Below are 126,678 nucleotides of genomic sequence, written 5' to 3' on the forward strand. Positions count from 1 at the left end.
TTCTTTTTTCCCTATGGTACGCTCCCCAGTACGCTCCCTGGTGCGCGTACCGGGCACTCCCCCCGCGCAAATCAAAAAAAAAAATGTTTTTGCCCCGCGGGGCCCCCACATCAAACTTAGGGGGTCAGGGGGGGTCTACTCTGCCCCCTTTTGGTCATTTCCCCCTTTGTTTTTGCCACCTCTTGTGTCTCAATCCTACTGAGACACAAGATGGCGGCCGCTCCGGACTGTTTGGAATGTTGACAGACACCCGAGAGCCAATCAGCTTTCCGCGCGCGAACTCGCGTAGCGCGCTGGTACGCGCCCCGGTGCGCGTACCGGGGCACGCTTATAGATATATATTTTTTTTAACCTAAATTACTCAAAATTCACTGGAGCACATATCTTGAGACATAGCAAAGGCACATCAGGCTACCAGTGCCTACAATTTTGCCAAGTTTGGTGGAAATCCATTCAGCCGTTCGGGCTAAAAGTGAGTTCAACCGCCCTGTGGAAATTAACATGGGGAAAACACGTTTTGGGACTCCCCTTTTATCTCGGCCCCCGCATGACGAATTTCCCCCAAAGTTTCAGGAAAGAAGTGGAGCGCTGCGAGGCAAATATGAGGAAATTTTCAGGCAGATTCCTCAACCGGGGCCAAAGTTATTCGCAATAGAATGTTGCAAATTCCCTATACAAAATAATCCTAACTATAACTACCTACTGGCGACCGCCAGTAGGTAATATATATATATATATGTACTAGCAGCCCGTCCCGACCTTGTCCGGGAGCAATCAGGCTTCCCCACCCCCCGCCCGCCCCGACATTGTTGAGAAGCCCGGGCCCCCGCCCAGCCCGTCCCCCGCCCGTCCCCCGCCTGCCCCGACATTGTCCGTGGGTCCCCTTACCTCAGCCGCCGCTCCTCCCCCGCGCTCCTCAGTTTACCGCTCCTCGCTCCTCACTGCCGCTGGTCACCGCTCCGCTCCTCCGGCCTGTCCGCACCACCTCACGTCACCGCCCCTCCCCCACGCCATATCCGCTGCTCCTCGTCGCGCTCCTGGATGCCGCTCCTCCCCGCGCTCCTGACGTGAGCACGCACGTCGTGGCCGGCGCTACTTCAGAGGGACTTTTTTCTTTTAATGTACATATTTTAAATAACGTTTTTTAAAAAATGTATATAGCCTATAACCATCTGCACACCCTGACGATTACAACGGTGTATCGGGTGTGTGGATTGGCGCTGTGGTTCCCGAGTTTACCCGCCTCAAAGCCTCAAAGTTCTTCCTTTATTTTAGTACTAGCAGCCCGTCCCAGCGTTGCCTGGGGCAGAAAGGGGCTGGGGGCAGCATTGTAAGCCTCTGTGCACCGCACCGCACCACCCCCCCACATTGCCCAGTCCGCATCCCTCCCGCCTCCCGCCTTGACATTGGCTATACCGCCTCCCGCTTTGAGCCCGCCGCCCGCCGCCCGCCGCCGGCCGCCCCCGCCCCGACCCGACATTGAGCATTGAGCATAGCGCATAGCGCCGCTTTGAGCCCGCCGCCTGTCGCCCCCCGCCCGACCCGACATTGAGCATTGAGCATAGCGCATAGCGCCTACCGCCTCCCGCCTCCCTCCTCGCGCCTCGAGTCTCCCTCCCGCCTCCTGCCCCGGCTTTGTAAACCCCCCCCCCAGGTCCCAACTTACCTCCCTGCGCTGCCACTGCTCCTCTGCTTCTCACCGCTCCATATTGCTGTTGCTGGTGAACTCCGCTCCTCCCCTCAGGCAGACGCTACTCATGTCCTCGCTCTTCCTGTTGCTGTGAACGACGCTACTCCCCTCACGCATACGTCGCGGCCGGCGCTACTTGCAAGGGACTACTTTATTTTTATTTGTAAATATTTTTAAACAACGTTTTATTTTTTATTTTTATGTAGCCTATGTCCTTCTGCTTCCCTGAGGTTTTCTAAGATGTCTTGGGTGTTCAGATTGGTGGTGTAGTTTTCGAGTTTACCTTGCCCAAAGGTGCAAGCTCTCTCTTTTTAATAGTAGTATATATATATATATATATATATATATATATATATATATATATATATATATATATATATATATATATATATATATATATATATATATATATATATATATATATATATATATATATAGAACAGCCCACTTCCTCCATTTACACCGGGACCTTCCAACTGCGGTGCATTCCAGGGGCGGAGGTCGCCCTGTCTCAATTGTTTTCCACAAAAACACAGCAGCCGCTGTGTATATGCACTCCCATCCAGCGTTATTAGAAATCCACAGAACCAGTGCGTGTGCTTCAATTTGATTTATTTATCCATAACGTTCCAGCATGTAATCACGGCAATACGGAACAAAAACCCAACGCGTTTCGGCGAGTAAACCTCTCGCCTTGCTCACCCGTGAGCAAGGCGAGAGGTTTACTCGCCGAAACGCGTTGGGTTTTTGTTCCGTATTGCCGTGATTACATGCTGGAACGTTATGGATAAATAAATCAAATTGAAGCACACGCACTGGTTCTGTGGATTTCTAATAACGCTGGATGGGAGTGCATATACACAGCGGCTGCTGTGTTTTTGTGGAAAACAATATATATATATATATATATATACAGTTCCACTTCCTTCGCGATTGCCGGGACACCAAAACAGCGGTGCAATCCAGGGGCAAAGGTTACCCTGTAAACAGATTCAGGCTCACAGCGCGTAGTCAGCACGGCTACGCAAAATGCACTCTCCAAGACAGAGAAAAGATCACTCCCAATCCTCCTTGTGCATTTCCAAAGTTTCTTTAATCCATCATGTGCAGCATTGTGAATATAAACAACGAAAACAACCCCAACGCGTTTCGGCGAACCTTCGCCCTCCCCACATCGGCACCATCGTCGGAGCAGCACTGAGGGGAAGAGGGCAGATCGTCTCCTGGAAAACCGTGAGTTACAAGCAGACCACGCTAAAAAGCAGGGTTACCAATGGATGTAAGTAGTGGATCCTAAAACCAGGTTTTCCCATGCCCACAGATCGCTGATCCTAGCATGTTGGAAACCCCAATAAAGCGCTATGGGCTCATGAGGCATTGTAACCTAAAACACTAAGTAAGAAAATCTCTGCAGTATTATGTGTTTTTTATCCCCAAACATGAAGGAATTTTTGGAATGAACAATAATCCAAACATGTGTGGTATGTCTGTGTTTACATGTGTGTCCTTGTCCTTTTTTGGCACTTTTCTCCACAGGGTGTAAGATCTTTGGAGGAAATCTGCAACTATATATATATATATATATATATATATATATATATATATATATATATCAAACACATGAAGAACGCCAATTTGAGGAGCCTCAGGGAAAAGTTCCAGCCTTTATTGCAGGATTATAGCAGCCAGTAGAAGCAGAAAGTCTCTCTAATTCTGTTCAAAGCCCAACGCGTTTCGAACAGCGAGTGTTCTTGGTCACGGGCACTGGAAGCAGTTAGTGGCAGCATTGAGTGGGAACACGCCTTGTTAAGTCCACCTGGCTCCGCCTCCTTCATAGAGTGCTGCTAGGCATGCTGGAGCCTGTAGTTCCCCTCGTGTTACGCTTGTGGGCGCTTGAACTTTCTGCATTATTGTAGTCCAATTCAAATCCTCCGTAGGCAAGGGAGACTCTGTAAGTACTGAGCCGCTTCAATTACATGTCCTGCAAGCGGCCTTTCCACCCCATCGCGCTCCGAAATATTTATTCCAAAGCGCTGGATCTGCCGAAGGTGCAGCGGGCTTCCTCGCGACCAGGCGAGGCCGCTTTTAATCAAACACACGAAGAACGCCAATTTGAGGAGCCTCAGCGAAAAGTTCCAGCCTTTATTGCAGGATTATAGCAGCGCAGTAAAAGCAGAAAGTCTCTCTAATTCTGTTCAAAGCCCAACGCGTTTCGAACAGCGAGTGTTCTTGGTCACGGGCACTGGAAGCAGTTAGTGGCAGCATTGAGTCGGAACACGCCTTGTTAAGTCAACCTGGCTCCGCCTCCTTCATAGAGTGCTGCTAGGCATGCTGGAGCCTGTAGTTCCCCTTGTGTTACCCTTGTGGGCGCTTGAACTTTCTGCATTATTGTAGTCCAATTCAAATCCTCCGTAGGCAAGGGAGACTCTGTAAGTACTGAGCCGCTTCAATTACATGTCCTGCAAGCGGCCTTTCCGTCCCATCGCGCTCCGAAATATTTATTCCAAAGCGCTGGATCTGCCGAAGGTGCCGTTAGTCTCCCTCGCCACTCGTAAAGAAGACCTGAAGCACTCCGGGTATGGCACTAGATTTTATTCACGGCACACACAGCAAAGATGGCAGACGCGTTTCGGACAGCAGTCCTTCCTCAGTGTCTCATATATATATGCATATTCTTTGTCCTTAAGGTCACTGATACCTACATGACAGTTACTAATACATAATGAGAAAGGTATTTATTATGTACTTCTCTCCAACCAGGTCTTGATAAACCGCCAATTGGGCACAGAGACTACGTGTTGAACTACATTTTAGGTACATACACACCTATAGTTCACAGTTTTTGTATAATACACTTTCATATATACATCCATGTGAGTAAGGTGGGGAATTTTGTGCATTTCCTGTCCTGAAGAAGGAGTTTCGCACTCCGAAACATGTTCATGTCGACGCACTAAAGAGGATAATGTACATAATTATACATCAGTAACCTCACACTGCACCCTTTTTAATAATACCAGCCAGGGGCTTAATTAAAGTCTTTTTTTTCCCCACGAGCCAGGTGTTTTTTAACTATCACCTTCACCACTCCACCACTCACATAGAATACCCCACACACATCCACACATAGTCCACAGCAAGTGCTCCCATGTAGTCGTCGGTTGTAGCACATCGCATCCCGTAGAGGGGTGCGAAGACCCCAATGATGAAGCATGCCACCAAGGTGCCTGTTGGTGTGTGAGGGGTATTTAAACAACACAGTGTGCTCCCCACCACAGTAGGGACCACCACCACCTCCTCAGTGGATTCCACTTTGTTTACTTATAACGTTCAGGGAGACTGAATCCACTGTTTCTCTCCCTCCCCCCTATGTTATATAGAAGACACTTCTGTGTGTAGCCATGTTTCTAGGTATCCTACTATGTCACCTTTTTTCAAGTTTCTTAGGGAGGCCCACTACCTTGATATTATTTTGTCTTTTGCGGCCTTTGGTGTCTTCTGCTCATCTCTCAAAGACCTGTACCCTGTTCTGTAATGGTCATTTGGTTAGTGAGTGTGGAGCATTCAGGCTTCAGACCCCCCACAGCCGTTTATAAGTCTTTAACACGGTCGGCCAGTTTATGATGTTTTGCTTGGAGTAGGCCTAGGCCCACTAAGACTGCCCTATGTCTTGTTGCAGGGTAGTTTTGGTATCCTCAAAGGTCCCTAAAATCTTGCCTAACTGAAGTCCGATAGGCTCTCCTGATTGTGCCCCCACATTTCCCTCAGTCTTTGTCTCTCTGTGGGGTGGACCTCCCATTTCAGACAGGGCCTGCTGACTTGAGTCTCATTTTCCCCATTATAGTGGCTCGATCTGGGTGGGTGGACCAGTAAAGGGCCTTTCAACACGTTAGATCTCCCTCCGTTGCTATTGGTATTGGGTAGGTGGGTTCCGCTATGTGGATTCGGCAGCCCAGGGAGGCTTTCACCATGTATCACGTAGATTGAGGGCCCAGGGCCTTTCAGCAAAATGAATAGGGGGAGTCACCATAGCCATGATCCACTTTATTAAGTTACTAGCACTCTATGAGCTCTGTGGTTATTTATTTACTGGGGGCCCCCCTTCCCCAAAGTGCAGTCTATCAGCCACCATGTTTCAGAAACTCACTGCTGCTCCAAGGGTTCACCCTGACTGTCTATTCTAATCACGCACTAATCTGCAAACCTCTGTGCACTTCCGCTGCTGGCGTTCCACTTTATGCAAAAACAACAGTTGATGGACAGAATGCAGAACAATGTAATACATTCACCCCAGTACAGAGATCTGGGCCTAAATCCATCATTTTTTTACACTCCACACCACCCCAGTTCAGAAATAGCAATATGCAAATCAGCCTTGACCCTGTGCCTCATGGGAACAGTCCAGCCGAACTACCAAGTCATGTCTTCCCTGGACCAGAATCAAGCATCTTAGGACCGGTTTCGGGCAATCAGCCATCATCAGCCAGGATAGCTTGACTCCAGTGGTGTGGAGAGCACGGGACTCACGCCAGAGCATACCCGTCCCACTCGGGGGGACAAATGCAAAAACAACAGTTGATGGACAGAATGCAGAACAATGTCATACATTCACCCCAGTACAGAGATCTGGGCCTAAATCCATCATTTTTTTGCACTCCACACCGCCCCAGTTCAGACATGGCCATATGCAAATCAGCCTTGACCCTGTGCCTCATGGGAACAGTCCAGCCCGAACTGCCAAGCCATGTCTTCCCTGGACCGGAATCAAGCATCCTAGGACCGGTCTCTGGCTATCAGCCATCATCAGCCAGGATAGCTTGACTCCAGTGGTGTGGGGAGCACGGGACTCTCGCCTGAGCATACCCGTCTCACTCGGGGAGACCAATGCAAAAACAACAGTTGATGGACAGAATGCAGTACAATGTCATACATTCACCCCAGTACAGAGATTTCGGCCTAAATCCATCATTTTTTTGCACTGGACAACGCACATCATTTTTTTGCAGAGGGGCAACGCACCTCCGCTGCACTTAAGATTCTGGGATCTTGTCATCTATTAGTGCCTCTGGGGGCCCGACAGCTCACCGCCTCCAGTATTTGTCGTCTCAGCTCCGACACCTCTCCACGGGCCCAGAGCGTAGTCGAGGCCGGCGCCTGCAGTTACCATACCTCCTGTCACGGGTTTTGTGGCCCTACAAACCTTCCTGTCACCTCACCAGTCACGGGCAGTGCACGGTAGCACTAGTGACCCTATTCAACCACTGGCCATAAGGATAATTGGTGGGATTCGCACAGAGTGATTTTGAGACGCATCCGATTTGGTCGCCATCTGGGCCACACACCCCCCTGCTCAGGTTTATTTAGTGACTTTAGAGGTTCATCCTGACAAGAGTTGGGCTAATCACTTGAGGTGGGCACTTACCTTCCTCAGCCAAGAACCCGATTTCTTACAGTTATCCAATGTATGCCAATATGTAGATGAGGGAAGAAATTGCGATGCTATATTGTGCTGTAAGGAATGTACAATTCAGGATGGCAGAGGCTGCCAGATAAATGGGAATCCTGGACTAGAGTGGTCTCCTACTGGCAATAAAATGGGAATCACTGAACCAATGGTGACCACTACAGTTGTGACACAATTATTCGTACTATCTGTGAGGACTGCCCGTACTCAATGGGACCCAAAAAATCATAAAAATAAATGACTGCATTCTTGAGTGAAAGTAAGAGGATTCCATGCACTTAAGAAATGGTGGGTGCCGTGAATGGGACATCACCCAAGGTGTCTGCAAACAGTGTGACACAGAAGTAGGTTACCAGTCCAGATCAAGGGTTGCCAGTCTAGATCAGGGGTTACCAGTCTAGATCAGGTGAATGTTGGAAGCTAGATGGTTACTGGTGAATCTTCTGAAATAGTCCTTGGCTCAATACATGGTAACAGCATCTTTTATGAATTTTCAGACGGAACAGTTTGGGACTAGGGGAGATGGTTGGGATTTGCACTCCTATGTGGTGTCTTGTCTTCAAAGCTCACTGTCTACTCCCATGGTAACATCCGACTAGTGTTCTGTGTATCTATGACCAGGAGTAGCTGGCCCTAGATCATCTGGCCACATGGTTCTCTGAACATCGATGCTGCAACTACAGCAGCAGTCCACCATTAGCCGATCTTTTGACTGTGTTGCGAGGCCATGTCTCCTTAATTCCAGGCCTGCAAATCCAGTGGGGTCCAGTCACATGAAGAGGCCTGGAAGCAGGCCAAAATCACTGAGGCTCATGACACACTCTGTGGGATCCAGCACTGTAGCTCACGTTCCCAGCATAGACAGGACATTCAGGGACGTCCCGGTGGCATCAAGCACATCAAGGATTCCTCGATCAGTGTGTGGCAAGCGTGCACAAAACCTGCTCCATTTATTTCACCCCAGTCAACAACATCCGGATTAACAGAACTGGGGAAGTCTTGCTTGAGTCACCTGTCCCACAGATGCCCCCTCTCTCTGCAGAGAGCCCACTGTAATCCTTCAACAAAGTCTCTTTCTGGAGGACTGAACCAGCGGGGGTGAGCGACAGGTGGTAGATTAGTGATGCCTAGATGCCTTTGATGACTGGAGCTACGCATAGAGCTCCTTACTGCATCAACTGTCTTAGGGTATATTGATTCAGATGTTAACAAGGACCTTTTCATCAGAGTGTTACTTAAATAATTTTATAAACTTGAAAATGATCAGACAGAGACTTCTCCATGAACATGCAATGTGGACTATAGATGATAGAAACCAATCAGATCTCTCAAGTTGACATCGAACGATAAGGTAGGACGAGGCATGGCTTCTGAGTAATAAAGAAGTCAATTCCCATTTAGAGTATCACCACACCCCAGGGCCAGATAATCACATCACAATTTGAGATCAATATTGCTTTTGTTGTCTCTCCAATTCTTTGTACGCTTTAGGTCTGTCTCAAACCATTGAGCGGGTCCTACCTGAACATCATGCAGACCTTAATGTAGAACTGAGGTTAAACAAGATACTCTGTTATCAAATCATTAAATGCAGGTAGGACTCTGGGCAAGGACAGCCATGGTGCTGAATTTTCTACTTCAAAATAATTCTCAAAAATTGCAATGCTCCCCGTTTCAGTGGTTTCGGATGAGCTTATCCTGAAGACTGATAATGACCAGCTGCAATGCCATTCATAGAACCCATGCTCCCTAATTAACAATGACATTATGGTGCCCCTTGCTGGCATCAAGACTAGGTTTGTCACAAATATTACCTTCCTCGAACAGGGGATGTCTTATAGTACTTTATCAACCCCACTCTTGCCCTACCACACATTGTATCCACAGTAGACGGTTCTGTCATTCAGGCCTAAAGATCAACTGGTCCAAATCAGAATTATTTACTCTTGCACACTTTGCCAAGAAATATTGCATTTTTTCTTCATGTGAGCTTCTGAAGGGACTCGTATAATGGATATGCACATAAGTTATCACAGGGGAAAACATGTTTGAGGCCAACTTCTTCACACTTCTAGTATGGTTATCTGGAAGGAAAGCTTCTCCTCTAGACCACATTGGTCAAGTCACAAATATATTCTTTGTATAGTTTATTTGTATCTCCTAGAATATCCAAATGGTAAATCCTAATCAATTATATCATCTTTTAACAGTATAATATGTGAGAGAGACGATTGAAACCTTAATGTTCCAGGTGAAGAATGGTTGCTTATGGGTTACGACCTTTGAACTCTACTATTGGCGCAGCTCTTGGTCTCCTGGTTCAACTGGCAATTCCTTTAATACACACTGAGATACTCTAGTATTCTACAGATCAATACTGATTATAACAGATCTACACTTATGAAGGTTCAGTTGAATCTTTGCTTACTGTTTGGCAATGAATGTGGCTCACCTCTGATGTCTGAAGATTTCTTCCTGACATGCCTATCTGGAACAATTCTGCACTTCCAACCTTTATTTATTTGAAAGTTTTAAATAGGGCGAACTTGACCCAGGTGGGCATCAGAGCGCTTTACACGTTTGGGTGGGTATTTCAAGAGTATACATCATACAACAAAATAGTCGTGCAACATAGTTAAGGTATGTAGGATACAGACCACGGAGAATAAAATTCGATAATCTACGCTAAAAAAATTAGCAAGGCATGCAATTACTGGGATTCAAAGGTGTCCAGCAATCTCATTGTAAATCAGGTGGTAATGAATGTACAGTGGACCAGAGCTGTTTACGGCAGTATCTTGGCCATTAGGACTTTTTTTTACTTCCTTTTTAGGTTGAGCCTAGGCAGCATGCATGCGCTGTATGCAAGACCTGTAGTAATCCCTGTATGGAGAGTTATCTCGCCTGCTGCTTGCCATTTGTTCAGTCCTCCGTTGCTCTTGTTTCCTGGATCCTGATTGGTTGATACTCCGATTCATTGCTTCCGTTTTCAGTCCAACAGCACCAACCAACTACAGTTCTTTTACACTGTAGGTGTTCATGTGTTTGTCTGGGGACTGCTTATTTACTTCCATGGTGGCTGCTTCAGGGGCCACCATGCACATGTTTTGGGTTTTATAAACACAGGTGCTGTGCTTTCTTTCAGTATGGCGCATGTCTTTTGGTTAGAAAGACAAAAAAAGAAACATCACGTGCTTCTGAGCCGAGGCTCCGCCGACTCTCCTGCAAGCCCATAAACACTCCTGGGTCACGATGCAGTGGGATAATCTTGAAATGCCTGCTGTGTCGCGACTCCTCCTGTTTCCTGAGCCCCTGATGCCTCCCCGCAGGCCCGGCGGCATAAAATTTATCAGGGGCCCGGGATACCCCGTAGCTTCTGCTCCACATTTATCTGCTCCCTTCTGCTGCCGCGGAATGCAGCAATGGAGGCAAGAGGTGCGGGTGGAGTTGCTCTCCACGGCTCCTGCAGTCGGTGGGCAGAGCAGTCACCCAGGGCGCTGCGTCCAGAGCAGGTAAGGGACCAATGAGTTGGGGGAAGATTGTGAGTGTTTGTCCCCGTGTTGGACTTATATTTGCATGTAATATCCATACCTACCTGTGGCCTCTTGCAGCTTAACACAATATGCCTGATTACCATTTCACGGTGTGCTATACTTTAGGTTACGTCCCTGTCTTGATCACACAAGACTTCCCTTTTAGCGGTACACTTGGTGCACATCTAAAGCGCTCCGATATTTTTGGGTCGAGTTTGTGGTATATAAAACTACAAAAAAAGAATAGAAGAGAGCTGCTTGAAATCAGCGATTCCAAGAATTTGCATCTGACTTTGAAGCTGAGGAACCAGGTTCGCGCCTTGGTTTCCACTCAGCATCCTGTGATTCTAGGCAAATTACTTATTCACCCCATGCCTAGCAAAAACAAAAAGCATTTGCATGCAATAGGTCTTGCATTTACGCGAGTTTAAACTGTTGGCATTGTTAATGACAATAGCTTTTATTTATGTTTTAAAAACTAAAACAAAAATAAAAGGCATTATCATTTACAATGTCAATAGCTCAAACTCACGTAAATGCGAGACCCATTGCATTGCAAATGCTTGTTGAAGGTAGTCGTGGAGGAAATTTGTCAGACTTCCAGAGGAAGAGAGTTCCATATCTTTGGGGCTGCACCTGAGAAAGTTATGTAACTCGTTCTCCTTTTGTGAAAGATCTGTGGTTTTAAGAGCCAAGAACTTGCACTTCTTGACTGTCTGCAACCTCCAGACAGTTCTAGTTTTTGATACGTGGGAGTCTTGAGATGTAGGGCTGTGTGTGTCATGCAGGCTATCCTTAGTTGTATTCTGGCCTCGTATGGCAACCAATTTAAGGATTTGAGGGCTGGGAGATGTCCTTGTTTCTTTTTGAACCAGTAAATAGTCTAGCTGCTGCATTGATGGACGCTTTTAGGGGTGCCAAGCTGTATTTGGGAAAACCACAAAGCGTGGAACTACCATAGTCTAGCCTAGGCAGCACCAAAGCTTCCACCCCCATCTTGAAGTCCTCTTGTGGAAGGAAAGGTTTTAGACTCCTGAGGGTGTTCATCTGGTGTTTAGCCCCATTGCTTAAATTGCTGATATGATTCTGCATGCTCAGGTGCATTTCCAGTGTGATTCCGAGGGATTTTGCAGAGTCGATAATGCAAGGAGTGCAGTTGAAGGCCGTAAGATGTTCCAGCCAGTGGTCAATTTTTTGGGTGTGATTAGGTGGTGCAATGAGAAGGAATTCCGTTTTGGAGGTGTTGAGCATGAGGGGCCAGTTAGCCAGTTTTGAGTATCCAAAAGGGTAGCGTTGATTGAGACAAAGTCTTCAAGGGAGGTGATTTTCAGATAGAGTTGAGTGTCATCCACATACATATGGAAGAGGATGTTTGCAGATATCAGAGCATTTGCCAAGGGTTCTAGAAATAAATTGAGGAGTATCAGTGATAATGCCGATCCCTGTAGAGCCCCCATTGAGACGGAGGAGGGCTAGGATGGATATTGCTTTATCTTGACTGTTTGTGATCGATTATGGAGGAACAATGTGAACTATTTCAATACCAGCCCTGAAAAACCCATCCTATGTTCAAGGCTGGATAAGAGATTGTCATGGTTAACAGTGTCAAAAGCTGAAGAAAGGTCAAGGGGAATCAGGAGGTATGATTCATTTGGATGATAAGTCTGTGGTGTGAAGATTATTTGGGTCCCTTCTGATTTAAGTCTTGTCCTCGGACTGTTCACTCCTTCCAAATTCTTACATGTGCCTGAAATAGACTTTTGGTGGTTTTTGTACTTAAAATATCTTGAGCACGCTATGAAATGAATGCGGGACCTTACTCACCAGTTTACAATTCCTTTTGGACTTTTTCAACAAGTACTTTCCAGTCTGCATGAAATTATGGCTCCTTACCAATTCATATCCTTTGACAGATGAGAACGCATCTTTGAATATAGACAAAATATAGAACTTGATATCGGCCACCACTTTTGCTGGACCAACTGGAAAGAAACTGCAACTTCATTAAAACAGTAAGATTTAACAGATCCAGTTCAAATTCCTGCACCAAGCATACACCAAGCTGTTAAAACTGCACACCCTACATTCCTCTAGGTCGTACACAAGCCTCCATCTCTCAATTTACATCTTCCTATGTACAGAATAAAATGCCCTTATTTTTGCAAATATTCTGAGTACCTATTTGCCCCTCAAGATACATTTCTGCCTATTGGATATCACGCACCCAACCGTGAAATGCAGATACTAAACCAGACTCTCACTGTTTATAGTGTTCATGATGAAGTGCTGCATAGCCAATATATTAACTTTGACGAAGGTGCTTGTTTCAAATGTGATGTGAAGCCTAGTTCACTTCAGGTACTTTGGGGAAGATTTACAAGCCCCTTGCAACACGTTTGGGCCGCCGTTGCGTCATACTTTGTGAAGCAGCGGCGGCATAAACAATGAATCACTTTGCGGCCCATTTACAATGTGATGCATCTAAGGAGATGTGTTTCATTGTGTAGTGTTGTGTCAACCCCTAGGCTTATCACCCCCCCACTTACATTTGTTGGACCCTTTTGTGAGGGCCTTTGTATCCCAAGGCAGGGTTCTCGTCTTTTCTATTTGCATTGGTTATTCCCCCCATTTCCTGCCTATATCCTAAAGTTACCCTTGGGGAACCCCCTTCTGTGTCTATTTCATTGTAAAGGCCTGCACCATATTATAGCTGCGCAGATATAATGTATGCAGGGTGGGCGTTCCCATGCAAAAATCCATGTAAAACTGATGTAGTGAAATTTACAAATTTTCACTGAGTCACTCTACGCCTTCACTGTGTCAAAATCCCTACGCTTGCTATGACCAAGCGTAAGGAATGACACAGGGTTTTTGAATGGGACTCACCTTTCTGTTGTGGCACAGTGATTGAGTTGTAACACTTTCATGAGCAACTCAAGCAATGCGTCACTTTTGTGCCAACAGATGCGTCGGAATTTCTGAAGCATCTGTTAATCCTTGCTCCATGGAGCACTGTATTGTAAATACAGCACATCCATGTTGGTGCAAGTGCATTTGGCGCTGGGGCAAGGAAACTGATGCATCTATGCACATGCATCAGTTCCTTGTAAATGAGGCCCTTTCTGTCAAAGTAATCTGCTCTAGGTTTGAACACAACCTTGACACCTTGCATAATCAACAGTGCTTGGTCTGTGTTTCTCACTGTTATCCACCCTAGACACTGTATGAGTTTGATGCCATTTCTGCCTGCCCCAGTGCTGCTTACTGCACTTCATCTTGCCTGTACCAGTCATTGGATATATCTGTTGTTCACAGAGCAGCATTGAAATCATCATCCATTATTTCCCTCCACCTTCCCCAGATTGAGGAATCAATGGACTTGATGCATGTCTTTCAAAGACACAAATTGAGGAATGATTCGCCCGGAGGTAAACATTTGAGGGCATGGGGTGCTCTCACAGGCTACCCATGCTAAAGGGCGAGGTAACCGATAGGTGCAAAATAGTTCAATTTTCACATGACCTTGATGCAGCTAGGCCTTCTACTTCCCATTCACCCATACATAGGAATTATAAGACAGATGAACTAGCTTTTCCATTAGAATGGAGTGACTAATCATGCAGTTCCAGAGTTATGAAGCTGGACATTCGGTGTGTCACTTCGTGCATACACTGTGTAGATGATTCAAACCAGTGCTTAATTTGAGCCAGTGGTGTCCGGTGTTCGACACCGGCACTTAAGTGCCAGCACTGGCGCTTGTGAGAGTCTGCCACAAGGTGGTGCTGTCTGGCCAATTTAAAGATGACTGCAACAACAATAAATTATTAATGCAATATACATAAAAAATAAGCACCCAAGCCATTCTTATAGCTTTGGGGGCCGAAATTATTCGAATTGTCAAACTTGTAGGTGTGTGAAGGTTAGTTGTTGTGTTGTTACTATCATTGGCAGTGCTGGCAGGGGTAATGTGAGGTGCAAGCTGCAGTGGCCTCCTGATGAGGGCCCTGGCACTTAATTATTTACAAATTACCCACTATTTCAAACAAGACACCAACTGAGCACTCCGTCTGTGATCTTATGTGAATTTTCACAGATACTATCCTCTGAATGCACTTAAAGCCACAATTCAGCAGGCACAACAGAGGACTTATTATGAGCAAGCCAGTTAACTGTGTTTGTGCGGTGACCACACTTACTGCACATATTGCAATTATGAGTTTTGTGATAAATATTGGCAGGCCAACCCTGCTGAAATTTATCAGGGCAAAAAAACACCCAGTATTTACCAACACATGTGGATTTTGGGGCGGCGAGCACCAAAGTCTGTGTGTTATTCCCCCAAAACCACATCATTGGGAGCCATTTATCACACCTTATAAATTCAGATTCAGGGGAGTTGCAGATTTTCAGGTGTAATAAATATTGCACCAGTTACTTGGCCACTGGTAAAAACAGTGGCGGCTGTCAGGGAATGGTGGTGGCATGAGGGGGGAAATGAACACCAAAAAATACTTACCTTTTAAGCGCCCACCTTCTCGCTGCTTCTCTTCTAGCGGATGTCCAAACCAGAAAGCTGCTAGGCTCCCCATAGCCAATCACAACTCTGCAATGCAGAGTTGTGATTGGTCTGAGCACCGTGGTTCGGCGCCTCTGCATATTTCTCACCATGCTGTGCATTGAAGCCTGATGGGGAACATGCAAAGTGGCTCAAGGTTTCGGGATGTGCACCGCCTTGTGTTGAATTGTACTTAATCAGTGCTCGAGGGTATCACTCCCCTCCAGGAGTGTAACTGATACTTCAAAGTGTAGCAGACCTATTGATCCATAGGCCTCTCACCCTTGGCACAGGTATTGGGGCTGAACAATATTCAGCAAAAGGGTTTACATTGAATGATTTCACTATGAGATTCGTGTGTCATTGCATCAAAGTTCAATTTATTTATTTCATCTTGGTATGTTTTTAATCACATATTCCAAACAATATTTTCATATTGAGCATATTTATAGAATTCCAATGCATTTCGGTGCCCCATGCACCTTCATCAGGGGAAATCTATCCTGTGTAGGGAAATCACCTCACCTGGCTCAGACTCAGGTGTATACGAGGCCCCGCCCTCTCCGTCGGTGCCTCAGTCTTCCTTCTGAGACTGGGCAGTTATGTGCACCTGGAGTGGGCAAACCACTCCTCCCCTGTGACACCAGCCCCACCTCAACCGAACCCCATAGCAAAGGAGAATTAAAATGATAATAACAATGTTATTTTCATTTTATTTTCCTGCTCTGTAAGCAGTAGGGCAACTCTCCCCAACCTTAGTGGAAGAACCGCCACTGCATAAAGATGGCCCAAGCGGCGGAGGTCAAGATTGATCCGAGTGTACACCATGACTATGTAGGGATGAAACAGAAATGCAGCACAACTGGTGCCATTAAGGGACTTTAATTTAGGTATTTAGATGTTCCCTGACTGTGGGTACACCTTCAGCATGGAGAACATCACAACCATTGAGTGCTCAATGGGAGACTTGCAGTCAAGATGAAGATGCCAATGTCATACCAGGAGGCGTGTTCGAGTCAATAATTCCAGCCAAGTAAGCAACAAGTTCAAAACCTACAGGATAGCCTGCCTGGGCTTCTTGAGACCAGATGAGATGGTGCACCTGAAATTTAAAAAGAGACAGAGAGCAAGTGAAGACAGACCTAACTCAAACCTGTAGGCATCTCATTATTTGGTAATATTTCTTCAGTTCTGGGTCTGGGAAAGGGATTGTCCATAGTTAAATGATTCTAGTAACTGTATTCAAAGCACATCGACACCAGTGCTACAGGACCTGTGCAATAAATACTGGGCTTGCAGATCACTTTCATCCCTAAGGAACATGCTCTTGAAGGTTCCATTCTTCCTCTATGAACACGTGCCTCTGGATAGTGTAGTAACAAATAGATGTGTGCAGCGCTCTGCTGCCTACAACGCATCCTGGCTCTAAGGAAGCCAAAGGTTAACAGAGAGGACTGAAGTCGCAGCATGAAACTACTTCAAAGAAGGCCAGATTTTCAATGATTTCCTGAAGGATAGTAACAATGTACAAGTGTGCCGGTCTATGGGCAAGATGTTTCAGGATGTTGAGACACAACAACCGAAAAGGTATGACCTTATGATCTAGCGTGGAAAAACCTAGATGGGCAGCAGAAGACCTCGGCTGGCAAGAAGGGAGATATTGGATCTTTTGATGTAACTATAATACCCTGAATTGATGAAAGGCACGAAAAACCATGCAAAGTACCTTGAAGGTAAGCTTCTCTGTTGGTGGCTGAGTACACTAATGGAGCACGATTTTTTAAAATAAAATCTGCTCGATGTACTTCACTCAAATGCATGTTTTAATAACATGAGTGAAAGTAGTAACATATAATATAAGAGTGACACTGTACCAGTTACCTTTGTCTTCTCTGAAAAGATTTCAGCTCCTTGTGAAAGTTGGCGAAACCAGTACAGTCAAGCACCATGCTTCCCTCTCTGCCACACTGTCAATTTTGTGGCTCGAATATAGATACTCAACAATCTACAGATAGCTTCCATAGGAAGGAGGCCAGGATTGTGCAGCCTATTTCGACAGGCAGTAGGAAGAGGGAGAAAAGTAACTGCACGAGGTCAACATCTCTTCTTTATTTTCTCTACTACATAAAATAACATGGAATACCTATTAATCGAGTGTGATTAGCAAAACGTTTTTTTTGTGTTTGAAAAGCTTTATTGATAGTAATAATGATAACAATTGACACCAGCAAAGGAGAATATAAAGGATACAAGTCAAACGAAATCACATGTTGCTAATGTCAACTGAGAACAAAAAGCATTTTATAAAGTTTTAAAAGGAAGGGAGGAGGGAAAGGGAGGGAAAGGGGATAGAAAATAATATATCCAGCAAAAGTCATACTATAAAGAATAACGGCAAAGAAAAAAGAATGATACAAGCAATAAGAAAACAAATTACATAATATATGCATACATTGAAAAAAGAGAAAATGTAAAATATTGTTCAAATACGCAAGAAGGAGAGAGTAAAATCATTCAAGCAGGTTTAAAGTTCTCGGAGTTGAGAGGAACTATTGTTTTTTTAGCTAAATGATCTAAGTAAGTTGTAAGAGGTTGTCAGAGTTCGCCGCTAAGGATGTAGGGCGCCGAACTACACCAACACGCTTACGGAGGCTCAAGAGAAGCAAGACTACACATCCCGGCATGCCGAGAGGCGCGTCACGCTCGTGACGCATAGAACCCCCATTCCCGGAAATAAAGATCTCGCCGGAGATGTCGGCAGTGCCGATAATTCATGATTTTCCTCCGTTTGGGTCGGTAAACTGTGAGCGCCGTACGTGATTTGGTTTCTTGCCCTTTTGTTATCCTGGTTCCTTGGAACGGCTTTCGACTGCCAAACATTTATGCACGCGTCTTGCGTGTTTCACGAACTACCCCGAGTCTCTCTCGGCTGAGAGAGCTGTTGCCGTCAGAGCTAACATACGATCATTGGATGTCCCTGACCGGGGTATCTAAAACCTAATCAAAGGTTTTTTCTGTTGCATTACTTGGTACTTTTGAAGCAATGTTACCCATAGGCTATATTGATAGCCGGAAGTAAGGTTGTTTGACTATTAACATTGGCCTAGAGGTGTCTAGGCCCCCCAGGGGCTCCTGGCTACTCAGCAGCAGACTACGTTAAGGAGAAATTAACCCTGTCTGCTTTATTTTACTTGTTTTCTCCACAACACTGTTTTTCTCTCATCCAAGCAGGAGACAAGAGTGAGGGGTATCACGTTCAAGGGATTTTTTTACTGATATGTATTCATACATGATTTGGTATGTTTGGAGAGCTTTGTGCATAATAGCATAGTCATTATTGAGACAGGGTTTCATGCTTGTCTTTCTGTCTTCTTCAACAGTTGAGCAAAATCTCTGGTACCACCTCGTTTCTCTTCTCCTCGCATTAGTCTCCATTATTTTCCTTTACAGGTATGAGGGTGTATGTATAGTATGTTTCTTATGTGAGAAAGTGGGTGTGTCAACCTTAGGAGAGCACGGGGGAATTTACTAATAGCTTGTTCTTTATCATTGCAGATCTCCCTCCCTGCTGTCCCCTTCCTGTCCTTCCCTCGTGGAACTACCTTAGTGGTCTGTGTTCATCATCCAGACTTTGGGGAACGTTCCTCAGGGGAAGGTATAGGTATTTCGGCACAGCTCCGAAGAGATAAAAGTTGGAGCCTGACAGAGGTAGCCAATATAGTTCAACATTACGGGGTGGTTTACTGGAGGAAGCAAAGGAAACATCAAGTCTATGAAAATGACATAAGAGTTCCACCAATGGTGTATGGAGACATTTGTGAGGGATTTCCAGTGAGAGGAAATATGCTGAAATGCAAGTGCAAGCATAAGATCAAAAAGACCCTGTGAATGTGAAGAAAGAGCAGGAGATTCCGAGAGACTACCCAGAAAAAGAAGAGGGAGTGAGTATGGAATAGAGAGTGAGAAAACATGAGAAATGCAAGACCAAACTTGTGTGACCAGATAAGATGATGCACCTGAAATTTAAAAAGAGACAGAGAGCAAGTGAAGACAGACCTAACTCAAACCTGTAGGCATCTCATTATTTGGTAATATTTCTTCAGTTCTGGGTCTGGGAAAGGGATTGTCCATAGTTAAATGATTCTAGTAACTGTATTCAAAGCACATCGACACCAGTGCTACAGGACCTGTGCAATAAATACTGGGCTTGCAGATCACTTTCATCCCTAAGGAACATGCTCTTGAAGGTTCCATTCTTCCTCTATGAACACGTGCCTCTGGATAGTGTAGTAACAAATAGATGTGTGCAGCGCTCTGCTGCCTACAACGCATCCTGGCTCTAAGGAAGCCAAAGGTTAACAGAGAGGACTGAAGTCGCAGCATGAAACTACTTCAAAGAAGGCCAGATTTTCAATGATTTCCTGAAGGATAGTAACAATGTACAAGTGTGCCGGTCTATGGGCAAGATGTTTCAGGATGTTGAGACACAACAACCGAAAAGGTATGACCTTATGATCTAGCGTGGAAAAACCTAGATGGGCAGCAGAAGACCTCGGCTGGCAAGAAGGGAGATATTGGATCTTTTGATGTAACTATAATACCCTGAATTGATGAAAGGCACGAAAAACCATGCAAAGTACCTTGAAGGTAAGCTTCTCTGTTGGTGGCTGAGTACACTAATGGAGCACGATTTTTTAAAATAAAATCTGCTCGATGTACTTCACTCAAATGCATGTTTTAATAACATGAGTGAAAGTAGTAACATATAATATAAGAGTGACACTGTACCAGTTACCTTTGTCTTCTCTGAAAAGATTTCAGCTCCTTGTGAAAGTTGGCGAAACCAGTACAGTCAAGCACCATGCTTCCCTCTCTGCCACACTGTCAATTTTGTGGCTCGAATATAGATACTCAACAATCTACAGATAGCTTCCATAGGAAGGAGGCCAGGATTGTGCAGCCTATTTCGACAGGCAGTAGGAAGAGGGAGAAAAGTAACTGCACGAGGTCAACATCTCTTCTTTATTTTCTCTACTACATAAAATAACATGGAATACCTATTAATCGAGTGTGATTAGCAAAACGTTTTTTTTGTGTTTGAAAAGCTTTATTGATAGTAATAATGATAACAATTGACACCAGCAAAGGAGAATATAAAGGATACAAGTCAAACGAAATCACATGTTGCTAATGTCAACTGAGAACAAAAAGCATTTTATAAAGTTTTAAAAGGAAGGGAGGAGGGAAAGGGAGGGAAAGGGGATAGAAAATAATATATCCAGCAAAAGTCATACTATAAAGAATAACGGCAAAGAAAAAGAATGATACAAGCAATAAGAAAACAAATTACATAATATATGCATACATTGAAAAAAGAGAAAATGTAAAATATTGTTCAAATACGCAAGAAGGAGAGAGTAAAATCATTCAAGCAGGTTTAAAGTTCTCGGAGTTGAGAGGAACTATTGTTTTTTTAGCTAAATGATCTAAGTAAGTTGTAAGAGGTTGTCAGAGTTCGCCGCTAAGGATGTAGGGCGCCGAACTACACCAACACGCTTACGGAGGCTCAAGAGAAGCAAGACTACACATCCCGGCATGCCGAGAGGCGCGTCACGCTCGTGACGCATAGAACCCCCATTCCCGGAAATAAAGATCTCGCCGGAGATGTCGGCAGTGCCGATAATTCATGATTTTCCTCCGTTTGGGTCGGTAAACTGTGAGCGCCGTACGCGATTTGGTTTCTTGCCCTTTTGTTATCCTGGTTCCTTGGAACGGCTTTCGACTGCCAAACGTTTATGCACGCGTCTTGCGTGTTTCACGAACTACCCCGAGTCTCTCTCGGCTGAGAGAGCTGTTGCCGTCAGAGCTAACATACGATCATTGGATGTCCCTGACCGGGGTATCTAAAACCTAATCAAAGGTTTTTTCTGTTGCATTACTTGGTACTTTTGAAGCAATGTTACCCATAGGCTATATCGATAGCCGGAAGTAAGGTTGTTTGACTATTAACATTGGCCTAGAGGTGTCTAGGCCCCCCAGGGGCTCCTGGCTACTCAGCAGCAGACTACGTTAAGGAGAAATTAACCCTGTCTGCTTTATTTTACTTATGTTTTCTCCACAACACTGTTTTTCTCTCATCCAAGCAGGAGACAAGAGTGAGGGGTATCACGTTCAAGGGATTTTTTTACTGATGTGTATTCATACATGATTTGGTATGTTTGGAGAGCTTTGTGCATAATAGCATAGTCATTATTGAGACAGGGTTTCGTGCTTGTCTTTCTGTCTTCTTCAACAGTTGAGCAAAATCTCTGGTACCACCTCGTTTCTCTTCTCCTCGCATTAGTCTCCATTATTTTCCTTTACAGGTATGAGGGTGTATGTATAGTATGTTTCTTATGTGAGAAAGTGGGTGTGTCAACCTTAGGAGAGCACGGGGGAATTTACTAATAGCTTGTTCTTTATCATTGCAGATCTCCCTCCCTGCTGTCCCCTTCCTTTCCTTCCCTCGTGGAACTACCTTAGTGGTCTGTGTTCATCATCCAGACTTTGGGGAACGTTCCTCAGGGGAAGGTATAGGTATTTCGGCACAGCTCCGAAGAGATAAAAGTTGGAGCCTGACAGAGGTAGCCAATATAGTTCAACATTACGGGGTGGTTTACTGGAGGAAGCAAAGGAAACATCAAGTCTATGAAAATGACATAAAGAGTTCCACCAATGGTGTATGGAGACATTTGTGAGGGATTTCCAGTGAGAGGAAATATGCTGAAATGCAAGTGCAAGCATAAGATCAAAAAGACCCTGTGAATGTGAAGAAAGAGCAGGAGATTCCGAGAGACTACCCAGAAAAAGAAGAGGGAGTGAGTATGGAATAGAGAGTGAGAAAACATGAGAAATGCAAGACCAAACTTGTGTCCAAAAAGCAGAAAGAGTAGGACAGAAAAAGAACATATGTAAAAGGTCAGCGTTAGGAGATGTATAAGTCCAACAGTGAGAATCAGAGGAGGCTTTAAAATGAGAAAGAGAGAGAGGAGAAAGACAAAGTCTATGATATAGAAAAAACAGAAATTGAGTGAGAGATGCAGAACGGGAGATTTTCAAAATCTTAGACCAGAGTTTATCCCAAAGGGTAGTAGGCCAAGTGCATCCCAGATCTGTTTCCCAGGAAAGTTCCAATTTGGATTTGATACGATCTGGATTAGGAGAAGAAAATAATTTATAGATAAGAGACGCTTTAGGAAGAGTAGAGAGTAATACAAGAAGGTGAGGGGGAGTAGTGGGAGAGGACAAAGAAGGAAGAGAATAAAAACGATCAAGAATGATTTCCATGAGAAGGGTATATTTCTGAAGAAAGGAGCGAGGACAATGAAACTGAAGTTGAAAAAGGGGAAAGGAAAGAGGTTCTACTCCATCGAAGAGCTGACGAATCCATATGATACCCTTAAGTTTTCATGACGTCCAGCAAATGGGTCTATTGTGGAGAAGAATAAGTGAATTGTACCAGATGGGTAGATGCAGAAAAGATTAACGCGAAATAACCGGAAGGGAGAATAAAGGTTTAAGAAGAGAGAATGTATGTCTAAATAAGGGAAGCGAATCATAGGGAGATTTAGAGGAGAAACAAACTATTTCTTCAAAAGAGAAGGGTGAGAAAAAGGATTGTTCAATGTTAAGCCAAAGAGGAGAAAAGGGGGAGGATTCCAAGGAAGGCCAACGAGAAGCTTATCGTAAAGAAAAGGATTTGTGAAATAAGTGAAAATCCGGGAAATTAACACCACCATTCGATTTAGGTCTACAGAGAGAAAAGAGTGAAATTCTGGATTTTTTGTTTTTCCAGAAAAAGCGTGAGATAGAGGAATCAATGCGTTTGAAATATAGAGCAGGAATGTGAACAGGCAACATGGAAAGGGTGTAAATAAGGATAGGAGCGATCATCATTTTAATGGAATCAAGCTGACCCCACCAGTAAAGAAAAAGAGGATTCCAAGAGGAAAATAATTGATTAATTTGAGATAGAGCAGCAGACATATTTAGCTTAACAGAGGAGAAAATAGAATTGGAGAACCAAATACCAAGATATTTAATTTTAGTGTTAATCCAGGCAAAACCAGTAGAAGAAAAGAGATGAGGGAGACAAAACTTGGTCAAAGGGAGAATTTCCATTTTGTCTGAGTTAATCTTATAACCAGAAACAAGGGAGAAAGCTTCAAATTCAGATAATAAAGGAGAGATAGAAGATTCCGGATCTGAAATAAACAAGAGGATATCATTGGCGTATGCAGAGAGTTTTAATTGGTGATCACCATAGGGAAAACCGGAAATGGAAGTGTTCTGCCGAATGGAGGACAAAAAGGGTCCAGAGCTAGAACGAAGAGAAGTGGAGAAAGAGGGCATCCCTGATGAACTCCTCTCTGAGGAGTGAAGAAAGGAGAAAGTTGCGCATTCACAAGAAAAGAAGCTTTGGGTGAAGAATAAAATAGAGAAATAAGGGAAATAAATTTGGAGCCGAAGCCATGCTATTTAAGAGAAGCGAATAGAAAAGACCAATCCACTCTGTCAAAAGCTTTTTCAGCATCGACAGAAATTGCAGCTAAAGGTATGGGAAGAGAGGGGGCTTTATTTAAAACGTTCAGAAAAAGACGGGAGTTATCAGAAGTTAGTCTCCCCTTAACGAAGCCACATTGTTCTTTTCCAATAAGCTGGGCCATAAAGGAATCCAAACCCAAAGCCAGCAGTTTGGCAAAAAGCTTAGAATCAACATTGACTAGTGAAATAGGACGATAGTTTTTACAAAAGGGCGGGTCCCGACCTTCCTTCGGAATGAGGCAAATGGTGGCATCTTGAAAGGTACCTGCAGCTGAACCAGATGGAAAAAAAAGGATAGAAAAAGCACTAAAAGTTTGGGCAATAAAAGATCAGAAAAATGCAAATAAAACTCCACAGGGAAGCCGTCAGGACCCAGAGTTTTACCCTTAGTAAGAGTAGACAAAGCCGTATTGAGTTCATGAAGTGAGAGATCATGATCAAGAGTGGAAAAATCAAGGTGTGAATTAGATGGCTTAGGTAATTTATCAAAGTAAGAATGAATCATAGAAGGAGTAGGAGGGGATTCTGGGGTGTAAAGTTGCTGATAGAAGAGTTGAAATTGTTCAAGAATATGATGATCTGTGTGAAGAAGAACATTATCTGCGGAGAAAATGGATTCAATAGAAGTGCGTTCCTTACGAGATTTAAGGTAGTTAGCCAAAAGCTTTCCAGATTTATTACGGCCTCCATAATAGCGCGCGCTACTGCGAAGAAGAATGGATGAGGCATTATCTGTGGTAAACTTGTTGAAATAGATCTTGGCACGCAGAAGTTCTGAGGACATACATTTATCAGAAGAGGTATAAAATCGATGTTCTAACTTTTTAATATGTGCAAGAGAGAGGATTTACGTTTTTGAAGAAATTGTTTCTTCTTCTTAAAGACGAAATCAATAATAAACCCTCTTGCAGTAGCCTAAAAGGAGTCCCAAAGAATATAAGGAGGAACGTCAGGAGTAGAATTAGTTTGAAAGAGTTCAATAGTGAAAGTACGAAATGAAGAAGAGAAGAGAGGGTCAGTGAGAAGAGCAGAATTAAAGCGCCAACGAGAGGGCTTGGGACGAGGAGGAAGTAAATCAATATCAGTTAATTAATTGTGGGTTTGTAATGCGCTAGAATTGACTCCCGAAGGAGTATCTCTGCGCAGTAGACCGCTGGGGAACCCGTCCTGGCTTTCCCTGTGAGATGGTCCCTACTGGGTATCTCCAAGGTGAAACCAGGCATCCCCGGCGTATTTGGGGGGCCGTTGTGGAGATGAGGCAAGCTAATGCCCAGAGTTGCCGAGTGTGATCCCTGGTAAGAGTAGGTACCGAGATGAGAATTATCGAGTCCACTGATCCTGGTCCACGACCCTGCCGCGTCGGGAATTGAACCCTGGTCCCGGGCCGTCCTCTGCTCTCGGGTCTGCCGCCTCTAACCAGTGAGCCACACCACTCCAATGGGAGCATGATCCGAAATAACAATGGATTTAATAGGGGAGGATAAAAGATTTTGAGTGAGAGACTGAGAGAAAAAGATATAGTCTAACCTAGAAGAAGAAGCATGAGGGTGTGAGAAGAAAGAGTAATCAAGGGTGTCTGGATGTGTGAGTCTCCAAGAATCGGAGAGATGGGTTTGAAGAATTGTGTTCAAAAACTGTTTATGAGGTGTGTGGGGGACAAAACGAACAGTGAATTTACGATCAAGGAATGGATCCATAATCTGATTACAATCTCCTCCCAGAAGAAAGAAATCATCTTTATGTTGTATACACTTACTTGTAATTAAGGGCCAAAAAGAACAATCAGGTTGAGTAAGACCATAAATATTAAACACAGTCAGAGGAATCGAATTGATCAACAATTTAACCAAAATCCATCTCCCTTCAGAGTCTTTTTCCTCTAATAAAACTTTACATTTCAACTTTTTGTGAATTAGGATAACAACACCATTTTTCCTATTGGAAGAAGGAGAAAATAAGACAGTACCTACCCAATTCCTTTTTAACTTAAGGGATTCAATATCAGTAAGGTGAGTCTCCTGTAAAAGAACAATATCAGGGGCATAGGAGGATAAATGAGAAAGTACTCTCTGACGCTTAATGGGGTTATTAAAACCTTTTACATTCCAAGAGATAACTCTAAATTCGCAAATAAGAGAAATGTAATAGCATCAAAACTTGCAAAAAAGTTAATAAGCATCTTGAAGCCAATAAGGAAAAACAATAGGGAGTTAGAACAAGGAAGCAAGACTGGAGATAAAGGAAGAAGGGAAAGGAAAGGAAAGGGGAGAGGGAAATTCCACGAAATGACTCTGAATTTTGCAAATAAGACAAACCAGAGAACATGAAGGATTACAAAAGAGTATGAAAGCAGCTTAAAGCCAAAAAGAAGAAATAGCCAGGGGTCAGAGAAAAGAAAACATGAATGAAGAAAAGAGAGGGAAGGAAAGAAAGGGAAAGAAAGAGGATAGAAGAGAGACAGGGCATATCCAAAGGATGACTGAAAACAACGTACCTGAAGGAGATAAACACAGGGAGGTGGGGAAGTGGCGACACTCTACAAGACGAACCTTGCAAAGGGAGGAAATCCAACCGCATCAGGACAAAGGACAAATTGGAGAATTGACAAGATGATCCACGTAGACTCAAGGAAATACACCAGGCACCAGTGTTACAGGGAGGGAGCCACGTATAACAAAGGGAAGAACTTCATGAGTCTAAGAAGGAGACAAAAGGTAAACAACAATAAAAAAATGACAACAGGGATGTATACTATAAAATGCTCAATAAACAGACATGAGAATAGAGATCGGGACAGCAACGAGAAGGGATGCAATATAGTGCATGAATTAACCGGGGGCAAATCCGAAAGTACATTAATAAAAGAAATAGAAGAGCTTTAAAAGTAGAATAAGCATATGTAAATATTTATGGGATAACTAGTAACCTGAGATTGTATCTAAACACGGGAAGAGAAAAAACGGAACATAGAACAATAATAAAAACTCTACAAGCAGAAAATTCAAAGTGAGTAAGTATAAAGGAGGAAATGATCAGCCACTTCAAGAGGCGGACGTATCCATGGCACCACCAGACTGAAGATGGATAAAGTTCTTAAGTTCTCCAGGATCCTGAAAGGTCCAAGTTCTGTTTTGGTGAGTGACCTTGAAAATACAGGGATGGAGAAGGCAACCAAAGCGGCGATATAACCACGGTTCCTAAAAGTAGAGTTAAAACAAGGAAACAAATTCAGAAGACACCAACCACATGTTTACCACGCCAAGAGGTTTTAGCCACTAAGAGGAGAATTAACAGCACTCATGAGATAGCAAGCCCTGGCAACACTGTTATGGACTTGCTTAGGAGAAAGCAAGGGGCTTCAGTGACCCTGGGGAGCACAGAGGACACCCTAGTGCACTCACCAAATTCACCTAATACAAGAGGAGCCCCTGAGGTATTACCGCCCCTGCAACAACTAGAGGAAAATGGTCCTACCCCTGCTCAAGATACACCGATGGTGAGCTGGGAGATGAGCCTGGGAGAGAATGTAACTGTAAGTACTTTAAGAGCCACCAATGGTGGTGTTGGCACTAACACTAATGGCCTCACAGATCCTAGTACCACCCTTACTCCCTCTCCCAACTCACTTACCGTCTCTCCCAATACACAAAGCGATACAACTACTAAATCCTCAATGTCATTTTGTGGGTCTGGCGAAAATATAATGGGGGTAGTGGAAGATATCTCATCCAAAGATGGTTTAGCTGGGGGCCCATCCTTAATGAATACGATGGAAGAAATACCTCTAGGGGAACATATTCTAACTCATGGCCACGTAAATGCTGACCCTCAACCACTGATTGACAGTAATAACCCGAACAGAAGGGAGTTGACAACTCAGGGATCTTCCCTTCCCGAAGTGGAAAAAGAAGGGAATGTATTTTACTCCTTTTCCGATGAAACAGAAGTAGAGGCAGAGACCGAGGATGGTGAATAAGACAAAGATAACTCTAGTATTGAGTGTGATGTGGATGATATTGAATATGACGAAGATGGTGAATCCCTTCTGTTTACAACCTCACCAGAATTAAACACAATCAAATCCAAACCTAAACCTGTATCCAGGACTAAACAAAGAGGCCCTTATAATATGGATCTGCCTAATCAAGATACACTCCCCTCTACTTCAGTAGAAGCAATTCTACAGGCCATCGCAGCCCATAGAGAACAGGCAGAGGAGGACAGCAAACGATCAAGGCTGGCTCTATCCAAGATACAAGGGGTGGTTAAAAATCTGACTAAAACCTGTAAATCAATTGCCGAAAGGGTTACTGAAATCGAGGCAAGGGTGATGACCACTGAAAACGAGACTCAAGCAAATGAAAGAAGATTAAACTCCAGGAAGTTGAATTATTGGATATGAAATGGAAGTTGGAGGATTTTGAGAATCGCCAGCGTCGAAATAACCTACGCCTGTTGGGAATACCGGAAAAAATCGAGGGAGAGAATGTGCGGGCATTTGTGATCAAACTGTTCAAGGAATCTATGCCCGACTTAATAAATTGGAACTGGGAACTTGAGATTCAGCGAGCCCATAGGATGACATTCAATCCTCCTGCTAAACCTGGCCCGTATCCTCGGGCCATCCTAGTCTATTTTGGAAACTTTCTATTGAGACAATCAGTGGCCGAGAAAGCTAGACCTGATCATAAAATTACATGTAATGAGGTTTCTTTTTTTACTAGGCCTGATTTCTGCCATGCAACAGTGGAGAGGCGGTGGCGACTAAGATCCTTAATTAAACCCTTTCAAGAAAAAGGGGCCCAGGCTTATTTAAATAATCCCGCAAAACTAAAGGTCGTATGGGCAGGGCAGGCAAAAAATTTTACCTCTGAGATTAAAGCAAAGGATTACCTTGAGGAGATTAACAAATAGGGGCCTGTAATGCTGTGATATAGAATTCAGAGTCTCTTGTTTATTAGATATCATTGATTGATTATTGCTTGACATTTCTTGATATTTATGCTTTCTTTGTTTTTTTCTTTCTTTTCTTTTTCCAAGGAGACATTCCTTAGGATATATTGTGTAACTCTCTGTTCCTTGAGATTTAAACCTATAATATACTATGCAAATGGATATGGCAGCTCAGGTGCTACACTGCTAGCATCATCAGGACTCTGGTAGAGTCTGATTGCCCACTAATGGTGGGGGGGGGTCCCTAGAGGGGGAGGGGCCTGTAGGGGTGGGTGGGGCTTGGGGGGGGAGTTGGGGGAAAAAAACAAAAAGGAAAAGAACTTGATCCAAAAGGTAGCATTTTTTTTACAAAGGCTAAAAACTGCATAAATAAAGGAAGTAATTGTATGATGAAGAAGCTGAAGATCACTGACAAGTGTAACGAGAGAATTAGAGAGTTTCTTATTTATGCTGACACATTAGCTAATGGCTAGACTGAAAATTCAAACTTGGAATATTGGGGGCTTATTAAATAAGGAAAAGCAACGCCGACTAAGTGAATTAATCAAACTTAATCATGTAGACATCTTATGTCTACAAGAGACACATGTTCCATGGAGAAAAAGGTCACAACTGAGGCTTAGAGGATATAATTTGATAGCCGTCTCTACCCAAACAACAAATATAAGAGGGGTGGCAATAATCGCAAAAACTTATCTTGGTCAACCTATACGTGCTGCTTCGGATCCACATGGTAGATGGGCAATAGTGAAATTAGCAAATGGCTTGATTATCTCCACAATTTATGGACCTAATCAGGATGATCCGACCATATTCTCATTACTTGAAGCTGAGCTTGGAACCTGGCAAGGTTCGCTAGTAATTTGTGGGGATTTTAATATCTCTTTAAAAACACATCTATTTAATGATCAAAATAACTATAATTTGCAGAATTATGTAGGACGCAAACCTAAAGTATATAAGGCTATCAGGAGACTAACAAACAGTTATGGACTAGTGGATATATGGGGTGTAAAAAAATCAGCAAGATTCAGGATGTACATACTTTTCCCACCCACACAAAAAACATGTCCGGATAGATTACTTTTTCTCCACCAGGGATTTAGTGGCTAATGCAGTAATAACTAAATACCCTAAGATCATATCTGATCATAATGCCTTGGTTCTTACAGTAATAGTTGGCGATCGAAAGCAACCTAGACAATGGTTGTTCGATCGAAAACTATTGGTCGATAATGAATACATTAGCTACATTAAAAAATGGACGGAGGAATTTTTTTATATCAACCGTTTCAGTGCTTCCAGGAACACTGTATGGGATTCTTATAAATCTGCTCTTAAGGGGGAGACCATTAGTTACCAAGCTAGAGCAAGAGAGCTAAATAAGGATGACTTTAATGCTAAAGTATTAGCCTTGGCTAAGGCAGAGGAGGATCATGCCACAGCTATTTCTCAGGGGGTAGATGCTACACAGTCAATGTATTTAGTTACTCTGTTAAAAATGAGCTAAACAACAACCTTAGCCAAAAAGCAGCTCAAACTTATAGTGTTCACAGGAGAGATATTTATGAGAATGGAGAAAAAGTGGGGAGACAGTTGGCGTATACACCCGACAGAGGAATGTTTCTAATCAGATAAAATCAATAACTGATAATGGTAAGTCGCATACGCAACGAGATGAGATCATTGCCTTATTCCAGCAGTACTATCAGAATCTCTATACAGAAGACTTTATCCCTCCATCAAGTACAGAACATGAATTTCTGAACAACTTTATAAATGACACCGAGGGTCTAAAAAAATTAGACAATACTACACGTCAGGATCTGGAAGGCGAAATCACCTTAGATGAGATTTTATTATCTTTAACCGCACTTGCTCCGGGTAAAGCAGCAGGTCCTGATAAATTACCCATAGACCTATATAAAATTCTAAGTTCTCAGCTGGGTCCAATACTTCATGATCTTTTTTTAGGTATTCAATGGAACGGTATAACCCCGGATTCCTGGAATAATACTAATATAATTGTCTTCCCAAAAAAAGGAAAATCACCTGAACAATTAACGCCATATCGCCCCATATCATTAATCAATACGGATTCCAAACTATATGCCAAGGTGTTAGCCACGAGACTTAGTAGTGTCATTGAGCAAATCGTCTCCCCGTGGCAGCATGGCTTTGTACCTGGTAAAGGAACAACAGATCATACTTCTAGGGTAATAGCTTTGTTTGATGCCATGATTGTCACGGGGGGCCGAATGTCAATGATACTATTAGATGCCGAAAAGGCGTTTGACCGCGTCTCGTGGAAATTCCTGTGGGCAATGATGAAGCTTAACAATTTCGGCCCTAAATTTATCAAAGCGATACGATCAATATACCTATCTCCTAAAGCTAAAATACAATTGATGGGTTCTGAATCTGATGATATTAGTATAACTAGAGGCACGAGACAAGGTTGCCCTTGTTCCCCCTTATTATTTGCTATATATATTAATCCCCTGATATTGAAAATTATTGAGAGCCCTATTATCACTCCAATTGTTCTTGGCCCGTTTTCTACTAAAGTATTAGCATATGCTGATGATATCGCGGTCGTAACATCAAACCCGATTGAGGCTATGGGGGAAATTGAGGCCATAACCACAGACTTTGGCACCTATTCTGGATATTCTCTGAAAAAAACGAAGACAATTGTATTATGTACTGACAATATTGATTATAATGACCAAAGAAAAGCTGCAAAGGCTACATACTTAGGAATTGTCATTACTCCCACCATTAAATCCACAATTAATTATAATCTTAACCCACTAATTCAAAATATAAAAAAAGATTTGGATAGAGTAAATGGACTTCATTTGACCATTATAGGGCGAGCTAATTTTCTTAAAATGAATATACTTCCTAAATGCCTCTACCTGTTTCGAGCAATTCCATTGGCTATTGATCCTAAGATCCTAAAGACTCTTGAATCCCTTATGATTAAGTTTATTTGGCAACATGGTAAAATTCGAAGGTCTCATAAATGAATGTCTCTGCCTAGCGAAAGAGGCGGGATGGCAATACCCAATATTAGCATATATCACTGGGCTGCACGTCTTAAACAAATGTCCCCACTGATTAGCTTTAACTCACGGGCATCACCCCCGGATAATAATATTCCACCTTCAATATATGAGTTACTATTAGGAGACAAGGCCAATGGATTGTTCCTACAACAGATGGAGGCATTAAAGGTGCATTAAAGGTTTGGGGCAAAGTTACCAAACATCTGCATATTAGCAATTTGAACAGATATACTTCTTTATGGCATATGAAAGTGATCATACCATTCTCAAATGATATTATAGCAAGAAAATGGCAGAGACTTGGAATCCTGCGTGTTAAAGATTTTCTGGTACATGGCTTAGAAACTACTTTCTTAGATGTTAAGGATAGATATCATCTTTCTAACGGGGATTACATTAAATATGTACAAATATATACAAACCTTAAGGCTAAGGGATCTACCCTTGGGCTACAAAAAATTGATCTGCTGGAGGCCATTAATATGTCTAATACACGAATTGGCGTTATATATAATCTTCTTCTTGTAAACTTACTAGATGATTTGGAAAAAACTGAATCTAGCTGGGCAGTCAAACTTAGTAATCCCAATGATGACATCTATAAAAGTCTTGAGCTGAGCCAACGACTATTCAGGGCCAGCAACCTTAAAGCTCAAACATATAAAACTATTTTTAACCTCTACTATACACCCGCTAAACTGTATTCTTGGGGTAAAAGGGAGAATGATTTTTGTCCAAGATGTACACAAGGACCAGCTAACTTAATACACATGCTAAGCAGCTGCCCCAAGCTAAATTAAATTAAACATATGATTGCTAATTATTGGGAGGTGCTGTTTGCTCATAACCTTCCAGAGACAGATTCACTGTTTATTTTAGGATATGATTCTTCGATCGCCCTATCAAAGAGTGAGCAAAACATATTATTTATAGGCAAGGCGGTACTTAGAATTATTTTGTCGGCCCGCTGGAAAGAAGCTGAACCACCATGCTTCCAGATGTGGCTAGCCCGTTTTTTAGCTGTATTCAGCTTCGAGAGAGCCATATACTCTACAAGAGGAATTAAATGGAAAAAATTGGGTGAATCAATTTGTTCTCCAGTCCTGAGTTGGAAAGCAGGATTAAACCCATCTATTTAGATTTTCTTTGATGGGATGGAAGATAGCATACAGTCTAAAATATGTATCAAATATTGTTCTATTTTTGTTATTCTTCTTTCTTATCGAATGGAAATTCTTGAAAATGAAAACTATTATGAGTATGATGCTTTATGATTTTAACTTGTACTCCCTCTAACATGCCTGTTTTTTTTTTTGTTTTTTTCTGTGATCCTTTTGTATCATTACTTTGTTATGTACCTGCTTGGATTGAGTTCAATAAAATAAAACATTTTTTAAAAAAAAGAAAATACAGGGATGAAACAAACCATATTGAGCGGCCAAAGAACGTAGAGGTGCACGAAGATTCAGAAATTCTTTTCTCCTGGACGCAGTTGCATTGGAGACATCCTGGGAGAGGAACACTCTTTGACCCATCCAAGAGACCTGATGTTTGGACCTGGCCGCAGAAAGGACAGAGAGGAGATCTGTAAATTTCAGAAAAAGAATGATGACACCCCTTGGTTTTGGCGAATCAGAAGACCGTGGACCAAGTCTATGAGTTCTATGGATACTGAGAGATGTGGTAGATGGCATGTCCAATAGTTTAGGTATGAAGGAGGCGAAGAATGTGACAGGATCATCTCCTTCCAAAGACTCTGGAAGACCATAAATATGAAGATTATTCCGTCTGTTCCTATTTTCCAAATCCTCAGTATGCTGGTGTAGGGTACGGATCGATTTCTCAAAAGAAGAGATACGTTGAGAATTGGATTGAACCTCTGAAACTTGTTGTTCTACAGAAGAGATTCCAGTATCTATAGACAACCATTTATCTTTCAAAAGTTGCATGTCTATGCTAGTATCCTCAACAAAAGGGCACAAAGCGCAAATCTCCTCTAGAAGCAACTCCATAGAAATTGGGGAGGATGGCTTATCTGGCGATGGAGGATCCTGCTTCAAACGTTTAGAATGAGCAATGGAGGAGAGGATTTATTTGAGGAAGGTTGCGATGAAGAGGCACGGTGTGGAGCCAGACCAGCCATTCCACCCACAGGAGAAGAGGCTTAGGAGGAGGTTGAAATGGGTGACTCTTGAGGGGATTTAGAAGATACAAGGATAAACTTTGGTTTGCGCAGCTTACCCATATAAATAAATGCACTAAAAGTTGCGCAGTAATAGGGTATTTAAAGCGCATGATAAATCAGACAGTCAGTAGCAAAAGAGATTATTCAGCAAATGAGACCAGCACAGGATGAATATATGCCTCAGAAAAAATTCACGAAGCTATATAAAATAAATATAATGTCTTGTCATAAATACAGTATCAGACCTTAGCGAAAGAAGTCAACAAGAAATACATCCTCAGCATGTATTAATGTGGTAAATGACATGAAAGAAGATGTGGCAAGGTCGGGTCTGAAGTAAAATTATGACCCGGAAAGTGCAAGCTGTTAAACAGTTGACCTTGAAAGATCCAAAACACTTAGATGCCAGTAGCAAGTGGCATTTTCAGCTGTAGATCGTAGAAAACTCCACAAGGGTCATTCAGCAAACAGCCTCCATGAGTTGACATACTCTGTATGGAAAGTAGAAGATAGCTCAAGTGGAAGTGCCAAGCATACACCAAGTATACACACCAGGCTGCAACTCAGTGAAAAAGCAGAGGAGATGAGTTGCACTTCATACAGGAAGCCAACAGTCAATGCGCTGTGCGTGAGGTAAAACATTCACCGTGTGAGGAGAATTACAAAATGGCGGGCGTAAGCAGCATCAAAGCCCACAGCCGATAAAATATGGAAGCGCGATGTTAAAGATTTCTTGGGAGTAAGGTAGCAAGAGAATGACTCACAAGGCAGTGAAGTAGTGTAGGCACCCCATGTCAGAGGCCGCCGTGGGATCACAGGAGGCAACCGTCACAAAGGAACAAAATGGCGGGGCGCGGTTAGCCTCGGAGCACACAGGCAGTAAAGACGTCAAATCCTGACGGGCAAAGAGACGGCGCCTACATTCTGATTTAGGAAATCAGCAAGCTTGTCGCTGGGGACGCCGTGGGAACTCCGGAAAGAGCTGAGAGGAGGTCCATTGCAGCGGAGATACCTCACTCCGCGGCCATCTTATGCGGCGCGGAAACCACGCCCCCAGCAAAACGTTTCTGATCAGTGTGAATGACAAAATCAGAAGCATGGTGGCACATGAGTTATGTGTTAGGAACTATAAACACTGCACAGAGCAACGAAAGAATAAGGTCAGCCAGCTCTTTGTTCTTATATTAAAAGACTAGCAGCCCGTCCCGACCTTGTCCGGGAGCAATCAGGCTTCCCCAACCCCCGCATGCCCCGACATTGTCGAGAAGCCCGGGCCCCCGCCCAGCCCATCCCCCGCAAGCCCCGACATTGTCCGTGGGTCCCCTTACCTCAGCCGCCGCTCCTCCCCCGCGCTCCTCAGTTTACCGCTCCGCTGCTCCTCACCGCCGCTGGTTACCGCACCGCTCCTCCGGCCTGTCCGCACCTTCTCACGTCACCGCTCCTCCCCCGCGCCATATCCGCCGCTCCTCGTCGCGCTCCTGGACGCCGCTCCTCCCCGCGCTCCTGACGTGAGCACGCACGTCGCGGCCGGCGCTACTTCGGAGGGACTACTTTTTTTTTAATGTACATATTTTAAATAACGTTTTTTTAAAAATGTATATAGCCTATAACCATCTGCATACACTGACGATTACAACGGTGTATCGGGTGAGTGGATTGGCGCTGTGGTTCCCGAGTTTACCCGCCTCAAAGCCTCAAAGTTCTTCCTTTATTTTAGTATAGATATATATACGTAGATTTCCTAACATAAGAAGATCCTTGACCTGGAACTACAAATAAGGAAATGGACTCCCGTTTCTTTGTGCTTTTGCTATTTATTCTGTGCAAAATGTCGCCATGACGCGTTTTGGGGTCAACAGCCCTTGATCACATGACATGACCTAAACTTTTTCTACCTATTAAAGTGACAGTGCACAGAAACGACCATGAAGACAGACTATCGTCCTGTCTTATATATATATATATATATATATATATATATATATATATATATATATATATATATATATATATATATATATATATATATATATATTACCAAGTGTATGTCTTTACCACGCATGCCCTTTGCATTGTAATGGCATGCGTGGTAAAGGCATATGCGTGATAAAAGTTTTTGATGTAATTGTAGGTCGTAGTAAAAGTATTTGTGTAGTAATACCCGTGTTGTAATAGCACGCGTGGTATTTGTACATGTTGTAACGAAACATAATCCAAACGGGTAACCGGATGTTGCTCTGTTTTCCTCTTACAAATCATCATCAAATGTTTCAGTCACTTTGGTTTAAATGAAGTATACAAAACTAAAAGCCCCAGAATACACTTGTCTGTTAAATGAAAGGTTAGACCTCAATACATGGTGCGGCGGCGTAGAGCGAGATAGGGCCCCTACTGTGTCAGTTTTCTTTGCGTGGGAACAAGTGACTGTGTCCAGTTGATACAGCAGCACATATAAAAGATAGTTTTTAATATTTACGATCGAGTCTCCCTTCACGCGCTGCCTTGATTGCCTACCCTAGCTGATTGTCGGCAGGTGTGATTGACAGCTGATTGGCCTCACCTGAGTTTACCCGCGCACGGACGGCTGGCTGAAGGGTCTGTCGCACACACTGCCTACCTCCACTGAAGGGAGACGCTTGTAGTGTCCCAGGCAGAATGGGTGGGTGTAGAGCTCTGGTTGTGCTGTCGTTATTCTATGGGTTAGTGTCTCGTATGGGGGCTCTCGGGACCCTCGATGAGTTGGTGCTTGATGGGGGACCCTACGTGTTGGATTGTGGTCTCCAGAGCCTGCAGTTTGCTCTGTCTTCAAGTCACACAGGAAAGCTTGCGCCTATAATCACTGCTAAGGGTGAGTAAGGAGAGTAAACTCTTGAAAATAATGTATGGCCAATTCTTTCGGGCCACCCTGGGTGCGTATGACGTGTTAAGCAGAGTGGCTGCAGTCGGCCTTTCAGCTAATGTTCATGTATTGCCCCATCTGTCACGTGTCCCTGCTGCTGATATGCGGGTGCTTGAGATGATGTAGAAAAGGAACCTGCGATAAACTATTTTCACCACTTAATCCAAATTAAAAGCGCAAACTAGGGTTACGTGTAAGATTTCCAAACAGTCGCAACCCCTCCTCCTTCTTAATATTCACCCACCTCCGTCAGTCGTTTGTAAGTGGGAACATGGGCAAAAATCTAAAATTGCAGGTACCAGAATGCAATGCTCTGTTGGGTTCGCGACCGCGTTCAGATGTGGTTACCCATGACAGATAAAGAGAGATGTGTGTTATTTTTTTCAAGCTAATCATCATCTTTAAACTTAAACGTGAGGTTTACGGGTTCTGCAACTGACTACACAGCCCCTCGCCATATTCTTGCAATGTAATTAAAACTTGGAATTGTTAGGTCTGGCACTAGCGAAGACCTTTTTGCTTTTACAAAACGTTATTCATTTGTTTATTTACTTATATTTTAGCCAACCCTCTTTGCCCATTGGCATGTTGTCCTGTCATTCACGTTTTTCTTCAGCCCGCTACATCATGGTGCAATGACTCAGCCAATGTCTAACTTCAATGTGAGTGATGGCATTCTGCTCTTCACAAGGGATACAGCTACACAAACTAGATGTATCGATTTGTTTTTGCAGTTTTCATACACCACGGACTTGGCCTGAAAGCATTGGAGGGCTTCAGCAAGAGAGCAGAAATGAAGCTCTGGTTAACAAACCTCACAGAACAACGTATTGGCACAAGAAACAAACAGTTCATACCTGAAATAACCTTAATGGAGGGGAAATAATTGACTTGGGAGGTGTGGCTCACTGGTTAGAGGCGGCAGACCCGAGTGCAGAGAACGGCCCGGGACCAGGGTTCGATTCCCGACGCGGCAGGGTCTTGGACCAGGATCAGCGGACTGATAATTCTCGCATCGGTGCCTACTCCGACCAGGGAGCACACTCGGCAACTCTGGGCATTAGCTTGCCTCATCTCCACAACGGCCCCACACAAACGCCGGGGATGCCTGGTTTCACCTTGGAGACGCCCAGGAGGGACTATCTCACAGGGAAAGCCAGGACGGGTTCCCCAGCGGTCTATAGCGCTACGAGGCCTCCGGGTAGCAGTGCGCTTTACAAGACACAACAATTTACAATTTACTAACCTTCAGTGTAAGTCAGCAGAAGGTAACCAAGAGAGCAGAGAGAACCAACATTTACTAATGGAATGCAGATGATGTAAACATAGAAGATGCGAAGAACAATCCCCACTTTAAGCCAGAGGTTTCTGAAATAGGAAGGGTGTGAAGAGACAAGAGGTTGTGTGAAGGACTGGTAGGAGGTATATCTAAAGCATTGTTGCATTAACAGAGAATCCTCCCAGAGTTCCAGAGACAGACAGTTTCCCAATCAGGTAGGAGGCAGTGGAGGGCTCTTGTATTGATGGAGAACCATTGCAGGGTGCAAAGAATGGGAGAGATGTACTTGAAATTCATGTGGCATATCGCAAAGCAGGTAGCTGTATGGAGTACTGCTCTCAGAGTAGCAAGATGCACTTTCAGAAGACCAGAATGGAGTGGGTAACCTTAATTGAGTCTGAAGTGAAACAGTACCTGGACCACTGATTTCACGTCTTGCTTGGGAATGAACTGGAGCAGTATTAACTGTTGCCATGTGCTTTTGGCCAAGGCTGAGATGTGTCTCTAGAGGTCTAGACAGTAGTCGAGGATAAGCCCAGTGACTCGGCATTCTCCACAATGGCTAGTTCACAGATCAGGGTATAGAAGCACTACAGCCAATCTTGCATAGGGAGGTTGACCATTTTTAGAGAGATTAGTAAAAATCTAGTTTTAGTTGGAGTGAGTTTTAAGTGATGATTCAGTTTGGAGGAGAGCAGACCAATGGGTTTAGGTAGATCTGGGTATCCTCCACACATTGATGGTAAATAATTCCATATTTTTCTTGACACTTCACTTGGAAATTCAAGATACGGATTAAAATGGACAGGGGAGAGGATAGAGCCCTGTGTGCCCCTCCTTGTTCTAAATTGGTTTCGCCTAAAACCCAGGTCCCCATTTTGGCTATTTGGTAATGATTACCTAAATAGGAGTCAAACCACTTTGGGTCTGTCCGGTTCAGGCACATTCATTCCTCCAGGATGTTGATCAGAGGATGGCGATTGATTATATCAAAGACAGTTGAAAGGCTTAGGATAACAAGTAGACATGAGTTAGTTGAGTCTAAGAGGCAAAGAGCCATTCACATTTTGCAAAAGGGCAGTGTCTGTGCTTTAACCCTGCTGAACTGGAAGATGTCAAGAAAGTTATCGAACTCAGTGTGGAGTGATAGTTTTGATATTAAGTGCCTTTCTAATACCGTCCCTAAGAAGGGAAGTAGTGACATCTTGCAAAAGTTGTTCAGGTCATTGTTGTCTGCAATTTTTTTCCTCAGGATAGCAAAGACCTAATCGATTTCAGACTATTGGGGGGGAGGGGGGGCATTGACTTAATTTGGTTTTGTGTTAATATGTGAAATTTAGGCAACATTACACACAATTGTGATCAATTACGCCGAATGCAAATCGATCTTGTTTCTCTATATTTTAGTGTAAAATTCATGTGTGCATTTTTTCCACAAGGACTCATTTAAACAAGAGAACTGCGAAGTCGGTCTCGTTCTGTTCCTCCTGTGTGTTTACACTTAATTTTTACTATGAATTGCATGTTAGCTGTAAATTTCTGCAGTGAATGCCGCAAAATGACCCAATTTCATTTAACTAGCATAATGCAAAATTACAGAAAGTACAGAAATGATGCTAGCATAATTAAAGTGTTTTCTCGGCCTGGGTGAAACTTTAAGTGAGGAGGTTATTGGGGTGTTCCAGTATGGTAGCGGCACATTGGCTATTTCTTTGTTCAGTGAGCTAAGCAAAACCTCAGATAGGGTGACTGACTTGAAGATTGTGTTAGCGAAAGACCAGGAGCCCTGGGCTTTGCGTATCAGCGTGAAATCATGGGGAGCAGTGGATTTTGGCAGAAGTGGCTGCTCAATAGACTTATATTGCTCTGCAAAGGAGATGGAAAGTTCTTTACATTTAGATGTTGGTGTGGAGTTTGATTGATAAGGAAATGTAGCATTGGGTTCTTTTTAACAGCAACAAGCATGGATTTAATGTGGCTAGATTTAGCATCACACCTATTTCTTTTTTTTTTAATTTTTCTTTGTGTCGTATTATGTAGCACAAGCGTGGTACGATGGTATTGGAGCACTTTACACGAGCACCAGTTACATTACACCAGGACACATTATTTTGTTTGTAGGCAGGAAGGGATTAAATGACTTGCCCAGCTCAAATCTGCATCTATGGCCATGTGAGATTTGTAGTTTCTTCTAGTGGCCCGACAACAGTAAGTCTTAAGGATGAGGGTGAGTGTGTTCAGGTTTTCTCTAAATGCCTCAGATGACTTATTCGGTAAACAGATCCTCCAAGAACCAGATAAGAGAAGCGTGGGCCGTTTTTTTTCTTTTGCATTTCATTGGAGCATATTCAGTAATTAGGCTACCAATGCACTCATATTCTTCTGTTGTGGAATTGATTTAAATTTTTTTTATTGTCATGATTTTACTCTCTTTAATTGGCCAAAAGTTTTTCGAAGGGCAACTGATAGCTTTAACCCCTTCCCTGTGAATTCTGGCACGGGAGAGGCTAGGGTGTGGGCGTAGTGCTCCCGTACTTATGACTGCTCCATGCCGTCATGTCACGGGCGGCATGTGCTCATTATGGCATGAAGCTGTCATGACCCTGCCCACTCACAAATTCGCCCGCACAGGAAGGGAATCAGTTCCGCGTGGGCGGAGCGGCAGCGGCATGACAGCTACACGCCGTCATGAGCACACGCTGCCCGTGATTCATGACGGCGTGGAGCCGTCATGAGCACGCAACGGGTTAAGACATTTCTAGATTGTGGAACCAATCCACTGGAATTGAGCCTTTGGGGTTCATAAGTGTTCACTTGGAGATGGTGAGATCGAGAATAGAGCATTTGTAATGTGTTGGTTTCTGAGAGTGCTGGAGGAGATTGTTGTCCTGTAGAAAAGAGAACCGATTCACATGTTTATCTTCACCCCAGTGAAGACTGAATTCTACAAGGAAGAGGAGGGCTTCAAGCTGTGATGATATGAATCCAAAGCATTCCTCGATGAGTTTGGTTTTCATTAGAAGGATGGAATTGATGTGTGTATGATGTATATTATTAATACAAATCTCTTAATCTCTCCGTACCTTAAAAAAAAAAACGAAAAAAAAACTGGTGCTCCTATAAAGTGCTTCAAAACATTCAGGTAGAGCCTGCGCTATACCAAATCTTTAAGAAATCAATACAAACAAATTACATGTATTCCTTCTGAGATTTGTGGTCTAGTGGGGCAACAATTGGAAGGAAGTGATATCATTTGAAAGTAGTTTGCTGCTAGGCATGCTTCTATGACTTACTTCGACACCACCACTTTGTCTGGTTTCATTGTTACAGCCAATAATAGACTAATGTGAAGGGAGGAGACTAGGACTTTTCTGGAGCATCATTCAGCCATTCAGTGGTAACATCAATGAGGTTGAGTCCCTTATTCCTGGTGGGCGAGTATGGTGAGGGTCGTCTGTGGTTCTAGATGGATGTATTCTTAAGAACGGTTATGCGGGGTTTGCTGACTACATTGAAGTTCCCATAGCTTTTGCAAAATTGAAGCAGATCATAATCCAGTGAGGGAATTGTTCTACTGGTCCTAGGCTGGTGTTGCTTTTAGGTAGATTGACACCCCTGTATGAGTTCTTCAGGGAGCGAGCACTGATTTGGGGATTATGGGGCAAACAGTAGTTGAGTGTGACCACAAGGATTAGAGTTGAGAAACTGCTTGTGACAAGGAGTTAATTTTCTTTTATAGAAAAGTTGGAGAGGCTACAAGCTAGAGCGAAGAAGCCAGAGGAGGTATAGTCTGAAGTGTTATAGAGGGATCGATGAGCAAGGAGTGAGTTCAGGAGATGTGTTCAACTGAGTTGTCTGTGATGAGGTTGAAATCAGACTAGAAAGGTTGGTCTTTATGTCAGGGCCAGTTGTAGTCCTCCACAGTGGCAGAAAGGTAGAAATTAGGATATGAAATGGAAGGAGAGGGATGGCTGTGGTGTGCTAGCTGATGTGGTTTCTGTATTGCTATTGGGGGGAGGGGAGCAAGTTTAGTGGGTGAGCAAAAGGCAGATGAGTAAGAGTTGGGAAGAGTAGCAAGATTGGGGGTGGGTGTGTTGATTGGAGGAAGAGTGTGTGGCGATAGCAGCCAAAAGAGGTAGGTTTTATATGAGAGGGCTGACGTGTAGAACAGGTGGAATGGAGAAATTCATTGGTGGGAGGTGAGATAGGAATGAGAAGGAAGGTATAGCAGTGAGATAGGAACAGAAGAGTTTCTTAGGGGAGAAGATAGCGAGGAGAGAGGTGGTATGGTTGTTCAGGGGACTGTTAAAGGGGAAGTCAGACAGAAAAGTTGCTGGGGTAATGATAAGTTAAAAGCAGAGGAGTCATTGGATGGGTTGTTGTGAGGGTATTGGGAAGAGGGGATATATGAAGTATTTGACAACCGAAAGGGGTCATGTCAATGGTGGGCAGATTGGGAGTATGGAGGTGTGATCCGGGGGAGGAAGATAGACAGTTGCGGTCGTATCAGGGCTATACTGGTTAGGAATTGGGAGATCACAGGGTGCCATTGGAAGGGGTTGAGGGATTGCAAAGGATGATATCATGAGATTGGATCTGCATTGCTGGATTGGAGCATAATCTTTCCATTAACATAGAATAAAATAGCCATTGAAGGGGTGAAGCCTGCAGCCTTATGTTCACAGGGGATGACATTTATTAAAGAAAGATTTGGGGCTTGGTGTAAGGTGCTGTCCTATTGGTATTTATTGTTAGTAAAAAGTAGAAGACATGATTTGAGGAATCCCTGCCGAGCACAATGATATTACCCAGCCGTCATGGTTTCTGGAAATTCCATTAGAATCATATGTTCAAAATTGTTATGACTTTTTTTTTTTCAATAGATTTGGCGGAGAAGTGACTTTTAAGGAATTGACTCCAGTTTTAGCAAGGTGTTTTGAAGGGGTAGAGGAGTTGCAGATTTGCATAATGACAGATTTCTTGAAAGGTTGGAGAAGCTAAAAAGAAATCGTGGAGTAGGTAGCACAAAATGAATCTTGACAGAGTGCAGAAGTTTATGATTGATTGGGAGTGAGACTTCTTATTGAACCTGCATTAAGCGAATCGCTGAGTGAACTCTTCTTACGGAGGGAAGAAGGGGCTTTGCTCTCTTGCTCTGGCAGCAACGTCTTGAATTGCTAGTCAATAGGTCTTGTTCTATCTGGTGGGCTTTCACTCTACTGGTAATGGGCCTTATGTTGGCAGGACAACCTTGTTTTGATGAATGAGAGACCTTGTTCTGAGCAGAAGGGCTACTTTCTAGAAAGCTAATATGATGAAGGGTGTCATCCAACACTTCAATCCGTTCTTTTCTGGTGGGTAATGGGTTTCTCGCTGCCGGCTGGGGATATCGGAGGCCTGCCTGAACTCGCCTTCCACCTCCTACATAGTGGTGGCCGGGCTCACTCCTGACAGTTGGCAGTACACAGCTGGATGTGCCGAACACCCATAGTGGCTGGGATGGTCCTGTTGTGGCACTGGAGTCTCTCTGGAACTTGCAGTTGAATACTGGGGATTGATGAATCATCATGGTGCGGAAGGGTCTTGTTGCATTTTGGTAAATACACTGAGAATTGATGACAGCAGCACGGGTTAGACTTGGTGTTTTGTTTCCTCTGGGGAGTTTAGCACAAACATTGGTGCTTTGCAGAGGTGGGGATATTCCCAGGATCCTAGGCTGCTGAGGGTGGCCCTCTTCATTCAAATTCCCATTCTGTCTCCAAGACCATCAGAGGCTTAGGCACATGGACACACAGGTCTGCTACATTTGCTTCACAAAAAGAAAACATTTTGATGCACTTGGAAGCATAATGTGCTCCACCTGCTCTCTGGGCCTCCCTCTTGGGGATGCTCTACTTTCCCCTCTCATGGGCCTTACTCTCTCCCTTTCTGCAGATGGGGGCAGTAGTCTCCAATCTGCTCCCCCTGGGAGGTAGAAAGCCCACTAGACACCAGGGATTTCTTTTTTTGGGCAATTATTTTTTAGGGTGGGGCAGCCCAAAACGGGCATTCCAATTCCCCCACTTAAATAACAGCCTTTCTGTCCCCCCTGGGATGCAGATGGGGGGGCAGTAGCTGCAAATATGCCCCGGGGGGGGGGGGGAGGGGCAAAAAGCCCACTAGACGCCAGGGATTTTTTTTTGGGTGGGGGGCAATATGAATTAGGGTGGGGAATGCCCCCACTCCCACACAAAAATTTGTCTTTTGGCCCCCCTGGGAGGCAGATTGGAGCTATAGCCGCCAATCTGCTCCCTTGCGGGGGGCACAAAGATCACTAAAAACCAGGGATCTTTTGTAGGGCAATTACAATTAGGGGTGGGGCTGCCCAAAACGGGCATGCCAATGCCCCCCGCAAAAATTACAGCTTTTCTGTCTCCCCTGGGGGGCACATGGGGGCAGTAGCCCCCAATCTGCCCCCCAGGGGGGCAGAACGCCTACTAGAAACCAGGGATTTTTTGGTAGAACATCTGTGCCGGCACATTGATTCCACTCAAATATGTGGAAATGAAAAATATGTGGAAATGATTTTTTTTTTTCTTTCAACTAAGTTTGAGGTTTGCAGGACATTCTGGGCAGGGAAACATTGGGAGATTCACGCAAGCCATAGCTCGCTGGACTCCCCCGGCTGTCTACTTTTCAGGAATGTGTGGGTTTGGTAGTTTCCCCAGATGGCCGCTGAACCCAGGGCCAAAAACCCAGATTTAGGGGGGGCGTGGCTAGCAGCCGATGATGGCGGCAGCAACCTAGAGAGGCTCCCGTAGCAAGGCGGCTTCCCGCAACAATCCGCATGCCAATCCGCGCACTACTCAGTCCGAAGAGGGTGTACTGGGTGCGGTGACCGAGCGGCACCGGCGCAGAAAATTTGGGAGTGCCTGGACCCCGAATTCGGGGCGAAACCTCATCTCCGTCCCTTGGGCGAGACGGGCCTGGTGACACGAGGCGAGCATCGGTGTCAAGTGAATCCTGAGGCCGGGCGGAAGTTCATCCTCCCCGGCGCAACCATCCGGAAGTAGCCGACGACGCCATCGCCCGACACCTTTGGCTGGCGATCCTTCCCCGCCGGCTGCTCTACCCCTCCTGTGGAATACACGGTGACGCTGGGCATCTGTGCCCCTTGGCTGCGCTCGACGCGGACCGGAGGTCCTGCACGGCACCAGACGCCATTTTGCTGAACTGGCCGAGGCCGCCAAAGCTCCGCGGCGGCCGGCGACACTTGCATAGTACCAGCGGACGTTGGCATCCCACCAGTACTGAACCCCCCCCTGCATTCCCTTCTTCCCCCCCGTGGACAGCGACGGACCTCCGGCCCGTTCCAGCTTGGACTTTGTCTCACTGGACAGCAATGGCGGGGAAGGGACAGCGGCAGAACGCTGCTCAAGCGAAGCTCGGGAAATATGCCTATGAGGGCCAGTCGGCCACACAATCTGAGCAGCGCAAATCATTGGGGAAGGGTTCTGACAATGACGGCGCAAAAAAGGCCACGCTGGACGACGTGCTACGGACACTGGAGCAGGTGCAGGCCACGGTGGGTTCGACCGCGGCGGAGGTTACCCTGATCAGAGCCGACCTCCAGAAAATGAGCGAAAGGGTGAAGCAGGTGGAGGTAGTGACCAAATCTTTGATAGAAGACGTTTCGGACCTGCAGGTGGCAATGGAGAGGCTGCAGGCGGACAATAAACTTTTGAAAAGTAAGCTGGACGACCAGGAGGGGCGTTCCAGACGCAACAACGTCCGTATTTTGGGGGTCCCGGAGTCTGAAACAAAGGGGGCCATGGACCTATATGTTGAAGACCTTATAAAGACCAAACTGGCCCCGAAGGGACTATCAAACTTCTTCACAGTAGAACGGGCCCATCGGGTCCCGGGCGGGACGCCCACCCCGGGTGCAGCTCCGCGCCCCATCCTGGCGAGACTCTTCAACTTTCGAGACCGCGATGCAGTCCTCCAGGCCGCTAGGGTGGCACCGCCCATCCAAGTCCAGAATTCAAGGATTTCATTTTTCCCCGACTACACGGCGGAGGTCACCCGCAAGAGGAGGACTTTCCTCGAAGTTAAAAAGTCGCTTCGCGACCAAGAACTACCGTACTCCATGCTGTATCCGGCCCGGCTACGAGTGGTAGCGGATAAGAAGGTCTGGTTTTTCGATTCAGCAGAGAATGCCAGGGAATGGCTGGATGGCTGGCGCACAGTGGACCGCACCTCTAACCGTCGACGCAACAGATCGGGGGGGACGAGCCGGCGGGGCTCCCGCTCCCCATCCAGGACCAGCGAGAATGGATCACCACCACAGGACCAATTGGGAGCGGCTGGCGGCAAATGAAGATACCACAAGGGACTATCGAGTTACTCCTGAACTCTACTCCCACTGATTCGCTACTGAGCCGTTAATGGACACTGGCCCGGACGCCCGAGGGCTGCAAAGGGACCGCCTGCATTGGGGGACACTCTCCCCCGACGTGCAAGTACTCTGTTTCAGCTATGGGTTAAGCGCTCTGCTAAGTTGGGGTGGCGGGCAGTTTTGAGTCCGTTTGGCAGGGAGGCAGGGTGGGGGGTGTTGGGGGGGGGACTTGTTTGGTTTTACGGGAAATTCATGCTATCGTCTGAACAATGTAGAATGTACTGTGCTGTTTACTGGAACGATGTTGGGAGGGTGGGCCATGTGCTGCGGGTTCAGGCCCCTGAGTTTCGATGGTGGTGGGTGAGCGGCATAACGTGATGCAGGCGGGTGAGACGCGATTGGGCGGCTCTTCCCTCAAGCTTCTGGCATGGAACGTGCGTGGATTGGGTGATAAAGTGAAGCGAGGCCTTGTTCTGTCCGAGGTCAAGCGACATAAACCTGACCTCATACTCCTTCAAGAGACCCATCTAATGGGTACTGCCACCAAGGCCCTGGACAGGCGGGGGTACTCAATGTTGGCCCACTCCGAATTCTCCACTGGGTCCCGGGGCACGGGTATCCTGCTTAGAAAATCCTCAACTTTTATCACCATTTGCACAAAAACCGACTCACAGGGTTGTTTTGCGGCAGTGAGTGGTCAATGGGAGGGGCGCCCCCTGACAATAGTATCAGTGTACATCCCGCCGTCCTTACACTCTGTGATGCTGCCTGCCCTGGGCGATTTCCTACTGTCCCTCCCCGAGGGTGACACCTTGTTGGGCGGGGACTTTAATTCCCCTGCCGACCCACTACTCGACAGGTTCCCCGCACCCGCTCTCCCCGGGGGTCCCTCCAGATTCCAAAGGTTCCTTGAAGCGTTGGGGCTGGTAGACATATGGCGGCACGTCCACCCTACATTACGACAGTACACCTTCCATTCCACCGTCCACAATAGCCTGTCCCGCATTGACCACTTTCTGGCGCTTGGGGATGGTTTGCAGCGCGTAGAAGAGGTGCTCATTCACCCAAGGGGCATTTCGGATCACTCCCCACTGACTCTCACCATTACTTCACAAACACGCTCACGCCGCCGCGTCTTCCCGATGCATGCCTCATATCTTAAGGTGCCGAAGGTCCGGAAAGCACTGCAGACCGCCACAACACATTACTTTATGGAGAACGAGCCTACCGCAGCCTCGGCTGAGGTGCTATGGGAGGCCTATAAGACTGTCCTGAGGGGGCAAGCCATTAGCTCCATAACCTCGTATAGGCGAGAACAGGCGGCGGACCACTCGGCGCTCGAGATACGACTGCGTGCCGCAACCACGGCCCATGAAACGGACCCCACTGACGACACACTGCATGCGCTCACGCTGGCCCAGCGTCTCTATACAGACCATGCTCGACACATTGCCCAAGGTCACATCACTGACACACAGAACCGAGTGTATGATTTGGGGGACAAAGCAGGGAAAATGCTGGCCTGGCTAGACAAAAGAGGCGGGAGTGCCAAGGGGATCCAACAGGTCAGGGATGTCCTGGGGAACACTCACACGGACCCAGCTCGGATAGTAGAGGAGCTGGCTGCCCACTTCGAGAAAGTCTACACCCCGGAGCGGGACGTCACGGCCATTGCGGCCCAAAGCGCACTGTATGATCTGCCCATCCCGGCGCTGTTGCCCGAGGCGGCGGCTGAGCTTGAGACGCCTTTCACTGCTGACGAACTGCGGATCGCCATTGGGGCCCTGCGTACGGGCAAGGCGCTCGGACCAAACGGAATTCCAATTGAATGGTTCCAGGACCGCACTGCTGTTATTAGCCCATACCTGCTTCGAATGTATGAGGAGTGCCGTACTGCGGGGGTACTCCCGTTAGACCAACGGACGGCCACAATAGTGGCTATCCCTAAGCCTGGCAAACCTCCGGAGGAATGCTCCTCATACCGCCCTATATCCTTACTCAACGCAGAAAGTAAAATCCTGGCGAAACTGCTGGCAAATCGTCTCCTGCCCCACCTCTCAGATCTGATTCACCCAGACCAGTCCGGGTTTATGCCCCACAGGAACACCTCACTCAATCTACGGCGGGTGCATGGGGTGTTGGCCAAAACGGATGAACTCGACGAACCAGCGGCCATCTTGGCCCTAGATGCCAAGATGGCCTTTGACATGGTTGAATGGGCGTATCTCTTCGAGGTTCTCCAGTACATGGGTTTCGGCCCTGTTTTCATATCCTGGATTAAACTGCTGTACACTATGCCGGTAGCGCATGTGGTGGCGAATGGCCACATTTCGCGCTCCTTTCCGCTCAAACGCGGCACTCGGCAGGGCTGCCCTCTTTCCCCCCTACTATTTGCACTGTCGCTAGAGCCCTTGGCAATCCGCATTAGGACCACCCCCTTGCTCAAGGGGATTCAATGGAGGGGGGGCTGGGAGGACCGCATTTCGCTCTACGCGGATGATATGCTTGTATACCTGACGGACCCTGACCATGGCATCCCGGCTCTTTTAAGTATCTGCAATGCCCACGGGGAGGTGTCGGGCTACACAATTAATTGGACTAAATCTGAACTATACACCCTGGCGGGCGGCCCACCCGCGGTTGGCTCTGACTGCCCCCTGCGGTTGGCCGGCACGTCCTTTAGATATCTTGGTGTTCATGTTACGAGTGACCCGGCGGAATTTGAAAAGTTGAACTTGGAGCCGCCGCTGGACCGCCTCAGGCGAGATGCGAGCTTCTGGGCAGGATTACCGCTAACGATGCTGGGAAAAGCAGCCCTCTTTAAGATGAAATCCCTGCCCCGCTTTCTGTATATTCTGGACAACACCCCCTTTGCGGTGCCCCCCAGGTACTTCAAAAGGGTGGCGGCAGTGGTCACTAGTCTACTATGGCACAATCGCCCGGCACGGATAGCTCACGCCAAGCTCTGTAAAGGTTGGTACGAGGGTGGCATCGCACTCCCTAACCTTCAACTTTATTATTGGGCGGCTCAGCTTAGACCGATTAATCAATGGCTGCATGCATCACAGTCGGACCCTGCATTCCAGGCGGATCGGGCCCAGCTAGGGGCGGGTACCCTGCTGGCCCCGCTCTATGACAAGCGTAAACTCAGGTTGTTGAGGGGGCCCACTAAGATCACAGTTTCCGTCTGGCACGCAGCCACCGCTGCGCTAGGCTGGAAAGATACTATCACTAAGCTCACCCCGCTTTGGGATTCACGTGCTCTGGGCAACCTTCGGACCAGCAAGGGGTTCTCCCGCTGGGATGACATAGGCATCTCAACAGTGGGAGACATGTGGGACCATGGGGCTGTCATCACGTTCGACCGCCTGAAGGAACTCTACGAAATGGGACCACATGAAACCTATCGGTATGTTCAAGTGCGTCATGCTCTGCTGGCGGTTATTCCGGTGGGGTCAACTCTCCCAGAGTCGTCCCCGCTGGAGGATCGCCTCCTAACTGACTATGTGGTGGAGAAGGCCACCTCCCTTACCTACCGGAAACTCCTGAATAATTCCCCAGACCCGCTAGTGCCTCTTAAGGGAAAATGGGAGCAGGACGTGGGGGAGATGGATGAACACGAATGGAACGAGGCACTGGCATCCCCTAAAGAGGCGGGCATATCCTCTAGAATGAGACTCATCCAACTCAAGGTTCTGCACAGGACATACTACACCAGAACATTGCTTCACCACATACAGCGAGCCCCTGACCCCTTCTGCTTGCGCGGCTGCGGGGAGGAGGGCACACTACTCCATACATTCTGGGATTGCTCCCTTATACAAACATATTGGTGTCAGGTCATGCGCACCGTCTCACAAGTCCTAGAGGTCTCCGTGCTTCCAGAACCACGTCGCTGTCTTCTTAATGTGTGGGAACCAACTGACCTGTCCCGACATGGTCGCCTCTGGGTAACGATTGGTATGATGATGGCGAAGAGGGACATCGCACAGCGTTGGGGGGTGGCAGATCTGCCGAAGGCCTCCCAATGGTGTGTGAATATGGATAGGACCATGGTCACGGAGCGGGCGGTGTATTTATCCAGGGGGTGCCCGGCCAAGTGGAACAAAGTTTGGTCCCCATGGAATGTTTACCGGGGTGAGATTTGTGAGCCACTCCCTGAAGGGGACACACTGGAGTCGGATGAGGACGAGTGAATGAGAAGGGAGGGCATGATGGTGGGAGGAGGGGCTGCACTGGATGGGGGCGATATAACGGAATGGGGCAATTGCTACGGTATTTACCAAAATGTGAAAAGCGCAATTTGAATGGACTCAGAGGCACATTTCCACCTGAATGGCATTCAGTTTCCTGTGTCGATGGCAACGTGATTTCCCGAAGTTTGAATGTTTTCCCTTTTTAGGTATTAAACAAAAAACGAAAACCTCATAATTTGGCAAGGACCATTCGCAACTCCTTCACAATTTCCTTTTGGTGCTTTATCCTCAAGTCCTCACGACAGCATGTACTGTGTTACTGCATATTTATTGCTTATACGCTATGTTAGCGGCCGGCCCGGTTGGGTTGTAGGCGACGTGCTGTGTACTAATCTGTGAAGACTCAATAAAGGTTTTCAAAAAAAAAAAAAAAAAAAAAAAAAAAAAAAACCCAGATTTACCTCCCTTGCAAAACCAGGTTTTGTGATAGGTCGTTTTGATGTCATCTCAATACCTTTTGGACTCTTGCCTATCGCAGGTACTTGACCCACCCACATGAGTGAGGTATAATTTTTATCGGGAGACCTCGGGGAAACACTGGGTGGTAGAAAATTTGTGGATCCATGTAGATTACAGAACGTTCCCAGACAGAAAATTGAGAAAAAAGTGATTTATTTTTTTCCAGCAAAATTTGAGGTATGCAGGGGCTTCTGAGTAGGAAAACGTTGGGAGACCACTCAAGCCATACCTCGCTGTACTCTCCCGGGTGTCTAGCTTTCAGAAATGTGTGGGATTGGTAGGTTTCCCATGATGGCCGTCAAGCCTGGGACCAAAAACTCATGTGACCCTCCCCCCCCCCCCCCTTCAAAACCAGGTAATTTCCAGATACATAGGGTGCATCTGCATTTTTGGTGTCGTGTTCCGCACTTGTGTTGGTGGGGCAAGGGCCTGTGACTTGGAAGAGCCCAAAACATACGGATTTAGGGTATAGCACCAACAATTCTACGCGCTACATTTGTTTAAAAATGTGTTTTAGCCAGTTCTTGCATTGGACACCCACACAAGTGAGGAATCGTTTTACTCGGGACACTAAGGAGAATGCTGTGGGGAAGCACATTTGTGCCAGCAAGGTGATTCCACGCAAAAATATTTGGAAAATGTGAGTTTTTTCCAGCTAAATTTGTGGTTTGCAGGGGGTTCTGGGTAGGGAAACATTGGGAGATCCACGCAAGCCATACCTCCATTAGACTCCCCCCGCGTGTCTAGTTTTCAGAAATGTGTGGTTTAGGTAGGTTTACCTAGATGGAGGCGAGCCTATGGCCAAAAAACCAGGTGGCCCTGCCCCCCCAAACCCCCAACCAAGTAGTTTTGTTATAGTTAATTATGATGTTGCTGCAATAGGTTTTAGGCCCTTGCCTGTCGTGGGTACTTGACCTACCCCCACAAGTGAGGTACCATTTTTCTCTGAACATTTTGGGGAATGCGGGGTGGGTGGAATTTTGTAGATCAACACAGATTCCAGAACTTTGCACCACAGAAATTTGAAGAATTTTTTTTTTTTTATAAAAACAAATGTTGGGGTTTGCAAGGGATTCTGGGTAACAGAATCTGGTGAGAGCCAGAAAGTTCACCACATCCTGGATTCCCCTTGGTGTCTAGTTTTCAAAAATGTGTAGGTTTCCGTAGGTGCCGGCAGAGCTAGGGTTAAAAATCTGCAGCCAAACACTTTGCAAATAAAGGGCCCGTTTTCACTGTGAAAATTTGGTGTGTCCAAGTTGCGTTTTGGGCTGTTTCCTGTCGCGGGCACTAGGCCTACCCACACAAGTGAGGTACCATTTTTACAGAAGACTTTGGGGAACGCAGGGTGGGTTGAATGTTGTGCATCCACGCAGTTTCCAGAACCTTCCACCACAGAAATGTGAGGAATATGTATATTTTTTTATTTTTAGAAATGTTTGTTTGCAAGGGATTCTGGGTAATAGAACTTGGTGAAATCCAGTCAAGTCACACCATCCTGGATTCCTCTGAGTCTAGTTTTCAAAAATGTATAGTTTTGCTAGCTTTCCCTAAGTGCCAACAGAGCTAGGGTTCAAAATCTACAGGTAGGCACTTTGCAAAAAAAAAAAGGGTCAGTTTCATTGTGAAAAGAAAGTGTGTCCATGTTCGTTTTGAGCCGTTTCCTGTTGCGGGCATAAGGCCTACCCACACAAGTGAGGTATCATTTTTAATGGGAGACATAGGGTAACACAGATTTGCAGATCAACTGTTATTACTTATTGACTTTCGATGCATTTCTGCCTTCCAAATGAAAGACCATGTGTAAAAAAAGAAATAATTTTGAAAAATGACCTATAATTCTCATGCTAGTGTGGGTACTCACAATTTCAGAAATGTGCAAATATCTACTGTTTCTAAACTCTATATTTTGTTACAATTTCAGAAATACATAGGTGTCTTTCATACCGATTTTTTTTTTTCTTTTTTTTTTTTTCTTTTTTTCCATTTATATATTTTCCCAAATTAATTGCTATATACCCGGTACATTATAAACCATTGCAAGACACTGCTCAGTTATTGGCTCTGGTTTGTCAGGTTCTTGGTGAACCTACAAGTCCTATATAACCCCACAACCAGAAGGGTCCAGCAGATGTAACGGTATATTGCTTTCAAACAGCTTTCATAATTAGAAGAAGTTACAGGTGAAAACTTTGACACACATGGCTGTTTTTTTTCAACTAATTTTCAATTATTCCTATTTTCAACTGTTTCTGTAAAGAAACATTAGAGGATCTACATAAATGACCCCTTGCTGAATTCAGAATGTTGTCTACTTTTATAGCGTTTCATGATCCATTATTACTTTCATACCCATTTCTAACATTAACTGGTAGGAGGTTGAAAGCACATAAAATAGTAAAAATATGCTATGTCCCAGTAAAATGTCAAAACGGTGTAAAAATATTTGGTTTTCTGACAAGTCTGCTTGTCCCTAAAAGCTGGGGAAAATGGTGATTTCAGCCTACAGCCCCTTTGTTGATACCATTTGCAGGGAAAAAAACAGACTCATTTGTAGACCCTTTTTCCCATTTTTCAAAGGAATATCAATTTAGCTACATTTTGGCTATTTTCTGGGTCCCCTCTAAGGGAATCCACAAACCCTGGGTACCTTTAGAATCCCCATGATGTTGGAAGAAAAGGACACAATTTTGGCGTAGATACCTTATGTGGTCAAAAAGTTACAGTAATAAGACGCAATGTCTTTGTATCAAAGTTCTCAGTGAACTCACAAAAAATAACGAACATCATTAATAAGAGATGGGAACTGTTACAATCAGAAGTTGATTTCAATATTATCTTTTTGGAAAGACCTCTATTTGCCTACACCGCTCCTAAGAACATAAAAGAATTACTCAATAGGAAGGAAGAAAAGACACCACTGAAAGAATACCGAGGTATGCGGAAGTGCACAAATTGTGTGCATTGCAGCAACACTATAGTGGGCAATTTGATTTCTCACCCACATACTGGACAAACAATCCAACTAAAATTTGAAGGAGCCTGTAATACCAACCAAGTTATATATGCTATTAAATGCCCGTGTGGCTTATTATATATTGGAAAGACCGAAAGCAAATTGAAAATACGCATTTCAGAGCATAAAAGCAGAATTAGGAATAAGTCCACAACCTCAACATTGGCCCTACATTGGTTAGAAAAACATCACACCATAGCACAACTTGGATTTCAAATTGTAGAGGTAGTGCTGTCACAAGACGGTACTGACCTAAACAAAAAACTATTGCAGAGAGAAACCTTTTGATGGGATGCCTTCAAGTTACGGGGTCCGGTAGCAGGAGACGCTAGGTGCTGAACGGGTGACAGGCGTTGCAGGCGGTGTGCCATTGTCGCCTCCACCCCCTCCCGAGACCCATTGGGTGTGGATCTTGTAAATCACAAACTGTACAGGTACCTCTAACTTGAAGGTATCCCATCACTTATGGTTTGTTTTTTGCACTTATTTTTCTACATCTGCTTTTAACTTTCACGTCCTCTGGTAAGGGTGGGCCTTAGCATGCCCATACCACCGAGGTACACTAACTGACGGTCCTAACGAAAGCCCAGTAAAAGACACATAGATGGGCAGAAACATGTTGACCCCACTTTAAGTGGAAACAACCAAGTCATTAACTGGTAGTTTTTCCACACATATTTTATCTATGTCAAACTGACCATTGAATAAAGTTTTTGTATGGTACAGTATTTGACATTTTTAATTCACATTTCTTTTGACACCCTTGCCACGAAGAACCAGCTCTGCAGTAATTTGGCGTTGTAGCACACCAGGGAGGCATTCGGCTTCTCCTCGTGGGCTCGATGATGAAGCATGTCCCCACCCAGGGTGGTGAGTGAGGGCTTCCTGAAAAATCCCCACTGATTTCCAATGTAACTCATTCTGGGTGATTCTTCCTTCTCTGTGTCTAGTGCTCATACACATATTCTTTACGACACTCTTTAGTTGTTTAATAATACTGACCAGGGGGACCAAGAGTGCCCTTTACCCTCTCTCTCAATTTGTTATTACTAGAGTAATTAATATTCAGTCATGTAATTAGAACGTATTGGATTTTTTTAAACGGAGTCTCTGAAAGTCGATTGTTTTCAAGCTGCGAAAGAGGGAGTGGTCCTCTATCACAGATGTGAGTTACGATGTGGCTTTTCTTGCTTTTTGTTTAAAAACACTAAGGTGACACTGGTGATGGTGGTACCCCATTCCCGTATTTGTAGTAACATTTAACTTGAAATATGTTGTTTGCTCTATTTGTGTTGTTTGCAAATGATGTCTTCGAATGATGTGCTTGTCCACTATTATTTCTAGATTGCAACGTTACCCCTGACGAAGGGACTACGAAGAAGTCCCGAAATGCATTTGGTTTTGCTGCAACTACAAAAATACGTTGTCGTAAAAATATTTTATATGGTGATACATTGTATATGTACCTGCTTAACAAAGATGTTTATTGTTGTTAAAATTGATTTTGATTTCAGCCTTTGAGGAAAAAAATAAACTATAAAGATTAACAGTTCAAAACGTATAAATTGTGAATTAATATTGTTAAAAAAACATAGGTAGTGCGCGCCTAAGTTTTGGCTAGCTTAGTTGCTAGTGAGCACATGTCTACATCAAAAAGTTACAGGGGCATAAGCACAAACTCACCCAAATAGCCAAAAAAGACTTCGCACAGGGAGGAAAGACCTGGCAGCGAAGGGGTTAAAGGAATATAGATAGTAAGGACATTTTCCACAAATCTCTGGAAATTTCAGTCAGGAGATGGGGATATTTTTCTTTATCTAGTCTGGTACTGCAAATGTTATTGTATCCCTGGCTTTGTAATGTGTCTAAGCCCATTTAAAATGGTAGGCTTGTTGTAAACCTGTTACTGTCTCTTTTGGAGGTGAAATTAAGACACTCTGATCTTTCTTATTTTATATACAGCTTGGTCTTGTAATATCTGCAATTGAGTGATGGGGTTGGGAGGGAAAATTCTGGATCACTTAGTGTTAGCAGTTTGCCGTCGGCAAATGTTTGTTGGTGCTCATCGGGTCCAAAAGAGTGCCCTAGAATTTCTTGGGGATGCTGGCAGGCAGAAGGCTCACTGCTCACCAGGAACAAAATTAGGGAGAGGTGGAAACCTTGTCAGGCCCCTGTTTGCACAGGTGACAATTGTCCATTTAAAGTTATCTTGGCCATCGGACTTCAGCTCTAGCCTGAGGATTTAAGCAGCCAATCTGGTCAATGCCTTCGTCACATCCAAGACAAAGCTAACTGGTAACTGAATTTCATGACCAGCTGGGTAACCTGTCCCACATTCATGTTGTTGGCATGTCCATCATTGATAAAGTTCCCCTGGTATAGGTGGACCAAGCCAGTCCTTAGAAGTTTTATCCTAGAGTCTATTATTTTCATGTGGGTTTTCTTTTGTGTTGATATTTGAGAGAGTTACGGTTCTGTAAGGAGAGCATAGAAGCAAGTTCTCTCCCTCACTTGGGCAGAACTGTGTCCCCCCCCCCCCCCCCCCCCGCTTAAGTGTAACTATTTCTTGGCAATATTGTTATATAGTTTTGTAAAAATGCTCACCAGTTGAGGAGCAAAACATCTAGACATTTCCAGTGTGGCCATCCAGGGCCTTGTACATATTAAGAGAGTGAATGATGAGGAGTTCCTTATCCTGTTATAGGTACACTGAGAATTTCAACCTCTTATGGGCCCATCATTGGTAGATATGCCTGCAAGATGCATCTTCTTTTTGTTTGTTTGTTCATCTACGGAATCCGCATCTGCTGGATATAGGTATTTGTACACTTTCCTTAAAGTCTATTTTATTTTCTTCTTATTTCCAGCCAGTTTCTCAACCTTCTCCCTCACTGTGGCGCTAAGGGTGTGGAGTAACGAGGCCTCCCTTGATATGCAACTCTGTTTATATAGAGCAGAGCCAGTTCTTTATTGATCGTAATTCTCAGCTGGCCCTTAATGCATGCCATGTCCTGGAACAATTTAAGAGAAGAAGTTTACATGTATTCTTGTTCCGTATTTGACTCTCTTTTAAATCAATATAACCGCAACAATGTATGCATGCTGACCTCCGTTTATGTGTTGACTGAGACAAAGGATAGGAATGTACTTCATTTGACTTCCCAGCGTGTGTATAGGTGGTTCCTTTACAGGATGACCTGTGCTAATTAGTCGAAAGTGACGTCTAATGTATGCATGCGTGGTGTACCTAGGAGAGGATTGGAAACCTTTCCTCCTTCATCATTACACAAAGCGACGTTTGTTAGTGACATTTGGAAAGTCCTAGGGTGCTGGGAGTAGCTACATTTTGACAATGTTTAGGGCTGAATGTCTCCTCACCGTGTGCTCTTCCCTCCCTAGGTGCGGATGGAATGATGCACAGTCTCCAAAATGACTCTTCCTGTGGGACCTGGGTGTCGCGTAAGCCAGATGGTTCCCCGGTTGTTGGTGCCGCTTATACTGGGTGCTTCATAAATGAGAAGGTGAGAGCTTCTGGTGTGACCAGTGGTCCGCTACATTTCCATCCATGCCTAGAGTCGTTCTTTGCAAACCAAATTACAGACTGACCAATTTTGTTGTTCGGCTCTAAAGTATTAGGAGAAAGTGAACATGAATCTAATCCTCCCAAGTGTGGGGTCCACACCTGTCCAGTATTTGAGAGCTTTTCTCTTTTAAATGCCTACTTTTCTGCTTTACCACTTTTCTCTACACAAATTGTTCCATAATTAAGAACTGATTTTTGTCTCGTATGTTGTCGCAACAGATGACACCAGCAGCATAGTTGCAGTGGTGCATCATGAGGTCATGCTTGCAGCTGGGCCTACTTGTCAAGTCTTGGTCTACTGAACTGACTACATATTTATTTTGAGGTCGAAAATCTGCCACTTGTATGTCAACTACCATAGATTCCTAATGATGCATCAAGCACTTTTGGGGGTTGGCGGAATATGCGCTGGGACCTAATGAGTCCATGCTACTGTACTGTAGCTCATTCACCTCATCACCTTAACCTATTCATCTTTTATGCTGCAGGATGGAGAGTACACCATGACCCTTGGGATTGAAGAAGTCCTTGATGGACTGAAGATCTCTCGGGAAAAGATGCTGAGGTGCCCAGTCTTGCATGGTAAGGGGACGGCTAGTGTTCTAGATATAGTATCTTCTGGGAACGGTCATCTCTTCTTCCATATTGGGGGTTGTATTGAACCTTGTTGTGCTTTCTTTACAGCCATGGATGCTCCCAGTGCAGATGTGTGCGATGCAGTGCATAAAGCAAACCGATTAGCCTGCGGCAGTCTGCCCATCACCCAGGCTGAATGCAAGGCAAATAGCTGCTGCTTCGACTTCAGCAGCTCCTCCATCCCATGCTACTTTGGGAGTCCAGGTGGGTGCATGCTGTGGTACAAACTAACCTAGCTAGGGATTAATGAGTCTAATGAGTCACCAAGTGGGTATCTTGAATAGATTGTTGGGCATGGATTTTGAGCTGTGGCCTTACCTGCCACTTCTATGCCTCTATCGGCGTTTTACACAATACATTTTATAATGGTCAATATGCAGGAATTCCTCAGGCATGGCTTCCTTCGAAGCACAAGTTGGATACAGTACAAGAAACTGCACCACAACATGAATTTCATTTCGACTATTTTATGAAAAAGGAAAAACGGAGGGAGAGAAACCTGTACACAGGAAAATTTCCATGAAAGTTTAAAAAGCCACTTTGTCTTCAGCAGTGCAATTTAGGCTAACTTTAACATGGGTAAATAAATGTTCTATCACCCCTCCCCCAAATCCATAGTCACTTACCATGGCAGATCAGGTTAGCGTTGCTAAGACCTTTCAGTGCTGCAATACAATCTGGTCTGTTTGCTCAATTGCATTAGATTTTGGCATAGAAAACCATTGATCACTGTGGGGTACTTGGTGTGGAGGCCAGTGGGGAGCTATGCTAGATTAACGGTGGGACAGTCATGGCTCGTTTCATTTGCACATTGCATTATAATCTGGGGTTACCTGTGGCATTGACTAACTGGGATTTGCCTTTCTCCACTTGCTTTTAGTGACTGCCCATTGCTCCCACACGGGACAAGCAATTGTCGCCGTCTCAAAGTACATTACTGTTCCATCTCTGGACCTGGGGTCCGTACATCTCATCAATGCGGCGACCACATGCTCTGGCTTTAGTAAGAACAACAATGATGTGTTTGTTGTTTATCAACTTCCTCTGGTCTGCGGGAGCGTGTACCAGGTAAGGTTGGTCACCGAGTATGGTAGGTAGGGGGTGACTGGATCAAGGCTTTTAATTTGAAATTTCATTAACTACTCCATCATTCTGTCTAGCAAACTACTTCTGGGTAGGGGGAGTTCTGGTGTATGTGCATGATATAGTTGTGTATGCACACATTTTACTGTTGTCTTGGTGCTCAAGCTGGCGTAAAAATATCTCCTCCTAAAGAACTAGCTCCATGGAGGAGTTCACATATTTGCAAGAACCCAAATCCTACACGCTAGTGGTTTTTCCTTCGACCATTTCACCAAACCTGCTCAGTTGTATTAGGCTAGCTTATTGCAAGCCCACGAACATAGTACTGTCTTTGTGGCTTCACTTCATAAATGGTTTACTTCTAAAAAAAAAAAGCTATGAAGTATCTACGTTTGTCTCTACCAGCCAGGCCAGCTGGTAGGGATGAAACTTGGAAACCAGATGCTAAACTCCAACTCTTTGATGGGTGGATGACCACTTAATCCCTTTTCCTCTCATGATGGCTGCATCCAAAGATAGAGCATCTATTGAGCGAAAAAGGGGGCTCAAGCCGTTCCCGTGAAGGTCACGTGTTGAGAGGTTTGTCTGCTGTAGCAAACCATTGAGAATTCATTGTTCAAGCAATTTGATACAAATTGTAGCCTGGACTAGGCAACATACTTAATCAACCAAATTATGGTTTCATTCAGCATTTATACTAGAATGACATTTGGAAAATAACTAACTATACTAAATTGATACAACAAGGAGAGCACCAAGGGGTGTCAAAGCAAACTTGTTTTCCTAACTGGAGCAGGAGCAGCACCTGTGATATTTCCTTAATCAAGTGTCAGTTGAAGGATTTGCACATAATCAGTCTCTAGTGCAGAAATGAACCACAATGAAGTGTTAGTATGCGAATGTGCCAGTTGCCCAGCTGACAGTTTATATACTGTGAAATGCTCTACCCGCTTCAACGCCTCTGGATGAAATGCCAGCTCCCCTAATAATTGGAACATTTCACTCTTGAGGATGGGCATTTCACTCTTGAGGATGGGCATTGTCAGTGTCTCTTTTCAGAACGTGTCTGGAGTTTTCAAATTAATATGGTGGTTCCCATCCCGGACTGGTCTCGTAAGTGCAATATTGATCTCACTGGGGCTTAGTTGTGCATCTATTCTGGCAGTGATATATTTTAGAGGGGTGCTAGAATTAAGGGTGACCCCTTACTTTCACAGAGGGGCTAGAAATATAAGCCTCTTGTTGATCATCCAGGGAACAAGAACTTGATGTGTGGCCCCCACATTTGTCATGTTTAGGATGTGAAGTGGGAATGTGTCCCGAGATGTGTCAGAAGAGCGGCATTCATCGTCCAAAAGAGGCTGAGAATGACGTTTCCTAATGATATCCACAAGCCTAGTTAATGTGGTAGGCTTGCGTTTTTCGGAAAAGGGGCAGAAGCATAATTACCACCCTTCTTGGATTAGAACTGCAAAGTGGAACAGCCAATCGTGAGCGTTTCAGCAACTTTAGTGTTGGTCGATCTCCCCAAATCCCTGCTAGAGGGTAGCACACCACCTACTTCTGCCTGGACTATTCTGGCTTCCGCCATGCTGGTTGTTCCACAATGTCTATTTAATCAACTGGTAAAGGTAGAGAATGCAATGGTGCGTTTTATTAAAAAAAAAAAAAAAAAATCTGAACAGGTGGACTTGCCACAACTGCTTGGGATTTTTAAACATTGTCTGGTGGCAGCAGCCAACATAACGTTCTAGGTCCCAAGCCCCTTGTCTCTTCTATTACACGGCAACCTAACTCATTCACAAAGCACTACAAGTCCCAGCCCCTTTGTGCTGCAGACGGGACTACAAAGTAAGATGGCTGCTTCTCCGCGCAGCGGACGCGCCTCCGTCGCGCCGAAGTCGAGCCTAAGTCCTGCCCGTCTGCGCCCGTCTCTGCCAGGCAGGGCCATGGGTCCACCAACGCTGCTAGTGCTGATATTACTTCTGCCCCTCCAGGTATGACCATTATTTATGCGGCTGGGGACTTGATCTCCCACAGACATGTGCCTAACAATGCGTATTGTTCCACCTGCACATTTCCCATCCAGGGGTTCAACTGCAATAACTGCGGATTCTCCCTGGGTAGGATGAGTAGATGAAAAAGGAGAAAACGCCCACATATACAGAGTAAACCGCTTGTAACCAATCCCACCTCCACTAACCCCAAATTGCATTTCTGGAGCATAAATTGTAGGTCTCGCCCAAAGCACAAAAATCACATATTCGACTTTCTTGTCGATGAAAAACCAGATGCCATCTTCCTTATGGAAACTTGGCTCCAGGCGAGTTCTAGACTGGATTTTGCCTTTGCAATCCCCTCTGGCTATGTCATGGTAAAGAGAGATAGAGATATAGGCAGGGGTGGCGGTATTGCCATAATATTTAAATCTAATTACAACTGTAAATTTGAGCCATTTCCGCTACAGGGCTGTGAGGCTGCCCTCTTCAAATTAGCTATTAGTGCCCAGACGACCTTATCCGGTTTATTGATTTACCGTCCTCCTGGGAATTCTAACTCATGGGTGACGTCTTTTTCTGAAATTATTGCCCCATTGATCCTAAAGGCCGTAAATTTTACTATTTTGGGCGATCTGAATTTACATCTGGAAGACCCTCTTTGCTTGACCAGCAAATCTTTTTTAGCCGATTTAGAAGCACTTAATATCTTGCTATGCAATTCAGGATCTACACACTCTGCGGGGCACTTATTGGACCCTGTCCTGTCGAACCTTGCATATGACTGTGAACAAGCCGCCTGTCCCTTGGAATGGTCGGACCACATTGCAGTTAAATTCTCTCTTTTGTGTACGACGAACACTGCACTTGATGTTACCGACTCAGGAAAAAAATTACGCTGTTGGGGTAAACTTAACATCACAGAGTTTAACCGGTACTTATCCAACACTTCTCCAAATACCAATTCATCCCTTTCTGTATCTGAGACAGCAGTCTCCACATGGTTGACCACTGCTGTGAATAAACTGGTACCCCTTGCTCCCTTGCATTCCCTGCCTCATCGTCACCCTGCAGCATGGTTTTCGGAGCATTTAAAAACTACGAAGTCCAAATGCAAGGTACTTGAGAGACAATGGAGGCGTTCTTACTCTCCCTCCAGTAAAATTGCATATAAGGTGGCCCTTAGAGACTATCACAAACCATGCAAGACCGCAAGAGCTACTCACATCGCCAACACTAACTTGCCCAGAATTGCCCGCGCACACTATTCTTTGTGGTAAAAAAACGAACTGGTGCAGACTCCAAGCCTGCCTCTCCAGTTTTGAACGAGGTACAATGTAACTCAATTGCTGAGTTTTTCATCACTAAGGTGGAACGGATCTACGATTCACTGGGTCCGCCACCTTCAAGTGTTGACTTACCCTCTACGTTTGCGTCAGCCCAAGAATGCCAAACTCCCACAACAATTAAATTATCCGAGTTGTCGCTCTTTGACGATGTCTCTCTTGCTTGTTGTCTTAAGAGCATTAAATCTGGCTCTTCCTGTGATCCTCTCCCGGCAAAAATTCTAAAACCGCTTGATCTGAACTCCCGTTGTGTAGTGATGAAACTTCTTAATGCTTCACTGTCAGAATCCTGTGTCCCACAGAAATGTAAACACGTGATGGTAGTCCCTTTACTGAAAAAGGCCGGAGCGGATGCTTTAAATCTATCCAATTTTAGGTCCATTTCACTGTTGCCTATCTTCTCAAATTCTGGAAAGGCACATTAACTCTGAAGTATCTCACTTGGTAGAGAGCTCGGGCTTTCTTCATCCATCTCAATCTGGATTCAGAGCTCACCACTCCACAGAAACTACGCTTTTGGGAGTTTCGATCGCGGGGAAACATCTGCACTTATCCTTTTGGATTTAAGCGCAGCATTCGATACCGTGTCCCATTCCATTCTTCTCACATCTCTCCAATCTCTGGGAGTAGGGGATTCAGCTCTGACTTGGATTGCCTCTTTCCTAGGTGAGCGCACCTTCCAGGTTTTTTCGGCCAAAGCTCCTCTAAAATTTGTGCATCGGGGTATGGCGTTCCCCAGGGGCCTATCCTTAGCCCATTACTTTTTAACATCTATGTTAGACCCCTGGCCACTGTTGTGGAGGAAGCTGGTTTAACCTTGTTTTCGTACGCCAATGACACACACATGATTTTCTCCCTTTCCAATAGGGATGGTAAAAATACTTCGGCTCTTAAACAGGGTCTGTCCAAGGTGGCAAGATGGATGCAGGAGAAGTTCCTTAAGTTAAAAGGAGACAAGACCGAGATTGTGATCCTGGGCAAGGACAAAGACCCCTGGGGCCCGCAACATTGGCCCGAGAGTATGGGTCCCATCCCGCAACCCGTGACCCAGGTTCGCAATCTCGGATTCTTGATCGATGAAAAACTTACAATGCGACAACAGACCGTTAAGGTGGCCTCTATCTGTTTTGCTACCTTAAAATGGCTCCAAAAAATCTTGTGGATGCTCCCTACCCCCACACAAAGGACGGTGGTCCAGGCTTTGATAACATCCCGCCTGGACTACGATCTGACAACTCTGAACAAACTTCAGGTTGTTCAAAATGCGGCCGCACGGCTGTTATGCAATGTTCCTCGGTAAACATCTGCCTCTCTAGCCCTTCGTGACCTGCATTGGCTAAAAATAAAGAACAGAATTAACTTTAAAGCCTTATGTTACATCTTCAAGATAAAACAGGGCTCTGCTCCTAGGTATCTTCATAATCTCATCCATGCCTACTTACCTAGTCGCAGTTTGAGATCCTCAGGAAAAGGGGATTATATTGTCCCGAGATTTAGATTGGTGAAGATGGGCGGCCGCTCATTTTCCCATCTGGGCACCAAATCCTGAAATGCCCTGCCTGTGAGGCTGAAGCTGGAAACTGATCTGCTTCAGTTTCGTAAGGGTCTAAAAACCTGGCTTTTCCAGCAATAATTCTGAATCAGTCCTTTAGCAGCCCTACTTATTTGACGCCTGGTAGTTCTTTCTTCTCCAGTCTATCCCTTGGTGCCAGGAAACCCACTGCGGGTAGCTGTGCGCCTTACAAGTTTAAATAAATAATAAATAAATAAAGCTTTCTACTTAGAGTTCGAGTGAATTGCTCCTGCAACCTCTCCTATGGGGTCACGCTGCTGTCAGACTCTTCTGTTATGCTTCAGGACATCTTCGTGTTTGTGGGGAAAGCTTAGACAAGTGGATGAAAGCTGCTCTTTGTTGTCTGACAAATGCGTTGCATGCTCTCCTGAAAAGTGATGCCAGTTTCATTGAGTTTAGTAAAGCACTCGTGTGTTTAAACCTAGTAGTACCACTCCTGCACAGGGTGAGGTGCCCTATGCCAACAGACGGGTGCTCTCAGGTGAGAATAATAGAAATGTATTCGCTCACCTGCTGAAGCAGTGTATGACCCTTTGGCCCAATATTGTGACTCCTCCGAAATCCGTAAAACTTAGTATTGTGTACTTTGTTTATGGCAATTGTTAAAGTCTCTGGAATGATCTGAAATGCTTCAAAGTTTCAATTGAATGAACATTGTAGCCAAAAAATACTCACCAATGTTTTGGTGCTTAAGCAGGTGTTAAACGCTGCTCTCTGAGACGTTCCAGAGTGATAATTGCGTTGTCCTCCTGCCCAGGTAACTGGACTGTCTCGAGCTCCTTTATTTATATGTGGGGTGGAAGGCAGGCCCGGACTGGCCGTTGCGGGCACCGGGCAATCCCCCGGTCGGCCGCATGGGTGGGGGCCGGTTTTGGGCCCCAGGGGGCCGTTTTTGCTACAGGGCCGTTTTTGGCAGCATAGCTGCAAAACGGCCCTGTAACAAAATCGGCGGAAAACCGGCCCTGGCAAAGAGCACGGTCGCACCCCAATGCCCCCCCCTAGGGGGGAGGGGGAGGCCGGCCGAGCACTTTGCCAGGGCCGGTTTCGGTTCCCAGTCCGGCCCTGGTTGAAGGCAGCAGATGCCTGACCACCACTCTCACCCTTGCGTATTGGTGTTGATCTAACACACACACACACACACACACACACACACACACACCTAGCCAGTAAGCCATATACATTTAGTTAGGAGTTTGTGAACAGGTACGCTCTCTTCTACATCTAGCTGAGGGTTTACACTTCATTCACCAAGTGACATTTAATTTCCCCTTTACAATTGGATTAGATTTCATACATTTACAGTTTTAGGCTCAATGACGTGGATATGCTCCAAATCACGCAGTCTTCTTCAAGAGTTGAAGCCTGATTAAAGCTCCACAGTTCAAAAAGTGAACGGCTTAGCCACTAAACCAGACCTCCCCCAAAAAGTGTGACTGTGCAAGTGACTCCAGGGGGCAGCTACGCAGACACTCCACAATGGTTTCTTAAGGGGGTAATATGCTTATTTCTATGCGAGTAATTAAGGTCGCATATGAGGGTTTGTGCGGAGGGAACTCCTTGAATATTGAGTTTGGAGCCTGGTTGCATTGCGTCCAGTGAATACTTGAATCAATTGACTGACCATCAGCTCTTTAAGCACCCACCAGAATAACCACTCCTCTCCTGTATGGAGAAGCCACAATAAGCATCCCGTGACAATATACACATGCACAAAGAAGTATGCGGTAATATACCAATTGTGATTTGGTCACCCCCCCCCCCCCCTCCCCGCATACATCAGCTGTGCAGGAACACTTCCCACCTATGCTGTTATGCAATCCTTCCCTTGCCGTTCTACTCCTTTTTGGTTTCTGTCCTACCCTTGTTAGTCTGCTCCACCGTAATACCGTTATCCCTGTTCAGCACACCTCTGCTTTGGAACTAGGCTGGCGTCATATAGGACTGGGATTGAAAGTCCTAAAACAGCTTGTTTGAGAGATAGAGTAGTAGTAGACAGTTTAGACAGTCGCTCAAGCGCTGCTGCTGGGCGTGCTCTCTGCCTTCTGATGGCTTTTGGGTTACAGCTGGCCTGGTTGAGTGTTTGTTGGCACTGACAGAGGCCTCTAATGTGCTGAAGCTGTGAATGTATGAAATTACTTGCCTCACAGTGGCATATCCAGGTGCAATATTTGACTCGTCCCCTGATAGTATTGAAGCGAATGCTTCATCTTTATCCTTTTATAGATGCATCTTTCAAATTATTTGTCCTACATCTTCGATCTGTGCTTCTTCTTTCATAAATCGTTAAAGTTATGCTTTCTCTTATGTTTCTAAAATGGATGTGATGATCCTCAATTGCAAAATTGTGTTCATACTGATTTGCACTTAAGGATACTATCTTAGCTGGGTATGTTGACTAGTTTTGTGGCGCTCAGATACACCCTAGGATTTATTGGTGTTCTACATGAAAAATCAGTGAAAATTGATATGGAATGGTTAGTTTCTTCCCAAAATCATTGTGGGGCTTGTCGCTCCTAGGTCTAGGATGGGGCATTACAGGTTTTGACTGCCATATAGTCAAGAGTGGCTACTCAAGGAGGGTTTGTAGAGCTGCTGTACCAGGGGTGATAGCGACTCATGCACAGAGACAAAGTTCGGGATAGGAAAAAAATAATATCAATGAAAAGAAATATAATGGAGGACCAAGCATAGTGCCTTACATTAGATTATAGCACCTACAGGTAACCAATGACGCAGAGAGGATTACACCAAGTGAGCATCTAAAAGTACCAGCCTAGCAGCTTTATTGTATTTCCATTAAAATCGAAGAAGTTGGACCATGGTCAGACCTCGATATACTCCAATCCAAACTTGAGCTGACAAGGGCCCAAAAAGTTATGTGCCAACACTCTCAAGAAAGTAAGAGTGCCGTTTATGAAGCTGTGAACTTCACACTGCCCCAACAGTGATCAATTGCGATGTCATGCAAAGCTTTTCATTCAATTTCACACCTAGGCATTTTACTATGGTAGAGATGCATGATGCATGGCTACGTATTATCCAAGTTCTTTAGTCCAAAATAATCTGGGCCAGGCTGGCTGAGGGGGATTGCCCCTAACCACCAGGACATCAGTCTTGTCTGAATTTAATTTGAGCCAATACCGATTCATCCAGGCATACCACAAAAGATCTTTGCAGCATAATGTGTGTCAGTCTAAAAAGAAGCTGCACATTGCCCATGTAGGTATAGAATTCTACTGTATGCGAGTGAATTAAGAAAGAAAGAGGACACTACGTAGTATAAATATCTGGGCTAAAGATAGACAAAGGAGGTCAATTTCTTCCGCAGAGGAACAGTATCAGGCATAAAGGCATTGCCCTGGCAACTTATTTAAAAGCTTTGAACTCTAAACTAAACGGTCCATCGATTCTGCCTATAGTGCAGGTGGTTCGTGCAAAGCTACTGCCAACAATTACTTATGGCAGTGAGGCACAGAAAGGAAGAGATATCTGTGGTATTGTAAACGTTCTAGTAGCTGGGTGGGCGGAGTTAGTGGGCTGGGGGAAGAGGAGGATCCAGGGGATGGGCTAGTCAGTTAGAGTAGGGACGGGGACCTGAGAGCACATGTTGAATAAAGCTCTTAGATACATAAAGAAGTAGTATGTCGTTATTACGAGGAAGACACGACAACTGGTGACGAGGGTGGGATGCACAGCTTGCGGTCCCTGAACCCGCAAATGACATTCCGTCCCGTTCCTAGAAATTGGGGAAGGAAGTCGATGTTGCAACGCAGGTGCCCCAAGAAGAATTGCCGCCCAGAGAAGAGAGGCCAGCAGTTCGTATCTGTTCTGTGATCAGGAGATCGCGTAGAGCCCCAGCGAAGAAGCGCAGTAGAGCATTGGTGAAGTTTTGAATTTGGCGCCGGTATGCTCCTGAAGCGGTGAGAAGCTAAGAGGCCCGGCGTGGTAGGAGGCCAACTGACAAGCTCTGAAGTCACCTAGTACCACCGTGCTACGAAATCGTAAGAAGTGTAAGATCAGAATGAATGCGTGCAAAAGTACTGAACAGATGAGAGAGCCCGCCACGAGAGACCCTCACCCCAAAAGCGTGCGAAGTGGCATGTGCGCGAAAAGCCGCAGTTTGAATTGCGGCCCAAGCGTACCTGGTGAAGCGGAGTGGCCGGCGAGAGACAAGCAGACGATTGGAGAGATCGTTGTGCCAGCAGTGTGGTGGCGACCGGTGAGTCCCTGTTGCAACGCATCGTGCGAGTGAAGAATGCATGTCGTCTGACATCGCAGAGTGAAAGCAGTCAGTCAGGCGGCCATTTTGAAGTAAGGCAAAACGGGAAGGACCTCCCTGGTCAATAGTGAAGCGGCCATCTTGGAGTCAGGCATCAGTGCGCGCCATTCAGTTAAAGAAATTCGAGCACAGTAATGATCGAATAACGGACTGTACCAAGAGCCCATCGCCCGAGAGGCAAGACAAGGAAGGACACGAGTGTTTGTAGTGTTGCACAGAATTGCAGACATAAAGTGTCACAAGTACAGTGTACCGACGAGTCACATGAATGAGGTAACCCTGTTGCATGAAGACAAGCCCAATACATTCCAAGCCACATGGTAATGAACTGATGAAAACATGAGATGATTGCTCAGCGTGAATAAGGGCATCACTTGAAACTGTGAACAGTGAATCACACGACTGCCCAGAGGCAGCGACAGAGTTCTTGAACAAGCACAAGACCATCCAAATGACCACACGTGGTCAAGAGATAGTGTCACAGGAAACGGGAACATTAGATAAATCATTCATCATGTCAACGCACAACTCACCACAAAGAGAAGCCAAGCCAATCCTGGTGGGCATGACCCACCTGAGGCCCCAAGAGCCATTGACTCTGATTGCTGGTGGAAGCATGGGTCCACGGTGGCAGGAGTGGGTTGAAGACTTCGAGGACTACATCAAAGGGTCCAAGGTGACGGTGGATGAAGATCAGTTGATTGCATTGCGTAATTTAGTTGGAAAAGACATTAGCAAAGTGATAAAAGAACTGCCCCCGGCTGAAACCGGGACATATGCCAAGGTTTGTGAGGCCCTAAACAAAAAGTTCCTGCACAAGCGTAATTTTGATTACGAGAGATGTATGTTTCACCAGGCTCGTCAGGACCCAGAAGAGCTGATGAGCACGTACATAACACGACTTTGTCGGTTATCCCGATACTGCGACTGACACATTTTCCACTGAAGATGCCATACGGCTTCGAATCATTAACGGGTGTCAGTCTGAAGCACTTAGACGGAAGCTGCTAAAGAAAAGTCACAATCTTGACGAAATCGAAGAGATGACAAGAGTGCACAATCAGGCCGAGGAGAACGCCAAGAAAATGGAGTCAGGGAGTGTAGGAAAAAGAGAACAGGCCAACTGGGTTCAGAATGTCCGATCCCGCCGGCGTTAGAGTGAAAGGCCCAGAAGAACGCTAACCAGCCAGACGCTGGCGTCATGAAATCAGTTGGCACGACCAAAGGGTGTATCGTGCCAAGAAATGCTATAGATGTGGCTATGACTTTCCACATACAGACGCCTGCCCAGCGATGGGCCAGCAGTGTCTGAAGTGTGGGCGCCAGAATCATTTGAAGTGTTGTGGAGATCACCGACGTGAACAGGAAGGTGATGCCGCAAGAGCGTACCGGCCGGGCGCTCAGCGTCATCATGCGCGAGCAGTGCAAGATCGCACCAAATCCTTGTCCGGATCATCAAACTCCAGCAGGGAGTCGAGACTATCTCAGTGGACCCGCAGACCGTCGTCTTGAGAGTCCCGGTCAGGATCCAGAGAACCTGAATACACGGATGAATACGTGAGCATGGTGACTGACCGAGATCAGTTAAAGAAGTATCCCCGCCTTGACATCTGGGTAGGGAGTCACGCCGCCAAATTTGTGTTAGATAGCGGAGCGTCATTAAACTATATATCAGTGAATGAATACAAAAAAATGAAAGCCGCTTACCTGTCTTGGAAAGTTTTCCACAACACTTCAATACAAAGCAATGTCAATACCAGCTGTCATTCATGTTATCGAGGGTCCAGAGGCGGACTGTCTCCTCAGCCTGCCTACAGCCGAGCGCCTTCGGCTGGTAGAAATTCTGTATAGAGGTGGTGATGACCCAGGCATAGTGCACCAATTGCCAAAGCTATTCTCGGGTCTGGGAAGGATGAACCAGTTTCAGATTAAACTTCGCATAGATGAACAAACCCGCCCTGTGGCTCAACAACCACGAAGGGTGCCGGGGTATCTCCAACAAGCTGTCAAAGGATATACAAGAACTATTGAAAGATGACATTATTGAGCGAGAACGTGGTCCTGTCCCCTGGGTGTCACCAGTTCTTATCGTCCCCAGGAAAGGGATGCCTACAAGAGTACACCTGTGTGTGGATATGAGCGTGCCCGGCATGGCCCTTGGGGAGGAGCGCCCTGCAGGGCCTCATCTGAGTGACATGAGATGGACACTAAATAATGCTGAAGTGTTTTCCAGACTTGACCTCAACCGTGGGTATTCCCAGCTAACACTACACGACAAGTCTCGATACATCACGACTTTGGTCACACACATGGGACTATTCCGTTACAAACGATTGAGTGAAGACATCCCTGCAGCAGCAGAGATACTGCAGGAAGCGATTTGGCAAAGTCATTCAGCATATACCCAATACTCTGAACCACAAAGATAGCATACTAGTATATGGGCCCAGCACACAAGAACATGACAAGGCACTGGATAGAGTATGTCACGCTCTGGTGGAAGCTAACTTCACGCTAAACAAAGAGAAATGCGAGTTTCATTGTTCCACCCTCAAGTTCTCTGGGCACATTCTGTCGGAGGCTACAACAAAGGGTGCCAGTGACAAGGTGGTTATGGCCGATGACTTTTATGCAACTACCCTTCATCCCCGGGAGTCAGTCGGCAATGGTGATCATGTACCACACTCTCTGTTTTCATCTCCTGTCACTGATTTAGCAGCAGCGGTAGAATGCTATCATCGTGTGGCAGATTAAGTCAAGTCACCAGCAGTTCCCCTGGAGGATGTTCGGCAAGCCACCAGAGATGATGCTGTTTTCAAAAAAATCTTACACTGTCTACGTAACAACCAGTGGAGAGACATTAACAAAGAAGGGGAGAATGATCTACAACTTCGGCAGGAACTGCAAGTGTTATAAAACATTCGGAGGGAATTGTCTGTCACCCCTGACGGGCTTCTGTTAAGGAACCAAAGGATTATCATTCCCAGTAAATTACGTCAGAATCATCAATTTAGCAGTTGAAAGCAGGAAGCCGTCAAGAGCAGGCTCGCCGAAGGTCCGATTTTAAAGGTGGGAGAAGATATAATTGAAAATATACTCTCAACCTACACTGTGCTCTACGGCGTTTAATGAAAAGGAGATTACGCTGCATTCAGGCGATAAAGGGACACGATAGCCCTAAATTGGAATTAAGACACCACTTGAAAGGGTAAAGGGAAGAACAGCCTGAATGTCAGCATTAGGCGCTATAGCAACCGGCACGGCAAGATAATCAAATCGGTGCACATTGAAAAATGCCCTTGTTTGACAGACACCAGTGAATACAGTGTCAATCAGAATCTCTTGAAAATCAATGATCTAAAAGACTTGGATGCGAGGGACCTTAACCGCAACATTCTAAGGAGATACAGTCGTCCACAAAATAGAAGGACTTCAATCCCTATACTTCAAAAAGAAGTAAATAATCTTTGGTTTTAAACTTCGTCCGTCCTGAGGAAGGTGCCAAAAATTGTACTCAACGCACCGAAACGCGTCGACAAGTGGGACTTTTTAAATGTATATGAATTGTATGTAGTTTGTATTTATTTTCAAGTATAAAAGTATATGATTTTTTTAAAACTGAGTGACTCATACCGTAAAGTGGAATTGTTAGACAGTATATAAGTTTGTACCAGAGTACCCAATTACAGTATCAATTGAATGCACATTTTACAATGATTTTATTAAATATAAATGTTTTCCTATAACAATAAAATTTGCTGAGAGTAAAAAAAACGATATTCTAGTGTGGAGTTCTAATATTTATCCAATGTCTACCTAACATTACAAGTCACAAAGTAATAGGTATTGATTTAAATGTATAGGCCATATGGTCACTAACCAAAAGACTAATACACAGAAAGGTTTCTTCTTTTTTGACAAGTATTTGATTCCCTTTTCGATCACATGGTTGAACTAGCCCTGCAGATTGCTATCAATGCAAAGTAGTAAACGCTGGAGGTCCACACCAGCCTCTACCAAAGACTGGACTACCTCAAGAGGTGTGGCAAGAACTAGTCATAGACTTCCATGGCCCGTTACCTTCGGGCCAGTATGTCCTCGTGGTGATGGACGAACTTTCCAGATTCCCAGTTGCTCAGCTTGTCTCCTCCCCGAGTGTGCTCAACATTATAGCGATGCTTGACGAAGTCTTTGATGCATGGGGTGCTCCCAAAGGGCTGAAAACAGAAAATGGTTCCCCATTCACTAGTCCAGAGTTTGAGGATTTTACAAAGCAGCTCAACATTCACCATCAAAAGATCACCTCGCTGTGGCCACCAGGTAAAGGCACTAGTGATCGGTTCCTGTCTATCCTTCGGAAAACGTTTCAACAAACCGCTCTGAACCGGAAGGACTTTCAGGTGACCCTTGATGAAGTAGTGAGAGTCTACCGAAACACTCCCCATGTCACCACGAGCAAGTGCCCAGCAACATTAATGTTGAGTCGACCCCTCCCGACAAGAATGTCCACAAGGGAAGGCGCACTGAGACATGTGTCAACGACTGGCTGTGTTTCCGAAGTCGGTACAAAAGGGGGTGGTGATGGACGGAGCATCTGATTCTGAATCAAACGCTCACACCCAGTCAACAGATCTGGGCTTAATCCATCACCGTTCTTTAGCCACTCTGCCACCCCAGTTCAGACATGGCTATATGCAAATCAGTCTGACCCTGTGCCTCATGGGAACAGTCCAGCTCGAACTGCCAAGCCATGTCTTCCCTGGACCGGAAACAAGCTTCCGAGGACCGGTTTCTGGCATTCCAGCCGTCTTCAGTCCGGCTTGCTTGAATCCAGTCGCAAAGTGAGCAAGGGACTCACGTCTGAGCATACCCTGCCACACTTATGGCGGCCAAAAGCGGTACAAAAGGGGATGGTGATGGACGGAGCATCAGAATCAATCAAACACTCAGACCCAGTCAAAAGATCTGGATTTAATCCATCACCGTTCTTTAGCCCACTCTGCCACCCCAGTTCAGACATGGCTATATGTAAATCAGTCTGACCCTGTGCTCAGACGTGAGTCCCTTGTTCACTTGGTCACTGGATTCAAGATAGCCTGGCTGAAGAGGATTATGAATCCGAAACCGTTCCCAGGATGCTTGTTTCCGGTCCAGGGAAGACATGGCTTGGCAGTTCGGGCTGCACTGTTTCTATGAGGCACAGGGTCAGACTGATTTGCATATAGCCATGTCTTAACTGGGGTGGCTGAGTGAACTAAAGAATGGTGATGGATTAAACCCAGATCAGTTGACTGGGGTGAGTGTTTGATTTGTTCAAACGCTCCGTCCATCATCCCCTTTTGTATCGCCGTGTTTCCGAAGTCAGCACTGCCCAGAAGGCCAAGACTGAAGAAATGAAATTGCGTGTCGATCACCGCCGGAAGATGAGACACTCCTCCAGGCCGGCAGGGGACACTGTGGTGATAAAGCAAGAGCAACAACCAGAAACAGATTACCCTGTGGTGATAAAGCAAGAACAATCAGCGGAGGCAGACTGATTCTGGGACGATTCTTTGACTACCACATGTCAGAAGGGCGTCCTAGTGACCACAGCACCTGCCGGTCAGAGAATCCCCAACAGCATGTCGCATGCACTAGCGCTCCGCTGTGCTCCCCCCTCCGCCTCCATTTTGTTGTTGTGATCCCTGTAGCCCGCCCCGCCTCCCAGCTGAGCCGCCCTCCCACTGACCAGAACAGCGCTCCATTACCTGATAGCGCCGTGACTCGCTCCTGTCCCTCAGGCTGAGTGGTCGCTCCCCAGTGTCCCCTCGTGACACTCGGTATCGTTGTGCTGCTTTGCCTCGTCAAAACTGCCTAATTATTATTGCCTGCTGTGTGCCCTGTTGCCGATTTGATTTATTTGCACTTTCTGAAATTTTACCTGTTGCTTTGACTGTTTGTGCGCGTTTTCCCTAGCGCTCCGCTGTGCTCCCCCCTCCGCCTCCATTTTGTTGTTGTTGTGATCCCTGTAGCCCGCCCCGCCTCCCAGCTGAGCCGCCCTCGCCCCTCCCCCTCCACCTTCCATATATGACAGCTACTCCCGCGCCCAATCCGTGCCGAAGGTGCGCCAAAGGTAAGCCCGTCTACGCCCGTCCGCGCCTGGACCGCGCCCAGCGCCAGACCCCCTGGCCCTCGCATTGCCCAGCCCTCCCGCATTACCTACGATGCCACCACCCTCCTAGCCCTTAACCCCGGCCGCTCCCCCAACTGTGTCCAAGCCGCTCCTGGACACACCCATGGACCCTTCTCTTGCTACTCCTGCAAGTTCGACGGCACCAAGAACAACTCCTCATCTACGAACACAACACAGATATCCGACCCCAACCACCTAAAATGCATCCTGCTCAACACCCGCTCAGTCCACAGGCACGCCATCGACCTCTGGAATCTACTAGACACCATATCTCCGGACGTCGCCTTCCTAACAGAAACATGGATGAACGCCTCTTCCGCCCCAGACATCACCATTGCCATCCCAGAAGACTATAAGATCATACGCAAGGACCGTACCGGCCACACAGGAGGAGGAATCGCTATCGTCCACAAGAAATCCATCCACATCTCTACCAGCTCTGACGTCAATCTCGCCAATTCTGAACACCTTCACTTCCAGATCCACACCGACCCCAAAACCACACTCAGAGGCACCCTCCTTTACAGACCTCCAGGACCCCGCGCACAATTCAGTGAGGACATCACGGATTTCATCACTCCACACGCCCTCCCATCCAAAGATTACATCCTTCTGGGAGACCTCAATTTTCACCTTGAAAAGAGCAACGACCATAACTCCACCACCCTTATGGACAACCTCGCCAACCTCGGACTTAAACAACTGGTCACTTCCCCCACCCACATCGCAGGTCACACACTCAACCCTATCTTCACTTCCAGCAACCATGTATCCTTCAGCCACACTACAGCTCTCCTCTGGACTGACCACAGCTGCGTCCACTTTACCTACAACAAGCCCAAATCCAACACCCACCCCCAACCAACTCCACAAAGAAACTGGAACAAAATCACCATCGACCAGATCTCCTCATCGCTTCTTCTAAACCCCCCAGCCCACTCCTCTAACCCCGACCAAGCCGCCACCAACCTCACCCTATGGTTATCCAACAGCGCCGACATCCTAGCACCACTGAAAAAACGACAAATCCAACTTGGCAGCAAGAAAGCCTCCTGGTTCAACGATGATCTCAAGAAATCCAAGAAACTCTGCCGCTCCCTGGAGAAGGACTGGAAAAAAGACCCAACCACCAGCACCAAGGAAGCCTTCAAAAACGCCACTCGCACACACCACCAACTGATCCGAAAAGCCAAGAAAACCGCCTTCAAGGACCGACTAGATAGCAACGCCCACAACAGCAAGGAACTTTTCAACATCGTCAAGGAATTCACCAACCCCTCGGCCATCTCCAACGACATCACCCCCTCTCAAGCCCTCTGCGACTCCCTAGCCTCATTCTTCCACAACAAAATTGCAGACATCCACAACAGCTTCGACAACCAACCCGGAGACCAACCCACCCAACCATCTGCTGGACCTTCACCACCCTCGAACATCCTTAATGATTGGAATCCAATCTCCACTGAGGACACTATCCGCCTGATGAACTCCATCCACTCAGGATCCCCAACTGACCCATGCCCTCACCACAACTTCAACAAAGCAGACTCCATCATAGCACCGCACCTCAGAGACGTAATCAACTGCTCCCTCAACTCCGCCACCTTCCCGGAAAGCTGGAAACACGCAGAACTCAGCGCACTTCTGAAAAAACCCACAGCGGACCCCACCGAACTCAAAAACTACCGTCCCATTTCGCTCCTTCCATTCCCGGCCAAAGTCATCGAGAAAGCTGTCAACAACCAGCTCGCCGCCTTCCTCGAAGCCAACAACTCCCTCGACTCCTCACAGTCCGGCTTCCGAGCCAAACACAGCACTGAAACCGCCCTCATCGCAGCAACAGACGACATTCGAACCCTACTGGACAATGGAGACAGTCTCCGCAGCCTTCGACACAGTCTGCCATAACACCCTCCTACAGCGCCTCAGAAACATTGGAATCCAAGGAAAAGCACTAGAGTGGATCACCTCGTTCCTCACCGGAAGAACCCAAAGAGTCCGCCTTCCACCATTCAAGTCAGAGGCCACTGAAGTCATCTGCGGCGTTCCACAAGGATCTTCACTCAGCCCCACCCTTTTCAACGTATACATGAGCCCCCTCGCGACCATCGCACGCCAACACAACCTCAACATCATCTCCTACGCGGACGACACTCAACTGATCCTATCACTCACCAATGACCCTCACACCGCCAAAACTAACCTACACGAAGGAATGAAAGAAGTTGCCGAATGGATGAAACATAGCCGTCTGAAACTTAACTCTGATAAAACAGAAGTCCTTATCTTGGGTACCTCCCCCTCCGCTTGGGACGATTCTTGGTGGCCAGAAGCCCTTGGAAAAGCACCCATCCCGACAGACCATGCACGGAACCTGGGCGTCATCCTGGATTCCTCACTTTCAATGTACAAACAAGTCAACGCCGTCTCTTCATCCTGCTTAAACATTCTTCGCATGCTCAAAAAAACATTTCGTTGGATCCCCACCGAAACTAGGAAAACGGTCACCCACGCCCTGGTCACGAGCCGACTGGACTACGGAAACACCCTCTACGCCGGTACTACCGCTAAACTCCAGAAAAAACTCCAACGAATTCAAAACGCCTCAGCCAGGCTCATATTAGACATCCTGCGTAAAGAACAGATCTCTGGTCACCTGAAAAGCCTCCACTGGCTTCCCGTCAACAAGAGGATCACCTTCCGGCTACTAACCCACGCACACAAAGCACTCTACGAAATCGGACCAGAATGCCTCAACACACGACTGTCCTTCTACTCCCCCCTCCCGCCAGCTACGATCATCCAACCAAGCCCTTGCCACTGTACCTTGCATCAACAAAACCACCATGGGAGGTAGATCCTTCTCCTACCTGGCAGCTAAAACCTGGAACTCCCTTCCCACTCACCTTCGCCTTACCCAGAATCACCTAGCATTCAGAAAGCAACTTAAAACGTGGATATTTGACAAGTAATTCCCCTCCCCTCCTCAAGCGCCTTGAGACCCTCTGGGTATGTAGAGCGCTATATAAATTCTTTGACTTGACTTGACTTGACTAGTGTGCACCAGTCCTGAGAGACGCCCTCGCTACAACAGCTGAGCCATCCAATGGTGAATGCAGTGAGAGTTCTGTTCTGAACATTAAACCTATTCATACGGACACCCAGTCTGAGAGTGAGATTGCCGGTGGAGGAGGCTCCCAACGGCCCCAATGAGCTGTTCATCAGCCTAAACGACTAATTGAGGAACTGTGAATTAACTTGTTGTTCCATTTTATCAAGAAAGGGGGAGATGTGGTATTGTAAACGTTCTAGTAGCTGGGTGGGCGGAGTTAGTGGGCTGGGGGAAGAGGAGGATACAGGGGATGGGCTAGTCAGAGTAGGGACGGGAACCTGAGAGCACATGTTGAATAAAGCTCTTAGATACATAAAGAAGTAGTCTTTCGTTATTACGAGGAAGACACGACAATACCAAACTAATTGACTCCATTGTATCAACTACTTATAGGGTCATATTTGGGTTGCCTAAATATACTTCACCCTCGCAAATCAGACTCTAGTTTGGATACAGAAGCAATCTTTTGCAAGACATGGGGAATACATCATAGCCTGGGATAGAATACGAAAAGCCCCTCCGGGAACGTTAAATGAACAGCTATGGAAAGAGAAAGTCACACCACTTCATCTGCAGCGAGATATCTTAAAAATGGCTTACTCAAATTGGGGTTGAACCAACTCTGAGAAACACCTACAAATGCCAGCGTGCTTAAGAAACTGGTTTGGAAAACAGTCAAGCATCTTTCGTGGTTGGAGGATAAAGCCTTACTCTTGGAAAGGTCTCACGGATGGATGACTCTGAATACCTACTGCGAGCCAGCCTCTCAAAAGTACCTCAATTTGGGTTATGCCAAGCAAACAAAAATGTGTTTTATGAAGCAACGATTTGGTCTGCTACCCTGCATACAGCATCTTCCACCCTGGCTAAAGGAGAAGATGGACCCTAGGTGTCGCTTATGCAGTTAAGCACCGTAAGATCTGCTGCATCTACTATGCCCCTGCAAAGAACTTTTGCAAGAACCGGAAACAACTGCTGAAAGTTACATTTAACCAGCGAGGTGATCGAACTAGGAGGCAGGCTGTTCTGGCCTTTTTCAGACCCAGCAACCCTCAACTGAACTGTTCCTTGGTAAAGTTCTTGAGGATATGCGAAAAGAAAATTGCTGAAAACCTAGTTATTGATAACTAAACTGCATACCCAGCCACACGGGAAAAATGCAGGAACAGGAGGAGTTCGATGTCTAGCACTGAGCCTGAGCCATAAGCACATCATTTTGTATGTATTAACTTTTGATATAAAGGAATATACAGACTTAAATCGGATACCTTGGAGAATAAATGAGATGCGTGCAGGCGGATATGTGTCTTAAAAACTTATACTAGATTTGTAAATTTGCATCATTATAGCGCAGTTTTTTAGAAAGAATTGTAATGTTTTTAGAAGTATGGAGTTTTATACATATAGATTGTCTTGAAATGAAATAATATTGTATTGCAATGGTTTTAACAAACTATGCAAATAAATAAACTTTAAGAGGGAGGCTAAAGATGGAAATTGAACAAATAAGGAGGGAGAGCAGAGCCCTCCAGAACAGTGCAGCTGATGGGGAAACAGAAAGAAAATTGTCAAGAGATTTGCTTAAACGATTGATCGAAAAAATGAAGATTGGTATTGAAATGCTGACTTGAGCCTTTGCAGCAGGATATTGTGAGTGATGGTGTCAAAAGCTGACAAATCTAACGATAAGAGCACTGACACTGTCCACATTATTCTCCATTTTAAACCTCTCAGTGGCTGGAAGGAGTGTTAATTAATACTGTGACCTGGCCTAAAACCCAGTATCTTGTTTCTTTCGAGGTTTGCAAACAATTTGTAACCAACTTGTTCCAGGATTTTTCCAACTAAAGATAGCAAAGTAATGGGTTGAAAGCTAGTGAGATTGTGAGATCGAAACATGCCATTTTGCTGTTACTACATAAATTTGTGTAATATATTTACACAGTGTAATATAGTTAAGTACAGGGGTTTTAGCTAGCCCTTCCATCCACTGGTCTACTATTGTCATTGAAATTGTTCTTCCGCCCACTCTGGCATTCACTTCAGCCAATGGCTACGTTTACTTTGAGTGACAGTATTTTTCCATTTTACAAGGTTCATGTCCACACAGAAAGTAGTTACATTACGTGCCAGGGACTACTATGGAGATGTGTGCTTTTAAGACAAACAAGTATTATTCATTTTTGCCATTTTTTTGTTTGATGGTGCAGCTGCTTTCCCAAAAATAGTTTGCACAAAACAATGCCAGACATGTTGACTCTGCCAATGCTTGCTCAAAAGTGGTCCAATATGTCTAACCTGAGACCTCCTAGTAAAGTGGTGGAGGATAAAGCAGTCTTACTAGAAATGTAAGTGGGCCTTGTAACACTTGGCTATAGGACAAAAGAGTTTAATTGGCAAGAGGAAACAATGGTGACCCTGTGTTTGAGAAGGATATAGATGCTCAAACATGTCCCGATTTATCTGAATAGAGATGGTTCTAGACTGGACTTTTGGCAGACTTGCAGAATCAATGGTGATGGAGTTTCTCCAATAGTGTCTGTTTTGTCAAAGAACACCAGTTTTTCACATCCATTCTGCGATATGCTGAAAAATGTTTAAGTGATTCTGAAGATTTCGTTTTGGTTGCTAGAAGAAGTTTGGAATGAAAGCTACCACAAGCTTCTTTTATTACAGTATTGGGAGACTGGGTTGCTTTTTATTGTTTGTTCTGGATTAAAATTAATCACCATACTTCATCAGCTATTCTAGGGCCCCTTTCAAGATACATAAGGAGTTGTAGAAGCAGGGAACAATGAACCTTGAATTACCATGAACAGTGTTTTTATTTATGAACCTATCGCTTACTGCTATGTCCTGTTTCATTTTGGTACTATGCTGTTGTTGATACAGGAGCAAAATCTGTACTGCAATATCTTTTAAAATCCACCCTCTCCCCCCAATTTTTTTAAACCCTGAAATCTTACCCTGTAAGGTTTTCCCACTGGAAATAATTGCATAAAAAGGCATGTTCGCTGAAATCAATTTAGCTGAATAGTAAATAAAGTAACCAGGACCACTCACTAATTGAGTTGAGCTAAAGGGAAAAAAGTAAAATGGTTTTATTACAGGCATAAAGGCTCAACTGCAGAGTTATTACAGAGTAATCAGAAATCATTCCAAGTTCCAAATGAGCAGCAAAATCAGGAAAGGGTTGGACTGCCTGTCTAATAGCAAAATCTAAAAATTTCCTCACCTCAGAATGAGAGATCTTAAATGCAATTCTTGCATGATAAGTTAGCTGAAACAGTAGATGACAACTCTTTAACTCCATTACTTTAACATATAGGCACAATCCCAATCTGAACACACACCTTCTGTGCTACTGCCATCCAGAAATGTTAGATCAAAATATTTAACTGCAATTTCTCATTGTTTGGATCGGAGACTACTACCTATTGCTGCCACTCGTGCTTTTGGATCTTAAACAGTAACCGCTCTTCCCTCTGATCCTTGCTTTGAAAGTGGATGCTTAGGAATTTCGGGTTCCTCTTTAGAACCTTTATTGCCCTGACATTTGAGTCAATTTCTTTCTTCACCAGTTGAAAAATTCTCACCATCCTCTGGATCCACTTGGCTTTGAACTTCACTTTGTGCTTGACCTCGAGGCGCAGTGGCTGATTCAGTCATTGTTTCTACGCCTTCTTCTGCAGCTTTAACTTTTTTGAATGAGTAGCATGAATCCACTGTGGCACTCCAGCACACTTTATCATAGTGATAGTCCTCTGTATTACCTGATGGGCTACACACCCCTGCTCTTCTAAACAGTTCTTCCAGGTGTGATTCTGGACCACTATCCTGTCTCTAGGATTCCTATTTCAACAGATGATGTCATTTGTTGCATGTTGCCATGTTCACCTGCTGAAAGTCTAATTTCACCACATCAGCCAGACCTTTACAGTAATCTAGCACAATGTCAAAACTTATTGATACTAAAGCAGCTGAAGGAATATATGCAAGCCTCATTGCTCTTCCTATGATCACCTCATGGGGTCATAAACAAGTATTTTGTCAGGAGTAATTCTCATGCTCATCAAACAAGAGGAAGTGTATCAGGCCACTTTAAACCAGTTGAAGCATACACTTTGGCTTATTTGTTCTTGCGTTAGCCCTCTCTACTACACCTGAAGATTGAAGACCATCTCAAAAATGAAACTTTTGAATTGTCTAAAATGCGGTGTAGATTATTTGCAAAACTTCGTTTTTGAATTGTCTAAAATGCGGTGTAGATTATTTGCAAAACCTCGTTTTTAAACTGAGTACCACAATCTATCTCAATAGAAGTTGGAATTCCAAATCTGGGAATCTATTCCCTCCGTACAACTTTAGCAACTATCTGATGTTTGGGTGGGGTAGACCTCTAGCCATTTAGAAAACCAGCAATGACCAAGATGTGTTTCAAACCATTGTATGGGGCATCCCCACAAAGTCTGCTTGGTCTCTTGTAAATGGGCCTTCTGATTTGCCAATCTGAGTCATCACTGTTTTTGTCTTTTTACCTTTATTGTTTCTTTGACACACCAGACACATGTCCTCGGCAGCATTTCTAGATCCTGTATTTTCCTATTATCTGAATACATGTTTTGTGCGATCAATCCTGCATGTGTCTGGCCATGTAAATATTCACCAATTGGGTACTACATTGCTCATGGGAGAGTATTGGTATTCCCATTGTTAACATACAACGTCTGATACATTTTCTTGTAACCAATTCCTCCTATTCCTTTTTCTCATCATCTAATACTTCCTCCTGAAGGCCTCTCAACTTGCCCAAAGAAGAATAAATTGAACTCCAAGAGAAACAATTAACAATTTACACATTTTGTATAGTGCTTATTCTTGAATTATCGTTTTACTTTTCAGTATTTTGCCATGTGGTCTGCATATACTATGCCAAGTGTAACCAAATCTTTGCCAGCCTCATGGGTAACACAGCGGACTACTGCAATTTCTTTTGTCCTGTATGTTGCTTTTAATTCATTATTTTTTATAGGAGCTCCATAAGATGTCATAGAGCCCCTCTGTGACTACAGTTCACCAAAGGCATAAACCCGTCCAAAGCAATGCTGGTGTTTGTGTAAATTGTCACATTCACATCTTATGATGGGCAGCAAGCTCTTGTCTAGGCTAGTAATTCCACCACCTGAGCTGAGGTTACATCTGGCAAAAAAGATTCTTCTATGGTGTCAGAAATGGAACATACTGCATAGGCCACTCTGAATGCTACATATTAGTCTCTTAAACCAGAACCATCAACAAATCATGTGAATCAGCCATTTCCAAAGGGGGGTCTTTAATATCTGGTCTTGGTCTTTTATATAATTCAGTATCTGATATACAATTGTGTTCTGGATCGTCATCAGTATGATCAATTTCATAATTTTCCGTTCCTTCACAACCCCAATCTGAAATAGGAAGCAGTGTTGCTGGATTTAAAGAAGTATACCTTTTAGGAGGAATGTTATCCACCGCAAGAATGACTTGCTCATAAGTCAGCCTACTTAGTTCTTGTACAGGTCAGCAAATTTTCAGTGTGGGGCATACATATCAAAGTCAATTTCCATGTCAGATATTCTTGTATAGCGCACATCTCACCAGGAGGTCTCGTGGTGCTTGCAATGAAGACAGTGATACAGCCAGCGACTTGAGGACCAAAACAGACTTACTGAGGCAAAAGCCAGGAATATGTAAAGTATGAACCATCTCTATTCTTTCAGGTTATTTAGTGGCAACACAAACCGCTGCAACTGGAAGACTTACAGCTACTAGAGCCAAGATGGCTGAAATATATGCTACTGGCCACTTCAACCCACTATGCTTTTGCGCAACGATTGATAATGCTCATCCACCGTTTTCATGACAAAATAGAAAGTAAGTCAAATTATAGTCTGCCATTCCCAGTGCTGGTTCAAAACACACACACTCCATTCTTTGAATGCTTCAGAAAATGCTTTGTCAAATGGTACAAGAACTTGTATGTCACTAGGTCAGTCTTGCTGAAGGCTTCACAATTGGAGCAAAGTTTGGAATCCATTGAAACAGTATCCAACAATTGCAAGAAACATCTGGATGGTTGGTGGGATTATTTTTTGAATTGCAGCAACCCATTGTTTTGAGACTTTTCTGACATCCTTATTGATCTAATATTCAAAATAGTTCTCTTTCACAGTACTGCATATTTGTTGGGGAGACTTGGTGTCCATTGTCGGCTACGTTATTTCATTGTATTAATTTTACATTCCTCTTTGATTTTGTATGGAACTAACAAATCATTTATATACTGCCCTAAGACTGAGTTATAATGAACCTCACTTTTTCTAGATCTTTATTCAAGATTTGACTGAAAGTACTTTCTGTACACCCTTTTGGAATTCTACACTTTGAGAACTTTATTTTAAAATTGAAACGCAAATTGGAATTTACTTTCTTCATGTAAAGGGACAGAAGAATTCTTGGCTCAAGTCAATGATGGTATACCATTCTGCATCTGAAGGGATTTGGAACAAAATTACTGCTGGACTCGATACCACCAAACAATATGTGATGACAATTCTGTTTATCTTTCTCAGAACCTGAACAATTCTTCACTTGGATTCTTTATCCCCATCACAGGAGAATTATGAAGGCTACCAAGTACCTCCTGGAGGATTCCAGGCTCAATCATTCTTTCCTCTTCTTCCTTGTGAAAGTCTATACGGTTTTTTAATTCTATGTAAAATTGCATCCCATCTCAATTCTGTTTTAACTGGTTAAGCACTTTTATCAATACAATCTCTCCTTTCCAGAAAAATCCTAGATCTCATCTTTGACCGTATGCCATAAATCCAAAGAAAGGCCTTTACTTGCAACTTAGAACAACTGAACTCTAGTCTCTAGCGATTTTTATTATGCACACTGAATCCTCCTCTTGTTTCAATCGCAACACCATCAAGTGTGTAATAGATCACACAATTCATCTTGCAAAGCACGTCTCTGACCAACACATTTACAGGATTTGAATTGCACAAATGGAACTTGTTTGTTTTCCATCTGATCAATTTTGACTGAGAAAGCTGCTGTAACCCGATTAAACAATTAGATTTTTTTGTGTGTCCTCATTTGCCTTAACCCGGTTTAGCAAGGGGAAAAAAAGAAGAAAATGACCCATCTTTCATTTCGTGTCTTTGTATACTCGTCGTTTACTGCCCTCAACCGGAGACACTCAATTACTCAACAGAGGCTCGTGGGGAGAAGGTTTATGCTCCATCTAGGTTTTCACAGAACCTGCAGGACAGAATGCCTTGGGGACCCCTATGGAAGTCCGAGAAGCAATGAAGGCATAATCATAGGACCCGGGGAAAAAAAAAAAAACCACTCCTACCTCCAAGTTTTCAACAGCTCCCAAAATGCCAAGTTCTTCTTGTTGCAAGCTCTGGCCAAATCAACCTTAGAGACCTCGTACAACGACGCCAGCCATTCTGAGTGAGTCTGTGCTGTTGGTTCTACCCAATATTTACATATTAGCCTTCTTGCTAATAGTATTGTGTAAAAAAGCAACGATTTTGCGGGGCCCGCAATGTAATCCTCTAGGCTGAAGAGGATTAATTTTAGGCTCGAAGCCAAAGGTACTCTTAAAATAGATTCCATCACTTTGTCCCAAAATTCGGATAGAGAGGGGCAGTCTTTGAACACGTGTACATCCGGTACCTCTGGGACGCCACATTTATTACACACCTTGCCACCCTGAAATTTCGAGAGTTTGTACGGAGAGAGATAAGCTCTATAGACTGTAAAGATGTGATTACGCCTGAGCCAAACGGGTTTAACTATTCTATAGAGCGTATTAAATTAATCCATCCACAACAGATCACATTGGGTATTCAGCTGTTCTCCCCATAGCTCATCTGCTAATTTAAATTCGCCATCTGCTTCCTCTGCGATAGCCCAGTACCATATTGAAACCTCTCTTCAATTAGGTTGTTACTAATCCCTACAACATGGGCGTCTCTTTCTGAGAGTGGTAGGTTTGGGGTCTTCTACAGCACAAACTGTAGAAGAGGTTGCCCCACATTGAACCAATTTGAAATTAGACTGCCATTGACGTCCCCATTCAACATATGGGCCACTTTGGGCCATTCTTGGTAAATCCTAACCCCCACAGGCACAGTCCCTGAGAATTGCATCATTGATGCTGAATGCATCAACATTTGAAATGGTCTCTGATTATGTACACCCTACACAGAGTTTGGGACCATCATCTGTCTGCATTTGAGGAACAGCTTCACAATTAACTATATTTGGATTCTGGCGACACTTGCGTTTCACGCGCCCAAGGTTTCCACAAAAGTGACCAGCAATGGTGGGGTTTTTTTTGTGTTTTTTTCTTCTCCATATTATTCACGTTCAACCCATCATTATTCATCATTCCTGTTCTACCACTTTGCATTTGCATCGCTCCCATTTGTGCACTTTGCATTTTATTCATCCTATTCATTTCATTCACTCCAGGATGAACATAATTTATATTTGAATCCATTTAGGTTTTGGCTTCCCCTCTCAAATGATTTTGTTTGAGCAATCAACTTTTCTTTGATCTTTTTCTGCTTTTCATCAAAGTAATCTCTATTCCAATTAGCCAGCTTCAGGATTTCATCTATACTTTTGTCTGCCAACATAATTAACTCTGTTGTATATGGTTACTAAGCTCTGGGAGCAAAACACATTATAAAAGCAGAGCAAAAAACCACTAACGCCATCTTTCCCGGGTTCATCAACTTATGTTTTTTGAAAATCTGCATTAGCCTCTCATAAAAAGCATCTACTGACTCTTTTGCTTCCTTTTCGGGCACTTTTTTCTTCAAATACTCAATAGCCTGTTTGTACTTGTTAGCTACTTACTCAGACGGAGCATTGTGCGGAGCAACCGTAGCTGTTTCTTCAGTTGGCAATGCAAGTACTGCCTTACAGTCTGCCCCCAAGTCGCTAGGATCAGGCCACAACACCTGTGATATATATGTAAACCAATGCACTACTTTTGTGTCACTTCTCTGGTTCCTCTAGCAATGTTGGAATTTTTTTAGTAAAAGCATAAAGACCAGCTCTGATCTATGGCACATGCATAAGATTCCCTCCATGCACTTCCATGAAGGAATTCTAAACCATTCCAGTCCTAGCTTCCGAATCACCTGATGTACCCCTTGGTCTACCTTCAATTCCCTTCACATTCTTTATACTTACCGTCCCTTTCTTCCAACTTTCCTTGTATTATTTCAGGCTTTTCTAATAAAAGAGAGAGGGACCCCACAACCAAAGGGATGGGGTGCCAAGTGGACTATTAAGTCAAACAAAAAATCCCTTTGGGACACCTTATTAAAATGACAAAACGTTCATCAAACAATTAGGACAGAAACAAATAAACTAACAAAATACTGTACTCATGAGGCAAAACACAAACGAAATTATGAAAAATCCTGAACAATTTATTACACAGTGCAATGTTAAAAATAGTGATTCAACAATTAAAAAGACTGGGAAGAACATTAAAATAAAGGAAACAATGAATTCCTATTCGTAAAAAAAGGAGGTATAGACAAAATTAAATTCAGCAAGAACGTCAATTATTTTCTACTCTATATAAAGCACAATCCTCCTTTTATTATGCAACGCGTTTCGGTGGATCATATGGTCAGACCACCTTCATCAGGGTTATATATAATTTCTTCCCGGAAATTCTTGAAAATTTCAAAACATAACAGCTCGCGGTAGATACCTCCTATGTTTATTAGAACATCTCTCGTCCAGCGAGTTAACAAACTTCTCAGGACCGACAATCTTTATCAGAGCTCACTGACACAATAAGGTGGGTAAGTACGACGCATACGCACAATAAAAGGAGGATTGTGCTTTATATCGAGTAGAAAATAATTCTGATGTTCTTGCTGAATTTAATTTTCTGTCTCAACCTCCTTTTTTTACTAATAGGAATTCATTGTTTCCTTTATTTTAATGTTCTTCCCCGTCTTTTTAATTGTTGAATCACTATTTTTTAACATTGCACTGTGTAATAAATTGTTCAGGATTTTTCATAATTTTGTTTGTGTTTTGCCTCGAGTACAGTATTTTGTTAGTTTATTTGTTTCTGTCCTAATTGTTTGCTGAACGTTTTGTAATTTTAATAAGGTGTCCCAAAGGGATATTTTGTTTGACTTAATTATTATTTCAGGCTTCGCCATTCTTGTTTCTTCAATTTAAATATTTATTATGAGATCTAAAAGTGATCACGGCGTTTCTGTTTTTTGTAACCCTATTTTTATTGAAATTTTACAGTAACCTAGAGCAATCTTAGCATGAAAAAGTATACAGCAAGATTATAGCGATTATGGACATAGATTCACATGTGATAATGGTAGTGCCTGAGCAGCAGCATGACCTCAAATAAAACAACATTTAACTAACCTTGCAGGTACATGCAATAATAAAAGCTAGATGTCCAAGAGTAATGCAATCAACCAGCTGCCACGGTGGCTACCGCCTTACAAAGTAAGCCCATCAATCCGTCAGCTCAGGGTAGAGTTGCAAATCAGAGTGGAGCGGCTGCAAATGTTTTTAGGGAAGGACACAGGGTGTAGCAAAGAAGCATAAATTCACTAGTGGTGTCACAATGCATCATGTCCCGCATCCAGACTTTCACCAGCGGCAGTGTCGTGTTTCACCAATGTAGGGAAACTTGTCTTTTAGCCAATAGCAATGCAATTGTGGTGACACGTCTGACACCAGCCCCCAGTGGGAGAACATAGCCCAATAGGGCCAACGGCAGCGAGGGCCTGAGTTTAAATTCGACCATGAGCTCCAGATGTTTAAATGCCGCCACCCAAAGCGCTAAAACTGCCGGACAATTCAAAGCCAAATGGAGAAAGTCTGCATGTGCTGCCGCGCATCTGACAAGTACCCGGTTTACTGCAGTCAATCTCCGCGAGCAGCACAGCGGACACGTAGACTCTATGTATGTATTTAAAATGGACAAGCTTATGTTGGTAGTTATTGGAGATGTAGCGTGTTTGTTCACAACAATAAGTCCACATTTTATCAATGAGAGAATGCGCCAAGTCGGCTTCCCAAGCCACCCTCGCTCCCCCTCCCCACCACCTGGCGAAGTGTTTGTGCGAGATGGTACAGTGGGAAACCTGATGTGTGCCCTCGGGTGATGTGATTATTGTGGTAAGCGGTAGGTACTCCGGAGGCTCCGCAGCCAAAGGGCAGATTGCAGCAGTAAGGGATACTCATTCTATGCACCAGGAAACGATCCAGCACATGGACGGCACAACCCTCTGTCAAGTCCGCCAACGAACAATCCTGAACATGTCGCCCACAATATGAAGAAGGCAGCGGATGTGTGCTTGTTGTGTTAAGGTGTCAGTGGTAGGAGATATCCATGGATTATCCAAGAGCGGTACATGTGGAGAATACAGATGGTATGCCTTCAAGTATTTACAAAGGTGTCCCCAGGCCCAGCATGTAGTTTGCAGGGTATGGATCTCCACAGGGTTCCTGGCAAGGCCAAGTGGGAGATTAGAAGATACTGGATAAGGACAGGCCTGTGTATGGGCAGGCCTCAGATATTGCCGGTGCACATCTAGGTTATATCAGAAATAAGCATAGTGTACCTGTGCGACCAGATAATATAAATAAGTCTGGTACCCCGAAGCCCCCCCCCCCCGAATGGCTGAGTGAGCATCCGCCAACTGACCGGTGCCAGTCCCCCTGTCCAAACAAGCAGTGTCTGAACAAGCAGTGTCCGCATGCCTTGGAGAGTATTAAAGCAAGCAACCGGCAGCGGGATGGGAATATTTAAAAACCAATATCAAAACTGTGGCAGGATCACCATTTTAATCGCGATTCAACCAGAAATTAATAAAGTAAGTGCTACCCAGCAATTTATCTGCCCTGCAAGTTGGTCTACAGCAGAGCCATATTTAAGACTGAACCCTTCCGAGGCTGAACGATGCAACAGAACACCCAGATATCTAGGGGGGTACTCGCACCAATGCAGGGGAAAATCCAACTCAAATGGGAGGGTGGCATCTGTTAGGGGGGGGGGGGGGAAGACCTCTGATTTGGCTCAATTGTCTACAAGCCCGGAAAAAGCACCAAATTGAACCACTTCACGAATAATGGGGGAGAGTTTGGAAGCCGGTTCCCGGACAAACAGAAGAACATCATCGGCAAAAGAGTGCCTCGATGGAATACGATCCCCCGGTGCAGATGTCGTTCCTGCATATGCTGCACCAACGGATCCATCGCTAGGAGTAGCAGCAGGGGCGAAACCGACACCCCTACCTGGTGCAGCGAGAGTAAAAATGTGTCCCAGTGCACTCCATTGACTTTCAACTATGCGACCGGGTTAATGTAAGCCAAGCTTTCACAGGGCTGCCTGAAGGAACGCTCATTCCAGGGAGTCAAACGCTTTCTCCACGTCCAACAACATTGCTGCAGCCGGGAAAGCGGGGTTTATCTGATTGATGACCACAAACAGTATGCGCAGGTTCGCAGATGCTAAATGGTTTGGAACGAATCCTGATTGTAGGGGGAAAATAATCTGGTCAACCAGTAAAGATATCTGTGTTGCGCACACCTTAGCCAGGATCTGATAATTCTGATTTAATAGAGAAAGGGCAATAATGTGATAATAGCCTCCCTCATGGTGGGGGGTAGTTCACCCAATTCCAACGCCTCTGTTTAAACTTCCAATAGCTGTGGGATTAGCAGCGTTTTATAGGTTTTGTAAAATATACCAGTAAGGCCATCCGTGCCAGGCGAACGAGAACCATTCAGTGCTTCTATGGCTTCCTCGATTTCACCCGCCCCGATAGGCGAGGCAAACAATTGTTGTTGCCCTTTCTCAATCCAGACCATCGCTACCTCATTCAAATAGTCAATTAAGGCTGTGCCGGTCGGAGGAGTGCGTAGTGTAGAGCTGAGTGTAATGACAGAAAAGTTGTGGAAATGTCCGCGCTGTGTGCAATTCGTGAACCGTCCGCTGTCTGGAGGTGGGTAATATATGTGGTGTGCTGCCGAGGGGTAAGCAGCCGGGCAAGAGTGCGCCTTGGTCTCTCTCACTCCCCATACACACGGACGTGCGCATTTTCCCCCAGGTATGCAACCTTGCACAGCGCAAGTTCCTGGAAGTCACTTAGCAACTTTGCGCATTGATGCAACGGGGAGGGAGCCATTCTTGCCAGTGCCCAAGCATCCAAGACACCTAGTGCCCCCTGAGTTGCCTCAAAGTCCCGGCGAAGTGTACGCAAGACACCAGCCTGTTTGGCTATGCAAACACCCCTGATATAAACTTTAAAGGCCTTACATATGATAGCATGTCTTGAAATCGAGCCAGTGTTGATCTGAAAGTATTCCACAATAGCTTCCTGTACCTCTCCTTTAAAAACGGTATCCAATAACGCTTCAGTAGGGAAGCACCAAAATCTGAAGTGTCGTGCCATGTCGGAGAGTCAATGCGAGCAACACTGGGGAGTGGTCGGAAAGGGTTCGAGGTAGGTGATCCACTTCCTGCATTCCACTTCCTGCAACGCCACTAAGAAGTCGGGAGTTGTGTACCATCTGTCTATGCAGGACATGTGCCATGAGGTGCGGAATAGAACGAAAAATCCCAGCCCCCTGGTGCCTATGTCGCCATACATCAGTCAGTAAGTTCGTGTTTAGTAGGGCTGTGAGTTCCTCCAAAGAGGAAGGCTTTGTGATGTGACTTGCCCCAGAGGTTTCAACATTCGGCTTCAACGCAAGATTGAAATCCCCCTCAAATATGATAATTAATCGGCACTCCAGTGATATGCTTGGTGATCCCAGGTAAGAAGCCCCTAGTATCAATATTTAGGGCATAGATATTAATGAGAAGAATACGTTTGGTGCCCAATCTCCCAGCCACCAACAAATAGCGCCCCTGGGATCCCCCACCACCATCTGGGGACAAAGGGGAGCGTCTTATGAATGAATATACATAGTCCATGGGAGTAGGTACTATAGTTGGCGAAGAACAGATTGTTACCCCAACAAGCAGCAAAACAATTATCAGATTTGGGAGCGTAGTGTGTTTCCTGGAGGAAGGCAATATGAATTTTGTGTCTTGTCAAATAGGCCATCCCTGGCGCCCCTTGCGGGGATTCAATAGTCCTCTCACATTCATTTTTTTTAATTTCCAGTACTTTTTATTGAAGTATTTACAAGGTACAGTATACATGGGTACAGTACAAACTCTGTCTCCCAGGGGGGGATAGCAGGTTTGACAAAACATTATATGCCGGTAGGGTTACATACGGCCTTTGTTGGAGCATGCATATTCCTTCCGTATGCTTTGTGTATGGAATTAATGGTGGCTCCTGTGAGTACCCCTAGGTGACTGGGAGGGGAAGTGAGAAAGGAAAGAAGAGTAAGTGAGAAGATTGGAGAGACACTAGTGCGCGTTTTGATGGCTTTGGACAGGCTTTTCCGCCTGCGTTGCTCCGGTGTATTGTACCATCCGGGTGGCTGTCTAGGGGGGGCTTGTGAGAATACAGGTAGTTGTCCAGTGAGAGCCACATTTCAGCTCTTGTGTGTGTTGCTGCTGTTCTATTTGATGTTATGGTGTCTGCCCCTCGTAGGAAGGTGATCCAGTTGAACCAAATCTTGAAAGTTGCTTTCTCCGTGTCCTTCCAGTTATTTAGGATCGTTTTGAGCACTGCAGTTAGTAGGAGGTCAATCAGTTCTTTGTCTTCTTTGGATTGGATTGATGGTGTCATGAAGGCTGTGACCAACCCGTGGAAGTCTAGTTGTATTGAGAGGCCTAGAGCGTTGTTTATAAAGTCACTTATTCTGTTCCAGAACAGTATGACCTTAGGGCAATGGAATATTAGGTGTGCAAGGTCCCCTTTGTCCTTGTTGTAGTTCCAGCACACATTGCTGTCTCTTTTCCCTAGTGTAGCTAGTTTGGACGGGATCCAGTATGTCCTGTGTAGGAGCCAGAATTTGGTTTGTGCTAGGGTGGTGGTGACTCTTTTTTTTTTATTTTTTTTTGTGTGACGCTGACGCCCATAGGTTGGATTTTCCCCCCTCTGTGAGGCATCTTTGGAGGAGAGACTACCAGTATTCTACGGCTTTGTTGTTGAGGTTTGTTGTTCCTGGGCTTAGTAATTTGTAGAGGTGTGATGTTTGGTTTCCGACCTTATTTAAGTTCGCTGCGTATTGTAGGATCGAGGGGGTTGCTTTTGTTGAGTTCTGCTCTTGTGATTGCTACCTTTATTTTGAGGAAGTTGTAGAGCTCGATGTTTCCTAGTTTGTGTGTGTGTTTTATGGCATCAAAAGTGATGTGAGTGTCTTGGATCCCTAGTTGATTAGTGGTGGAGATGCCATGTTTGTACCAGGAGGCCATGTTTAGCGTTTTTCTCGCGGTATTTTATCCTGGGGTTAAACCATATCGATTCCCACTTAGTATTTTTGATGCTTGTATCCATTTTTTTGTCTACTTTAAGTAGGGCGTTCCTGGTGTTCTTGAGTATAGGATTGTTGGCGATCTCTGGGTGTTTGCTTGCTGTAAGTAGGGCTGCTGGGTCGAGGCCATTTAAGATTCTTTTCTCTAGAGAGCCATGCCGGCGTGTAGTCCTACTTTGGGATTAGCCAGTACAGTCCTTGTTTGGCAATGCATGCCGTTTGGAATGTCTTGAAATTTGTTACGTTTAGCCCTCCTAGGCTGTTGTTTAGCCTGAGTTTTTGTAGGCTGATTCTGGGTTTCTTGTCCCTCCATAGAAATGTGTTTATTAGTTTGTCTAGGCGTTTGTGGAAGTCTTCTGTGTTGATCAGAGGGAGCATATTTAGCATGTAGTTTACCATGGGATCAGCATCATTTTGATTGTTTCAACTCTACCCCACCAGCTGATGAATCTGGGTGACCACGTCTCTAGTCTTTCTTTCAGTTTGTTCAGTAGCGCCATTTCGTTGTGGTCTAGAGTGGTCCTGAGGTCTCCTCTGAAGTGTAGTCCAAGGTATTTCAGGGATTTCTTCTGCCAGGCCAGTCCGGAGTTCCCTAGCACGTCTCTGGTTGTGTGTATGTTTAGCAGCTTGCATTCCGATTTGTCCTTGTTCAGTTTGTATCCAGAGGCTTTGGCGTATTCTTCTATGGTGGACATGAGTGCCGCTATGGAGGGACCCGGGTCTTCCGTGGTGATGAGGATGTCATCTGCATATGCCGCTAACTTTACTGCCTCGCCCCCGATTGAGATTCCCTTAATGTATTTGTTGTTTCGAATCATGGTTAGGAGTGGTTCCAGGGCTAATGGGAAGAGAGCTGGGGAGAGTGGGCAGCCTTGTCTCGTCCCTCTTTCCAGGGTGAGTGGATCAGATGTGCCGCTGTTCACCAGTTCTCGTGCTTTAGGCTCGTTGTATAGTGCCAGCACCACCTTCCTGAAGTTGGCTCCTAGACCGAATTTTTGCATGCAACGATCGAGGATAGGCCATGACACTCTTATCAATCTTTTTCCACGTCTAGGGCGATCATGACTGCCGCGTTGGTGCTGTTGGATGCGTGATTTATTAGGTGGCATGGGAGTCTGGTGTTGTCGTGGGACATCCTATTTTTGAGGTATCCTACCTGTGAGCAGTGTATGAGTTTGGGCAGGAGCGTGTTCAGTCTTGTTGCTAGGATCTTTGCATATATCTTGCAGTCCACGTTGATTAGTGAGATTGGCCGGTAGGCCTTGGGGTGTTGTGGGTCTTTATCTTCCTTCGGGATCACAATAATATTGGCTTCTGCCATTGTGGGCGTCATTTTCCCTTTTTGGATGCAGTTTGAGAAAACTTCAGCCATTGTTGTTCTGATTATGGGGAGGAATTGCTTGTAGAATCTCGCTGTGTAGCCGTCTGGGCCTGGGGCTTTGTTGTCCTTAAGGCTCGCTACATCCTTCTCTATTTCATCACCAGCGATGTCTGATTCTAGTGTTTCCCTCTGTGTGTCCGTGAGAGCGGGCAGGGTGATCTTGTCTAAGAGTGTGGCTCCACTGTCTGTCTAGGTTCTGGTCTTCCTTGTATAGCTCTTCGTAGAATTCTTTGAAGACTCTGAGGATCTCTTTGTTTGCAGTTTGTGATGTGCCTTTTGAGTCCGTTACCGCGGCTACCACGTGTTGCCTTTGCTTGTCCTTCAGGTAGGAGGCAAGTGCTTTCCCGGCTCTGTTTGCAGAGCAGAGATTGATGGCCTTGTATTTGTTCAGCCAGGTTCCAGCTCTCTCACTCAGGATTCTGCTTAACTCTTATTTCTTTTTTGTTAGTGTTGTGAGCGTGTTCCTATCCCTTAGGTTGGCTATGTGGCCTGTCTCTAGGTCTTTTATCTCTTTCTCCAGTTCTGTTACCTTTTTGCTTCTTTCCCTGTTCTCCCTTTGATGGAGAGTAGCTTTCCTCTAATGGTGGCTTTCATGGCATCCCAGAGGATGTCTTTTTCGGTGCTTGGGTTGTCATTTAGCTCCAGGTATTCTTTTATGGAGTCTTCTATCTCTGTTATGGTGGTCTGTTTTCTGAGCAGGTTATCATTGAGCCTCCATCTACGCGTGATTTCCTCATTGTGTCTTCCTAATAGTGTTAGGCTGATGTGTGAGTGGTCTGAGATTGCCCTTGGTGCTATTTCTGTTTGATCTATGAGGTGAGTGTGTGTTTTGGAAATTAGAATGTAGTCAATCCCACTATAGGAGTTGTGGGGGTGGGAGTAGAAGGTGTAGTCTCTGGTGTCTGGGTTTTGGAATCGCCATGGGTCTCTAAGTTGGAGTTTGGCGCATAAGTTTTTCAGAATATTTCCTCCCTGCGGGTTGTGGCTGGGTCTTTGTGGATGTCTGTCCGTGGCCTGGTCTAGCACCTGGTTCAGGTCTCCCGCAACTATAAGGAGATCGTCTTGTGGGAGTGTACTCAGTTTGTCTTCAACTTTGGTCCAGAAATCTCGGTCTTCTGTGTTAGGCCCATAGATGTTTGCTATATGTATTGTCTCCTCACCCTTGGTCAGGCTAGTTATTAGGACCCTCCCGTCTTCATCAGCGTAGGAGTCTCGTAGTGTAAGTTTGGCTTTTTTGTTTATTAATGTGATGACCCCTCTCTTTTTGTGGCATGCCGTTAATCCTATCAACTGGTCTATCCAGTTTGCTTTGATTTGGTTTGTCGTCTGCTGCTAATTGTGTCTCTTGGAGGACACATATATCGCTTTTAAGTTTGGCTAGGTACCCTAAGACCTTCCTTCTTTTTACCGTGTGGTTAAGCCCTTTAACATTGAAGGAACAATTTTGATGTTATTTAGAAGCTGGCCATGTTGTGTGTGTCATCTTGTGTGTTGTGAGTCGCGCTCGCTTCGTGCTACTCTGTTTGTGTTAGTTCGCCCTAGTGTGAGGTTTGTTGCCTTTTTTGTCTATACTGTGCCCCTTTAGTTCTCTCACATTCAATGTCATGCAATGCAATATAAATCCCCCTGCCTCTCCGCCCCATCCCCTACAGTTGTCCTAGAGGTATGCAGCCCTACATGTCTCTGTGTGTATGCCACTGCACCTAACTAACTCGAGAGAAAATGTCCTGCAAGGTGTGAATTAAAGCAACTACAAACAACCCATACTCCCAGCCCTCCGCCCTTGCCCCCCCCCCCCCTCCCTCTACTTCGGATAACCACCCAATCTGTAGCCGGTGAGTCCCCATACATATCAAACCAAGAAAGAAAAGAGAAAAAAACATGGAATAGGAGATCTGGGGGGGCAGCAACGCCTGAGCGGCCCCCTTATATAACCATAGTAAAACATGCGTTCATTTGTAACTGCAGTCAAATAGGACTGGAACAACCATAATAGCTCCTTAAACCGAGAGAGGAAAAAAAGGAGATTAAATGAGCGGGTTCTTGCCCCTAAAAATCCTGTCCGTGTTAATGGATCTGAGTTCAGTGCACCAGCCATGATTGCAGGCGCGTCCACATTATGGGAGGAACACAGTTGCAAACAGCAATTTATTCTTTACCAGGGGGAAGAGCCACTGCCCGGCTTGATGCTCTTCTAGAAATCAGTCGCCTCCGCAGGCGTATGGAAGATAGACATCTTCCCGTTGAACTGAACACGGAGGTGAGCAGGGTACAACATGGCACAGTGGACATTCGCAGCCCTCAGCATGGGGTTGACATCTTGGAATTTGGCCTAGCTTCCTGTATGACTGGGTGAAGTCAGGATAGAAGGCCAAAAACATTCCCTGAAATTGCTGCTTTTCAGCTTCTCTGGCCCGATGCAGGGCAACGTCTGTCATAATTGAGTATTCGTCCTGTGATAAGACACAGATGGTCCCCTGGAGCCGATCTAGAGCCCAGTGACCTGAGAGCTCGCTCCACAGCAAATGCTGTGGAAAAACTGTCTCTGCCGAACATTTCAGTTAACAGTTGTTCAATGTACGCCTCCATGGGGCCAGTATTAGTTGTCTCCGCTACCCCTGCAATGCGGACATTTTTGCAGCGCGATCGCACCTCGAAGTCCTCTGCCGCCATTGTTTTCAAAAGGCACTCTGCGCCCTCCAGGCGCTTGGACATCATCACCTGTGCATCCTCCACAACCGATATACACTGTTCCACCGTGGTCATGCGGGTCTCCTGGTGCTCTAGCCGTCCATGCATGGTGTCCATGTGCGCACCCAGGTCACCAAAGCATGCGTCAATTGCCTTGAAGCCATCCCTTAGTTCTGCCATTATAGCGGAGGCGTCCTCAAATGCAGGGGGCTGGGAAGGCAGGGGGACATCACGCTCAGGAGGGTCCAAGTGCACCCCCTCATCTTTGGCCTCCTGCCTGGGGGTCTTAGCAGCTTCAAAGGAGAGCTGATGCGGTTATGGGTCCCCACAACCCATGGTAGGAGGGAGCTGACAGAAGCACCAAGCAGAAGTGACAAACCACCCACCTGTACCAGAAGAGGGGAGGAGGAGTTACGCGATGTCGCAATATGAAGCCCAGGACCAACGACTGACCGGCATCACTTCACGCCTCAGCTATGGCAGGCACCCAGCAAATGCGGCCCAGACGGGTTTGCAGGTGTATTATCCTCACCTCCCCGCTTAGTTAAAACTTGAAGGAGGAGAAAGGCTCCTGATGTGTCCTGACTGCTGCCGCTTCAGGGATCCGGGCATCCATCACCACTGTAGGTACTGCGTAGGTCTAAGTCCCCTCAGCATGCAGGGCCCGAGTGGCTCCCTCAGCAGCAAAATTGGGTGAGGGAGTTTCTCAGCATCTCGGTAGGGGGTGAAGGGGGGTGGGGGGGGTCCGCAAGCGACCAGGAGCCTCGCCGGGACACCTGATCGTTAAACTCCCCCGACCATCGGTCACAGCATCATGGCGCTGCACTAGGCCGCAGAGCTCCGGCCTCAAGTAGGGCTCCTCACTGTGGCCGGCCCCGCCCTCCGGCTGCCCCAAATGCCGTCTCCGAGGACTGCATCAGGCTGACCACGCAGGACAGTCTTATACGGGCAGCAGGAGCACCACAGCCAGCTCCGCCTTGTCTGATTACCGCTTCTGGGTCTCTAGTAGCACAGCAGCTCTCTGGAACTCTGATCCCATACATAAGAGATGATATTGCAGCAAAATTCGTGGAACCGCTCAAGAGCTTCATGATCGAGCGACCATCATGGTGCTCCGTCCAGCCACGCCCCGTTAAAAGCCCATTTCTTTAATTTTATCATGAGTCAAATCAATTTTAAAATGTTGCTTTGTTTTTCTTTTTGCTGCTGTCCACCTCTAGTTTGTTATTCATTTAATCAAATATCTGCTTCTTTAACAAACTCTTATTACATCTGCATTGTCAAAAGCTTGTTTAAATCAAGGTTTCTCTGTAACATTGCACCAAATTCAATCTTCCAATTCCAATATTAATAGTTTTAGGAAGCTCTTCGACCACTATTGTTTTGGTAAGGGGATTGACTTGAGCCAGAGCAACAGAACGGGTATCTCTACTGGTACTAGGTTTTTATATCATTGCCTTTTCAGTTGGTGCACATAGAAGCTTGCACTCTAGTGCCATCTCCCCCCGCTCCCATGTCAGGTCTGGCCAGAGAACCATTTGTTCCCATTGCTTTAGCTGTATGCTAAGAAGATGTGGAATTCAAAAGATCATTACGGAAATGATCCTCCTCATCCGAATCATTGCCATGCTTTTCCCCTTCATTGGTCTTGTTTATATCATTTTTCTTTGACTACGGGAGGATGAGCTCTTACACATCCTCCCTTCAGCTTTTTTCTTGTCGATTCCATTTAATCTCCAGCCACAGAATAAATGAACCCTTCACTTCTTTGACTTTTTCTCTCTCTTTCTCAGTAGCCATTCAATCCCACTTTAGTGCCTCAAACGATGCAGGTCTGGGCATCAGCTTTGTCATTCATGTTAAAGGTACCCTCTGAAGGAAACTGTAAGACTTAGTCAGGTGCATTATATTCATGCCATTCAAAAAGCGAGGTATCGGTATAGAACCCAATGCCCATTATTTCATATGGAGGCATTCCCTCAGCCTGTTTTCTGAACCTCAGTAAAAGGTACAAAAAATATCTCTGGCTTCACAGAAACAGATTAGCGAACAGAGAATCCCGACTTTTCACCAATCCCTTTTTTTTAAAACTTTCTTTATTGCAATAAAAGTACCTAACAGTTAAATTAGCACAAACTAAAAATGTGATTAAAAAGTGCAATGGCATGGACATGACACTTGAAATATAAATAGATAAATGCACAATTCATGATGTGGGATAAAATACGTTTTACATTCGAATAAATATGTCAGTAAAATACTAATTCCTAATTCCTAATTCCAAATTCTGGCATCCCTCCAATTCGTAACAGGGGCCCTAAAACCTCTTCCCATCTCCCGTTTTTTGGCTCCTTTAAATTCATATAAACAAGACTCAATATTGTGGATGCCCAAGAGTCTCGAAAGGCACATCTGGAAGGAGGGAGCAGTAACATATTTCCAGCCTGCTGAAATTAGTATTCGAAGCACAGCTACCGACATAAAGACCAGGGCCTCCTCATCCTCTGCCAGAGCCAATCTTGAGACTGTACCCATTAGCACCAGTGTAGGAGATAGATCGATCTTGTGACCTAGCAGCCCCTCCCAAAATTTCATGATCTCATCCTTGAGTGGGCCCAGCCGGTCACAGGTAACAAACATATGTACTAGGTCTGCTTGACCCGTATTACACCTCGGGCAGCGATCGTCGCTCCTGACACACCATGCAAATAATTTAGCCGGAGTATGGTACAGATTAAAAACTGTTTTAAAGTGCTGAGCCCGTAGGTTAGAGGCCCGAAAAAGCTTTTTATTTAAACTAAGTGCAAGATCCAGATCAACATCCAGGTTCCCCAGTTTAATAACCCACATGCTTTCCGTTTTTCCGATATCGTCCTGAATCCTCATTACCAGAAGATCGTAAACCACTTTAATTTTCCTACACCCTCTAACCAGAGCATCAACCACAGGAATATCAACCGGGGACTTCAGTTTAGGTCTTAGAGCCCTTAGGTTGCGAGGAATTTGACCATACAAAAACCACTGCTTGGCTGGAACGCCAAACCTCTTTTGCAGATCCTCAAACCCTATAATGTTATCCCCCTCCATGTAATCTCCAATGGTCTTAACCCCCAAACCCTTCCAAACCTGGAGATTCCTATCAGCCCTCAACTGGGGGAGAAGACTTGAGTTTCCAAAATGTAGATAAGAGTTTACCTTTGGGGCGTTAACATTTTTTAAAATAGCCTTCCAAACCAACCAAGCCCCGTGTAACGTCTTAAAACGGGCCTTCTTATAAAACCTACGTTCCACTTCGCACAGCAATAGGCCAGTTGCTTTCCCCCCAACAGCATCTTAAAGATTGGAGGAGGCCCCTGGGTGCCTGAGTTTGAATTTTGCCCTGTGGGTCCGACATCAAATTGAAAGAGAATAGACATTTGAATCAGAAGGGAGGACCAATGGTACAATCTAAGATTTGGGAGTGCCATACCCCCCCCCCTTTCCCTTGGTAAACCTAATGCTAGTGGATTGTCTAACCTTGCCATACTGCCATATAAACCTTATAAAAACGGACTCAATGTTTCATTATTTTTTTCCTCAATAAATGGGGGTATAGCCCCAAACAGGTGCAGCACTCTAGGAAACATTAACATTTTTAGAGCATTAACCCTGCCTACCAAAGATAGATGCTACATGTCTATTCTTTTCAATTTGGTCTCTATAGACTTGATTGGAGGGGGATCATTTTCTTCGACTATTCTACCCACTGAAGCATTGATTTTTACCCCCAAGTAAACTGCTGAGTCCACAAATCTAGAATTGGATTTCACTATATTTTTTGAGCAGATTATCTGTGTTTTAGCTTCATTTAGGAGGTACCCAGAGCCCTGACCAAAAACAGGAAGTGCCTGCTGGGGGTTCGTCGTGAAAACAGCCAGATCAGCATAGGCTAATATCTTGTTGACATGACTATTAAAAATCACAGGAGATATGCTAGGGCTCTCTAATATACTCTGGATAAGGGGATCAATACAGGAAGAGAAGAGGATAGGGGAACAGGGACAACCCTGACGTGTCCCTTTCTTTATATTGAATTTATCCGACTTTTCCCCCATAACCATGACTCTAGCGACCGGAACCAAATACATGGCTTTGAGCGCTCTGATGACTTTCTCCCCGAAACCCCTCCCCGCCAATATACCCCAGAGAAATCTCCAAACAACGCGATCAAAAGCTTTCTCTGCATCGAGCAGGATCATGGCGATTTCTCCCCCCCCCCCCCCGCCCCCCCATGGCTTCCTGGGCGTCAAACATTGTTATAGCTCTGCAAGTATGATCTGTAGTGCCCCGCCAGCAACAAACATGTGTTGCCATGGGGAAACGAGACCACCAATGATCCTGCCCAACCCCTTAGCCCAGATCTTTGAATAGAGCTTTGTATCTGCATTAATCAACGATATCTGGCTGTAGGACCCTGGTTTCTCTGCCGGTTTCCCCTTCTTGTGGAAGATTATAATATTGGTTTCCTTCCACGAATCCGGAACCACCTATGAATTCGCAATCCCATTGAATAAATCAACCAACAATGGAACAATCTCACGTTCCATTGCTTTTTACACCTCCAGGGGGATCCCGTCTGGGCCGGGGGCTTTTCCGGGTGCTAACTACCGCAACGCAGCCAGGACCTCGGTATGCGATATATCTTTTTTGAGGTCTGCTCTGGTTACATCATCCAAACGGGGACCCCTATCCAGACAATCGTCCCCCTGGTTACTCTCAGTATCCCCCACATCATACAATTTTTGATAATAGTTTTCAAACACCTTCAGTACATCCTTAACTTCCGTTAAAAACATTTCCAACCTCTTCTATGCGGGTGATCAGATTCTTAGATTTTTCCTGCCTTAGCCGAAGGGCAAGAGCTCTACCAGCTTGCTCTCCAGTTTCATATCTTTTTGCCCTTGAAGATTGACAGTCCCCAATTGCCTTCTGTGTTACCTCCTTCTGTAATGCTGCTTTAACTGCCAGGAATAAATTTGGCTTTCCTTACCATCTCCGCCAGAGACAATGTCCCTGATATGCTGTTCCTCCGCAGTAACCAGCATACCCATTAGTGTCTCTACATCCCCCCTGTCCTCTCTTCTAAGCCTGGCAGAACAGCTAATCGTCTCTCCCCTTAAAGCGGCTTTAAAGGCCTCCCACACCCCGTTCCGTGACGTACTATACCTATTTGCTGCAAAAAATTCTCCCACCCATTTATTCAAATGATCCAAATACCTGTTGTCTGCCAACAATCTCCTTTCAAACGTCCAATTTGACTTTGACCTTTCCACCCTACCCAAATCATATATTAGCAGCAACAGGGGGTAGGCCAGTTAACTAGCTCGACTTCCAAGAAATCAAAAATTTCAGGATCATCATCATTCGAGCCATATTTCCCACAAATTGTGAAACCCAGTTCCATTTCGACTATCCCCATCTACCATTGCTATCAGTTTTCACTTTCCTGGCCTTTCCCAGGGCTGTTCGTACTAATATGGCGACTCCCCTGACGGTTGAGGATTGTGTCGAACATGCCACCAGCTCAAAGCCTTTTAAGAACAGCAAATTTCTATTAGCCCAAGGGAGATGGGTCTCCTGAAGACCGAGGACATCTATTCTGTTGTGGTTCATCACATATGCTAATCTCTGCCTTTTTTCTTCCAGTCGTTCAAGCCCCCCACATTCATTGTGCAAATTCTAATGTTCGCCATCTGATTGAGCAGGGCCACCTACAACAAGAAACTGCTCAAGTATTTTTATCTTCGTTAACTCTTTGTCCTTGACCAATACTGCACCATTCCCTCCTTTTTCCAATTTTCACCCCGACCCTCCCCACCCTCTCCCACCCCAAAAGGCCCACCCCCCTATCTCCCACACCGCTGACCCCCAACCCCCCCTCCACCCTACTCTGTGAGGCGCTCAGACCTAGTCTGTGCGTATGATGAAGCACGGTATGTGCGGTGAGGACTTACTAAACCAAAACACCCAACAAATTACAAAAATTGGAGCTCAAAAGATTGCATGTCAGCAAAAAGTCAAGCAAAAATCCACAATCAACTGATAGCCAACAGACCACTCCATAATCTTTAAAGCAGCAACCCCCCTAGCTTCCTACGGAGTCAAAATATTCCTTCGCTTTGATCTCAGATGAGAAGAAAAATGTCCTCCCTTCGTTAATAATATTCAACTGCGCCGGGTTTATTAGAAATGCCTGCATCTTTTTGCCCTAGAAGGGTTTGATCAGACCTCTCAAATGCCAGCGTCTTTCTACCGTCGTGCAGCAGAAATCTGTCCGAACGAAGAATGAGAACCCTTAACAGCCCCTTTTAGCGTTAGGCCTTGCTAGGTCCGAGAGAGCCTGTAGCAAAATAAAGTTTCCTAAGAAGATCCAAATCGCCCTATGTTTGTCCCCTTCCTTCACATTCCTTTTGACTTTAAAAGGGGTACGATGGACTCTCTGCAGCTCCATGGACCAGTTCCAGCTAGCCAACTCGGGGAATGCCTGTTTGAAAAGCTTGATGGTAATTGTCCTGATATCGGACCCCTCTGATCCCTACGGGATTCCCAGAACCCTCAGGTTGTTCATGCGGAGCCTGTTCTCCATCTCCTCGAGCTTCCATTGTATGTCTACAACCTGGGAGCTTTGTGCGTTAACCATGGCTACTGCCACCTCCGCTTCTGTTGGGACAATCCTGTCCTCCAGATTTGAAACTCTGTCCCCGGTGTTAACGCATGGCTTGGACAGCTTCCTAACCACACTCATCATTGTCCTCATTGCTGCCTGTGATTTGCGATTTTCCTGGCGTTTCTCTTCCCTATGGGCAATGATCTCCTGATGAATTGTTTCTAGTAGGGACATTTGTGCCCTCTCAATACCCGGGCTAGCCTGTAAGGATCAAGAGGCGGAATGGTCCCAGCTCAGTTCGCACTGGGGGTCTATCTGGCCCTTCCCCGCAGCTACTGATACTTTTAGTGCGGTTGCCGGGTGCTTCAGCTCCAGTTCACCCTCCGAATCCCCGAGGGAGCTGCAATCGCCATCCTCCTCAGACCATTCCACACCGTCAGAGGCTGAGAAAAAGGCTTCGCTTTGTGCCCCGTCCCCAGCACCAGTGACCTCGCTGTCTCCCTGCTCCAATAGAGCTAGCTCTTCCCTTCTCTTGTAGCCCCAGCCGTTTCTCCCAGTCCCACAGCAGAGTCTCCGGGGGTAATTCCCTCATTTAACACCTTTGGCACCTCCACCTTGCCCTGCGCGGGTGCCTCAAACTGCAAAATCTCTATTACTGGGGGGATAGTCCCACTGCCATCAGTAACAGCCTGGGATACCTGCAGAGCCTCAGACTCAGCTACAGTCACTTCTGCCAAAACAAGCACACCCCCTGCTGCCTCCGCCACCTTCGCCTTCTCCTTACCGGCTTTAGTAAGCATCTCGGCAATTGAAACGGTAGCCTGCCGGGTCCGGGTCACAGGCTGCTGTTTTTCCTTGGAATTCTCCGGCGTCGGAGTTTGTGCTTCTGGCGGCTTGACTGTGTCCTCCCCTCGTTGGTTTTTCTTTTTCGTAGCGGCTTTAGAGGCTTGATTTTCTTTTGGTGCCATAGTTTCTCTAAACGCTCTCTTCTGCGATCCGGACGAACTCGTGCGCCCAAATAGCTTACTGCTCAAGCGTTCAGTTCCGGGCTCTGAGCTTCTTCGAAGCGGCAGCCTTCGCACCAGACTCCGCCCTCTCATAAAACCGCGGCGTTTCAGGCTGGGAGAGAGAGCCGCTAGCATGGCCGTTAGCTCTCGCAGTAGACGAGTTGCTGATCCGCGGCAGGACAGCGTTGTTCACATGCCTCTGGGTATCCCTGGTTACTGCTCCGCTTTGCACTGAAGTCCTCCTCATTCCTCCTCAATACAGTAAGTGGGCACTCGGCTAGGGCTGAGCTTCCATTGAGCTCCTTCGATTACCAGCTTCACCGCACCGCCGTTACAGCCACAACTAAGCGGCCGCCATCTTGCCTCCCGGGGAAAAAAAAACCCAGATGCAACTTTTCACCAATCCCTGTGAGGCTTTCTGGTTGACTAACCAATCACAGCACAATTTCACTATGAATCCGAAAAACAGTTGCAAGACTCGTGTCTGCTCAATTTAAATAAGGACGATGGGTCAAAGTAAGACAAGCCAACTTTTCGCAATTAATGACAACAAGATATCCCCTTTCACAGTATGGTTTAAAATCAAAATTCACACTAGGTAGATGCCTCCCTCCACTCCCCTCCCCCCCCCCCCCCCCTTTTCTAGCTGTCATCCTCCCCTGTTCATGTTCGTTCTCATGTGCACTTAGGAGCACGGTTACATTAACCTGAAAAAGGAGAAACTCATTGGTTTAGAAACCCCTACCTATGTGACCGCTCCCATTACACAATACCTTATGCAGGCAAGTAAAACCACAATATATCGATCTTGGATTTTGAGAAATCCAATAAACAAATCAACTGAAGTTTCACAAAATAAATTCACAAATATTGATAATGCGTCAACAATAAATGTATCCACCAACTGAACCCACAATCCATATTGCATATCTAAAATATCAGAGAAAGCGTAGCTATCTATTTCACAACAGTATACCTCAACTCCCTTTCAAATCTCCACACCATATATTGATCAGATCACCCCCTTCATACTTTAACTACAAGTCAGACCTCCTGTGAAAGCTCTGGCATCAGGAACAACTGGTGGAGTTCCAGCAAATCCGCTATTCCCTTGGAATGGACATTAGGGGCTTAAGAATACCCATTGGGGGACCCTGGCAAAGAGAAGGTGCTCTTTATTATGCAACCATACTGTGCTCCACTGCTAGCACTTTGGGAATAGCAAAAACTGTACCCCAATGTTCAAAACAGCCGTAATTTTACCTCGTATGATTTTCACACTAGAAATAATCGCACAAAAAGGCACCCTCCTTGACCTCAATTCAGCAGAGTAGTAAATAAATACATGGTACCACTCAATATTTGAGTTCTAGATCAAGGGAAGAAGTTAAATGGGTTAATTGCAGAAATCTCAACCAAGTGATACATAATAAATGCATAAATGAAATAAACTGCAGAGGTGTTGGAGTAGTCAAAATCCGGAATCATTCGAAGTCCCAAATGAACAGAAAAATCAAGACCAGTAAATGGTCAGACAGCATTCCTAACAGAATAGGTACATATTCTCAAAAATCCATCTCCGCCCCAGAAACCTGGGGTTCTTGTATACAATTCATGCATATTAAATTAGTTGAAAGATTGATAATGGCATGATCGAAAGTAACTAGTCTTTAACAAATCAGAAGATTTACCATCCGTATCATGACACAAGCACTATCCCTTTGTATGAGAGCACCCAGTATCTTCTGTGTTACTGCCATCCAAAGATGTTTAAACAAAATAATTTCACACAAATGAATAGGAGCTGTCTACACAGAGGAATTGCAACGGAAAGACCTTGGATGTTGCAACATATCAGGAACACTAGAAAGTTAATTGAAAGCGTTGTATTTAAAACTGTAGGAATACTCCATTACATCATCTGTTTTCACTCTGCTGAGCTTGTGAGGAGACAAGATGCACAGGGGAACATGATAGTAGGGGGTGAATACACGAGTGAATGACAAACAGCTTTTATATTATCCAAGATGGATTTTTCACAAACTGAATAACTAAATTATGTTTATAAACACTTTCATACAGCATACTAATTTTCCAACTTTAATCATATTAACTTGTCATTCGCGTATCGGATCCAACACAAGACAATATTTTTAATTCTATATATTAGAACAAAAATATGGCTTTGGAAAAAATGATTCCCAATGTATATGAAATGTGTCTCCTTATTCTGTGCCCTAAAGGCATTCACTTGTGACTCCTGTGCCTGACTGAGTGAAGATGCATTGCATCACAGCCACAAACTCATCATGTGAAAGAAACCAACAGTTCGGCTCCTGGGAGTCCATTTGCATTGAACATACATTCAGCTAAAACCTCGCCTGTGCAGTCGGCCTCAGTCGAACTGACGCGCATGCACTATGTTCATTTGGGGCTTTTTGGTGGTGCCAAATGATCCCTGGTTTGGGCTGTGAGTGATAACAATGCTGAGCGTCTCAGCTTTCCGTGGGCACCTATTATCACTGGGCTGAGCAGGTCCGAGGAGACGCAGAAACAAAAGTGTGTAATACTACCATAGCTCGTTTATGCTTGTACATGGAGGGGTGGTGGGGAGGAAATGTCAAACTAATGGCTTTCACTACAATCTGTTGGTCAAATTGCACCCAAGTCCTTGCACCGAAATCCATGGTTTAAATTGTATTAATTCACTCATTCCTTCCATTAGGATGGTGATGCCACGGTGTATGAGAACAGACTCGAGGCCACAAGTGATGTAAGGACATCAAGTGATGGGTCCATTACCAGGGCGAGCACCTTCAGGTAGATGCTAATGAAGCTCAAGGGTTTAAAATGTGATCTCCGCACTTCAGGTTTGCACTCCAAGCTTCTCCTACTGAGACGAGTGGGAGCCATCGAAGGGTGTGGAGGGGTCTCCAAACTTTTCTGTAACCAGCTACTTCTGAACAATGAAAATCGTCCAGAGCTACTAATGATTTTGATAATTGTTGCAGTAATGACCACTACAGAGATGATCACAATACTTTCCACACATTCCAAAATTACTAGTAGTGGTCTCTCAGATGTTTGTAACAATATTGAGTAATGCCAAAAACATGAAGATAAATAAAGAGGTAAGTATAGACCGCCTACTCATAAATCTTCAAGGTATGTAGATGTGGATTTTAAATATATTCTATTCTTCAAGATAAAGGGATGTGGCGTTAAGAATATACCTATACTGTCTTCACATACTTATCTTCATGACCTTGTGCTAGTCTATAATCAGGATACAATATTTATTTTGGCTGAAACACATTTTTCATTTGATATTGTAATTAAAAAGCAACCACCTTGCTAATGCATAAGAGAGGTGTAAACAAGTAGATACACTGGTAGGGAGTTGAAGAAGATGGATTTATTAACAAGTGAAATTAAGTAGATTGTAATAAGTACTATCCACATTTCAACTCGTAGTAACTGTCGCCAAAGAAATCCCGTCTCCCTTCACTTCTAGAACACGGAACCTAATGACACACAGTATAATTCCAAATGTGAGGGAGAGCATGTGAGAAGCAGGCAAGATCATTACACATCTTCCCCCTTTTGAAAAGAAAGGAAAGAGTTGAGAGGAAAGAGAGGAAATAAAAAACAAAAAAATAATTTAAAAAATCTTAAACAAGCAAATCTTTAATGCAAAACAAAGTCATAGAATTTTTTTGGGACCTTTCCAACACGCACACTCGTTCTTAATTTTGGCAAAGCAACAGAAGAATCCTTGCGAGTGGCAAGCATGTTAGGTGCTAGAGAAATTCTGTTAAGATTCCAGATAGGACCATCACTTAATTTGGCAGCATTTAGAAACCATTTCTTAACATAAGGTGAGGAAAATGTTGAAGTGCCAGAGGTCCTTTGTGGAAGACGAACTCTCACACTGTCACATGTACATCGTAATACGTCCTATCCACATTTCAACTCGTAGCAACAGTTGCCAAAGGAATCCCGTCTCCCTGCACTTCTAGAACACGGAACCTAATGACACGCAGTATAATTCCAGACGTGAGAGAGAGAATGTGAGAAGCAGGCGAGATCATTACATGCTAGTCTATAATCTGGATAAAATATTTATTTTGGCTGATACATATTTTTAATTTGATATTGTAATTCAAAAGTAACCACCCCGCTAATTCATAAGAGGGTTATTAACAGTTGTCATGAAAAAATGTATCATAACGAAAATTAATGATCATCACAGGAGGAAGTGTCTACAGGCACAAAGGAAATGATAATATCTTATATCTCTGCACAAATCTGTATGGATTATCATTCAAAGAACTGTTTGAATTTGTTTTAGATTTTCAGTCCTTAAGTTTACACATATGCATATGTTTTGCAAAATAAAATGTTTGCTATCGAATTTGCACTTTCCTTTTGGGTTAACGCATGCAAACAAGATTTTCTTTTTTCTTGGCAAAGTGCCATTCTACAATATAGCTACAGTAGACCCTCTGAATTAGGTACTGTGCTAGGCTGCTCTTCATGGAGTTACTTCCAGGGTACTGGCGAGCTACCTGTATCTCCTGACCTATAAGTTGGAGACCCCTGTTGTAGTCCTATTTCATTGCATGTAAAGGAGTGATTGCTGTATGGGTTACTGCTGCCCACTGTTTTCTCATTGATTATTTCTTTGTATTTGATCTGACTTCCCTCCACCCAGGTTAACTGTGCGGTGCAGCTTCAGTGCCAGTAGCGACTTGGTCCCACTGACCATAGAAGTGTTCACGCTGCCACCTCCCCTTCCGATCAGCAGCTCTGGCACCCTGCTTTTGGAGATGAAAATTGCCACAGGTAACGCTGCATCCTTCAAGTAAGCAAAGTGACATTAGGCTGGGAAACAGCAGATATGGTCGAAGTGGACTTGAGAAAAGGACTGCTCTGTACCAGCTGCAGGGAGATCAGAATGTGATTAGTAAAGAAGCCAGGGTGGCATTGACTTCAGCAGAATCTAGATCTGAAACCACATAACCAAACAAAAGTCAAAATCTATACTACGAAGAGTCTGATAAACATGTGGGTCTTTCAGAAGGGCACTAGGTCTCACCGGTACAAACCAGCTCTTAACGAGGAGTAAGTGAAATCCAAGATCCCAACTTAATCCTCCCTGTCACGCTTTCTTCCCCTGTGCACTCCCATGGGATAACCTAAAACACGTCTCTCATGGAATAGGTTATAGGGCCATAAGATCTTTCCTTTCTCTGTATGACCCGTTATAGCATGGAAAGAATAATCCTGCAAACCACATAATACACTCTTGCACTGACAGCAAATGGTTGAAATTTCCAACCCCAGATATCCCACGGAAACATTGTTCAGTAAATCCACAACCGCAGATGTCAGCCTGCCCACAAGAACCGAAAAGCCAAGAAATTAACAAACTGTGCTATGAAAAGACGAACACCACTCCATCGGTTATGTGCCTAAACTGGTAGAATCTTTGTGTGCAGATCTGGTGGCTTATGCTTCTGGGACAGGTTTGCTCACCCTGTTCTACTTGCTCCATCCCCGCACTCGTATTACCATGGTTTCCAGGATAGCCCAATGACTCAATCAGGGGATTATAATGTGTGCTACTCACCCGTGAGGGTCTCAAGGTGCTACCGTGCTTATGTAGACCTCACCAACTGGCTGATTACAGTAAGAACGAGAGGTGTGTGCGAGAGGGAACAGCGGTGCCCAGTGGAGTGGTAATGGTGTATGTGCCTCATAATTCATAGATTTTAAAGATGGGTGTAGGGAAATGCGTAGACTATATAACACTAATCCGGTATGCTACATCCAAAGCACTTTGTGGAAATGTCATACTTCCCATGAAATACTGTTGTGCACGAGTATCAAACTGCCACAGTAGCTGATGCTATGGCATTTTCTGGTGTCCCTTTTGGTTATGTTTCCCACAGATCAAGCATACAGCTCTTACTACAAAGACGGCGAGTACCCTGTGATAAAGGTCCTAAAGGATCCAGTCTTTGTGGAGGTGCGAGTTCTACGGAGAACGGACCCCAATTTAGTGCTGGTTCTGAATGAGTGCTGGGCCACCCCTTCCAGCGATCCCTTGCAGCAGCCACAGTGGGCAATCCTGAAGAAGAGGTGAGTGGTGTGCAAGGGGGCAGGTGGTAGATGGTCTGTTTGTGAATGACTGTCAATAACCACTTTGTCGTGCAGGTGTCCCTACCCTGGAGATAATTACAAGACCCAAGTCATACCAGTTGGGGCTGCTTCCTCTGTTCTTCAATTCCCAACTCACTATAAGCGCTTTGCTGTCACTACTTTCACCTTTGTGAAGAATAATCAACAGAATTTAAGAGGCCAGGTGAGATTTTTATTTTACTTTTCTACTCTGCAAAATGCCCCCCCCCCCCCGACTATTTAAGGTTTTGTTTTTGGCTTCAGCTTCTGTGGGACATATTCTGCCCTCTGATCCCACCTCTTTGGATGAAAATCCAAAATGGAGAACACCAATGTTACAAATCCAAAACATTGAGTCTCCTTTTTGGAGATATGCCTTAACAGGAGTTTCTCCTGCTGATTTTGCAATGAAAAAGTATACTTGACCCAGGATGTAATCCTGACCAGCCACACATTTAGTCTCTGTAAAACAGTTTCCTTTAAATTTTCTACGCATTCATTGGAATAAAGGAATTTTACTTTAATATTAAATCTAGAATATATTGTAAAAAAAAAAAAAGAATTATCCCCATTCATCAAATAAAAGGAATCGTAAAAAAAAAAAGTACTGATGGTCTAATTTTTTTATTCACTGTGACCCATCAACCCAGATGGAAATACTGTGATTTGGAGACCCACGATAAAAGGAAGGAGGAGGGTAAACCTTGCAAAAGGGTGTGCATGTGTGTTTGTGGGACGAAAGCGGATATTTGGAGGAAAAGGAGGGGTGGAGAATATATCCCTGCACAGCCGCAAAAAAATGAATGCAGTGTTAAACTTGCTGTAATAGGCAATGAAAATAATTCTGCAATGGGGTGAACCCGCACAGGTGTGGTTGAGGATTAACGTGGGACAGTGCCAGAATTAGACCTGATCAAAGAAAAAAAGTAATAAACAACGATGTTTCCAGTGGTCCAAGTTGAGAAACTTATTCAGAATAAAGCAAAAGGGCAAGTTTACCACAGTCGAGCAGAATAAATCGGAAAATAACATCGCCGGTAAAGGTAAAATGAAAACACTTCTATAGCAAAGGGCCAGTGGATCCGTTGTAACCGTGTGAAACCGTGTCTGTTGTGTCCGTGAAGAAAGGGGCATTTCTCAGACCATGATCTCTTTACTACAGTGGGATTGAGTTCGGCAGCCTTCGTTCGCATACAGGTTACACGCTCCACTCACAGGTGTTCATCAACCATGGCAGCAGCTCAGCCAACACGTTTGGGGGCTGCTTCGTGAGTCTTCAAAAAGTAGTTTTCGGGGAAGGGGGGGTGGTGCTTACCTAGAGCCTTGTTTTGCGGCCTTGTAAGCTTTATATTTCAAAGCAGCTTGTCTTTTTAGGTCTCGCCTGGCGTTGCAGCGCGCATGTGCTGCTGGAGGACTTCTAGGAATCAATATGGTTTCACAAGCTTTCGAAAGCGGAATTGAAGCCCCGCCCATCTTATTTTTTCGCTTGTGTCATCCTCCATGCTAAACGCTGGTTCACGATTGAAAAGGAGGCTTCTTAGTCCCGCCTTGTTACCTCCCTGTCCACTTTTGGCCCTGCCCACCTGGACTGGATTGTGTACTCGCGGAGTTACAAGCTCTCCTATATAGGTCTGGAAGCACTCTTTATTTGTAATTTTGAGTGCAGGCTGCCTCTGTCGCGCATGTTTTAATATTCCTTGCTTTCTTTTTCTTCGAGTGCTTGTTAATGACCAGTAGTTCATCCTTGTATAGCTCAAGCCAGCAGCATGTACTGCTGTCTGCGCGGACGTGTGCAGTGAGCTTGGCTTTAGCGTGCCTCACAGCTAAGTAAGGGCAGGAAGCTAACTAGAGAGCTCCACTCTGAAAACTGCCTTCACAAAGGTCTGTACCATGGACATATCTCCACCCAGTAAGACTGCTATTTTACGATGTTTCACTATACAGCCTCTCACAGCACAGGCTGTTTAATCTGATGTCTTGATCCCTCTTCAAAACACTGAGGTGCGCAGACCAGGGATGCTGCGATCACCGTAGCTAATGTCTCCTTACTATCAACACAGTAAAGACCCATGAGAACAAGAAACAGAACAGTCTGCCCAGTGAATTTGATATTGTACTTAAACAGAGCAACTAGAGTGCGTACTGTGCACAAATACTATAATTAAAAACGAATCAGAGAGAGCGTGATCAGTTAGTATAAAATTAAAATGGTGCTGATATTTGCCAGTGTGTGCGTGCTTCATATCCCCTCAGTAATGCTTTGGTTTCACAATGTTTAACTATACAGCCAGTTACTAGAGCTATCTAACCCAATGTTTTGAACCTTTCGCAAATACACTGAAGTGCTCGGACCAAGGATGCTGCTATGTACCAAATTGGTATCTCCTGACCACCGACAAAGCTAAGCCCCATGCAAACAGGGCAGAAAATAGTCAACCTGTTCTGACCAAGAAAATCAGTACTGTAGATAAACAAGCATTTGCAATGCAATAGGTCTCGCTTTTGCGAGAGTTTGAGCTATTGGCATTGTAAATGGCAACATCTTTTATTTGTGTTTTGAAAACCTGCAAGCAGTGCTTAAACATGCACTTTGTACTTATAGTCCTTGCTTACTGGAAGCAAGGCTGGCAGTAACTGCACATCTTTTGCTGCTAGCCTTCCTTTTGGTAAGCAAGGACGATAAGTACAAACTGCGTGTTTAGTCATTGCTTGCATGTGTTAAAAACACATAAATAAGACCTTGCCATTTACAATGCCAATAGCTCAAATGCTCCCAAAGGCGAGACCTATTGCATTGCAAATGCCTTTTCACTTATGTTACCAGTTCTGTACACATGGTGTGATTTGGATTTGTCCTGGTTTCTTATAGCAGAGGTTCGTGCTAGTTGAGACTGTGGAGTATCGTGCTGTTCTCACATGCCTTTTTGTATTTTATTCTTGCAGATCTATTTCCACTGCAGTGCTTCTGTGTGTTTCCCTTCTTTACTGGAGTCCTGCTTGAATACCTGCCCAACATTCCTCAGGAGTAAGATTTGCTTCTCATGACAGTGACGCATGGTTTGAGTTTACATTGTGATAATTGGCATTTTATTCTCTTTTATATTGGTCTAAAATGTCCACTTTAGTTACTAAGTCATCGCCCTGCACGCAGACCAGTACTTTGTGTTATACACTGGTTTCTACATTGACCTAACCTAATCATCGATTCCAAGATCCAGTGAACAGCCCCACCTACCACCCTAGTGGACTGACTTCATAATTTTTTCACAGAGAGAAGAATGACTGAAGCGTTGGACAAGGACCAGAAGACTCTTGTGACTGCGGAGGGGCCGGTCTATTTTACGTTTGAAGAGGACGAGACTTCAGTTGTACTAGGAGGTATGGTTGCCTGTGTGGAGCACTGACCTCTGTTCTATTGCCACTTTGCAGACATGCTCTCGTTATTTACTTTTGTTCTGAAGACAAGCTTGTATAAATCTAGGGAACTTATTAAGGTTTTAAAAGCCAATTGTGCTTCCCCCAGTCTTCAGTGTTATAGGTTCCACAAGCCAATAACATCCAGCTCACAAATGTGGCACAGTGTAGCTAAATATTCCTTCCTACTCTTGTATATTGCAGACCAGAAGCATTGACCGTTGAGGGCAAAAACTATGTACGCTTCTGATTTGAGTTAATCTCAGACGGTCAGGTCAGTCTTAAGCTGATTGAGCTGCACAGGAGTATGTTGACTTACAGTTGTCTCATTATACCTAGCCTAAGCCGTATAAGTACTTTTTAGGATTTGAGGCAAGAAAGACATGCCTTTTTCATAGAAGTGTACACATCTGTTTGGAATTCTGCCTATACTCTGGCGAAGTGTGGAGGTGGGGGAAGCGTCGAATGAAACCATTTTATTTGTTGGTGGTTAGCCATCTATAACATGTTTTTCTTCTTAACCCTCAGACTCTAATATCGCGGCGCAATCCATGCTTCCAAAATTGAGGCGAGGAGCAGTGGTTGTCATGGGCCTTCTTTGTGTTGCCGTAAGCATTGGACTGTGGAAATACCGGAGGCATCTCCACTCTAGGAGCTGCAAATGTGTGGCAGGCCAATAAATCTGGTGCCTGTTCAATGTGTAAAGCCCTTCTTCTTTGTGTGATATCTTCTACAACCTCTGCATTGCTTTTGAATTGTTTCAATTCCATTATTGCACTACTTGATAGTTAACTTGGGAGAATGCTGCCCACCTTGCATGTAGTGAGGGATGGATCTGGAGAGTAATACACATGAAACCAGGCTTCTGTTTCCCAGTATCCTGGTGAGTGGGAAGCCATGAGCAGACGTGAGAGCCTTATAAACAGGCTGGAGCTGCCGCGCCTAAAACAGCACCCAAGGGTCAATAACCCTACAATTAAGGGCCCAGCATCTATGATTCCCTGGATAGTAATTTGTAAAAGGTAGTCACCACATTCTGGGACATAAATTGTGTGGCTTTGTCAGTCTGTGATGGCTGACCCAATGGGCAACCTTTCCACCACCCACTCTAGACTTCACAATCTGCGAGCCTACTGGAGGTTAGTTGTTTCACACATCGGGATTTTCTTCAGCAGGTTGAACCTCTGTTGAAATAAAGTACTTTCACTGCACCGAATTCCCATCAAAAGATTAGGATATGGTTGACAGGCAAACTATAGTATGGCTATATACATGTCATTGTTATCGTGAACCCCATAGGGGTTTGTCCTGTCTGGTAGGTCCTCCCTGGGAAGGTTGATCTAGCCATCCTATGGGTGGGAGTGGGTGTCTCATGTCTTTGTTTGAAGGAGAGGCTTGCGGTGTGACAAGTCAGATGTTAACTTCCCTGTATGACATGACTAACGAGTGTCCACGAATGATTCTATTTTCTAGGGGGTACAAGACTGGGTCCATGCAGCATTTCCTAGTGTGCAGGACTGTCCGTAATCTACTGGTGGGAAGGCCTCTGCGAGAGTGACATTACCACCACCATTTCCTGTGTCCTAGGCTGTGCTCCAACAACTTGGTCTCTTGCTATGCCAGTCTGCGTTAAATATACTTCTGAGTACGACCAGTTGTGTCTAGTCTGCTACAGATAAACTTGTAAAAGAGACTAAAGGGACAAGAATCAGAAAAATACTTTTACATACTTTAAAAAAAAGTTTAACATTAGTTGGCACATGTGTCTGGCCTACCTCCACATTTAAGATAAATCCTGCCCCTTAGGTCATTAGCAAGGCTATCAAGGAGGAACTTTTCTTCAGTGAATGGAAGACATACACTGGGGAACATCACCTTTACAGGGTGCTGTTTGACCTCTGAACTGGACAGACCTTGTTCTGTCCAAAAGTGCAGGAGAGTAGCTCTTATCTGGCTTTCTGGAAATCCTACACAGGTCCGAGCTGACTCAAACAATCTGCCTCTTTTGCTATTGGTCACAAATCTATCTGTGCTGACACACTTGAAAAGGTCACCTGCTACCGTAAGGCAATTGAGCAGCAGAACAAATACACCTCCTTTTGGAGAAAACAAAACACGGTTTTAAAAAGGCCCAGCTTCTACCTATTCCTTTCTGTTAGGCCAAAGGAAGCCATACTTTTGAGTAATGGTTTGTGATCTAAGCCTGTTTATGCAGCAGAGTGTTGCCATAGGTGGCGAGCTGTGGCGGGTCATAGCTGTGATACTAGCCAAGATTGTAACCCTGCATGTGCGAGGGTGAGACACAAAGTGCATGGTGAGTTGTAGCTCTGACCATTTCTGTGATATCAGTAGGTCCAAGGGGGGGTGGGGCAGGGGGGGATGGGGTGAGTGGCCTGTGTAATTCTGAAAAATTCACATAAACGGGAACCATGCAAATGACTGGAACACAAGCAGACATTGTTTGCAGAACTTCCATTTTGTCACTTTTTTAATAAGTAAAAAGTGTTCTTGTGTCCAAAATCAAGATCTAGCCTTAAGTGCATATCTGCAATTACCCCGTATTTTTGTGTGTACAGGGATTCTGCTCCTACACAGAACTGTGCATAGAGACTTGAAACCTCAGTGAATTAGGGTGTGCCAAAACTCACCTTAGTGTCCAAAATCCCCTACCAGACTAGCAATCAGTGTCTCATTGGTTCTTACACCCACCCAATGATTAGACAACCCAGAACATAAACTTAGAACACCTCCGGTCACGTGAGACACATGAACACTCTTTCGTATTACTAACATACCAGTCCAGAACGAGGAGTAAATGAAGACACGTGGAAGTTTGAAATATTTATTTCTAATGCAGTGTTCTCATTCGCAGTATCCTAGCTAATACAAGCAAACATATTATGAGCAACAAAGTTATCAGCATAGTTACTATTCCATAAAATACAAAGGGAGAAAGCATGTTAAAATTCTAAAGGGAAAAAGGCTAAATTACACCTAAATCTTACCTATTCTATCTAAAGAAGGTCTCTTTGGGTTTTAGCAGGGTGGCCCCATACCTCTGGTCTTAGTAGAAAGGGATCACATCATCTTCTACACCAGCTCTCTGCATGCGAATAGTCATCAAGTGTTTGTGCATGCTCTGCGCAGTGCATTATTAAACACGCCAAAAGCCAGAGTTTGCCACAGCTGCATGTGTGTTATGTCTAGGACGTGTGCTGATCAGACCGAACAACAACCACTGTGTTGAAATAACCTTGAAGGCCTCGGCACTCACTGTACAGACATCGCTTACCAAGCAAAGCTGATACTATAAGAAAAACAAATTATTCTCGTGTGAAGCAAAGTAGTCTACTAGGCTCAAAGCACTAATAAAAATGTGCTGTGTGCAGAAGCAGCAGAAAGGAAAGATGGCGTTTAAACTTCTAATAAGCTCATGCTAATTTAACACAGTGTGAAGGCAAAGCCTATCTCCATGACACCCTCCCTTGATCCGAGCACGGATAAGATAGGGGGCAAATTTAGGAATGCAGAGTTCAAGAACAATAGTCCGAACACAAGTCTCCAATTTGTTCTTAAAAGGATAGAGAGAAAAAATTTAGAAGCAAAAATCTCATATTTTGTCAATAGTTCATCCCGTCAAAAAAATTAACGTTACCTTCGGACATAATGGCCCCAAAAAAATTGAGGAATCTTTTTTTTAAATATCCGATGTCCAATAAGTGGCGTTGCGTCGGTCATGGAAGAGAGGCAAAAGATATATCTCATCCTAACGATGAATATGCAAAATATGTAGCAACAGCCTCCAACAGGAAGTCCCTATTCTCATCTGAAAATAACTCGGCCATCCAATTTAACAAAAGGAAAGAACATACATGTTCCTCAATTACCGGAGCCTCTAGCACCATCGGAGGACAACTCTGTGGATTTTCAATGAAGCTGCGTGCCAAGAAATCTTGCGCCGCTGAGAACACATTCCAATGACCCAGTACTCCATGCATCGCTGCAAAGGCCATAATCCCTCCATCAGAACAAAGCAATTCATCAGCAACTAAGGGGCTTATAAACTGATTATAATCTGCATCGGGAGACACTGTATTGCAGAGACACAAATCCAGGGCCTATTTGAAGTCTCAACTCAGGCAATAAAAGACAGGCTGGACGCATGTAAAGTAGGAAAATCGAAACGATAATCCAAAAGTTGCACTCAATGTAGCAAGAGGCAGCGCTTCATAGTACTCAAGCATTCGGGCGCGAAGCAGCCCCAGCCGAGACAGCTCTCCTTGTAACACAGGATGTGCATCCATTTTGAAACCAGCAAAACCGTAAAAGCACGCCAGCAGTAAAGGAAATCCACCAAACAGGCTGGAAAAAATAGAATGGAAAAATGATGGAAACAAACCAAATATAGTATGAAAAGAAGTCACAACGCCACTGCTTACAACTTTAAAAAAGTGAGCCAGCCCAGTTGTGGGGGATGCATTGAAGATAGTGTGAATTAACTCACCGAAATGCAAGGGCAAATCAGTATTCAATAAAGCATGCACTTCTGTGCGGGTGTTAGCCACGTGAAGGACGAATGTTTCACGTGCGAATGTGAGGACAACTTCTTTTTGGGACAATAGAGCTCTTATGCGACTCCTTGTTGAACTCTGCTTTCAAGGTCGGAATCTTGGGCCAGATGGAAACAACAAGCTTCCCATGCGGGGGTGGATTCATTGCATTCTTACAGCAAACGACCCGCTCACTGACTGTAACAACATAAGCAATTCCCTTTATTAAACCACAACAATCCTCATTGTTTAAAAGTAAGTAACTTCCATTTGCCAGTAATGTGAATGTGGGAACGAAAGCAGGCACAGGTACACCTTTCAAAATACAGGCTAAATTAGGCTCATTCTGATTACAAGAGAAATGTAATTGGATATGTCTACAAATCAATGAGTGAACTGGTGTTTAGTGCATTCTTCACCATTCAAATAAACTTCTTTACCTTCCCTAAGGCATCTATAGGTAAACGGAAGCGTCCAAGCTTCATGGAGATAAGAACTTCCAAGAGGCTCATATCTACCAATGGCAAAGTACTTCATACATCCCTCTAACTTGAAAAGCTGAAACGGGAGTGTAATTAAACCGTGGATAAGCCATGTTGCAGTATTGGCTTCTGCCACAGAAAATGGTAAAGGTTCCAACCTTTCAATGAGTAACATAGAAAAAGATGCATCTTTCATCGACAGTAAATGTTGCTGTTCAGTTAAATTAAACGGGGCAAAGGAAGGTGACATATTCATGCAATATAACACAACAGATAAAGAAAGGGTCCAAGGGAGAGTTTAAAGACCACAACACAGTCACGTTCCCCACTCTAACAGTATACACACTAAAGGGTGACACTGGGTCTATGAATGCTGTCTATTGAACAGTGCCTGAGACTCAAACTGCATAATAGAACACAATTGATTTTGACCATGGTACAGAACAGACACTTCATCCTGCACAATATCAACAACAGATGATACAATATTGTCCAATGTGTAAATGCGGGAAGAGAGCGTGCTTATGCTATTATCCACAACCACTAGCACTTTTTCTAAATTGGCTTGATCTATAGCCCTAATGCGAGTAGCTGCCTCAATCTGGGACGTTTTCCAAACTTCGTTGTAAATAGCACATATCCATCTTTTAGATCTACCGTTAGCCGGGCCCTTTATAAAATCATTCAGATCAACATCGTCAGCCAGTTTAGACAAATGCAGTTTAACTGACGCCAAGGTAGAGTGTTTGAGCCAATTCTGACATAATTTGCTTATAGAATAGGTAGTCACAGAATGGCCACTTTCAAAATGGGGATTCACCCTGACCTATGTAAAGCCTTCTGCTAAACCCAGAAAACGATGCTGGCAAGAGTCAGGACTTTTGTGCCAAAGCAACCAGCCTTTGGGATCCAAACTGGAAATGTTAAAAGAAGAATTTAGCAACAGAGTTTGCAATTCTCTGATCGAAAACTTAGTGGCATTATTCCAACTGGAATACTCTTCCAATTCAGGAAATGGAGCATTTAATTGTTTAGTAGTAGCCAATCCAAAGCAAGTATTGTAGAATTCAAAAACATATGGTTCAGGATGAGGCATGCACAGTGCAAAGCCTCAGTGCCTTGCACTTGCCAGCTTTTAGAACCCCAAACTGATTTAACCCCTTCGCTGCGGCGGCTATTCCGCCGCAGCGCTAAGGGGGTAGGGCGGCCGCGCAGGTGCGAAATCAGCGCCGCGCAGGCGCGAAATCAGCGCTGCGCAGGCGCGCCGAGCGGACCGTGACGGAACAGGTCCGTCACAAGCACAGCTCACCCGTGGCTTGTGACGGAGCGGTTCCGTCACAAGCATACAAGGGGTTAAGGTCAATGGTATCCTTCCATAACTCGTAGCCTCCAACGACCAACTGGTCTAGAAAGGACTACAATAATTTAGTATCAGTAAGTCTAACTTTGGATGTGGACCTTTCAGTCAAAATAAAATTAAACCGCATTGGGATTTGACTGATTAAAATCAGTAAAGTAAGTGAACCTTTTCAAAAAGGAAGCAGAACTGCCTTGTATAGGAGCTGGATTGCCAAAATGTTGGTGACAATATAAATCACCGTAATTAGCAGAATCTAAATAAAAATCTTCAGCATCAAAGGCAGCATAGTATTTCAAATCAGAAAACAAAGCTTCTACGGCCTGAACATCCCAATCATCAGAACGTATATTTTGTTTAATTACATCCCCATAGAACATCAGTGGGCCCATGAATTTGAAAACGAACAGCATCCCATACAATCCTATCTAAGACAGGCCAAGCAGTGATATTAACAAAGGCCAAGTCTCTCTTCAATCTGTGTGATGAGGAATGGGGAGCCAATGTTCCATTGATATGTCTGATGCATGTTCTCTCCTCGACATTGTGTCCATTCACTAGTCGGAAAAAATAGAACACAAAGCCAATTGACATAAAAAGGTAAATCGAAAAAAAGCACCCACCAAATGTAGGTCCAAGGGGTAATCAAAAAAATGTTTTTTAAACAGTCTTACTAAAACAGTTAATTTTGAATGTTTCTTCGATGTGTGTGAATCGGTGTCAAATGAAAATCTGGATTCTGTAGCCAAGCGAGTTTGCAAATCCGCCATCGATAAGTCAGTTGGGTAAGTGTAGTCAGTGCCATCCAGTCGAGTACCAAGTAGAGTACTCAATAAAGGACTAGAAATTGCAGGCATCTTGATGGCAACATCAGGCATTGGATTAGAAGCCGGGGCCAAAACAGATTTTCTCAAAATCGAAGGACATGAGACTGCCGGTGTCATACTAAGAAGGACGGCCACTCTGTGTATCTTGACATTGTCAATGGAGATATACCTGTTTTCCTTACGACCTGGAAGTGGTGGTAAAATGACCGTTCTTGTGCCCTTCACTCCAAGCACCGGAACTGGGGCTCCATAAGAGGGACCAAATTATTTTTTGTTTTCGAACTTCTCCCGAACCAGTTCTCCAACTTGGGGTAGCCAGCCAACTACCTGGATCTGTAACGCATCATACGAGGTGAAGGGCAAATGTTCCTTTGCAAGACTGCCTCGTCTTTTGTAGATCCAGTAAAACCTTGCAATATTCATCTGCATCAAAAGGAGGCAGCAACAGCCTCCTTGTCTAGACCGTCAAGGTCCGGTACGAACATCTTGTTACCAAAGAGCATTTCGTATGGGGTCCAACCACCCAGAGACCTTATAGGGAGATTATTAAGAGCACGCTATTGAGGTGGGCCATATTTACAACAAGGGGTGGTGAGGGACAGAGTCTCTGAATTAAACAGAATACTCTCACCCAGTCAAGAGATCAGGGCTAGATCCAACACCGTTTTTTAGCTCACTGCACCATCCCAGTTTCAGAACCTGGCTGTATGCAAATTAGTCTGTTCCTGTCCCAGTGCATGATGGGAACAGGGCAAACCAAACTACAAAAGCCAATTCTTACACTGGGAAGGAAACAAGCTACCGGGGACTGGGTAAGAGTGGTCTGTTTAACTCAGACACTCTGTTCATCACCACCCCCTTTTTTTAAATCATTTTTGGCCACTATAGGTGTGGCAGGGTATACTCAGACATGAGTCCCTTTCTCACTGCTCCATCAGGATTCAAGCAAGCCGGGCCGAAGAAGGCTGAAATGCCAGAAACCGGTCCCCGGTAGCTTGTCTCCTTTCTGGTGAAGAATTGGCTTGGTAGTTTAGTCTGCCCTGTTCCCATGATGCACTGGGCCAGGGACAGACTGATTTGCATATAGCCAGGTTCTGAGCTGGGATGGGGCAGTGAGATAAATAACGGTGATGGATCAAGCCCTGATCTTTGGACTGGTTAAGAGTGGTCTGTTTAACTCAGACACTCTGTTCATCACCACCCCCTTTTTGTAAATCGTTTTTGGCCACTATAGGTGTGGCAGGGTATACTCAGACATGAGTCCCTTTCTCACTGCTCCATCAGGATTCAAGCAAGCCGGGCCGAAGAAGGCTGAAATGCCAGAAACCGGTCCCCGGTAGCTTGTCTCCTTTCTGGTGAAGAATTGGCTTGGTAGTTTAGTCTGCCCTGTTCCCATGATGCACTGGGCCAGGGACAGACTGATTTGCATATAGCCAGGTTCTGAGCTGGGATGGGGCAGTGAGATAAATAACGGTGATGGATCAAGCCCTGATCTTTGGACTGGGTAAGAGTGGTCTGTTTAACTCAGACACTCTGTTCATCACCACCCCCTTTTTGTAAATCGTTTTTGGCCACTATAGGTGTGGCAGGGTATACTCAGACATGAGTCCCTTTCTCACTGCTCCATCAGGATTCAAGCAAGCCGGGCCGAAGAAGGCTGAAATGCCAGAAACCGGTCCCCGGTAGCTTGTCTCCTTTCTGGTGAAGAATTGGCTTGGTAGTTTAGTCTGCCCTGTTCCCATGATGCACTGGGCCAGGGACAGACTGATTTGCATATAGCCAGGTTCTGAGCTGGGATGGGGCAGTGAGATAAATAACGGTGATGGATCAAGCCCTGATCTTTGGACTGGTTAAGAGTGGTCTGTTTAACTCAGACACTCTGTTCATCACCACCCCCTTTTTGTAAATCATCCCCCCTTTTTGTAAATCATTGAGGTGGGCCAGCCAGTTCCTGTCAGTGCCCATAACCCTAGCTGTCAAAGACTGCTTTAAATCTTGGTTCATTCGTTCCACAACACTATTACCCTCAGGTCTGTATGGAGACGAAAACTTGACTAGGATCCCCAACGAAGTCATGGCAACCTTATACGCCTTATTGGCGAAAGCCGGACCCTGATCCGAATGGAAGGTACCACAGGCAAAATTCCCTACAAAGACACGCAAGTCTCTTATGACAGTTCATAAATCAGCGCTGTGGTGTGGCCACACCCACACAACGCGTGTGCATGAATTTACTGCTGCGAAGAGGTACTTATACGCAGTATCTGAGGAAAAAGGACCGCAGTGATCTAAATAAACACATCCAAGTGTTTTATTAGATATGTACAACTGCGTCTGGGGCGGACGCGTAGCAGTTGAAGGCTTAATCTGCTGGCATATGTCACATTGAAGGACATAATCACGCGTTGGTTTGTACAGTCCCTGCCACCAGAAACGTTGTGTAACTGAGATACAGTTGCCGAAACGCTCGCATGCACCACACCTTCGTGGGCAGCTGTAATCAGCGATGGCCTGCGGTCCGCGTTGGGAATCAAACTTTCACCAACGTCCGGTATTTTCACATAAGGAACTTTATCAGGACTTAAGTGGTATGAATACTTTGAAGGGAATCCCTTAGGATATTTACTTCCCTTCTCAGTGGCAGCAACGGCTGCCAAGATGTCATCATCGATCTTAGTTTTGGGAGGTGTAAATGCTGCGACCAAATATGTCGATACTGCTGATTTCGCGGCCACATCATCCTATGAATCGTCAACAACGTGGACTCCTACGTGCTGATGACCAAAAGTGTGAATTACATACACGAGTGGCAACTGCTCTTTAAGCTCAGCCACTTTGACCCATATCATTTTATGTTTTATTGTGCTGCCCTTGGAATCACGAAAATCATTCTGAATCCAAAAGAACAGGTTTTCATTGTAAGACTGTACTCTGTAGTAAGAATCACTCACAATAAGAGTTGTCACACTAGGATCAGCGTACTCCAATGCAAGCATCAGAACATGAAGTTCTGCAAATTGTGCGGTGCAGTCTCCTAAAGTCTGCATGTGCACGACTCTGGACTTGGAACTCATCATTCACCAATGGCACCTACCACAATGGCGCAAGCTGAAACATAGGCGTGCTTAGACCCATGCGCAACTTGCGCTGAACCATCAGTGTATATGATGCAATGGAAATCCTCCGAAGGCCGCATAGTTACAGGCGCAGGATGAACAAATTCATACAGCAAAACTCCTACGACTGCAGGGAGGCATAAAAAATGAACGTGACATCCGGAGATGTCAATGACGCTGCCCATTGTATTCACCGTGGGCGAAAAGCTTTAGAATTAGGTACACTGGCCTTCGTCACTGCCTCTAGTGCATGATACGGGGTAACAACCAACATGCGTTTTCCCTGCGACAGTGCGCGTTCTTTGAGAATAGCCATTTGCACTGCTGTCAACTTTTTCCACAGTGGAAAACTGCATTTCAGCCGAAGTGTACAAGTGTAAGCAATAGGTACTGGGTCTCCTTCGCTAAAGTAAGGTAAGTGGAACCCACCGCCCCAGGGATGATTCTTATCACCAGGTTGGTGTGGTTATCATGATCAGTACGAATTTAGATTCAAGGAGATCAATGGCTGAATATTCTGGCAGCCAGCAAGATTTGGTAAAAGTAGGTTGTATCAAAGCATACAAAGGCTTGATGCAATACAATACAATACAATACAATACAAAAATTGTATAGCGCGCTACCCACCCGTAAGGGTCTCAAGGTGCTGGGTGGGGCGGGGGGGGTTGCTACTGCTCGAACAGCCAGGTCTTGAGTTGCTTCATGAAGGAGAGATGGTCCAGGGTCAGCCGTAGGTGAGTGGGGAGGGAGTTCCATGTCTTGGTTGCCAGGTAGGAGAAGGATCTGCCTCAGACGGTGGATTTGCGAATTTGTGGGACGGAGGCGAGGGCGAGCCTAGCGGATCGGAGCTGGCGGGTGGGAGTGTAGAATGTGAGGCGGCTGTTGAGGTACTTCGGGCCCATGTCGTGGAGAGCCTTGTGTGCATGGGTGAGGAGTCTGAACGTGATCCTCTTGCTGACGGGGAGCCAGTGCAGGTCTTTCAGGTGGGCAGAGATGTGGCGAGAGATGTCCAGGATGAGTCGTCCTGAGGCGTTCTGAATGTGCTGGAGTCTTTTCTGGAGTTTGGCTGTCGTTCCAGCGTAGAGGGTGTCCCCGTAGTCCAGATGGCTGGTGACGAGGGCCTTGGGTGACTGTCTTCCTGGTTTCGGTGGGGATCCATCAGAAGATCTTTAGGAGAATGCACAGGGTGTTGAAGCAGGAGGCCCAGACTGTGTTGACTTGCTTGGTCATCGTGAGGAGTCCAGGATGAAGCCCAGGTTGCGTGCATGATCCGTTGGCTTGGGTGCGGTGCCCAGGGCAGGTGGCCACCAGGAGTCGTCCCAAGCAGAGGGAGGTGGTCCGTGGATGAGGACTTCCGTCTTGTCTACGTTCAGTTTCAGACGGCTGATCTTCATCCATTCTGCGACGTCTTTCATTCCTTCCTGGAGGATG

General features: G+C 45.0%; 1 protein-coding gene across 1 annotated transcript; it reads left to right on the plus strand.

The window, feature by feature from the left end:
* Positions 1-36,610: 36,610 nt before the first annotated feature.
* Positions 36,611-115,617, plus strand: LOC147702617 (zona pellucida sperm-binding protein 4-like). The gene is made up of 12 exons (XM_086928812.1): positions 36,611-36,882; positions 57,717-57,838; positions 58,389-58,482; positions 58,585-58,740; positions 59,417-59,604; positions 108,044-108,138; positions 110,033-110,163; positions 111,273-111,462; positions 111,538-111,685; positions 114,445-114,526; positions 114,772-114,879; positions 115,444-115,617. Exons 1-12 carry the CDS (start codon positions 36,690-36,692, stop codon positions 115,593-115,595), a joined length of 1,659 nt encoding a protein of 552 aa, XP_086784938.1. The 5' UTR covers positions 36,611-36,689; the 3' UTR covers positions 115,596-115,617.
* The last annotated feature ends 11,061 nt before the right edge of the window (positions 115,618-126,678 follow it).

The sequence above is a fragment of the Lissotriton vulgaris genome, chromosome 7 (genome assembly GCF_964263255.1).
Source record: "Lissotriton vulgaris chromosome 7, aLisVul1.2, whole genome shotgun sequence".
Taxonomy (NCBI): domain Eukaryota; kingdom Metazoa; phylum Chordata; class Amphibia; order Caudata; family Salamandridae; genus Lissotriton; species Lissotriton vulgaris.

What these genes read in the sequence shown, in the direction of transcription:
- LOC147702617 (XM_086928812.1), top strand. Translation starts at nt 36,690, where the DNA reads ATGGGTGGGTGTAGAGCTCTGGTTGTGCTGTCGTTATTCTATGGGTTA. An exon ending in GGTGCTTCATAAATGAGAAG is followed by an intron (nt 57,839 to 58,388) that starts GTGAGAGCTTCT and finishes TTTATGCTGCAG; the next exon opens with GATGGAGAGTACACCATGAC. An exon ending in ATGCTACTTTGGGAGTCCAG is followed by an intron (nt 58,741 to 59,416) that starts GTGGGTGCATGC and finishes ACTTGCTTTTAG; the next exon opens with TGACTGCCCATTGCTCCCAC.